Source organism: Poecilia mexicana, unplaced genomic scaffold (assembly GCF_051168715.1).
Source record: "Poecilia mexicana isolate PSO_F unplaced genomic scaffold, ASM5116871v1 scaffold_8, whole genome shotgun sequence".
Lineage (NCBI taxonomy): Eukaryota > Metazoa > Chordata > Actinopteri > Cyprinodontiformes > Poeciliidae > Poecilia > Poecilia mexicana.
The window spans coordinates 6,968,083-7,097,097 of record NW_028263377.1 but is presented as its reverse complement, the minus strand read 5'-3'; the positions used below and the strand labels follow the sequence as shown (position 1 = coordinate 7,097,097).

The window sequence follows — 129,015 nt, the reverse complement described above, 5'->3', positions numbered from 1 at the left end:
GAATAACCTTTTTTATAACAGTGTCAGTTTTTTTTTCTTTTAATGTCATTATTTGACATGTAATATCAAATAATGACATTATTTGACATTCTTATGACAATAAGAAGTTTTTCATGATAAATGATAAACGATATTCTGCTGCATGTTTTCATGTTTCCCTAACAGGCTGTAGTTAAATGTGAGAATTTGTTCTCAGTCAACTTAACTGGTAAAATAAAAGTTAAATTAAAATGACAAATATGGGACTCAAAATGCAGGCAGGAGAAGGGCAAGGACGTGACAAAAGCAGATATGTACAATAATATATCAAGATGAAAAGTCTGGCAATGCACGGAGTCTATTGCAAGAGGATCTGACAAATGATTTTGGGAAAAGAGCAGGTCTGCATGTTGGGAAGGTGATTGAGGACTAAAACTTTAAAAGCAAAAGCGTCAAAGAATGCCGACATATTTGAAGATAAACCTTTATAGAGCTCACAGCAGGGCAATTTTATTGAAAAAGTAGTTTATAACAGAATGAAGTGATAGAAAAAACACATTAGGCTTTAGGAAACCAAAAATAAGATTACATTTCAAATGGTTATTCTACATCGATCCAATTTTTGCACATTTTTAATTTAAAGATAGAGTAAGGATGATTTCTATTATTCATCTCAGATCTGCCAATTGGAAAAAATCCGTCTGATTCAACTGGATTTTATTTAGTGAGAACAGAGTAAAAAGTGACTGAACCCCAAGCAGACAATTTGCTTTCTCCAGAATTAGATTTTTCCTTTTGCTGGTCCATCGCATTAAAACCAGGAGCTTCTTTTGTGGCTTTAACGAGTCAAGAAGTGGCCGAGTTAAAAGGCTGTGACCACATTAGCAAAGCACAGTAAAGAGTGGCGATTTCTGCTGCACACACAATCTAAATAATCACAGCTCGATTTCTCCGCTGTGGCCTAAAAGTTTAGAAGTGTTTTATCTATAAATGGAACTCGAATGGTAATTTGCTCCTCTCTGCAAATAAGATGTCATCCGAAAAGATAAAGTAGGCATCAGAGACCATCTGGTAGCCTGAGTCATACCCCGCCTGCTCGGCGAACAAACACTCTGTTCATCAACAGAACAATGCCCCATCGCCGTAACGCCGTGTTTTATACAGTGTGCAAGGAAAATGTGGAGATCAGACTGGAGATATGCACAATAAATAGTTTATTCTTAAATATCCATAGCTCACCAAGTAGCTTGTCTGTTTTAATTTGCAGTGAAACTGATGTGCAGTAGAGCGTCAGCGCTGTCAAATCAACAGCAGAAAAGCAGTTTCACTATGAAAAGTCAGCTGTTTAATAAAATTGCATAAACTGCTACAAGTGAATCACTGGCACTCATGGCACAACTAAAGATGATTTAATTTCTGAAAAATATGGATTACTTAGTGTAAAAAGTAGAGTCTTCAAAAAGGCATCATTTGGAAGTGCTAAGTGGCTAATCAAAAGTTCAACGAGGCTTTTCTGAAAGAACATCCTCCATGAAGAGAAATCACGTCTACAGAAAATGATGACAGATTAATTAGCATAACTACATATTTTATAGTTAAATAAAACATCAGTCTGTTGCTTTTTGTGACTTTATGCACACTACAAATTAAAAGGACGCCAAATAACGCCACAGAACGGTTGGCTACGACGACATTAGCAACACGGGTTTTGCTAATTATATTTCGTAGCAGTTTCATAAAATGTGAAAACGTTGAGCACAGATTTAAGAGTCGTTTAAAGAGTAAAACCTTTGGAATATTCCTTAGAATAGATAAAAGATTAGCATAACACACACATTTACAAACGAGAACATTACAAGTTAGAGAATGATGTCGGATATGTTGGTGGTAGTTTTGCAAAAGAGAAATAAAAAGCCTAAACCTAAATCAATCTTTGAAGAAGATGAACTTAAAATGGCTTTTGGAACGAGGTATTGAAAAAAAAATCTGCAGATAATCTGTACATTTGGAACTACATTCCAACATTAATTTACCAAAGCTAATGCTAGCTTACTTGCTAACTTCCAGGAAGGTTTTAATTCCAGTAAGTGTTAACTCTTGGATGTCTAAAAACGCCCAAAGTTCCTCCCCTCAACAGATATACCAGGCTTTAAAGTGGTGCTTGAAGAAGAGAGATGACTCTCTCAAGTCTCTTCCTATTCTTGTTCCGCGCTGTGGAGCTCAGTGTCAAATGTTACATTATAAAACAGAACAGAAAAGCCAGAGCTGAAGAGAAAAGCCCCCAAAATCAGTCAGCAGCGGCAGCAGCCTATTTAATTTAAGATGGAGAACTGGGCGGTTTATTCCAGATGGTTAATATTACTGCAACTTTAATCACAGACGCTTGCAAATTTCCCAGAATACATTGCATGTCTACAGGAGCTTATAGATTATACAGGACTGCTGAGCGTACAGGGAACGACTGATCATTGTTTATTTAGCGAATACTGAAATGTTTCTGTCAAAACAAGAGATTTCTTCTGTTTTTGGCACACTTGAAAGTTTCAGATCATTTGACAAATTTTGAAATAAAAAAAGGCCTGATAAAATGCTAAAAACTTAACTTATTATGAATTTATTAAGGTAATAAAGAAGAAAAGGGGGAACATTGTGAAAAATGTCCATTAAACTTAAAGTGGTTTGTCACAGTTGGTCGCCAGGACGATCATCTTGTGTCTGCAATGACTGGCGATGCTCCTTTTACATCCCACTCCTCTTTGCAGAATTATTATAATTTAGGCACAATGGAGGGTTTTGGAGCATGAATAAGCTTTTTAAGATGATCACATAGCAACATTTATAATTATGGCAAGTCGTCCTGAAGCAACAAAGCAGCCCCTAATAATCACACTCCCACCTGCATCGTGGTATGATGTTCATGCAAATTTAATTTGGGTTCACAGCTTCTAAAAAGAAACAACACTGAAGTCATTATCTTTGGACCAAAAGAGAAACAAGCTAGAGTCAGCACACAGCGTCAGCTAGAAACTAGCAATCAGGCCCAAAATCTGGGAGTAGTGATGGACTCTGACCTGAACCTCCAGAGACACATAAAGACAGTTACAAAGTCGGCCTTCTGTCACCTGAAGAATATTTCCAGGATTAAAGGACTAACTCTCAACAAGACCTAGAGAAACTCATCCATGCGCTAAACTTTAGTTGTATTGATTACTGCAACAATGTCTTCACAGGTCTGGCCAAAAAAAAATAAATCCTGCAGCTGATTCACAACCATCCCTCAGTGTGGCCAGTTTAACTTTAACAAGTAGTATAGTAGTAGTATAGTTAATCACAGTTAATTCTTGATTAAACAGGGGAGAAATTATGTTTTCTCATAAAGTAATTCCAGGTTAGCTTTCAACTTCCACCTGAGTTTTGGAACCAAGCTAACTGTAGTTCCAGGTTATCATTTTAGATAACATTTTATCTAGAATGTCACTTCAGATTAGCTTGGAACAGTAGTTAAATTGGAGTTGCTGTTCCAAGTTAACCGGGAAAAGTTAGCTGTTCCGAGCTAACACGCTGTTAGCTTGTTCTAACACACTTTGTTAGCTTGTTAGCTGGCAAGCTAACAATTCTCACTAACAACAGGTAGCTTGGAAGCTAACTAGCTCACAAACAGATAGAAATTATTACATTTAAAGAAATGTAATTTAGCTCTGTCCCATAAGTCCCATCATCACAAGAAAAATGTGCACTTTTTTTTAACCCTTTTTTGTTTATTGTCTTATATTAAGATTAGTTTGGTGACCTGAATCATTTAAGTGTGACAAAGCAACAACATTAAAAAAGATCTATATGAAGGCCAAATACTTGACACCCTTTGTTACTTTGCTGTAATTTGCGGCTTTTCATCTTGGGGGTAAAGTGGTCGGTGCTGATGACTGTTATTCAGAACCACCTGAGTCCTCACAAAATGCCGACACAGGGAGAGCAGTGAAACAGCATGCCCCGGGAGGAAATCAATACTGCTTAATGTATTTTTACAGTGCTGACTAAATACAACGTTCTGCAAAAGTTCTTCAAGGTTTAACAAGACAATTACCTCCATCAGTAGGAAACAATTTAGCAGAAGGAATTCAGTCCAGCAAAAATAATAATAATAAAAAAAACACCTAAAAAAAAGAAAAAGAGAGAAATATGGGTGTTGAGTGGGCGACTGCTGGCTTCCACCAGGTCCCAGATTATGTGGGCCCCATCTGACTTGGCAATAACACCTTCCTTGTCAGTGCCTATAATACTAATGCCTTCGACAGGGGCCTTCTGCTTCCTCATGGTTTCCAGGAGCTTTTGAGTTCCAGGCAGGAACACACACACACCAACACACACGCATACACACACGCACCTGGACGAGGAATAGACAGCTCTACAGCACACACCAGGCAACTGACACAGCAATCCCTCCAGAGACTGTGGAGCCAGGCTACCGAGCTATTTCTATTCATGCCCTATTTCATCCTCCACCAGTCCTATTTTCACTCTATCTGATCCGTGATCAGTTACAGCCGGGACACGCAAAGGCAGCAAAGACCCAAAGCTGCTCGTTTTAACACCTCTGCAGGAAGGTAGCCCATCTGATTTTACACAAGTCCTCACTCATGACTATTGCAAATGTTTTTTTTTTGGAAGACAAACTCATAGCTGATTAAATCACCTCTGACCCTTCGTGGCTGTAAACACGGAAAGTTCCCAATTATTCTTGGCAGAGAACAAAACGACGCTGGACGTTCAGATATTAGTTTGGATGGAAATCTGTTTTGGTGGAGGAGTTTTGACTGTTAGCTTGAGAGAGCAGGGTAGATGTGGGGTGTAGGTTGAGTCAAATGAGGAAGACTCATCCTCATTCTGCTGATAACGAGGCTTCAGCCGTTGACAGAATGTTACAGATCAGAAGAGCCAGCAGCGCCAGGCTAAAATAAGTCTCTGCCCAAAGACACAGGAGGACAATAACAGGTTTTAACTCTTTTCCTTCAATAATTAAAGAGAATAGAGAAAGCACTGTCATGTGCTCCGAGGGGATAAAATACTACGCTACGGAAATACAACTCTCCATCAACTGTGATGGAGCGCCCTCTGCTGGTTAGCTTCAGGTTGCACAGCACACTCAGTTGTTTTCAAAGAAGAATGGGCCACGGTGTTCAAGGGGTACCGGTACAGGGAACTGAATACTACCGGAGTAGATATTGGGAAAAAAAGGAGGAGTAAATTTCCACACAAAAAAAACTCCCTAAAAGTTTAAAGGCTTTTCAACTTCTGAAACTCAAATTTCCACGTTTTTTTCTTCCAGAAAATTGGATTAATCTCTTTTTTTTTTTGAGTTTTTTGGTGGAAATTTACTCCTCTTTTATCATAATTTGGGATTCAAATTAAAATAGAAATGAATATATCAAAAAAGTACATTATAAAATATGTTAAACTGACGTGTCTAACACTACACCACTCCTGTCAAGTCTCCCGTTTTGGCCGGAAAATCACCGTATCTCACCCGTCTCCCGCATCATCCTGAGATGTAGCACTCCGTGTCACATATTCAAAAACCACACGCATGCTGGTGTCCCCCCACGAGTAGATTGTGAAAACAGCCCAAATACGATTGCAGAATGTCTATGAATGAAGAACCAGCTTAAACATCTGTGATTGTTTTGCTTCTGCCCAGCAAAGTCTTTTCATTCTGAGGTTGTCAAGAAGAGATTCAGGCATCTGAAACATGAAACACAACTTAGGAACATCGGGTTTCCTGAAGAAATCAGAACGTTTAACTCCTCCAAAAAACCTAAGTTAAAAACCATAAAACTACCATCACACTTGGACTGACAGCGTGAAATAACATCAGAGATTTAAATACAGGACGGTTTCTAAAGAGAGTGATCTGGAGTGGAGGGGAGGTGGAAAACCACAGGTAAAAGAGGAGGATACTTTATTTTAAATCTAAGCCTTCCAGAGTGGACAGTAGCTGCGTTCCCATTACAAACGTGCGTAAAGCTTTGTCAATATTACGCTAATGTCAATTTCACAGTTGCTGTGTTCTCATTAAATCAGAAATGCAATTAAATCCACACATGAATAGGTCTGTTCACGTGATAAAGTAATTAAAAAACATGTCGTCACTTCCTGTCGTCTTCTTCACATTTTCGTCAGTAGTAACATCTGGTTGTTGATCTTGTGACTCGTGATGGGGAAAAAGGTTTTCCATTGCAGTTTTGCGAAATATACAAACTGACTCATCCTAGCACTAATAAAAAAAAAATTGAGTTTTTTTCGAAACTGGCGTGTTTCCAATAAGCAAAATTTATTTTTGTCATTCCAATTTGCAATTATCTGGTCAATGGACACCCAGCTACTGATGTAGCGCCAATTTAGGCACAGTTTCACTGAAATAAAGAACTCGAACAGCATGTTGTGTTTTCATTTCCAAGAAGGAACAGAATCGCAACTCAACATATTTCAAATAAAAGTTGGGTCCACATTTTATAGCTCCACAGTTTGTAATTATTTGTATTGGAGTCTGATTTAGACACATGTCGATTTAAAATGAACTCATAAACTCAGAGAAATAATAAGCCGTCTGCTTTATTTCTTTGACAAAAAAACAAAAATCGCTGCCAATTTATATATCACTCCAAGCAGTGAGTGCCATTGTAGAGTGATTTCAATAGCAAACAGAGCCTTTTCTTGTTCCTTTATGTTTTGCAAATGCATTGTAAATCATTGTCCCTTGACAGTCCAACAAAAAGTGAGGTTCATGGTAGAGTGGGTGTCGTTCAGCACAAAGGTCTTTATTGGGGTCACGTTCAGAATAGCGGACCACCCGGCTGTGTGGGTGGAGACGCATTCAGGGCGAGGTACCATGGGAGGCAAAGAGAAGAAGAAGAAGAAATAGCCATAATTCTCTTTTAGACATAATGTCCCTCTGCGACTTCAATTAAAAAAAGAGTCTTCAGTCCTCTCTCTTCATCTGACCTTATGGGCGACAAGTTTGAGTTACACAAAACATGAAAGGCACATGAGCTTCATGTATGTGACTTTAGTCGTTAAGTAGACAGCATGAACTGAGAAACACTGTCGGTCTTTATTCACCTAAAGTCAAAAGTGTGTTTGTTCCCGTTCGCTTGGGACTCATTTTTTCCAGAAGAGGGCAGTGTTTAGCTGGACGTATTATCAGCTGGAAGGAGCGAGCGATTAAAACTGCCTGACTTTAAATTAGTTATTATTGCTATATGTTGCCTTTTAAGTTGGATGTTTTATATGATTTCTTAGCATTATGGTTTTAAATGGCATAATGAGTTGATGCTAATTCTAAATTAGACTGAGATGAGAGCAACTTAGTTTGGTCGAAGCTTTTTACGTGTAAGCTTCCGTTTTCTTGTTTGGATCTAAAGATAATAGATCAATTTGTGGTCTTTCTAAAAATAATAATAAAAAATGCTTTTTGCTGTAAGAATCATTGAACGGAGAGAAATGTACTGGAGTTAGTTGGCATATTTTTGATGTTCAGCATTTTCGCTGATTTGTGTGGCGTCCTGGCCGGACTTCTGCGCGATCCGAGTGTCTGATTAGCTTAGCCAGGTCTTAGTGCAAAGTGAAATTGGATAAACAATCAGGATCCTAGGAGCGGTATGAAGGTAGAATCATCGTTTGCCTTAATATGTATGATTAGCTTGCAGTTGTTTTCCAAACTTCAATTTTCCAATTTTTAGAAGTTTCATATTTATTTTTCAGGAACTATAAGGGCATTTAAGTTAAAACTGAAACTATTTTCAATTACAATGCTTCCATTAATAAAAAAATGCAATTAAAATCACATAGGAATACGTTTGTTCATGAGTTAAGTCATTAAGATTCATGCATCCTCCAACTACTTCCTTCCTGTCTCTTTTTCTTTGTGCCAACATCCGGTTGTTGATCATGTGACTCGTGTGATGCAAAACAAAAAGTGTTTCTATTGAAGTTTTTTTTTTAGATTGCCGTTTTTTTCCATTTGTCAAATTTATTTTTGAAATATCAAATTGCACAATTAAATGGACACTAGAAACAGCTTCTGTCAGCCAGTTTTGACAATAATTTGAAACAATCATAGCCCTTGTGGAGTTGATGCTTTTAGCTTTCAGCGTTAGCAATTTAGTTGGTTGGCATGGCAAGCAGTACGAGTAAAGCAGTCTCCAAGTGTATAATCTGGACTATAATCCAAACGTAGTCCTGAGATGTACTGTCCTTCAGGTGAGGTGTAATCCTGTTCCAACACACCTGAATCAATCGACTGACTCTACCAGGCCTTTCCAAACTCAAAGGCTGAAGAGATAATCCAGTCATTTTATTCAGCCTGACTGCCAATATTTCAAACCGGCCTGGTTTATGACATAGTTTGAACACAGAGCAACTTCACTCTCCAGCAGTCTGAATGAACCACTTGATATATTAAATATTTTATTCGTTTTAATTATCTCACTACTGCTGAACAAACACTGACTCTTCAATATTAGCAGGGACAGCCTCCACACCACGGGTTGCTGTCGTCAGTTTGACGTGGCAGCGATTACCTTCGGTGCGTTCACAGATCAGAAGAAAACGTTGGGTTTCTGTGTTTTCTACCACCTGGTAGAAAATCACAATCACAGCCAATCGAGCTGAAAAGTGATCTGTTCTGTCTGATTTCTCAGTGCAATTCCTTCATTCAAATTTTCACATTTTCCAGCGTTACCTTCTACTCTGGTTCAGCTTTGACAATTTTGGGCTGAAAAATTGGAGAACAAAGACCTTTTTTTTTTGTTTTTTTTTGCGTTTTGGAACAAAGAAGGAGCTGAACATTAGACCATCTTGCGAAAAGCCTCTCTTATGAAACATGTCAAATCCAGATAATTCCTGTTTACAAAGACATTTGCTTGGCACCTCAAGTGCATGCTATTCCAAAACCACCAAGGAACATTTCCTTAAGTTCTCTTTGTTGGGTTGGTTTTATAGTCACATAAACAATTACCAACATTTCCAGAGAAGGCACGGCTTTATTTATGCAGTAAAACCCATTCATGTGATCCACAACCATAATTGGGTTTATGACCTGTTTAGCCATCATTACATGCTCTTTCTCCTGCTCTAAATATTCATACATCTGCAGATCTGTTTGTTTTTACGTTGGATATTGTCCATCTTGTAAGTTGTCACTCATTGTGGGGAATTTACAGATGCTTAATGCTTAATAATAAAGATTAAGCATCATGTGGATGTGTTGAATCCATGTCTTTCAGGCCAGAGGAAAACGTAAAAAAGTCATCAGTCATCATGTAAGCTGCAAAACGACCTGATTCTTGTTTAATTGTCCATTGATTACTTAATATGGAAGCACAATTGTTGGGCTTCAATAAATAAAAAAGTTGCTTACTAAATTTTTGTGTATGACATAATTTACATATATTGTATGCAGCTCATTTATTTTAAAGACTCATGTTTAAATATGAATAAAAATGTAATTTCTAAAAAAAAATAAAATAACATTTTTACTCAAAAAAAAAATAAAATCTAGATTTTTTTGAGTAGTTATTTATTGTTTTACAGTCTTGAGATGCACCATGTCATAAATTTATCTGAACTCTTGAATTACAAATCGGGGGGCGGGGCTAATACAAAAAAACGTCATTATTTGTCTGCAGTCGAGTGGCTGATTGGATGAGGGCCTAATAAATACCAAAACAACTATATATGATCTTAAACTTTAGTAAATTAAATTTTTTTGATCGCTTTTACATAATTAAGAAATTACGTAAGAAATATATTTTGACATTTCTAGACCAATGTCATTTATTTCTTATCAATTACCATTTTAAATGCATACCTTACAATGTTAATTTGTTTGTTGTTATCCTATTGGACCTTCATCAATATGGTTAGTATAAACTGTGTCCTGTGTCTTAAAATTACATCAACTAGATCAGATTTTACCCCAGTACTAAAACCATAAAAACTATTGTATAACCGGGATTGACATTGACAATATCATTCTAGGAGCTGCACTGGAACTATAATGTGTTGGTTCTCCACTTTATTATTTATTATTTACTTTAGCTTCTCTGGTCGCCAGAGAAGCTAAATGACAACTGAATAAGGCCCCGAATTCACAAAAGCATGATGTTAAAGACTTGTTTTTGGTCCAGGGGTTTTTGTAATGCCACTTATTCTTGTGTTGGTGTTGTGGTATAATTCTGCTGGAAAACGTGACGACGACTCTTGGTTCTTTTTTTTTTATCTGGGCAAAGAATAAATGTTTGGATTCGTCCATTAGAACACTGTATGAAGAGCTTTTTCTGAAGAGATTAAAGGGACTTAAAAATCAACTTTTTTGAGCTTTACCTCACGTTATGATGTTATTCTCATCAAAAACAGACCTGAAGTGTTGTCTTGATTCTTTCATGTACACTTAAGAAATCCTTTAATCTCCCCGGGCAACAATTCAGCTGTGCAAAACGCTTGGGTGGAAGTAGCTCCGCCTTCAGGGACGAAGCTCCTCCTCAGAGCTGCAATCTCCAAGCTTCTGAGCAGCATATTCTCCCGCTCAGCTCCTTCAGACTAGCCAGCAGCAATTAGCAAACACCTAATTGTTTGCTAATTAGGTTTGCTATAATGAACTCTGCTGAGTTCATTATAGGAGCTGCTTCTCAGTGAAACTTTGATAAAAACGTTGTTAAAGGGTTAATAGAGGAGCCATGTTGTGACGACTTCCTGAAGGCAGAGATTCAGAAACAGCAGGAGTCTTTAAAGCGACAGAGACAAAATGTCAAGGTGTTAAATATCAAAGTCTGATTTCTTTGAAGTCATATTTGATATATTTAGCATTTTTACAGCAACTGAAGGTGACATATTTACTTAATCTCGCTCTAAATTGGCTGCGTGTGCCTGGAAAACACACAACACTGCCCCTTTAATGGACACTGTCAGCAGTTCAACGTAGAAATCATCACAAAAGAATTTAAGACGCGAGTTCCAAGGTAATCGGCCGACCTACAACGTTTCCTGGCGATATCTGGGCCCACCACAGCGCCACTGCTCCCCCAGAGGACAGAGCAACAACAAGCTGCTATCTTGCCAAACGAGAGGGGTCTTGCTCTGGTCCAGAGCAGCGATGACATGATTAGTGTTTCTCTGGTTCATCTTGGCCTCGCGAGCGGCGCTGTGATGACAGACGCGGCCGCTTGCGGGGAGAAAAGGAGGGGAGGCTGGATTGTTCCTCAGCGCCTTTAAACACAACAACAAATACCATGGTGAAAACGTCCCGAGCTGAGCTGCGGTCGTAAGAGTTTGCGGACAAACAGCGGTCTGTTCATAGACGCTCATTACCAGACAGTTTATCACTTTGTGTCAGAAAGCACAGAGCGATAATGATGGATTGCTGGTGTTTGCTCAAAGAGACACTGTGCTGTGATTTGCTCTTGGCCATTTTCAAAAATGTGTTACATATGATGTAGTATTCAGGCCTTATTGTAATATATTATGTTGAAAATATATATGTTGAATGTATTTCACTGGGATTTTATGCTATAGAGCAACGCAAAGTAGAGCATAGTTGAAACTTGTATCTATTAATTACATCAAACCCAACCTAATACTTGTTAATGGAGTGAGAGAAATATAAGATAAGCTACGAAAGGTGACAAGCATTTAATGTTTTTATTAGATGTTAAATGTAGAAATGTGGTATTTTGAGGAGAAGGATTATAAGAATCCTTCAAAATGTTCAACCTGAAATTTTGACTGAAAAACTAAACTAAACTGCATCTTTCATCTAATCACACACTATCAGTGGGTAACATTGACTGCTATAATCACAAAAATGATCAGTTGTGTTGTACTAATGTCTACTGTGGTACTAGGAAAACTTAGTATTTACTAGAGGTTATAAAAATTTGAGAACCACTAATTTAACCTATTAGAAATATTTTTAATATACATTTCTTGAAGCTGTCACTTTGTTGTGACAGCATGTGACAGATAAAATGTGAATTTTTTTTAGCTCTCCCAGCACTAACTAGAAACAACCAATCAGAGCCAGGAGGTGGGTCTTAGCGCTGTCAATCATCATCTCGTGCTTGTCGTGAAGGCTAAGGCTAGTTAGCATGGCCACCGACGACAGCGGTTATCCTGTAACGGTGCCTTGTTTCTCTGCCATTAGCCCATTTCGCAGCGTGTTCATGAGAATGATAGACAGCGCTAAGACCCTCCTCCTGGCTCCAATTGGTTGTTTTTGATTGAGAGCGGTGCAGTTCTTCACATGGCAATAGCAATGCAACAACAATACATTAGTTATGTATGGTGACGGTTTTGAACATTTTAAATAAAAGTTAAATACTGCAGCTTTAAGTTTGTGGCTGCAAGTTGACAAAAAGTTTGTGAACACTTTTATATAAAGCTACAAATCAGCTTTTTATGGAAAATCATTGTAACGATTTTTCCACCAAAGGGAAGACCTCCTTGTAGCCTGACACCTGTGTTAATATTTTATGAAACTTTGCACAACATTAAACCTGAGGCCCGGGGAGGAAATGGACTGTTCTAAGACCAGGGAGAACCCTTGATGTGCAGCAAGGCCTTCAGCCGGGGACGAGTCCGCCTCAGCGTGAAGCATAGCTGGCTCTTTCTACACACCCGCAGGTGCTGGTGGGAACCGCCGCGGCTACGGCGACCCCCGCGGGGAGCCAGCGGTTTTCTATCCAAACAGCACGCACGAAGAAGCAGTCATGAGGAAACGGCTTTGGCCTGAGCAGCAACCGAGGCCGTTAACGGGTTCGTTCCGGCAACGTCTCCAGCACTGCTCGGAGTTACGCAGAGCTTGTGTTCCTTTGCAAGCAGATTGCATCCGTGGGCCGGATCGACACCTCGTCGGAATATTTTATGATCTGTGTATGCAGCATGGAGCGCCGCTACGACCTCCTCCGGGCTCTTGTGTACATATTTGGAAAAAGTGTGGAGTTAGCTAAGAGGACCTGTTGAGCTTAGCCGTGGGTCAAACTGCTAAAGCTCGTAGCTGTAAAGTGGAGACACTTCTGTAGCTGTGGAATGAGACAGCCAAACATAGCTACACGCTGAAAAAAAGAAAACTGGTCACAAGTAACTAACTTTATCCAAGTAAATGTTTTAATTTTATTAAGTTGACATGCTAACACAGCATCAGCTTTCTGTGTCTACATTTTGTCATCCCGCCTCGAGCAATCATACCGGGTTTGTAGTGTCAGGTGTGGAAAACAAACCAAGCATCATAAAAAGTTACAACTTAAACCCATCAACTGATTCGGACCAAAGCAAACGAGGTTTAATGTTTCAAAACATCCTGAATCTCCATAGTGACAAAAGTACATTCATGTACCTGCGTGTTGTGAAGAATGTCTGCTTTCCCGTGTCTTAGCGACTAAAGAGGATGCTCATTTCCTGTCATGGAGGACTATTTCTCTTTTTTTTTCCTGTGTGAATGTTTCAATTTTTTTTCTGCACAAGTGTTTGTATTGGCCCAAGAGCTGATTTTCATCACAAAGCGCTCCGAGCTGCCAGCCATTGTTTTTCCTCAGCTGGTGGATAACCTCCTCGCCTCCCGCATCTTTCCCGCTGCTGTTCATTTCCTCGTCTGTCCCGTCTATCAGGCCATCTTTCACCGCTGGCGCGGGTGTTCAATATAACACAAAGTTACCGACTAGGCCTTAATCCAAGTGAAACAGTCTCAAAAAAAAAAAAAAGCCACGAATGTGCAATATGCTGTTTAAAATGTTTTTATCTTGAGTGATTCCTCAATTACAGATCAGCAGGAAAATTTTTTGATTGCCTTCCAATTTGTAATGGACTTCAGTCACATTTAGTAGTGTGATTTGTATCATTAAGCAGTTCAAAGTAACCACATTTAATCAGATTTTTTAATTTATTGGTATTTATTGATGCTTTCATTGGACAAACAGTGGAGGAAATAGTAAAACAATCCCAGCTATATGGGGAGTTTTAGAGGGGTTTGAGCATCGTTAATTTAAATTTATCATGACAACGGTAAATCAAAATTTTATGATAAGAAATGTATCACGATAAATGATCAAGTAAATGCCCAGCTCTCGTTGAATCATCATCAATTGGGGTTTTCCATGACAACCATGACAACCTTGATCATGATGAGGAAAAATCGCAATAAATGATACGTACATGCCCACCCCTATTTGAGATCAAACTATATTTTACCTAGACCTAATTTCAATTGCTAAAGCTGTTTCATAAAGAGGAATCAGTGTAAAGTTGGTGACACGCCCTCAAAACTCGCCGCTGTAATGGAAACAAAAAGATTAACTACTCTTCCAGCAACTATTTCTGGTCCAAATATGGTCAAATCGATTGGAAAATCAACATGCTTTTGTACTTTCCTTCAGATACAGACACAGTTGGGACGACTCCAAATCCCCTGTTTTGCTTATCCAAGCACCCTCGGTGACCTCACCTGCTGTTGCCTAACTCTGGTCACGGCCAAGATTTTGGCTCCGAAGACCCAAGAAAGCCAAGGATGAGAGCAACGCTCGAAGCGTGAGACTTTGAAGTTTCTTGCGTGCTTTGGAAAGAGGGCAAAGAATCACCTGCCATAAAGAAGTGTGCGTAAGCTCTGAGCTATTTGCTCTGGTGCCTGGGTGGTTATGGGTCCCTCAGGAGGCCTGGCCCGGGCCCCTGTGAGATCACATCAGCGCCGATCGGGCAGGAGTCCACCCGGAGGTGGAACTAATGAGCCCATGTGTGCGCAGACACTTCTAAGAGCCAGATGCTGGGAAGAGAGACGTCCATTGAGCGTTTCACGGCACCTCCCCTGGAGAGAGGAAGGGGGCTTGAGGAAGGGTGGGGGGGAGCGGTCAAGGCTTCACACGCATGTTGGACCGTAGAAATCACTGTGATCAGATACACATCTCATTCTCATGCTGACACACACACACACACACACACACAGAGAGAGACATCTCTAGCTGTTGAGTCTACGCCGAGGCTGTTTCCACTCTTCCTCCTGCTGATGCCTCACGCAAGGTGAAGCAGTGCAATAAAAAGGATTCAGGGCTCACGTCTATCTATTCCATATGATCTGCCTTCCCCAGTAAAAGTCACGTACAGAGAGCGGCCTCCCAGTTCACCATAATACCTGACGCGGTTCTGACCTCTGATCTGATGCCTCATTCAAAGGGTTTATGAATACAGCCCTTAAATGCAAGGCCAGTACGGTTAACTAATATGGAAGAAATAACGAAAACCGAAACTGAGAGAACATTTTGTTAACTGAAATAAATAAACTTACCTATAAAGCACTTTAAAACAACAGTAGCTGCGAGAAAGTGTTGAGAAAGATGAACAATAGAAACAACTAAACGTGATAACAGAAGAGAAAACGTCTCAACATGCGAAAAGCCAAAGAATAAAAATGTGTCAAAAGACGGGTTTTAAAAAGTGGATAATAAAGGGGCACTTCTAATGAATTATAAGCCTGGCAGGCGGCCAGGCTTTACTTGCCCCCCTGCCACGCTAAGGGCTGCTTGTTTTTATTTTAAACACCACTCTACTCTATTTTTTTGTTTTCAATTTGCTACTCCTGCAAGGTTAAAATCAAAAGCTTTTAACCATTTGCCTATGACGTAAGCTGATGACAAATGGTAGGCATGTTACACACTGAGTAGATTAGTTAATGATGAGGAATCTGGTGTTGACATGTTGGTTTGGTTGTGGGGCACAAATGAAAACCTGCATATGGCTTCAAACATTCTTGGACCAGCTATGATAAAGGGGCCGACTCAAACTGGAACTGAGAGTAAAATATCAAATTAAATAATTCAATGCCACAATTATTGCACACTCATTACATTTCAATTTTTTTATTTTAAAGTGTGGGTGTTGATTTTTATCAATTGAGCCGAGCAGGAGCAGCACACCGCCCTAGGCGGAAGGAAAAGTAGTTCCCCACCAATTAAAGGATTTAGACAATATCTCAATAGTTTTGTTTATTTTTCTTTAATGGTATGCATTTCCTCAAATAACTGAAGTATCGAAAGTGTTAATATTTTGATCTGAGAATGGATTTTAGAGGATGAAGATCTAGAATCGGAAGTATCGATATTTCAGGATCGATCACTAGTTCACTTTTCACGTACAGTCGTGGGAAAAGCTCTGTATCAAACTCGGCGACAGTAAGATGTTGTGCCAGGCTTTTGGAGTGGGAGGTTTGAGCCGCAGTCTGACACACTGGACGCATTGCGAAGCGGTGACGCTGTGAGAAACGGGAACGAGTCTGTCACTCATCCACTTCGAGCCGGAGGACTGCCGCAGTCCAGAGAGCGCGGACGAGTCCGCAACGCCCTCTTCCTTCCTCCGCCGCGACATCGAGCAGAGTCGGATCTCACACATCCTCAGTAAACCCCAGAGAAGGAGCGTTCGAGGGCCGCCTCGTTGTCAGGGCGGACAGTCTCATCCAAGAAAATCCTGGAAGGAAACGTTTTTTTTTTGTTTGTTTGTTTTTTTGATTGCAGTAACCTGATCTCACTGAGAAAATTAGGAAAAATCAACATTTGATTCAAATCATTGTTCCCATAATTATCAGTACCCCTGCTGCTAATACTATGCGCAAACTAACTTTTGCCAATAGTGGCAGTACTTAGTCTTCTATAACTGTGGTCCTTGGGCTCACTTCAGTGGTTTTAATTTAGTGCAAATAAGCACAAACTGCCAATATAAATGAGCATATCGATCTGAACTTGAAAACAGAAGAACCGGGAAGAAAACATCAAGTTCCCGAGAAGAGAAGGGGACAACAGAGAACAAGTGCTTATAACTTCTTTGGCTGCATTTCATTTGCCGTTTGAAGTGAGACGTTTGGGATAATAATTCATATGAGGGAATTTTACACACTTGCTGAGATCCCATAACAAATATGCACAAAACTTTGTCGATATTCTGCTAGTGTCGAAAAAACATGGTTTTGCAATTTATGTGTTTCCATTAAATAAATAAGGCAATTAAAAATCACACTTGAATAAGTGTGTTTATGCGATAAAGTCATTAAAAAAAACATGCCGCGACATCCTCCTCCTACCACTTCCTGTCGTTGTCTTCGTTGTTTCCGCCAGTAGAAACGTCCGGCTGTTGGTCACATGACTCATGATGTGAAAAATAGTGTTTCTATTGTAGTTTGGCAAAATACACCAATGCCAAAGCAGTAACCAGTGCCGCCATTTTGGATGTCGCAGAGGTTCATGTCGATGGCATAACCCGCACTGTCCCAATTCTACAGTTTTTGTATACTTGCAACCTGAAAACTTGAGCTCTTATGTGCATTTTGACTGAGTACACACTTCATAAAAGGGCATAGGATGTTTTGGGATAGGCCCTAAGAGAAATTATCCTCTGTGTTACACCATATTCATGCTCTGAAGAAACAGGTAGCTGTGGATTGCTAATTACAGGTTCCCAATAACTGCTCTCAATTTTAAAAGGCAGAGTATAAATGTAAAAAAAAAAGATCTCAACTGGAGCTCACATTTCTTTAAAAATCAAAACCTCCAATGAAAGCTAAAATAAATGCGTCGGTGAGATTTGAATAAATAAACTTCACCGTGTCCAAACAATATTCTTCTATTCATCAAAACAGAGTAATATTCTCTCTTAATTCCATTTAGTGAGAATTTATTAAGTGCACGTATTTTGCAGGAAAGGCATCTGGACACTTGTCAGAGTGCTGACTGATTCCCATTTCCTCCTGAGTGATGGCCAAGCATTGAGATGCGCTGGCACACTCTGGTAATGGGTCCGTGTCATTAGAAGTGCTCATTCTATCAACGTCTCTCCCAGCAACATGAACAAAGCTCAGCTGTTAAATTAGTTTCACAGAGGAGTGTTTGTGTTCTCTCGCACAACAATTTTAGGACCTGTTGGGTTGCAGCCACGGTTTGTTACTTTGTGGTCATACATATGAGTCTCTCATTAACCATGGCTGCCCAGAGCTCTTGTAACTTGTAATCCCCATAAATTTGTTGGGAGATCTGAGCTTCCCATACGGATTAACTACTTGCACTGCGTTACCATAAAGAAAACGGCATTTTACGATGGCTGAAATTTGAACATAATGCGATCGGTGGAAACTGGGCCTCAAAGGTCCATGGTAGCTGATCCAGAACATGTGGTCTGCCACAAGGCTTGGTCATTTGAAGGATCTGACTGGTGATCCTGGTCACTAACCAAAGGTACAACCCACATACCTGTGTGAAATGCCAGCTCTTCTCTAGGAAATACAGGTTATATCAGCCAAAAAATACTCCACGCCCTCAATGCAAACACAACAACGTAAAAATAAATGTACCATGCTCAATGGACATTGAGATCAATAAAGTCGTTCTCTAAGGGCGTGGCTTTACCCGGTTCTCCCTCCAACCAAGAACAGAAAAACATGTTCCCACAAAGAATGAGTAAGCATGACAATATATTTAGCATTAAGGAGATAGGAAAATGAGGACAAACCGAGAATTTAGATGGACAAACTGAGTTGTCCACCATAAAGTTTTACAAAAATGTTTAAAATAATTCTTGAAAACCAGTCTGAGTGTTCAAAGCCTCAGTCTATAGTGATCTGTGTTTTTGGATATTTTGTGCATGACTCCTTCTGATTGCCATCAGTTCTCCCAGAGTGCTGTGTGATGTTCAAGCAGTGTAAGAGATCCTGAAGAACAAATCAGAATAAATCTAAAGTGAAAGGGGCCTTAGCTAAAAAAACAAACAAACAAACACTTCCTTCCTTTCCTGCATAAGGGGAGTAAATCAAAAGACTGGATGGTTTTCACTTAGGCTTGGTTGGAGATCATTGTGTTTAATGGTACTGTGGTTTTTGTTTTATTCTTTTGTTGTTCAGTGCAATAAAACTTTCTAAACCTTTTCTCTATTAGACTGTGGTCACGAGAGTAACACTTTTGGAAAAAATATTGGTCAGTGGATCATATTTATTTATTTATACCTTTCTAGTCTGTAACTGAGAATCGTAAATGTAAATGGTTTTGTTCATTGGTTACCTTTACCCTGTCTCTCTCCAACTTCTGTTTGGAGGGCATTTCTGTTTTTAAAATGACACAAATCGAAGTACGTAGCATTATTATTGTTTTCATGGTAACCATAAAACACCATTCAAGAGTGGTGGCACGGGTGGTAGCTGGACTCTGAGGAGGAAAAAAGAAATAAAATCTGGACGGTGAAACGTCTGGATAATTGTTCCCAGACTGCTAGAAAGCCACTTTGTTTTTATCTTAACGATATGTTGAGTCTGAGCCGCAGTCGGTTCGAACTTCCTGCCCGAATCAAAAGGAGAGATCAGATTTATCCAACGGAGCTGATAGAAACACACTATCCCATCACTTTTTATCATGTAAGGCAATACTTATCCTTCTTCCTTCATTCACTCTGAATAATAACCGTCTGTATGATATTACCACAGTAGTAAACCCAAGGTTACAATGCTGAAGGTGAATGTTTGTGTGTGTGTGTGTGTGTGTGTGTGTGTGTGTTTGGTTGTTAAACGTGAGATAATAGATTCCCTCCTGGCTGCCAGCGTGACCCCGGCCGTCCTCCGGTGACCCTGCGGATGATTACTGAGGCTGAAACGTGTCTGATCCCGGGCTTCGAACGCCCACTTCAATTCGACTGAATCCCACCACATACTGAGACACACACGCAGGCTGCCGTTCACAAACACACACACACTCAAGTTCGACCTTAGGAGCACCATCATCTCTTAAATCAGAACAGGAGCTTAAATTTTCTTCTTTTCTCTTTGATCCCATTCGTCATATTGCCGACTTTTTGCAGCCGACATTTAACCCTGCGCGATAAAGATTCTGTGCCGGAAAGCCCAAAACTCTGGGATATTTTACTACTCTTTTTTATTTTTACCATTTTCAACCGCACAGATTTATACATTGTTCTACTAGAAACACGGAAGAGACAGAACCACGCAGTAAAAAGTTTCTTTATGCAACGGTTCTGCTTCCTGACCGTTTGATGTCTCCCTGCGTTAATCGGAGCAAGCAGGGAAGCTGATTTACAAGCAGCAAAGAGAGCGCCTTTACTTTCACTCTGCTTCTGTGCTCAGTTGTGGCTGGAAGCAGCAACATTCGAAATGATGGTAAAAACAGACCGCAGAGCTTTAAAACATAAGGGATTGTGGCGAGATTTGATTATTCGGGGATTTCACAGAGACATCCTCTTGAATACGGTTCGGTTTTCTGAAGAAACGTGGAAAGAAATAAGACATGAACACAAAACTCATGATCTGTTTTTACTGTGTTTTTCTGCTTGTGTCGCCAATCACTTCTTATTAATGCTGGCATGTATTTGTGTCATAACTTTCTGCCACATTGGCTAAAATATTAAAACTTTTCATTAGCATATCATATGTTTTCAATTATCAACACTTGTGTCTTATTCATGCTTAATTTATCATTAATTTTAGTTCTTTTGATTTTTGCCCTGATCAGTTTTTATTTTTATTGTTCTCATCTACATTGTAATGTCTTTAACGTTATTTTTAATGATTTTATTGCTATTTTTGTTGTTTTCTTGTCGTTCACTTGCATGTCTTTGCACTATAAGAGTAAACGTAATATTGTTAGTAGAATTACTACACCAAAGATACTTGGAGACCAGATAGATGTAAACAAAAAATTAATTAATGCATTTTATTTAGGGGTGTCAGACTGAAGAAGCCTGATTTCATATCACCACCTTCCTAAAATAATACCTCAAGTAATTATTATTTTTTTTTTTTGCCAAAAACGATCCCTGTTTTTTGGCCTAAATCATATTTTGGTAATGAAAAGAGGGTGGGTTGTTTTGAGGACTCAAAATCACTTTTGGCAAAAAAAGAAGACTAGGTCCATTATTTTAGGATGGTAACAATATTCATGATTTTGCTTCTACTTAGCTATAACAATAGAATATGAAAACTTTTTTGACGCACCGTAACAAATCCCCGAGTTGTGTTTTTGACTGTTGTTGCTTTGTGTATTTGCTTTTTAATAACATATTTGATGGGTTTGATTATTTTTTCAAGTAATCTGAAATTCCGTGGAAAACAAGACACATTCTTGGATAACTCGGTGCATTTATTCAACTTAGCACAGCAAGTACGAACGAGCACAATCATAGACATAATATAAGCATAGACGCCTCATGGACCGCTCCGGCGCAGGAAATACGGCGGCCATCTTGGAGCGGTATACCCTCCTACTTTGCTCAATCAAAACAGCAGAAGATGCCTCAGCACTGAGGGATATTGTTGTTCGGATCTATGTATTATTGATGTGAGGGCTCCACAGACAACATTTCACAAGTAAGATGGACATATTATTGTGTATATATTGTGATTAGAATATTACTTTACTGATTTATGTCCACCGGCGAGATACCAGCTAATATTAGCTACAGTGCTTGGTGTAATATGGGTTCAGCCCCGCTATGAAGGCTAACTGAGATTCTGTTAATCTAAAAAAAAATAATTATTCTCTAACATTGACTTAGATTATCTGACACAAGGGCCTATATTAGAAATGAAACAATATAACACATATTATAAAACTTATATTATGTGTTATAACATTCACCGGCAAAGTTTACACAGGTGGTAAAGACTATTATTTATATTCTTTCACTCTGTCAAAAGTAAGATACATCCTAAATCTTCCGTTTTTGTTTTGAAAGTTTCCTAAAGACACGATGTGAGGAAGAAGAGGGAGAAATCTATAAAGAGAGACGGATTCACTGCAGCACGGATAAATCTCGCATCGGATTTTGGACTCGTCGGCTTAAAAACATATTTTAGTTATATATATATATATATATATATATATATATATATATATATATATATATATATATATATATATATATATATATATATATATATATATATATATATATATATATATATATAATTCAGTATTAATCATTTATTTGTGCCATTATTAATCTTTATTTATTAGTGTTTGTATAGTTATATAAATATATATTGATATTACTAAATAATTTATTAAATAAATTATGAACGGCTGTGTGCTTTGTAATATGCTCTTCATACATCGATATCAGAATATTCCATTCCTATTCTATTGTTATAGCCACTAAGCATATTTAAATATGATGAACTATGTATTAAAAACATACTTAAAAATACAATTGTTTATAAATGTTGCTTTGATAGATGTTTCAATATGGTTTACAGTAACAAAAAAGTGTGTTATGATCGATTAAATCCGCTGATACGTCATTGTGCCTGCTAAACACATAAGGCTGAGTGGAGTGGAGTACCGCTCCAAGATGGCCGCCCTAAATCTCGTCAGCGACAATAGGCGAGAGCGGTCCATGAGGCGTCTATCCTTATATTATGTCTATGAGCACAATGCCGTCATAGTTTTTAAATCATCTCTTACTCTTCCTACCGTTTCTCATTTTCCTCTTGTCAACGGCTCCACCTAATGGCGTGGAGTGGTATAACACAACACAATATAAATTACGAAGCTCTCCGTGGACATATTTTACCTTTTAGCCGCACTCGGAATTAAAACCTCCATGTCCTTATTTGTCATGTTTTGTTTTGTTGTTTTTTTGTTTTTTTTGCGTAACTCATCAACAAGAGCTTCCCTAAGTTTCTGTCCCACACTCGACCCAGAACTGTCTGGTGGCTTCCCAGAGCTCCAGCAGGCGACAAGAGGGGCGAAAAAGAAAAAAAAAATGGCAATATAGAAAGCGATTGTGAAATGTGGGAGCGAGGAGTGTTTGGCACCGCTCGTCGTGTTTGCTCAGTAAACCCCCTAAAGCCAGTGTTTTTCTTTCTTACCGATGGAAATGCCGGCATTGTTGGAGCCGGAGGCCGTGGTTACCGGCCGGCCGTGGGCCCAGCCAGCCAGGTTGGGACAAACAACAAGATGAAGGTCAGCTAATATAGCGGTTAATTCCACTTCCTGGTCCCCATGACACCCAGGCCGGGTTTATTTGAAGATCCCAGACCCCGAAGTCACTCTGCAGTTTGTTTAATCCAAGAGGTTTTTCTTTCTTTTTTTTTTTCTTTTTTTTTTTGTTGCAAGCCAACACTTTCACGTATGAATGTAGGGAAGCAGGAAAAGACGATGACAGAGTAAAAAAAAAAAAAAAATCCATCCAAAGCAATTTTGTTTTTTATTCAGACCGATCTGTTTATGTCTTCGCACTAGAGGTCAGTTTTGAAAGAAGAAAAATACAAGTTAATTTTTCTTTTTAAAATTAGCAAATAAATTAGCCCTTCATCCGCTCATGTCATGTAAAAGATGCTGTAAAAATATATTATGCATTATGATTTTTTTAAATCACAAAAAATAGCAAATATTAATGTATTTTCACAATTTCCACTATTAATCCTTATTTCTAGCACTCTCCCTCAGTAAGGAATCAACAAAAATCAAGAATTTTAATATTTCTTCATCACATGTTCAACTTATTGCTAGTAGTACTGCTGAAATATTATCTCAGTGAACTTAAACTCCAGTCCACCGGGACCAGTAACGTTCAGACTGCAGTCAGAGGTGACCCAGATGAGATTTTTTTAAAATTTATTTATTTATTCCCTGTAAGAACATCACAGATCAGATTTTTAACAAATGTGATCCAGGCTGCTTGGATACGTGGCCCTAAATCTGATCTTATCAAATGTGACCCGAGTCTGAATGTCATTGATTCTCGACAAGCTCCACTGTTCTGCGTCGAGGTTCGCAGATGCAGTAATAAAAACTGCAATCATGGCGGACGGTAATGAGGATTAAGTTGTTAATGGTTGTTAATGTGTTTTGATTTGGAGTAAATGGCAAGAAAGCACTTAAAGAACATAGATTTAGGCGTACAAAAAACATGAAGAAAAATCAAATTATGAAAATTAAGTAAAAAAAAAAATTGCGTCAACAAAGCCAAACATAAATTGTAAAAAAAAAGAAGAAGAAAAAAAAACACAATTAGGTGGAAGTAACCTAAGACGGTTAAAAGAACCTTTATATGTTGAGAGAATTTATTAAGTTTGTTTAGGGCAACTGAGTTTTATAGTGTATAGTCTGCTGTGAGGCAAACTGAAGGACTCTCAGCGCGCGCGCGCACACACACACACACACTCTCTCTCTCTTTCTCCACTCTGGCATCTTTAGGTCCCAGGCAGTGTGAGTGAAGAGGCGTTAAAAAGAGCCGGTTTATGACCCGATTGTCTTACTGATCATTTAACTTGGAACTCCGAGGATGAGAGGGAGGGGCAACGGGTTGGGAAATATACGGCACATACCGTCCAAAAGCCAAGTGGCTTAACCCTGTGTGGGAATGGTAATGAGAATCAAAAGGATCAACTCCGTCTGTGTGTGTCCTTCTGTCCCGGGCCCGACACTGGGATGGGATGGAGGCCTCTCTCCAATGAGACTTTCTCCTGATGTATAGGAAAGACCTTTGTGCTCTGGTGTAGTAGGCCAGAAATACAGCTTTTGAACCAGCGGACCTGGAAAAAGCAGAGGGCGCTTTAGTGAGACTGAAAGAAGAAGTTAAAGAAAGGGGGGAGGGGAGGGGCTGCAATGAAGGTGTTGACAAAAAAATACCCTGTCAAGTCATTTTCATGTAGTTTTGCATGTGCAGGACAAAGTGTGTGCGCTTAGACACACATTTTGTTTATCGTAAATATACATATTTTTTCTTTCGTTTAGTCATTAAAGGAAGAAAATTCCTAATTGATGTAAAAATTATTTTTGAAATTTTTAACTCCAGCTCTGAGCTTAGGTTTTATTATTGTACTTTATTGGATTTTATTAGGTTTTATCTATTGTATTGTATTATTTATTACAATGACACTTTTTATTATTACATATTTGTTTTGTTATTATTGGAGCTCTGCAATAAAATTTCGATCATATATACATTTTAAATGTACAACTGAATGAAAATGAAGTCTGTCTATGACTAAGTCATTGATTATTCGAGTGTTATAGGTGTAATTATATAAATGTTTGCATTCATGCTGCAAGTTAACTATTGACAAAACTACGATCACTACTCCTACTTTACTTATAAAACACTTCAAAACAACAGTAGGTGTGACAAAATGCTGTGCAGACAATCAATAAACATTAAAAGTGTGGAAACGACAAAAGACGATAGAAACATTAAAACAATGAACACAGCTGTGACATCCAAATAAACTGGGCCAAGGAGATCAAAGTTTCTGACCTTTTATATGAAGACCTCACAAAATTACAGAACCCTGCTTGTTTTAGTCGACACAAAGCAAATTGGGGGACAAATCGGTTCAGACTAAACACACCTGCCTACAGGTGTAGAGGAGCAGTCTACGGCCGACATAAAACACTCGCAAACTGGTTGGGCTTGGAAGAAAGGAGTAGTTTAAAACCAAGAAACAAAACAGTGCCTACATAGCTGTTCTAGACCATCATTTTCTGGATCACTTGTCTGTTTGAAATCAACTATGGATCCCAGAAAGGTAAAATAAATTTAGGATTTTAAAGCATGTCAGGACCCAGAAAGGACTAAAAACAAACAGCGGAGAAAGTCTTTTGTCCTGAGAGGTAAGTGCATAACTATCAGGCAACAAATATTATTGCATTGTCTTGCAATGTGATTATATATTATCGCAATACCATAAAGTCTAAAACAAAAGCATTATATATGCAGGTGGAGGAGAAACAAGACAACACCTGGGCAAAGTTGCGTCTACAGCAAAGGAGGCAAACACACTTTTCGTCAAGTTCCACCATAGTGATTCGAGAGGACACCGGATGGCAAAAAACTCACAGCGCCATCGCCAGGTGCTACTGCTGGCCAGGATTGGAAAATGATATCCTAATGGGTGAGTATTTCTTTATGCTTTATCTAGTTTCTCAATTTAAGGTTGCTCAGTGACCTTGTTGCCAGAGAACAAAGGCAAATCTTAAAGAAAAGTCTTGGTGCAATCCCACTGAGGTGGGAGGAAGTTGACCTGAACCAGATCTAAGGGGATGACGGGAAGAACCAGCAAGGAGTGTGAGGTGAGCAGGAGAGGGGTTTAAATACTGCGAGTGTGAACAGAAGACCCGGGCTGATGAGTTAACGGGTTGCAGGTGTGAGAGGAGAGAGAAAGAGAGAAAATGGCACAGGGACCGAGGGAGAGTACAAAAAAAGACTATGAATCCAACACTAAAGAATAACCAGACCTAAGCAACATAATTAAAGTAGAACAAGGAATAACTAGAGACACGAAACAAACAACTGGAAACAATAAGAAAGGCCGAGCTAAAGTAAAACAGAAACAAGACGGCTCAAATCGAAGAAAGACGAAGGAATATAGAACAAAGCAGCCCAGGACAAAACACTGGTAACACACGGTGGTAGTCAAGGTAAAGAACTGAAAAAATGTTTTCTCAGAAAGGAGACCTAGTAGACTTGTCATTCTCTTAGGTGAATTATAGTTTGTGCCAGAAGCTGAATATTCAAAGAAGCTTATGCTCACCGTGTCACCCCCAAACCAACGGCCTTGTGGAGAACTTGAACGGTACAATTCAAAGGTTATTATCCAAGCCTGTGTTTAACAAACGTCTTGGAAATGTGGTTGCATTGCTAGTTGCAAAGGTACGACTTACTGAATTCTCTTCTACTTGAACAAACTGGTTGTAGACTACCCCCGTAAATGGAACGGGGTTCTGCCGCCCACCATGTTGACACTTTGGACAAAGAGCCACATAACTAAACACACACCGTACTTTTTGATGTTTGGAAGGGAGGCACCAGACTAAGTTTTAGGTAAGGTGTTTTCACAGCCTTCTTGCTTGGGCCATCAGTACATCACAACACAAATTTTGTTGGCTTACTTACAGATCACAGAGCAGAAGGTTGAGAGGCTTCTTTGTCAGGAGGCTTTAAGCAGAAGCTTAAGCGAGCAGGACACGACTTACAGTGTCAGCCAACGTCCTTAAAAACCAGGAAAAGGTCAGGCAGAGGAAGCAGCAACGGGGTGAGGAGGACCATTTTAAGGTGGGGAGCTGAGTCTCCTGAAGAACGTAAGGCAGAAGCAAAGGAAGGGTGGGTCAATGGAGGCCGACATGTTGGATCCACTCATAGTACCCTCAGAGGGCAAGAGTGCAAACCTTCTTTCTAAGGGTAAGAGGAAGTGCAAAATAAATATGGATCACCTTAAGCACTTTGGATTGCCCCAAGAGAGGATCCCTTCAAAGCTCAAGGTGTTTTGGCCTCCTCCATCCAGCAGCTTCTCCTAAAGAGTGAGCTTTTTCTGTAGTACTCTAGAAAGTTTAATTTGCATTAACACTACTTTTTTGGAGTAATTAAAGTATTTGGGCGGGGGTAGAAAGGACACTTTGGTGTTCCCACAAGCTCTTCTCAAAGAACCTTTTCGACCTGGCCTCTGGGAGGAAGTTGGAGAGTGAGGTACATTTTAGCACCTGTTCACTTTGTTGGTAGTACTGTTAAATGATCAGTATGTTTAAAGAATACTTGTCTGTTCCCAGGTGATCAATGCCTACCTTTCAATTCTGGGCAGGCTGACGGGGGTACTAACCTTGGACTCCTACTTCATGACTGCAATATGGCAGGAAACAGCCAAAGGTCGGAAAAAGGCATCAGATCACAAGCTAGATGCAAGTTTGTTAATGTCTCCCTGTTTTGTGTAGATGGCTTAGATGTACCACAATGTGGTAAGCATGGGTTGTATGCCATAACCACCGCTGGACACTCATTGTAAGTATAAAACAACTTTTTTTTTCAAAATTTGTACTTCACTATTTTTGATCCGGGTTCTACTGATGGACCTGATGGAGAAAACGCCAGTATTCGTTGACCCGTTTGGGGCAACTGACACAAATTTAAAGTTGCCAGGAAACGACCAGGTGGGTAGTTGCCAAATGGCCCGAGACTATTTAGAATTGGGTGGTTTGCTCTTTAATAAATGCCATAATGTCATACAGTAGATCATTTGTACTCCAGGAGACCCTGGTGATTGGGAGGGGGGATGTTCTACATTCCTCACCAAAGACAGCAGGATGGAACGTCATGTGGAGTTCTTGTGTGCATGGTAAGAACAGACATTGTACTAAAATGTAGCCCAACAAGGTTCACAACAATCTTTTGAAAATCCTTAGATTACTGAATGGATATCGAGGGGCCAAGTGCTCACATTTCCCCGTCCATGCTGAGGGGATTGCGAATTTAAGGATGGACTTTGTTGGAACACACAGGTGAGCCAATGCAACAGGTGTGTATTTGTAAAGTATGTATATACATACATACCACATGCTTATGTTTGCAGGTGACCTTTCGCCATTGTGTCAGGTAGGAGTGGACAGTATTGCAATAAAAACCCCAAAAAACAAAACTGACAATATAATTTTTATTTAAATACCTCTAATAATATCACAGGCAACATTCCACATTTTCTGCTTTTTCTGTTTTTGAAGGGGGGGATTACTTTATTTTATAAAGTAACTACATTACAAAAAAAAATTATATATAAATCTGTACAAAATCACAAAATGTTTATATCGAGGAATATACAAAATAAATAGAAATGTAAACTAATTTGGCTTACAAAAAACAGTCTCAAATCAGCTGTTGGAAATCCCAGAGACTCCCTGCGTTGGTGCTGACGCCGTTGGTCACCGGTCTTTTTTCAGGGGGTCGAGTGCCGAAGCCGCCGATTGCTGGGCCTCCTGCTGGGCCTCCTGCTGGGAGGTCTCCCTTCTTTGTCGATGCCTGCTGGACTTCCTTGGGAGGTGCGACGAGTACAGCACCTGCTTCAGTTTGGTCAGTCACCGGACTTGTTGCGGCATGCAACACCCTGGCTGCATGGGCAGCTGCCTGATTAATTTTTCTTTTTGTTTGGACTCTGGTCCTCCACATACCCCAGTTGGCACCCAGCACCCCTCTGCCCGCCCCGACTGTTTTTACGTCTGGTAGCCGCCCTTTGAAGGGAGGTAATGTCATGATCTTAGTTTTTGGTGTTTGTATTTTGGTTTATTACCAAAATAATATGTGCCATGGCGTTCCCTATTATTGGTTGCAGCTGATCTTCGTTTCTTGTTATCCCTTGTCTGCATTTCATCTCACCTGTGTTTTTTGTTCTTTGCTAGATCCTCCATTTAGTTGGCTGTTGTTGCTGATCATAGCTCTTGCCTACCTGTATATTGCTAGTGGCTTCTGGACAATATTAAATGACTCCTTTTTCACTTCATCCCGAGTTTTCACTGTGATGCCTCTTCATCATCTCCTGCATTACCTGACAGTGTTAGTTTTCCACCGTAAGACACAAAACACAATGTTTTGTGTCTCTGAACAACAGCTTTATTTTTTCCACTTTTTTGTGACTCATGTCTACCACCTGAACTGTGACCATCTTCCAGCCCCTCAAGATTTACTATGGATCTTTTTGTTGTTTCTCTGCATAATACCTTCCTTACCTACCCTGCCTGTTTAGATGGTTTAGTAGGAAACTCTTTCCATTTCCAGATGATGAGTTGAACAGTGCTCCTTGAGGTACTCAAAGACTAGAATATTATTTTGTAACCCAACCCTGCTTTAAACTTCTTTACACTTCAACCTGTCAGGTCTGCTGTGTTCCTTGGCTTTCATGATGCTGTTTGTTCTCTAGCAAATGTCTAAGACTGAATTTATACCTACATTAAATTACACACAGGTAATAAGCGTACCTGCCGAAAGCAGTTGGCCGCACCAAATCTTGCATTGGTGTATTTGTGTAAAGCAGATGAATAGTGTGTAAAATGCTTTTATTGTTAAGGTTTTTGTTGTAAAATTTGTAAAAGCTCAAGCGGTACGAATACTTTTGCATGGTACTGTAGTACCTTGAAGGCTGCGTAGGCCTCCATGGAAATATAAAACTCAGCCACATGCGTGGAAGTCTCATAACTCACGATGTAATGTTGTTGAGGACCGCAGAGAGCCGCAGAGGCCTCGTAACACTCACCGGTTACCTTCAAGGGCAAAACAAGAGGGTAAAGAACAATAAGGAAAAGGCAGTAAATCTAAATCCCCCTGAATGTTTTCACAGGCCGAATCTGATAAAGAAATCAGGAGTTTTTCCATCCTCACGCCACCATGGAGTGGAGGTCACAGGAGTTTGGGGCTGTTTGTCCAGCCGGTTTCCATTTCCAAGCGAGGCGCACCACTGAAGGCCAAGGTCAGAGGGCCACCCCGTCATCAAAGCAACGACACCCTCAGCATGTCACCCTGCCTAGAGCGCTATTTTACCCCCCCAACAAGGACAATTGTCCTACTTCATCTAGGAGCGCCAACCTCTGTGGAAAGTTCCAACGGGGCGGTGCAGCTGGAAACCCAACGCCCAAACGAAGTCCGCCTTACGGGAAACGAACAGCCAGAGCTGCGATTGTATCATGTTGAAGTTCTTGTTCCAGCTCCATCCTTGCGCACGTTGAGAGGAAAAGTTTGAGCACACCCAGATCCCCTTTTCATCACTCCCATTCCCTTCCACCTCTGCATCGTTGGAGCAACCGAAGTCCAAGCGAAACGTTGTGCAACACTCAGACTTCGTTTTGTTTGACAGCAACCTCCTAACGTTACTGTCAAAGACGACTAGGGAGCTTTAAACAGGAAAATCAAACGTTTAGCAGCTAGAAACCCTTTTGGTTCCTTTTCACCAGCAGACTTTGAGTGATCCTAATAGATTTGTGTTATAAAACCCCTTAAGCTTTCAGCACCGAACGCACAATTGTGGGCCAGGCGGTTCTGAAAGCGTATCCGTAACCCGACGTGCAATCCAAAAAAAAAAAAAGACGGACTCTCGTTTGTAGCGGGTTCAGAACCGCATGTTTGTGTGTCAACCCCCGTCCTGATAGGAATAAGTTAAGGGGTTTCCACAGATTCCAGAGCCTCCCGCCTTCAACAAAAACATCTGTGGTTTGGATTAGACACGTCGGTGATATCATCTCTTCACTAACATGCCTGTGTTATAGCAATCTTACAGCCAGTCCTTATTGTCTGTGAAGTTTATGCAGGCGCGTGATCCAACACAAATGATGATCAGCACTGCAGGACAAGTTCTCTGGCAGCAGCCGTATGCTCCAATTCATTTGCTCCTGATGTTTTATTTGCTTCATATTTTCTAAGGTTACACTGGCAACTTCGGTTCAGCGTTTCTGAAAAGTCCTGCAAAATCCTCCAACATTCTAGACAAAAAATATTTGATTAGAAGAAGAGGAGGGGTTTTTTTTGTTTGATTTTTTTTTTCTGGGATGCTGGAGAGTTTGGTCGTTCCACAATCTTGTCAAAGGGCATAAATCTGATTTTATTTTTTTAGTTGTGCTTCAGTTTGAAGCTCAGAAGAGTGATGCTTAAAAGATAAAAATCAACGCAAAAGGAATTTCAAGACAACATAAGTTGCTGTAGAGTGACAATATTGGGTAGAAACTAGTTACACTTACCCGAGTAACATTTTGGAAAATGAAAAAAAGTTATCTTTGAGTATTTTTTACAATGCACTACTTTTTTATTTTTTATTTTACCTGAGTAATTTTTTTATGGCTACTCTTATATGAGTAAAATCTTTAGACATGTAATTCACTGAGTAATTCACTGAATGAAGAACTTTTTTAATTATTTACCAAAAATTCCCTGGGCACATATCTGCAGTTTTTACTAAAACTTTTATATTGAAAGAAACTGATTTGGAAAAATGTTTTACCTTTTGCCTGATTTTGTAATTATGTTATTTATCATCAACCTCCTAAAATATCGGCCCAAGTCAGTTTTATCCAAAAGTGGGAAAAAAAAGATGTTTTTGTTCAGACCCTGAATTGTTTTTGAGGTTTGATTATTTTGATCTCATTTTTTGCTTAGCCTTATTTCTGTTTTATTTTATTTCGATCCTTCTCAGTGATTCTAGTTAATTGATTTTTTTGTGTGTGTATCTAATTGTTACTGGTTATTCTTTAGCTTTAGATTTATTTCTCATTCTTTAGATTTATTTCTCATTCTTGCTTGCCCCCGGTGCCACTTTCTCTCTCTCTCTCTCCCAGTCAGCTTTCTGTTTCTTGTTCACTAATCAACCTCCCCAGTGAACGTACAACTCATTCTCAGCTCCTCCTTGCTGGCTCCTCCCGTATCTCCCTTTATCTCCTGGATTCCTGTGTCTCCATGGTTTTTATTTGTAGTTTTTTTTTTAGTAAATCCATCAACATGACCCATATACTCCAAGCTCCAGTCTGCATTTTGGTCCACTTACAAACTCACAATTTATGACAGCTTTATGCAAAAAAAAAAAAAAAAGGAAAAAGAAAAAAATGTCTTAGGCCATTATTTTTAAGAAGGTGACGTTATATGAATTATTCTCATTATGGTGATTAAAGTGCTAACATTTTCACATAGCTTTATATTCTGATCCATCTGGTGTCATTTTTAAACATTAAATGATGGTTTTGATCAGCTTTTTTATTCATGAGTAATTTCCTACTTTTTACTTTTGAGTAAAAATATGTTTTACTCCTGCCGCTCCAACATGAGCACAATTATTGGATACTCTGCCAACCTCTGGCTATGTGTCGAACATTAATCTTTGGGAACAAAGTACAACACAATGGTCACCCAAGAACAATTTAGAGAAATTGAAAGGAAATGTTGAGAGCAGCGTTTTGGATACCTGACATGCTGGCGCACAACGTAGGGATTTAAAAGTAATGTAGTGTCAGACCTGATTTACCTGTCGGTTCCCACGGTGGCAAAAGACCTCTCAGCTCAAAATGCAATAAAAAAAAAGTTAATGAAACTGAGAACATATAGGTTGTAATTTGTGCTCTAATGTGAGAAATTTAACTCCAGTGAATGGAAACAGATGAAAGTCTCATTTTAGCTTCTGAACACTGAAAAAAAGAGAATGTAGAAATTTATGTAACTTTAAAAAAAAAAAAAGTTTGTCAAACTTTATTTACCGTTAATGTGACCAATTAACAGTATATTTAACAGCATATTTAAATTGGATGAGCTCATGTCTTTTTTTCAGTACAGACCATGTTTGAATTGTTATGGCTTCATCCAGTGACGCATGATTTGACTAACCCACATTAGAAGTGAAGTTAAAACACTTGTATGCAATCAGACAGCAGCGGATGAATGTCATTTCCATCTGACTCAGACTGAATAAAAAGACGTAGCCGCTGCGGATGATCACAGGATGCGACTTCCAGAGGAAATGTTTGCTGAGAGCAGTGATTGATTTATGCGGTGACCTGCAGACATTTAGCACCGACGGAGGACATATAAAGATGTAAATCCCATATTAAACAGGTTTGTGGGATTTCCTTCTTTCACCTCTGGATGGTTGCCAAAATGTGAAATATCCTGTCCAAGAGTGATGGAGAAACTCTAGTCCATGTATTTGATACTTCAGGGCTGGACTGTTTGCTTTCAGATTGTAGATTTACTGCTGGTTCCTAGAGCTTCTAAAAGTCTGAGGAAGATATTTCCTTACACCAGCTCTACCTTTAAGACTAAAACTTTATGAAACTTTCCAGGTTTTAACTTCTAGAGTATCTCAGGTCATCAGCAGCTGTAGTTTAGGTTTAGCTAGCTGCAGGACATACTGACCGCGCTTCCTCTGCCACTTTCTCCTGCTACTCTCCAATGTTTGCCGTCTGTGTCGTGGCAGACGGTTTTGCTGAAGGTTTCTTTCTGTTAAGGTGAAGTTTTCCAATCTGAATAATAAACTGAAAGCGACTTAACTGTTTTATAACTTGGATCAAATTAAATTTACGTAATTGACTTGAAATATGATTAGATTCAGTTATGTACGTAAATTAATGATGTCTTTTGTTTGTTTTTTTGGGACAACTTTTGCTCTGGATAGCCTCTAAATATTTGAACTACATTAAAATGAAGATTTATGGACTTTGTGTTTGTGGCGGGAATCAAAACAGTTTAAATGGAGTCATTTAGCAAAACACGTGAAACCTTTTGCTTTTACTCCATAAAATCCAGTGCAGAAATGATAAAAAAAACAAAAAAAAACAGACGCTTAGGTCATCAATAAACAGACGAAAAGTCACATTATCTCATGTGTCATTAAATATATTCATTTATGATAAACATAATATATTAGTATTACAAGACATTACACAACCGTTTTGCATCGGACACTCCTAACAACATTTACAAGCTGGAATATAAACATGAGGAGAAAATAGTTGGGTTCTGTTTGTGGAGAGCGAGCGGTCTGGTAGGAAAGTACCTTTCAGCGGCAAAGCTCGAGAAAAAAACAAAACAAATAAAACAAGTGGGGAGTAAACGTTCCGGCCCAGTCCTGCTCGCAGAGTCTTTGTAATCAGATTTCCATCAAACACAAACGGTACGATGCGCAGAGTACAGCGGCGCATCGTACCGTAAAGGCGTAACTCCACGTAACCAGAGTTACGCGACACTTTGATCTCCGGGGTCCGTGTACACCGGCGGACATTTTTTTTTTCTTCTTAATTTCCGCTCGTTAAGCTTCTAATGTTGAAAACAAGGGTTAGGTTCACATGTAGACACAGAATATCAGGTTAATGGTTTAACAACGAGAGGGGAGGAGAAAGGGAGTAATACTATACAGCTATTTCACATACGGACAATCAGTCATGCCTTTATGTCGAGTACCGAGTACAGATAGAAGAATCTCTTCGTCAAAATAAAAAGACACTTTGAGGTGATGAATACTTGACACGCACTTACACAATAAACATCTGTGACATTTTATCACTACACAGGGATTTTTTCTTCTTCTTTTCAACACTGAATGTTTCTGAAAATAAATGTGCATAATTCACAATCGTCATCAGGCTTGTCAACTACAGTAAAAAGTGAGCATGTGGCGTTTCTAAAAGATGTTATAAAGTTTAGTCCATTATTAGATTCTTCTGTGAGACACCAGTTGGTCTGAGAGGCAGGTCAGGTTTCAGACTAGCTAAGCGACTAGTGCGCATCTTTTCCAGGAATTTGGAACATTTTGTGGACGCATCCCAGAAGTTTGAAAACTTCAGACTAGTAAAAAACCAAAAATAAAACAAAAAAAACATAAGTGCATCGTTGACACGGCTACTCTACTATCTAGGTAATAAAATCTGCATCTTCTACAAAAAACAGATAAAAACAATGACTTATGCACACACACACACACACACACACGCACACACACACAGTTACTTTACATTGCAGAGGTCACAACCATAAGTTATTTCGTAGGTGCATCGCAATAAAGCAGAAAATCATTGAAAAGTGAATTCGGTTCAGGAATTTGTTTCAACAGTAAAACTTGCATAGGTTCTGTAAAATACTAATTATAGGTCAAATCTAAGATTCTCAGAAAATGACATTGCATAAGATTGACTAAGAGAAAGATTTTAAAGGGGCAGCATTTTGTGTTTTCCATTCATATATTGCCATTTTGTAGCACAATAAAGTAACTGTTAACTTCAGTTGTTATGAAAATGCTAAATGAAGTATGACTTAAAACAAATTTGACTTTGTAATTTAACACCTTGAAATTGGGCCTCTGTCTCTTTAAGAAGCTCCTGCTCTTTCTGAAACTCCGCCTTCAGGAAATCATAACATGGCTCCTCCACTAATCCTTTAACGATGTTTTTACCAATGTTGCACTGAGCGCTCACATTAGGAGCTCAGCAGATGCTCAGTTCCACCAGGTGTTTGCTAATTGCTGCTGGCTAGTGTGAAGGAGCTGAGTGGGGGGAGTCCTCTGGGAGGCAGAAGCTTGGAAACAACATGTCTGAGGAGGAGCTTTGCCTCAAAGGCGGGGCTAGGTCCATCCAGGCGATTTTGGATAGCTGAATGGTTGCCATGGGAGATTAACAGATTTCTCAAACATGAAAAAAAAAAATCAAAAATGTGAGGGAGCAACATTTTAATATGTTAAAATAAAAATAAATTTAATTTTGCAAAATAATACCCCTTAAACACCTTAGAATAGCCAAAAAATCATTGTAGCGCAAGAACTGAGTGAATGTATCTCACATTCCACGAACATAACTTTCAGTAGGTCAACATTTCTGTATTAAAAACCTTGTTTTATTACTCTCATGTTTTATAAAACATTTTCTAAAGCATTTAAGCTTAGCTTTTTATTAGCTGTAATTTACGATAATCAAAATTAACACTTAGGTAATATTAGGCATTAAACTTACTTAAGCGTTTCACTTTGGAACCGATGACTAAAACTATTTCACTTTTCAACGATGCTTCAACATATTCAGATGCACCTGAACTGCAGGTAGAAGCCGAGCAAAGAGTTGGATCTCTTAGTTCCCAGAACCCAGTGAGGTAACGCGCCTACATGGTCAGGAAGTTCATGGCACTCAAGAGACTGGCAGCTTGGAACGGGTTTAAACGTTTCTCAAAAGTAGACGACAGTTTGGCAGATCTGCAGAAACGACCTTCCATACGTGGGCGTGCGTGCGGTCCGGTGATGCTCCAGAGCAGTTTTTTTTCCTCCCCAAGGAGCTCTGCGGCTTGGCGGGGAAGAGCGTTGTTGTACAGCAACACCATGGCGTAAGAAAGGGGTTTCTGTCGTGTCTGTGGAATTAGGTGCAAACTCTGCAATTACACGATAAAACACACCTCAAAGACGAAGAAACGGAACCGTAGAGCGAGCTCCTTCACACAAAAAAAGTTCCTAAAAACATTATTCTCTTTTCCTCCAGCTCAGAGCAGCAGCACTCAGTCTCCACCAATTCTCCTACTCTTCACCTTTTTTTTTGTCCCTTTTACTTATGACTATTTCAGTTAATCCATCATCCATCTCTTCTCCTTTCAATCCCGGCGGGAGGCGTCACACCGATCTCTCTCCTCTTCTCTCACCCACAAGCCGTTTTTACTTTTTATTTTAGCACTTCCCCCTCTTGCCGCGCTGTTGGAACTTCCTCAGCCGACGGCCCCACAGGTCCTTCCACGGGATGAGCAGGCTGGCTTTGTCGGCGACCACGCCGCTCTGTCCGGGGGCGTCGTCGTCCGAGCCCAGGAGCAGGTACTTCCTACCCGGCTTGATCTTGGGACACTTGCAGGCCACGTCCTTGGCGCGCACCCACAGCAGCTGGTCCCCACGGCGGATGCGATGGCCGCCTTGCTTGTAGACGGAAATGATGTTGACGGTGAACTTCCACCACTCGCCTGCCTTGTCGCCTTTCAGGACGTGAACCTGGACGGCTGTGGGGAGAAGAAGAAGAAAAGCAGAGGGTCAGCTACCTTTGAATGATGAGTTAATGCTAGTAGACGTCTTACTATACTGTGAAAACACAAAATCGTCTCAAGTATTCTTGGTCTAATTTAGAAGTAACTTTTCAGCAAAATGTAGGCTGACCTTAAAATCTGATTGGTCACCCTGCCTGGCCACGCCCACCAGATATGTCGGTTTGTTTATATACCTTATCCTGCCCTCCATCTCCCTGCTACCGAACCGACATTGACTACCATTGGCTTTAGCTGTAAAGGTGTCAATATAGTGTACTGAATCTTAAATTTAGCCTGATGTATAAAAGAAAAAGCTTTGCTTTTAATTGTCAACACGACAGCTAAAAAGAAAAACATGGTCCAACAGCTTGACGTTTAACAGGTCAGGAAAAAGTTTTCATAAAAAAAAAGTGAGGGAGAGGGAAGTAGGTCATTTATGCCAGCTTAACTTTGAAGATCTTAACATGTAGATGTGGAGTGTGTTGGTTCAGTTCAAGAAAACGTCTGGATGTAAACAATAACATGCAACGTGTCTAGAGAGATTAGTGCAGAGTCACAACAGAAATGTTACTTGTGTTTTACAACCACCAATATTTTTTTGTTAAGTTTTTTTGTTTTTATTTTCAAAATAGGACATTACACATTTAATAACATTTACATGAGATCGTAGCCAAGTGGCTGATTTCCATCCCAGTTTGACGAAATGACATTTAATAAAAATAAGAAAAATTAGCCTCAGACTACTGCACACAAAAAAGAAAAGGGGGCTATTGAACAATTATTTGCAATTTGTCATCTGTAACGGTTCAATATTTTTCACTTTGATTACATGAATAGAATTAATATAATGGCACTTAAAATAGAGTTAAGCTATGCTAAGCTAAACAGGCTAACTGTGTGACTTCTGCACAGATTTTATATGTTGAGCTATATGTGCGTGTTGTGTTTGATTAAATAAATGGTTTTCCCATTCACATTTTGTTCATTGTTCTCTAAAACTGGAGTCCATTTATTGAATTGCAATTTTAGTGTCACTTCTAGTTTGTGTCCCTGATTGGACCCGCTAATAAAAAAGATTGTTGAGTTAATAATTCCTTGATATTGATTATAAAGTATTGGTTCCACAGCCAGATTACTTCATTTATGTTAAAAGTGTCTGGTTCTAAGTAAAATGCTCATTTTTTCATCAACATTAAGGAGTTATAGATTTACAACAAGCTTCTATATTTTGCTGAAAAGTTTTTTTGCGAGTTGGCTACGCCTCATTTCATTTGTACCAAGATATTTGCGATACGAAGCACATGAAAAATACTTGGTAAGATTTTGTGTTTTTGCAGTGTAGATTGGCGACAAGTCTCACTGGAACAATGAAAACATAAGTGAGTTAGGACTTACAGCTTCCTGCGCACCTTCAATAATTCTGATTTATCTTCCCATTTATGAATCTTTGAATCAATTTTAAATACGTCAGACACGTTTGGCACCCCGATTTGAGAATAAATAAAAAGCCTTATGAAAGAGTCACATTTTATTGCCGAAGAAAAAAAAATCTGGCACCGAATACTTTAGAAAACTCCAAGCTTTTATTAGAGTATGCTTATTGAGTAGGACGAAACGATGTAGCAACCATAAGTTGCTCTCTTATGCGTCAGCTGGTTGTTGGCAGAAAAAGACTTTTCTGTCCTACCGTCACAAATGTAAACAATCAGAGATTGCTAAGAATTGTTTTAGCTTCCGATTAATCAATTACTGACAATTAATTGATAGATATTCGTACATTGTGCAGATTATTCACTTAAGCGTTTATTTAACAATATTTGAAATACATTAAAATACATTAAAAAGATGCAAAAAAAACACCTCTTAGTCCATTATTAAACAAGAAAAATAAACATTCGATGGCTAATCTGGTAAAAAAAAAAAACATTTTTGATTAACTGGTTTGTTTATTTTTTTTAAAAACAGAATTGGAACCAGGTGAAGCTAAAACTACCCCACTTGAGTTATATTTACAAAGAAGTTTATTTTTATCTTAAATGCAAATTCATGTATTTTTTTGTATATATTTGGATTAATTCAATTAATCGTTTCAACCCTACAAAATAGCAGGTACACCGATACTTTCCGACTGATTAAATAAAAACGTTTGTCGTAATGCGGTTCTTTTCCACACCAAATAAATATATTAAATGTGAATTAAAAATCTTTTCTTTTTTTTTTCAAACATTTTCAGGGTGAAAATGTGCAGGTGCAAAAAATATAAATATACCTTATAAAAGCTTTTTTGAAGTTGCCACTCCACCTTTTTTCCACAAGCATCTAGAGAACATTGTATAAAAATGACTCAGACACGCAGCGTGTCACCGGCTCATCCCTTAAAGTCTGACCTCTGACCTTCTCCACAATGCGAACACACTTGCCAATATGCACCAGTTTCCACAGGAAACCCCAACGACAACTTTCCAACGTAGAGCGCTCAGGTCCCCGGTGGAGGAGCTGGATTTTTGACTTCTTTTGAACGGATTTGATGCGTACGGCTCCACATCTGCAAATAATAGAACTTTGGAGTCAATTTATTTTCCCATTTGATCCGTCAGGTGGGAAGTTGGAGCTCTGAACATCTGACAACTGACAATTCCCCCCCCCCGCTCCCAAAAACCTGGTACCTATCTGGGACTCTGCTTGTGGTAGATATTTTCATACCAGGGAAAGAGTCGAGCCCAAAGCAGAGTTAGCGATTACCATGTCACAGTGAATGCAACAAGGGGGATAAACAGCTCAGCAGCTAATGTGTGCTTGAAGTGAAGGGCTTTGTTCTAAGAGTTTAGCCAGGAATGTCCAATTATGCCATGAGTGGATGGCGTGTTTTTTTTTTTAAACCTAAAACTGTGGGAATGATTTCATCTGAGCCAGATTCAATAGAGTTCACGAAGCAGCAACCTGATTTTATTCAACACCAAACTTTTGATTGAGTCCAGGGTATTTCTGATTTATTTATTTTTTCTAACAGTACACGTCAATGCGTTTTACTTGGGATTTAATGTGACGGAACAGAGTTGTGCATAATAGTGACGTGTGAGAAAACAAATTACATTTGTAGCATAAAAATGGGAGGGAAACTGAGGGAATTTTCACACCTGGGAGTCCAATAGACTTAATCTTGTTTAGATTGAAGACCAAAATGGCAACATTTGCTACATTTTCAGTCGGTGTGGTTCGCTTTCACAATGCACTGTGTCAAACCAACCACAGCAGCTGAAAATGTAACACACACACACACACACACACACACGTTTGCGTGGCTATCTTTGTGGGGACTTTCCATTGACTTCCATTCATTTCTACAGCCTAAACCTAACCTTTACCCTTTTCCTAACCCTAACCATCACATACCTATCCCTAACCCTATCCAAAACTCAATTCACACCTTAGTCCTAACTCTGACCCCTGACCCAAAAACAGCGTTTCCCCTTGTGGGCACCAGGCTTCGGTCCCCTCAAGGAGCAATTGGTCCCTACAACATAGTATGTGTCAGGAAAATCGTCCCCACAAGGCATTACAAACGCACACGCGCACACACACACACACACACACACACACGCACACACACACACACACACACACACACACACACACACAGAGTGCCTGTGGTGGCACTGCACCACGAACTGCTGAAGGAAACAACTCAAAAACTTTCCTTCTTCAAATGAAAATGGAGTTCCATCAGATTTTAGAGGTCGTCGCTGGTAAAAGCCCACAAGTCATTTCTCAAACTAACGCTAGACTCTTGCATTTGTTTCGGTTGCATTTACCCAGAATGCCCTGTAATGTAGTCCACTTCACAATTAAGTGCTACTTTGTGTTAGGGTGCATTCGCACCAGTCCTGTTTACTCCGCTTTGATCAAACTAGATTAAAGCCTGGTGTGATGTGTGAACCCTCATGTGGACCAAAAAAGTTAACTCTGGTCTGCCTAAACACCTCGGTCTCTGTTCAGTTGAAGTGAACTCTGGTGCGGTTTAAATGTGAACACCAAGCGGACCAGAGACCGCTCCAAAAGCAGGAAGAGGAATATAGTGCAAAGCATTCTGGGTAAATACAACCAAAAACAATCATGTGAGTCTAACGCTAGCAGGAGAAATGCCGCATGGTAAAATCTGTTACTACTCCGGGTTTTTTTGTTGTTTTTTTTTACATTTATTGAAGGAGGAAGTTCCCCTCATCGTCTTCTTGGAGGTTTTCATGTCATTTCCCTTTGCAGTTCTTGGTGAGCACAGGTAAAGTAAAGGGTCAGGTTTCTCTAAGCGTTTGGTTCGTTTGGCAGTGTGAAAGTGAACTGTGGCAGCTGAAAATGTAACAAACATTGGAAATTTGGTGTCCGAGTCTATCGGACACCATAAGGTCACAAACGACCCCAAAACCAAATTCACCGGGTTTGCGGCAGTAATGTAACCAAATAGAAAAAAAGATTCAAGGGTGATGAAGGCAATGCAAAAACTAAAGTTACACATCTTTTTATTTTTCCAAAAGAAAGTTTTCCTTTTCATTGTCAGTCTTCATCAGTCAACCCCTGTCAATACCAGAAAATGAATCGAGGTGTTCAAGTGTGCATCCCTCAAAGCACGGTGTGAGCAAATTGCACACAAATTCAGGAGAAAGAAGGCCTGTTGGGCCGAGGAGAGCGAACTCTCACAGCCCTGCCTTTCACTGCAGCCCTCTCCTTCATCCCGACACATAAAGGGTGTGAGTGAGGGTGGAGGGTGGAGGGGGTGGTTGATGGGGTAGAAGCCTTGGGGCCACTATTTGTCTTCGCAGCCTCAGGGGGAAAAAAAAGGTCCGGGCCGGGGGAAAATCGGGATGTGTTTCCGACCTCATGAGCTGTCCGGGGTTCTGCTCCCAGAACTCCATCCAACTCCGCAGCGTGAGAATCCGGCGGGGGGACGGGGATCGCTGATGGACTCGGCTGGAGGAGACCCGGCTGTGGCGCAGGGGCCCAGGCTCCCTGTCAGTGTCTTGCCTCTCTTGCTTTCACTCTCAAGTGTGTTTTCAGACCTCAGGGCGCATTGAAGCGCACACAAACCCCCCTCCTCAGGCACACACACACGCACACGCACACACACACACACACACACCTTGTGCCACTTGGTTTAAGTTAAATAGACACCAGTTAGAAAATGGAAGTGGCGTTGTCGAGGAGAGGAAGTGCAGGATGATCTCGAGCTCCAACAATGGCCGCTGACCGAGTCTCCCTTCCAGCCAGACTTCCCACAGAGTTGATCTTCTTTAGGTCTGCTGCTGCCGCTTTAGACACGGGTGGTGGTGTGGTGGTGGGGAGGAGAGGCTAATGAAATTAGAGTTCGCCTAATTAGCGCGCAGAAGCCCTTGTCCCCTGTTGGTTATCAGCTGAGTGAATGATCGGGGACCCTCCACCCTTGGGTGACTGCGGAGAGATGGCCGGGCGGATCTTTTGATTCATTGTCCTCCGTCCGGCACCAGGGAGAGGGAAGGGTATACGTGTGTGTGTGTGTGTAGAGGAAGGGTCGTCGGGCGAGAATATAATCCCTTTGTGTCTGCCGTCTCCGTAGCTACGGCGCTGATGAAAAACAAAAATTGAACAAACAAAACATATTTCTCTTTCTCCGAGGGTGGCAATCCGTCACCGTCTGCTTAATTTACCACCTGTTTGCGCCCCGAGGAATGCTCTGCGCCGGCGAAGCGCACAACTGTGTTTAAACAGAGGGCCCCTTCCCGTGACCCCCGGGGGGCCTGCATCAGCACTCACACGCGGGGGGTTGCACCCCCTGCTTTCCTCCCGAGGAAGAATAGAGAGGAGACTCTGAAGCCCCACAAAAGCGAGGCGACAAGCCTGAGAAATGAATTAGACCGTGGCAAAGGGAACGCACGCTGAGCGCCGACGTCGGCCTCGCCGCCTCGACTCGACCCGACTCGGGATAGAATCATCTGCTTCCAGAACCTTGAGAGGAGTCCAACAGCAACACGCACGCCTTGCTTGAAGCGGGCCCGACTGATTTATGGGCGTACCGCTGCTCCCAGCGCTGACGACTGAGATTCAAGTCAATGGAAATATGAAGAATGACTGCATATGGCTTCGTCTCCAAACGCTGCAAATGGACTGAATTAGCGCGGACTCAGCTGCGAGGGGGGGACTAAAATACGTTTGGCCGGCGTTCATCTGGATGATATAAAAAGAAACCAAATCTGCCTCCCTGCTGAACCGACGCAGTTTTGCTGATAATGATTTCGAAGTTCAGAAAGATCTACGCAAGCGGGAATTGGGCGATTACTAAACTGTACGCCTTCCCCTAAAGCGGCTGCTGTACAATGCAACTCAGTTTAAAATTCTCTCACTTCGATTTGGACTTTGATTGGGCCATTCTTACATAGCTACACTGATCTAGAGGGGTGCCAGCTCCTGTAGACGGGCACCAGTAATCTGCAGGTTTTAGATTTTGTCTCGACCCAACAAACCTGAATCACATGAATGGCTCATGACGCCTCTGCAGAACCAGATGACTTGCTGAGTAATTCAGCAATTAGCTCAGCAATGTCGGAGCAGAAGAACATCAAAAGCATGCAGGACGTCACCTGTTGGGGATTAGACTTCACCAACCCTGATTGGTCTGCCTGTTTAGTGCTGTTTGAGGTATTACAGCTCATTCCTATGTTGCCTTCATTCGCAGACAGCGCTGCGTCACTGCTGTGTTCTCTATAAACCACAAATCTGGAACTGAATCAGAGAACTGCAAAACAGCTGAAACACCAAGTTCATTTGAACCATGACTAAAACACTAAAACTTGTTTACAGTTGCTTTCGACCCATAGTCACCGGAACGTCAACCAACATATTTAATGTGCCTTGATGGTTTTGATGACGGTACTCGACAAAATGTAATGTTTGTTACTGGCGAGTGTATGATGATGCTTCAATTAAAGCACTTTGAGCCTCATTATTGCTGAAATCTGCTGCATAAATAAATCTGATTGAGATTTGATGTAAAACTCCTGAACAGTTTCCCAAATTGCACAAGCAGACCAAGTTCTCTAAAGCATCCTGGCAAACGTATCACTTGTTTCTTCAGTCTTTTGGAGGATCTGCCACAAGATTAACCCAATTTAAACATTGGCACTCAGCAGTCAGAAGAAGCAATAAATTACAATCTCTGTGCAGGCCTGAAATGCTTCAGTCACTGTCAACCAAGAAATCATCATTTTATTTGCACATATGCGTTAGTTGATGAGCATTAAAGCCAATTTGACTATTGATTGGCTTGTATAAAGTTAAGGAGGAAGACCATATATATATATATATATATATATATATATATATATATATACATACATACACTCCTTTTGTTTCTTGTGATGTCAGATGTACTGAAAAAATGTTAAAGGCCAAAAAAAAAAAAAATCGCAGAGAAAAAAAAGTTTGAAACAAGTCAGTGAGCCTGAGAAGTTCCACATAAATTATGGAAACAGAAATGTTTGTTTCATTTTACAATAACTTTGTTATGATGTGTGAACCAGCAGGACCAAAACGCAGACGGATGACACGTCACTTTGACAAAACTTTACAACAAACACAGGAGAACATGAAGTAGACAGAGAAATCCAGCAGTGACTGACTGACAGCTGAGGACTTGGATACTGGTGAGTTTGATTAGTGGATAGAGAACAGGTGGCTGATTAGTAACGAGCTGCAGCTGTGAGAGGAGACAGAACCAACAGGGAAACTAAGAAATGAATCAAACTGTAACTAAAACACCAGGAAGATATAATAGATATAATAAAACTAAACTAAGATCAGAGTAAGAATAAAACATGACAAGTTTGACTGGTTGAAGATAGGAATATAACAGAGTATTTTGCATATTTCAAGTTAAAGTTTCAAGCTTAATTCTGTGCACAGCACATTTCAGCAACAAGGCGGTTCAAAGTACATCCTAACATCAGGCAGTCGCCCGTTTTCATTTCAATCCAGTGTCGACTAAAGAACATTCACAACAAAGCCAGGATGAATCCGTTTTATATTTTACTAAAAATTCTTGTTTGTAAACACTTGTAGTGTGAATATTTCTTCCTGGAGAAAGAAGAGCGGAAGCATGTCATTGAAAATCTAAAATTGATGCGACATTTGTGCCAATGGCTTCGTTTCTATTACAAACGTGTAAAAAACTTTGTCAATATTCCACAAGTGTAAAACCCCCCCCACAATTTTGCAATCACAGTGTTTCCATTAAATAAAAAATTAAAATCACATGTGAATATGTTTGTTCACGTAAGTCATTAAAAAACATGCCGTGCCATGACGACACAACTACTTCCTGTCGTCTTATTTTTTGTGGTTTCCGCCAGTAGCAACATCCTTTTGTTGATCATGTGAGTTGTGTGATGCGTAAAAAATGTTTCTGATGCGGTTTTGCAAAATAAACTACTTTTGATATGGCGAAAAACACCATCCTGGTGCCAAAATATTTATCTAAAAAGGATTTTTTTTTTCAAATTGACGTGTTTCCATTCAGTGAATTTACTTTTGAAATGGATAAATTTAAACATAGATACTGATAACTAAACTGACTGGAATTGCACATTTGGAGTTGTTCAAATAAATGTGGACATTAAAAGATTTCCTTGTGGAAACCATTAAGTATTTTTGTTCCTTCTTCGTCCTGCAAGGTAGAAAAAACTATTTTTGTAGAAAGCTACATTATTAGAAACAGTGCTAGACATTGCTGATGTTTAAAATCCTGGCAGTGCATTGCTGAATGCACTAAATGTCTTTCAAGAAATTCAAGTCAGTCCTTGAACATTTCTATTCAAACCTTCCCAGAAGCCCCCAGAGTATTATCGCAAGAGATAAGACCTGGAAATACGTCAAGGAAAAAAATCTCTGAGATGCAATCAGATTGAGCGAATCGGCACAGAAAATGAGCAATTACCAGTGTCAGAGCCTTGGCGAGCGTTTGTGTATCTTGAAAAGCTCGGTTTTCACTGTCCGTGTCTTCCACTTAAGATAGGATTTCTGAAAACACAACCACGCTCAAGGGCAGACCTCTCAACAGCCCACATCAGAGACTTCAAAATATGTCGGACTAATCAGCAGAAGCCGACGTGGCCCAGTTATGTTTTCAGTAAATCATCAATGGAGACACGAAGACGACGGTTCGGGGCACGGATTGAACATTATTGGGCTGGGAATAATTGAGGCGTTTGACCTCATGAGTGCGGACTTTCGTGTGCGAAGCCTGCATTCCTGTCTGCTGCTGGACTCACTCACCAAAGTCTTTCTTGCAGTACTTCTTCATGGTAATCTTCATTTTTCCCTTGGAGGCTTTACAGTAAGACTCGCAATCTGCCAATTAGAAAAAGGAAAAAAAAGAGGAGGTACATGTTAGCGATGTTTATCCAGCTGTTTATTAAATGCTTTGTGTGATATTTAAAACTTTGCCCCTGTGAAATCCAACCAGATGCAATACTGGGTTAGCAAGAATACGAAAAGATTTAAGCAATCTATTTGGAAAAACTCAATTTCAAATAAACCAGTCACGTTATTGCATGATTCTAATTGGCTGATCATTATCTGACCTTGGCGATACCAGTGGAGTCGCTGCCTTTCACTCCCAGATGTTCATTCTGTCCTTCAATTTGAAAGTAAAATATAACCTAAAATGACCCGACCTAATGGAAAAGTAAAGCACTCGGTTGAGTTGCGGTGGAATGCTGTGAATCCCCAGCCTGTTAATCCCAGCATGCACAAACTATTCGGGATGGGAGCGGAACAGAAAAACAGCATGCATACTTAAATGATGTGGCGGAACATGATGTTCCAGAAAATAATTATTTCCTAACATTTAATCCTTTCAGTTTTCAGTTATTCTCAAAACTGAAACTATGTTTTTCAAAATATATGCTCAGTGTCGAACACAGAGGATCATTAGGAGCCTTTGGTTTAGCAACAGTGACAATGCTCAAGAACACACGCTAACTTTAGCCACTTGCACTTAGAAATCATTTGCATCCATTGTCTTTGTAATTGTCTCTTTTCTTCTGCTGCGCACTCAAATTACTGCCAAAACATAAATACATTTCTAAGGGGCTGAGGCTTCTATGGTGCTTGAGTAAAGGAACATTGTTGGCAAGCCAGACAAGGAAATTTGGACAAATTTCCTGGTGAGTATAAGGTCAGAAGTTATCTTTCGGAGCTTGTTAATGAGGTAAGACGAGGCTCGTCTTAAGAGAAATGTAAACAAAAACAAAATAAAAAAAAGAGTTTGAGTTTGCTTTTCTTCAAGGGACCGGGCTGCGATCAGTAGCTCTGATTTAAATTTGAAAGATAATGGACACATTGAGCAGATTTCAGGTGTTGTTCTGGATTCTCAACTATAATTTGACAAACATAAAAATAGGAAACAAAAAAACTGAATGCGATGAACTTTGAGAACTTTGTTCAATATTGCAACGTATCATACATTTTTAACCCTCACATTCAGGAGTGCGCCGACTGTCACGATCGGACAGCTGAGAAGCGACGGGATTGTCCCATCAGACCGTCAGTTCCCAAAACCACATACAAACACACATAAAAAATCTTGGGAAAGCGCACGCAGGGTCGATGCCACCCTGCTGGACTGCGCACAGAGTTAACATCTCATGGAGTCCAAATGATCCCGTCTCTTAAGACCATGGGAGGTTCAGGGTCCTCAGGTGTTTAGTGACCTTGTGGTTCCTCTTCAATCCGGAGGGTGCGTCCAGCGACAACTGCAAGGAACCTTTTCATAAAACCTCTTCAGGTAAACAGGTTTTTTCCTGTGGGAGTCGATAATATGTGAAAATCCTTCCCTCAGGTTTTGATACCAACTCCAGGCTGGAAGATTTTTAGACTTAATACTGAACCTAAGGAAGACCAGGGTTGTAGTCGTGGTTAACAGCCCGTCCCATGATGGCACCATCATGGCTCTTATTTTATTACGGTCTGCATCAAGTTAATTTTAGGATTTATGTTATGTACGGCATTTTGTCCCGCTGTGTTGTTTTATTGTCTTTTAAACTGTTTTATGTTGTTATCTGGGGATGTTCACTTTAAATTAGCCAAGGCTATAAATGTTAAAGCGTTGTTTTGTTTGTACCTAATACTTGTCCCCATGAAACTGAACAATGAAGAACAGTGTACACACAAGATTTTTGCTAAAATGCTTCAAGTTACTTTTACAGAAAAAAAAGGGTTTTGGACAATTTCATCTTCATTCTTCTAGCACCATATATGGTTGAAGCATATAGGATCAGCTTATTATATTAGTGAGACAATGCTTGGCATTCCTGCCACACAAAAAATAACAGAAATCACAACAGTGTATTTCCACTTATCCACCGCCCCTGAATGCAGCATGGGCAGCATGTCTCCAGGATGTTAGGCTCGCTCTCTGGCCAGCGGATGCAGTTATCAGTTGGGGGAAGAAGCTCTTCTGATTGATTTGATTGCCTGGATTATCAGCACGGGATTTGGCCCAAAACGAGAAGAAAGTGACGTGGGTTCAAAGCGTAGAAGAAGAAGAGGAAGACGAGGAGGGCGAAGAAGAATAAGAAGGTAAGGTAAGGAAAAGGAACATGTATTTTGTTGTTTTTAGTGTATTTATAATAATTTTTTCTTTCCTTTTCATTACCTTAATCTTATTCTGGCTGGTCAGACTGGACTGACAAATATGTCAGTTAAACTCAGAGGGAGGTATGTGATGTGTGGTGAGAGCTTCCCAGAAAATCGCCATTATCTATATAATTGTGTCTTTTATCTCTGCTTACCAGCAAAACATGGTAAGCACAGTGTTTTAATGTTTACCATGCTGCATTCATGAGCCTGGGAATAAATAGAAGGGGGCAGAGCCACGTGCTTCCTTGTTTAATATAGTCAGTGGGATTGCTTAATATTCTCACCAAGGTTTTAGGCAGGAATGTGACGCCATACAGTGCCATGAGTTTTTCACAAATCACAAAATGTGTTTTAAAAATGATTTATAGGTGTGACTTGACTTATTCATAAATGATGTTTTCACTAATGTAAAGGCACTCGTAAAATGTTGAAATAAAAAATTTTTTTACATTCTAATGTCAATTTAGAATGTAAAAAATTCAAAATTTTTGGGGTGATTTTCAGATGCTATTTCAGCATTGTTAGCTGTTAATTTAGCATTGTTAGCTGCTAACAACAGTTAGCCAGTTGTGGTACGCTCCAAATGCTTATAGGTCATTTCCATCCCTGTTAAAGTTTCTATTTTTGACCAAGTAAATAAAATTCTGGCGGATAAATGCTTTAAAACAATGGAGGCTTCTTTGACGTTTTCTTTAGTCTTTGCTAACTGACTGTTAGCACAAAAGCACAACTCAAAAACTACTTCCTATTTTACCTCGCCACTACTTTGAAAGTTTATCTAAACTGTTGTGAAATTGAACTATATACTGTTTCATCAACAAAACGATTGTGAGAGAAGTGTTTTTTTTTCTCCTTTCATAATCATGGCAACAAATATTATCGAAATATGTAAATGCTAATTGCATGCTCACTTAGATCACTTAGCTAACCGCTAATACAAAAGCTGCTAATTTGAAAGTTTATCTGAAATTATTGAAAGTTTGTCTGATGTTAATAAGCCATTTTCGATTTGGACTTTATCTTGTTTCATCTACACTGCAGTCGTTACTTCTTTGGATGAAGTGTTTTTTTTCTCTCTCTTTTGGCAGCAACGTTGAAATATTTTAAAGATGCTAATCACATGGCCACTAAGAATACATAATCGCTATTGCTGAGTCTAACAAGGAGACAAAAGGTCTGAAAAGAAGATACGCCAGTTCGAGCGGGTCTTTGCAGAAGTTACTAAAATGACTGGGAATTTGATGGGAGTGGCAGCGGACACTGTGGCTACTGAAGAAGCTAAAAGAGCTAAAAGTTACAGAGATGAAAGACACGGTGAACAGGCTTCAGGGATGGACGGGGAAAAGATGGAAAAGTTATGGAACCGCGTTGAAATGCTTGAAAACTACAGTCAAAGAGCTTCAAACGTTGGTACAACAAGGTTTAAAGCCCATAAAGCTAAAAACATTAGCTCTCACCAACTTGACTGGATGAAGTAATGCTGATAGCAAATGTGTAGAGCTTAGCAAGGCAGACTTCTCTCAGGACAACAAATCACAGAGTTTTTACATCATCTCGTGCAACGATCTGGTTACACCCTTAGCGCTGAGTGTCACACTACTTTTGTTCCCAGACACTCGAGGATGCCTTTGGAGAAAGAGTGTGAAACAGATTAAAGCTTACACACATCCTCCCGTGTCTGTCAGCACGCTCCTGCTCTACGCCTCCATGTTTCCCATTCCGGCCCAGCGCTCTCATCAGTGTCCTGCTGTTTATTGTGCGGGTTACCCCAAGGTCAGGCCCTCGTAAAAGAAGGTCACTCAGGGCGGGGTGGGGTGGAGGGAAGTGTGGGGTAGTGAACCCCGTCAGAAATTAGAACCCTTTAAAGCCAAAAGCTAGCAGAGGAGTAAAGCCTAGTGATAGGGCGGGTAGCAATAAGCCGTGGGCATTTTTTGGGGGTGCGGATGGGAAAGCTGGGCAGGGCAGTTTGAAGAGAGAAAGAAAGAGAGGGGGGGCAATACAGAGAGAGAGAGGGGGGGGAGAGACCTTTCAGCTCGCCTGAATATGGACAAACTTCATTATTTCTTCCAGCCCTCTGTCCAGTCTTTCCCTTTCTTCCCCATTATGCTCTGTGTGAATGAGGTTGCCTAGGTAATGATAGAGCAAGAAAAAAACGCCCTCTCCTCCCTCTCACAAAAAAAAAAAAAAAAAAAAAAAAATGGGGGGAGAAAAAGTGGCGGGATGAGGATCGAATTCATGTATGAGGAGTGAAGTCGGAGAATGCCCGGCTCCTTTCTGGGGAGAAAATTAGAAAAGAGGAAATCCCAAAGTAAATGAAAATTGACGAGTCCATATCGAGCACGCTTGATTTCCATGCAAATGAAGCGACGAGGGCAAAAGGAGGGCTGCTCTTTATCTAAGGGGGGACTTCATCATGCTTCCCCCCTTTGATAGCTGACGTTACCCATTAGCCCCGCGGCGCACTAGCCGGTGCGTCCCATTGCGCCTGCGGCTCTCATTAAGGTCCGATCTCCCGCCGCGAGGACAAACGCCCCCTTTGTGCGCCCACGTTCATTCCAGCGGGGGTCCCCCCGGAGACCGGCGCTCCTCCTAATTTGGAGGGTGGTGTCCGTCTTTGGAGACGCCTGACAAGAAATCCAAACTCTCTCGGCGGGTCGCTAAAGCCGGGGGAAGCGAAGGATCACAACAAAGCTCGGTGAAGTCAGCGGTGCCTCATTTGGTCAGGGGGGCTTGGGGGGCCGCGGTGATCGATGACCAGAGGTGACTCGGGTTGTTCAAACAAACCCAGATCACGCTCTCCCGCTTTTTAAAAGGAAAAAAAAAGAAATAAACTTTTAAAAGGTGGAAACGAATCATATTATGCCAGCGGTCCGACACGGAGACTCTTGTTGGATGTGGGGGGAAACATGAACAATGAGGTCCAGCAGGGCTTCTCTTCTGGCACGGCCAGCCTTGATAGAAATACAAACTGGTGCAAATGAAGCATGTAATCAGATTAGAGCTGAAGCTCTGGGGAGGCTGCTGGGCAGGCTGGGAATACAGGCGACAAGGCCGCAGGGAGAGCTGGCAAAATATCTGGAGTTTACATCAGCGGCAGTCTGATCTCATCGAGTTCGGCTCATGTCGGCGCCTGCGCTCGAAATACGCCAACGTATCATTATAAGCCCCAAAGAAACAGCTCAGCTGAGTTATTTCATCAAATCGCTCCCAAAAAAAAGTACGTTTGGTGCGACAGAGATAAAAATTAAAGCTCAGTTGGAGTGCAGCAGAAGTCAACAATGTTCTGGTCGCTCACCTGACGGCTCCTCATAGCTGCTGTAAGTCGATGTCGGAGATGCAACAGGGATTTCTGTAAGACAGAGATGAAAATTACACTTTTTTGTAGCAATAATTAAAAAAAAACGATTAGGTGTTTAAAATTATTTTAAGAGCAGAATTTGACCAAAGAGCACTTCAAAAACAAAAAAAAAAAAAAAGAAATTCCTATTTAGTGCTTTGGAAAAGTATTCACACCCCTCGAACATTATTTTGTCTCATAATTACTAAAAATTTTAATGAATTCTTTTGGGTGTCGTAAAGTCTGAAGATTTAGAAATCCAAATTGTGGTGTATGTTTCAAAACAAACAAACATTCAACCCAGCAGCATGCTGCCACCACCATGTTTCCCCTCTGGGATTCGGTTGAACATATCAAAATTAAATCACTTTGTACTTTTTAGGAGGCTTCTGAAGGTAGCATGTTCTGTCTGCCCAATAAAAACGTAAGGAGGGTTGAACAAATGCACGCCGCACTTTTCAGATTCTTATGTATTTTTATTTTTTTTTAAAAAGAAACAACTTATATAATTTTCTTAAATACAGATCATACCAAATGTTTCCTTACACCACGTGAAATCACTCGTATAACTTGTGAAATCTGACGGAACGTTTTCTGCTGAAGAACGGTCAGTATTATTTGAATCGGTTAAACAATTTTTTTCCCCTTAATTTTATATTATTTTCTTTACATCAAATTCAGAAATATACATATATTAAAATCACTACATCTATAAATAAGCTGGGGAAGCTACGACGATGAGCTAAAACTTTTTAAGCTTCTGCTACGATGTTAGATATCTGAATAAGCGCATGTACACTCAACGCTGTGTTGCTCTGTCAAACAAAATTCCTTTAAATACGTCTTAAAGTTTATGGTTACAAGATAAAATGTGAAAAAGTGAAGAAAAGAAGCATGAACCCATTTGCGAGTCTCTCTCTCTCTCTCTTATTTTATTTTATTGCATCTCTGCTGTAGGGTTTTCCATAAACGTTCCCTTCTCCCTGCACTGATCGTGCTGGTCTTGTTAAATTCGTAGCTGGCAGAAAGTTTGATATCACAAAAATTTTTTACAACATAACATTAAAAAGGAAAAGACATTATCTGTAAAAGAAAAATACATATACACGAGAAACCAAATACATTCACAGTCTTGGGGAACCCTTTGACCCCCCTCTGGTTTATTAGACCCCGGCCCTTGGTTACCACACTACGTCCAGTCGTGTCCGCCTCGGCGACACGGGGGGACAATAGCCGGCGCGTCCTCCTTGACATCGCCGTTATCTTATCCGCTGGTGGCAGCCAGCTACAGCAGGTACCAGCGTCCTATCTCTGCTCTGCGCGGCGTTTATTGCAGAAGGTCTGGAATCTGCAGATACGGCCAATGAACACGTCGGCCGCCGCTCCTTCCCTCGGAGCGGCCGAGGAGATTTATTGCGAGGGGGGACCGTTAGCGGGCGCTGAAGACAAACACGGCTGCGTCGCTCGAGTCCTAACGATCTGTTTGTCCAGGCTGCTGGCTTAAAAGGCTGAATATCTCTTGGGAAAGAAAAACGATAATAATGGCGCTAGGATACGACGACAATGCGTAGTCGTGGTTTGGTAGACGATAAGCGTGTGAGAATTTCCTAATCTTTAGGCTTTGGCTTCAGAATTTATAGCTTTTATACACATGGAGCGTTTTTTTCCCCTCCATTTTGCCTCGGTGGGTTTTACTGGGGTTTCAGGTGACAGAACAACATAAAATAAGGCAGAAATGTGAAGCGGAAGGAAGAGGAAGCAAAAAAAAAAAAATTATTATTTTTTTTTTTGTATTTTTGTATTAGTATTCACACCTCAATACCCCTCCCCCTGAAATGAAACACTTTGTAGTATCACCTTTAACATATTTTAAATTGTCTCTACAAGTGCTTCACATTAAAAAACTGGACATTTTGTCCATTCTTCTTTGCAAAATAACTCAACCATGACCAGACTGGATGAGGGAGAAGCTGTGAAAACCAATTTTCTTTTCTTTTTTCATTTTATTTCTTCTTATTTATTTATTTTAATCTATTTATTTTGAAGGTGTCCTCTCTGGTTGCATAGCAATCAGAGGCCAAACAGATTTACTTTAATAGTGGAGCGTTACAGCTTTGTTTTTATCTTCTTCTTTTTGTCGATTAAGGAAAAACAAGAAAAGCATTTTCACATTTCACAGATTCTCAATTGCAACTTAGATCTGGACTTTGACTAGGCCATTCTAATGAATGAATATGTTTCAATTTAAACAATTTCATGTCAGCTCTGAAGGTGGACAATCACCAGCATTATGCTGCCACCACCATGTTTATCATCCTCTTTTCCACTTTTAGACCTTTGAGGAAGATGCTCAAAACTTGAGCTACGACCTCAAAGTGGTTCAAGTTTCTCCATGAAGTGTCTTGATGTCGAGGACGCTGTTTGTTCGCTAATGTTTTGGAAAAGAATCTCAGAGGTTTTTGTAGGATTTATACTGAGATTATATTACATTTTTACATCATTACTCTATTTAGTAATTTCGGGATTTCTGAAGACATTTGATTCCACTGGAAGTAAAGGAGGCGCAATACAAACGTGTGTCTTGTTTGGGGTGATTTTATTCTTATTTACCCTTCATAGTTCACAGTTATGCTGCGTTTTGTTGGCCTGTTAAAAAACACATTAAAGTTTGTGGTTTAGATTAGTGCTAAGATGATTTAACTGGGATCAAATTCAGCAGAGTTTAGGGTGTCCATGTTGAAAACAAATACGTATTTATTTTTTCTGTGTAAAAATCGATTGGAGTTTTCTGACTGATCAACGATCCTTAAGAAGCCTGGCTTGCAGATTCAATTTTCTTTTCCTGAAATGTTGCTAGATATGGCAACAGTGGGGTGACTATTTTGAACTGCAAACAGATACAGACATGACCCGGTGGGCCGGTCTGTCAGTCAAACCTCTCTCATGGCAGAGCCAGAGGAGGGTGGCTGATTTTTAGACCTTCAGGTCGATAAGATTGGTGGATAAGATCGGATTCACATGTAAGCATCGGCCGATCACCGATCTCCCAGAAATGAAGAGAATCTGCCGATTTATCGGCGCATTCCTGGTGAAAATATGGCTGCTTACTTATGCACGGCGCGATGGGGGAGCGGCTCTGCTGGTAACCCTTGGCGCAGCGGTTGCAGGTGATCCCCGTCACTCCGTCCTTGCAGGGACACTGGCCTGTCGTCTGGTTGCACGTTTTCCCCGCCGCTCCGACCGGATGACAGTCGCACGCTACGGTGGAGAGGAGGCGAGGTGGGGGGGAAGGAGAAAACAAGAACAGAAAGACAAACGTTTGTCTGTGAATAAACAGAAACAAGCTTTTATTTCAATCACAGCAATGAAAGGTTTGTAGGAAATCGTTGACTCGAGCCGGGTTTTCCTTTCAGACGTTCCCAGATGGGGGAAATAGGCCTTCCACCAGCGTGAAACCTCAGTCCAATTAGCCCGCTCTCCTCCACCCGTCATGACCATCGGATTCTTCATTAGCCCCGGCTCCTTAAGGCGCACAGAGGAGTAAATAACTCTATAAATTACAGGGCTTCCACTTTCACCGCTAACTGCGTCTGGGCGTGTGTGCGATCGCCAGCGTGTGAGCAATCCGCCGTGATCAGACAGGCTGTCTGCCTTCTCGGATCGACTTTCCGATGCGATGCAGGGTTTTTTTGTTGTTGTTTTTTTTTCAAACACGCCGGCTGAATAACGTTCCCCATTAATAGACGAGTGGAACGCACTTCAAAGTCTGTTTGGGCTGTTAGCTGGAATGATCGCACATTAAATGTGAGAAATTTGTTGTCGGGTTTGTGTGCGTGTGTATGTGTGTGTGCGTGCAGGATTGCATGCCAAAGTTTTACCATAAAGCCCGTGTTTGAAGTCGAAGCCCAGCCTCGCTATTAGTCCCGCATGTATTATAAGTACCAGCCGAGTCATCTCCAAGAACGGGGCTTGAAGTGGTCCGGCTGATGCTGGAGGTGCCTGGAGCTGGAACGTCTCCATCAGCGTCATCAGGTTCTGTTGGAATCTGTCTGTGGGAACGTCACACCGCCCGGCTGCTCTGTCGGGACTTGAGTTCTAGGAGTTTCTGGCAGAACACGTCTGACAGAACCCGACCCAGAAGAGACATGTTTTAGATGCCGGGTTTAATTTGGTCTCACAGGGGGGAAAAAGTTACTTATTACGGACGAAGACATTTCTTTTTCGTTTATGAGAAAAAAGTCAGAATCTTATTAGGAAAAAAAAAATCATAATATTAGTGGAACAAAGACACAATACTGCCAGATAAAAGTCGTACAATTACGTATAAAAGTAAGCGGTAATTTTGTTATTATTTATTGTTTAGGAGTTATCATAAAATTGCTTCTGCAGTCTACTAATATTACAACTTTATTCAGATAGTATTATGACTATATTCTTCTGTCGTTACATGTCACATAATGTTATAACTTCTCGTGCAACTTTTCTTCTCGTAATATCATGACTTTAATTAACTTAATCTTTTCCCTCGCCCTAATACTTCGTCATGTTTATTGACTTATGAGGAAAAACTGTAACTGCACAACAAAGATTTGAATGAAAAGATGTGTTATTCTGATCTTTTTTTAAAACTAGTACATGTGCATAACTCTTATTTCAATATTATATTGCCTTTTCTAAAGTTGTCACTCACCTTCTGTTCTTTTAAAAATGTTTTTCTACTGGTTTTAAATTCAGTCGTTGTACGTTGAGGTTTTAAAGGCAGTAGCTGATGCGTCTCTGTGTTTACTGGGTTTTTGTTCTAATCCTTACACACTATTACACGCTGTTTGTTTCCCTCCTTATGTGTCCCGTTTGCAGCAGTTCGGCAACAAGTGAGTGAAAAAGGAGCCAAAGTCAACACGGAGATTCAGAAACGGCCTCGCAGGACGATAGATGAGAATCATTTTTAGCAGAATGCAAGAGTTTCTGGCTCCTTGGAAGTAAAATCTAAAGTAATTAGGTGTGGTTTAGGCTTTTACAAGCAGGCAATCATTTTAATGATCTGTTTTTACTGAAAGTCTCGCCTTTTTTTACGATGGACTAAATACAAACTGAGTACGACGTTCTTTCTTGAAGAGCTAAAATATATGTATAGACATATATATATAAATGTTATGAAGTGAAAACAAAAAAATGTTTTCACATTTCCTCCGTCTTTTCTGTTTGATAAACACTAAACTTTTACGCCGTTCTTCTCAGCTAACGGTCAGATTGGATGGAGAGTTTCAAGTCTTGCCACAGACACTGAAGTGGATTTGATCTTGGACTTTGACTGGGCCATTATAACGTACGAACATTTTGAATACGCTCCACCTAAGTCTCACTCTCAAGTCTTCTGCTGTTCATTTGTCTTCCCATGGAGCCTGAGCAGCATTCCTGTCTCTGCCAAAGCATGATGCTGCCGTCACCATGCCTCATTTCATACTTTGTTTCAACTTGGCATCCAGCCCATTTACACTGACATTATACTGCATGCTGGGATTTGTTTAAATTCAAATTCAAAAGTAAGTTATTGATCCCAAAGGAAAATTACATAAATTGTTCAGGGGTAACAGAGTAAAGGGGCCTGGACACAAATGGACGCCATATTTGTCAGATTTTCCTTTGGAAAAACCGACAACCATTTATCATTTTCTTTTATAATCATCAACTATGTTTTGTTAGTTTATTATAAAAACATCTAAAAAAAAAAAACACTAAATGGGTGTGAAAAGTTTATGTTTATTAAATGTTGGAGTTTCTCCATTGTTTGCCTTTTAAACACTTTCTTGCTTATTTCACCTTCTTTGTTTTCTCTGCCTGTCACTCATTTTATATTTAGATTTAAACTCAGCTGCTTATTTACTTATGTTTAGATTGTACTGTGTTAGATTATTATCTGTATCCAGTTCTTTAAGATTTATGTTCCCAAGTGTGTTTACTCCTCGCTTGCTCTTCTCGTGCCATTGTTCTCTCTCCCTCCCTGGTATATAAGATCCTCATTCTCCATGATTCACAGCTTCTAATTAAATACTCATGTAATAATAATAATAATAATAATAATAATAATAATAATAATAATTCTTATATATAACCTGAATTATTACAGGACATATGCATCATGCACATTTTTAGAGTGCAGCCATCTTTTACCATATTACACTAAATTTATTTAAGAACCACTTTAAACACCCACATGACCTTTTTTAGTAAGTTTTTGCCAGAAGTCTTTTTTTCCCTTTTTGCCTAAAACATCTTTAGGAAAGAAAGAGTTTGTGATTCCCCCACCCCAAAAAAATTACTTTTGGCATTCTTTTAGGAAGATGACGATATAACATAGTAAAAATAATAAAATATTTCCCATCAAACAAAACACTTTAAAATGACAGTAGCAGTAATGGTGATCTGTTGTCTGAAGGAAAAAGAAGGATAAATTGCTGGTTGAGTTAGTAAAATGAGTCTTATTGTATAACTTCTGTAACATTTGGACCCCATATGGAAGCAGCTGCTTAGTTTAGATTTGTTAGACTCCCTTACTGTATCATGGCATGTAAAAAGTACACCAGGAAAAACCACAACACTAACAAAGGTTTTATATGTCAAAAAACAGGGTTTTTTTACGTGTTGACCCCTTTTCCAAACACTTCTTACTAGAAGTCGCCCATATATTTCAAAAGTCTTGATGCAAAACAATTTCTTTTAGATTTTTTGAGCAATTCTTTCCTTTTTTTTGGCTACCAAAGCGCTTTAAAAAAATGTTAAACGTCTTGATTTTGAAGCTCCGGCGGACGGCTTGGAGAGCCGAATGGTTGCCGAGGGCTTTGGGGACTGCAGCGCATTGAACCGTGCACCACCCTCGTCTCTGTGGACTCACCCGAGGCTTAACTGCCAAATTTATGGACGGAAAAGGTTGGAAAAAAAGGGGGGGTAACCAAAGTGGTGGGAGGTAAGCAGTGTGATACTCCAAGAGCCATGTTTACACTGCTCTTGATGAGGAGCGAAGCTGTTAATCTGGGAAATAGTGCATGGAGCCGTTCGACGCGATCCACTTTTCTTTTTTGACTCAAAGGTTAAGGCTGCAGAGATGTGAGGTGTTGAGGGGGGAAGTGGGTAGTTGGGCGGGGAAGGAAAGCAGGTTTCCTCCTGGCTTCGCTGGCACCGCGCTCTATCTCCTGTCCAACAACAGCAGAGCGAGACGGGCGGCTGATTCGAACAATAAATATGGCGGTTTTTAAACTGATGTCGCGACGGCTCGTTTTTGTCACCTGAGAAGAAAGGCAGCAATCAGACTGTTTGGATTTGATCCCAGAGCAAAGAGTCCGGGCGGGTGGGCTGAGGGGGCTTAGACGTGTTCGGGTTACCGTTCCAGCTGTTTGGGAAAAGGTTTCGCAGAGATGTATGGGTATCGCCGTATCATCAAGCAAAAGGGGGAACCTTGTGTTAAGCTAACCTGCTTTTAGCTCCAACTCCTCTAAATGGAGCCACTCCCAAGTATAACTTAGGGAAATGTTTAGGCTGGAAGTCAGGCTGTCATGTGTTACTCTAAGTGCAGACTATCTGTCAAGCTTGTGTTCACTACGACTACACCTCAACCGAACACCAAGTTCTTCTATGAACTCTAAGTGATGTAAGAAGATATGAACACCGCTTAGTGGGCAGAAAAAAAGGCTAACTGTTGTGGCGTGCAGCTGGAATCAATGCTGCTGTTCCACCCAACAGACGATAGGGGGCGCCAGAGGACAGACATCAACATCTAATTTAGCTTGACAGTTAGCGCAACTTGACAGTTAGCGCAACTGAATGTGTCAAACTTGGATGTGAATAAAGCAGCTATTTTTGCTCAATTTTATGTGGTCCACTATAAGACTGAAGATGTATTTCATTATGGTAACTTAATGCTTAAGGGATGTGTTTATCATCATTATTTTTGCTCATCTTATCCATAAATCAACCCCAGTTAACTAGTTTAACTGAGAATATGCACTGAAAACTTGTTTCTTTGAACCGACTTAAAAGAATGACTCAAACATTTTATTGCTAATTGTACTAGTTTTACTCGAGCTTTAATTCTGATTTCAATAATTTGAAATCAGAATTATAGTTCGAGTGAAACTAATACAATTAGCTTTTTACAGTTTGTTCAAAGAACAATTTTTTTCAGTGTATTGTGGCTTGGAACAGTGAGTTTTCTGTTTTTTACAATTTGTTCCATGACAACCTCAGTGTATTGTATTGAGATTTTATCTGACAGACCAGTTCAAAACAATTAAATGGATGAAATGTTTTCAACAGTGAAAAAAGAGAATGGTAAATCCGACTTAAATAACAAGAAATTGAATTAAGTTTATCCAAATCAATTATGTTGTGAATTTAAACAACAAACTTAATTAAATCTGATTAACGTAATTTAATTACTTATCAAGTAAAGCAGCTTATGGAAGTTGAATCAACCACTACCTTTTTTCAATAAAAATAAAAATCAACTTGAAAAGTGGGGTAAGAATTTGCATTCAGCCCACCTGATTCAATCATTTGTACAATAAATATTTTTTCCCAGTCTACTTTGCAAAACAACTGAAACTCAGTCTGAATGGAAATGGTCTGTGAACAAACTTAAAGTCTCGCCACAGATTCTCTTTAATTTAGGCTGATGAACGATCACGATAAACATAAATTGCTAAAAAATACATGACAGTTTATTGCAACATGATGAAATTTAAAGAAGTTCAAGGTAATTAATACTTCGGTGGAACATGACTGAATTATTTTGTGGAAAATCCGCCAATTTGCACATTTTTTCGTCACGCACATCTAAAATATTTGAAAGAAATCGCAGCATGGGAAGCTAACGTAGCTAGCCGCAATGCTAATTGACTTGCTATTGGCTGGCGTTTGCAAAACGTCCAGTCAAGAAGCTCCATCTATTTTCCTTGATTCTGATTGGCTATACTCCCAAGTGCAATAATAAGGAAGAGTGTAGCTATTAGCTTATGCCATAGCACCAACATGGCTTCTACTGTGCATCATACTGCATATTAAAGTATATTTTTTGTTTGAAATAAACAGCTATAAGTGTTTTTAGAGGTAGTCTGAAGCATTAGCAGATTTTAGCTATGGTCGCTAATCCATGTGAAAACTGTATTTTATCTTTGTTTTCAGCTCATGCAGACACATGCACAAGCAGTTAGCGCACTGCTAAGATATTCTACTGGTAAGATTCCAGCCAGAGTGGCAGCAGTGTGTTTGCACAGGGTCCGTCTTTACTCCCAGAGGTCCTTCCACACAGAAGGAGCTCAGCTTTTGTCTCCCCCATTTTAATTCCTGCCAGCCTGGCCTCAAACCGAGCGAGTGCGCTCACATCTGTGCGTCCGTGTGTATGTGTGCGCGCGCGCGTGTGTGTGTCTTTTTTCTTTTCTTTCCCTGTACACGTGTATGTGTACTCACCGAGTGAACAGAGGAGAATGCCGATTACCTGTTTGCTATGCTTGTCTTGTGAGGCGTTCATGGAGGACCCCAAGTAGTAAATTTTGGAATTGCACAGGCCAGTTGCTGAAGATCGCCTTAATCCGCTTTTTCCAAAGGAATTTGATTATTACCTGAACAGTGTCAGCAGTTTGTTCTTCTCTCTCTTTTTTTTTTATAAAGTATCAGCTTGCCTGTCAAACTTAATATTTTCCACAAATATATATATATTAACCCATATAAAAATATTCACTACCTTGGATGTTTTACCCTTTCATTGCTTTTTCAAATCAATCATGATCAACATGATTGAAAAAGGAAAAGATTAAACTGAATTAAACAAAATAACAATAAAAAAATTAAGACAGATGATTGCATACACATTCAGCAGTCGGGGTCGCACATCTATATGCTGCAAATTTCCGCTAAATTTTCCAATTTAGCGATTGGCTGTGAACAGCTCTTTCCAAGTCTTGCCACAACGTCTCTGTCGGGTTGAGGTCTGTGCTTTGACTGGGCCATCTCAGAACATCCACCATGTCAACTTCTAACCAGTTCAGCTCAGTGTTTCTCTATTCCCTTGCAGGGCATGTAAAACGCTGCCCTGTGTGTTTTACATGTGTTTCGGCTGATTCAAATAGCTGCATGACCTCCCCTGCATGCCATCAAGTGCTGCAGAAACCTGTTAATCATCCGCTTATTCAAGTCAGGTGTGTGGACGAAGGGGAAACAACTAAAACATGCAGGGCAGTGGTCCCTGAGGACCCTGAGGATTTGAGAAACACAGATGTGGCTGGATGTCTGGCTGTCTCTTCAGCGTAGTCATGGCAACCTGGTGACCTCTCCATCTTGTATAGTCTCTCGGGTTGTGAGGACGGCCTGATCCAGGTAGATTTAAACCCAAGGCCATATTCCTTCTATTTCTTGATGACGGATTGAACTGAACTCCATGGGATGTTCAGTGCCTTAGAAATTCTTTTGTATCCATCTCCTGACTTGTACTTTTCAATAATCTTTTCTCTGATTTGCTTGGAGTGTTTTTTGTCTTCATGCTGCACTGGTAGTCATGGATACATAGGCTACACTCATATACCACACTCAGGCAATCTCCATTTTGTTGTGAGACTTCTAGCACCAACTGGCTGGTCCTTTGATTAATTAGGTTTGTTACTTTGAATGAGCAGTATTATGTGTTTTCCAGTCACAGAGTGTCATTTTATAGCTCAATCAAATTACTATGGCACCTTCAGTTGTTATAAAACATGCTGCGTATATCAAATATGGCTTAAAAGAAATTTTGACTTTATAACTTACACCTTGAAATTGGGACTCTATCTTTTTAAGAAACTCCTGCTCTTTCTGAAGGTCTGCCTTCACGAAGTGATCACAACATGGCTCCTCTATTCATCCTTTAGCAATGTTTTTACCAGCGTCACTCTGAGAAGTAGCTCCTATAAATCGGTTTTCATTTTAACATTAAAGGTTTTTTTTTTTAAGCTTTTTGAGTCACACTTTGTTGATCATGAATGATTTGTGAAAGAAACAACAAGGGTAAAACATCATCTTCCATTCAGCCTCAATATGCATCTTTTCTGGGTCGTATGGTCTTTAACAGACACTGCTACGCTGACGATTTGTGTCCGTATCTTTTTTCTGATCCTATCATTCGACTCTGTGTCTTCCTTTTGGCTGTGTTGTGCAAAGCATCTGTTACCTTTGCAGGCTCTGCGGTGAGAGATGGACTTGGTCATGTCCCTGTAGTAGCCCTCCTTGCAGTAGTGACAGTGGCGCCCCGCTGTGTTGTGACGGCAGTTGAGGCAGACGCCGCCACTCCTGCGGCCGGACAGCTTGTACAGCTCCATGTTGAAGCGGCACCGGCGGGCGTGCAGGTTGCAGTGGCACGCTGGGCAAAAACAAAGGAGATGGCAAAAAAACTCAATCCCCTGACATTTGTGGCACAAAGACTCTCCATCCTCTGCCATGAGCGAAAAAATGTGACTCAATGTGGCGTTAAAACTGTTGATTTTTCAAAATGTCTATGAACTACACATTACATATTCTAGGTAAATCTTTTATTTTGAGCATTGAAACTGTCAGCAGTGACTTGGCCACCCAGTTAAAACCAACCAAAATCATTAGAAATTCAAATTTAATCCTAAAATTCGCCAAATATTCTCACATCACCATGTCTGTATGTGGAATAACACACAATTGCTTCATGAAATCTCTACACTCAATTGATTTTGTACAAAAAAAATTAACCTTCATGGTAGCAATATTAGTGATTTGAGAAATCTGTTAAAAATACATAATGCCTCCACAAAAAAATCTCAGAATATTCACACCTGACTGTTTTTTGGTCAATCCACCGTAGTCTAAAATGTTTTCAAAATAAAACTAGAAAATGTTACCAGAACAGACCCAGGTATATTGCTTTTTATAAACTCTGTGATGCTGTGAGAGCTCAGGTGGAACCAGCTGCACACTGTTGTAAAAAAACAAAAACAAACCATCATCCTCCTGCTACTTCCTGTCGTGTTCTTTGTAGTTTCTGCCAGTAGTAACATCCTCATGTGAAGCAGAAAAAAGTTACAGCTTTGTGAAATGCATCTAATTCGATGAACCACGTCATCCTAGCGCCTAAAACCTTTAATCGGAAAGTGAGGTTTTTTCAAAATTGATGTGTTCTAATTAAGCAAATTTATTTTTGGAATTTCAATTTGTTTTAGACTTTTGGTATACTTAATGCCATCACACTGTGTCGACTTACAAAGTAAAGAGCAGCATTTTGCAGTTTTCAAGCTGCAGCTCCTTCTAGAATCCTTTTACGTCTCGGTTTAGTTTTACGTGTAAACTGATTGTTTTTTTCATTTGACTTCTTCACAAAAACATTCTTAAGAAAAGCCCTCCACCCTCCCTCATAATACCTCACATTTCGGTAATCTCTCCATCGGTGCGTCGGCCTTACTGGCATTACAAAGGGATGCGGGCGATAGGGACGTCACATATGCTGCGTACTTATCAGCGTGCTGAATCACGTAAAAATGGGCTAACACCTGCCATTGGAGACCAGGGCTGGCAGGTGGTTGGGATTCAGAAACCCTTTCTCTACATTGGGAGCCCAGACACACACACACGTGAACACACACACCGACCACAGAGGTGTTTGGCAGCTGTCATGGGCTTATCTCTCTCACCTCCCTCCCCAAAGCTGATCCAACATGCTCTTTACCAGCTTTGAAGAACTCGCCCCTCCCGCCTCCTCTCAGTGTTTTCCTGGCTTCTTATCCCAGATGTTATCTCCACTTAAGGGAAGTGTGAGGAAAAACGCAACAGGGATCTTTTAGTGCTTTTTGTGAGTGGAATGCTGAATGAATCCACAGTGGGGACGCCTCAACAAAGAGATATCTACTGGAACGATGCCTCAAAATTCAGAGGAGTTAGGTGATTCACCTACAGCAGATCCCAGAGTCTCTTAGCACTGATAATGGATGTGGAGTTTTTAACGAGCAGAAAAAATTAAGAGATTGATCTTGTCTTGCAAATCAGCAGTTTCTCACCACCTACTAAGTAATTGAAAGCAGCGTACTTCGCAATTTTAAAATACTTTTTTTTACTACTGGCGGAAACGACAAAGAAGACAACAGGAAGTGGAAGGAGGATCATGGCATGGCAACAAACTTATTCACGTATGATTTTAATTGTGTTTATTACTTATAATGGAAACACCATTATAAATAATAAATGGCAACGGAGCTACCGTTGATCATTTTGCCACAATTTAATCCCTGGCTGAGGTCGACTCTGGTTGCTAATGAGGTGCTTTTTCTGAAGCCAGTTGGTTACACTGGATTTTGTTATGGAGTTTATGAGTAAAAGGAGCCCAATACACGTCCATGCTACATTTCTCAGATTTTTATTTGGAAAGGATTTGGAAAATCGTGAACAATTTGCCATCTACTCTACGTTGTGTTGGCCTGTCACAAAGAATTACAATAAAACCCTTTAAGTACATTGTTAGCACGGAGCATACATTCATTTGGAAAGGAGCAGGATATAAACTGAGGTTTCGTTGAGTTTTGTGAGTCTGTAGCAAAATGTAGCTGTGGAACAGCTGTGTGCTGGGATTGGACATCCACACACACAAGGTGCCTTTTCTGGATGTGAGTCTATTTGCTTTCGAGAGCCTACTTAGAGCTACGCCGCTCCAATCTATTTATGTTCAAGTGCCATTTTATCAGGCATCGTATGGGGAGACACATTCACCCCTCCGCCTGCTGGATTCGAGTGTTCACCGAGTCTGTACGAGAGAACGTGGTTTGGGAACGTTTGCAGATGATGAACTCTAATGAAGATTGTTTATTTCGGGCGCCTTCGAAGGAGACTTGAAGTAGTAGTGATCTGGAAGGAAAACATCACTTCTTCCGGAGAATGAGAAGGACTCAATAGCAGCTTGGTTGGTTTTTATCCAGGAATGGGATCAGCATCTGATCCCATTCAGTCACTCATGTCGGGATCAGATGACGTTTGCCAAATCAAACAGGGTTCGTGTCTCGTCTCGGTGAGATTGGAGTGACATATTTTAGTTGGTTTTAGTGATCAGGATGAACAGAAGAACACATGCAGAAACTGCATTCACCGGGAGCGCGCTCTGAACAAACTGTAACACTGTTAAAGTGCTTGCATAACACCGTATGTGGGTGATACTGTGTTATGAGAGTTGATCAAAAACCATTAAGTGCCTTTGCACTTGCTATTCAGAGGTTTCTTTAGCACCTTGTTGAAGCACAGATTGTGTATTACAATGGTTTTTAAAGCTCATATGTAGCTCAAACATATTCACTGCATTTGAGTCATAACTAATAACTGTTATGTTTTTCATTATAACTTTATTGATATGATAAACAAACATGCAGTCTAGCCTGGCTGCTGCTGTCCAATGCAATTCCGCTCAATTCTCATCTCCCTTCAGTGCGCAGTCTGGGATTCCTTCCATTGACTTGGATTCTCTCCCATAAAGTTTCGACTGGGCCAATCAGCGAACAGGAGGAGAAGTTGTGAACGATGATGAGGATTTTCTGCACTGGAATTGTAGTCTGTCTGTAGTTTTAGCAGTGGCAGCAGAGGAAGTGAAGGAAGCCATTCAGTCTGTGTCCAAATATTGAGTTAATGCTAACAGTTGCGTCGATGAACTCGGCACTTCTCTCTTTACAGTAGAGGATGGTTGTCTACACCATAGTCAACTTCCGGTAAGCTAATTATATATGTAAGCAACTGGGTAAAATTTAAAACTTCAGAGTCCACGCCTCCAGGAAATAATTGTTTATCAATAGCAGAGAGTCCAGAAGCTCTGTATGAAGTGATGTGTAGCACGAAGGACGGTTTTCACAATGCTAGGTCAGAGTTAAAGTGATGATGGATGGAGATAAAACAGCGATGAATAAAACTGTTTGAATGCAGTAAAAGACTTCAGGCCTTCTATGGCTGTGGCTGACACAGCTTAGATCAAATATCCGTCTTATGTAACTCAGTCAAAGTCAAAATGTACAAATAATTGCAAATTATTTGCAAGAATTAGCAAGGTTCTTCATCCCATCTTGAGCAAGCTTAAACAAATTTTTAAAAAATTGGCAAAAGCTTCAGTCTCTAGATGTTCAAAGCAAAGACTCCCTCCCTTTTAGGTGCAATTACAGCTGCAAACACTAATGCATACATAAAATACATTTTGTTTGTGTTGTAGCTTAAAACGTCTCAGAGGAATAAAGACTTTTGCGAGGTTCAACAACCCAGACTTCCACTGTAGGGTAACTTTTCCCTCAATCTGTCATTCAACAACTTCACCGCATTGCTATAAATTCTGTTTTCAAATGTAAAATCTACCTAAAGTCGGTGATCTAAAATCACTTTCCGTAATTAGACAGATCCCAGGATTCCCAAAATGCTCTAATGTCCAAGAATTTATCATGAAAACATAAGCTTAGCTTGTGTAGCTATAAAGTTACACCCTTCTTTACAAGCTTGGCTTGACATTTTGTTCTTGAACAACCATAAAAATCTAAAAGAAAATATAAAACTGTATTCCTCATAAAAAAATATATTAATTTTGAGAACTTACAGTTTCTGTACGGATTTTATATCAGTGGCTCTTAACCGTTTTTCTGAACGGCCTTCTCTTCTACCCCCCAGCTGTCTGCAAGGCCATGGCTCACAAACTTATGAACAAAGGTTAGAACAATAACCCTCTAATTGATTTTTTTTTAGGCATACCAGAAAATTTATCTTTGCTTTGGCAATATTTAGTCATTATGATTCAGCTTCAAACAAGGTGAGTTCATAAAAGGAGATTTTCTACGGCGCCTGTGATGAATAGTACAAAAAAACAGACTCATAGACTTGTCATTTCACAAACATGCCTGATGCAGTTATGTGTGTAAGTAGTGCAATTAAATCCAACACTTTGAGAAAAATATGAATAAGTTCTTATTTTATCGCATTTTTCACAAACTCCAGGTTAGGAGTTTTGCTTTTGTGCAGGGAGATCAAAATAAAAGCTGTATAAACAAAAGAGTACATCCTCCACTGCCATTGTTAAAGGTACATTACTGTGTTGAAATGTCCTATTCAAAGTCCAGATTTAAATCCAGTTGCACTTTTGTCAAAACCCCTTTCTGTCCAATTTAACAGAGACTGTGCTATTTTCCAACAAAGGACTGGGTAACAATTTCAGTCGCTACGGAAACCTGTCACAGTTACAGCTCTCACTGCTTCTACAATGTTTTACCTTACTGAAAGTAGAGGCACCTCTAATGTTATCTTTTTTTTCTAGTAAAAAAAAAAAGAAAGAAAGAAAGCCTTTTCTCCAATTATTCCCTGCTATGCTTTTAGGTAACCGGCCAAAAATGTGAAAAAGTTCAAAGGGTGTGAATATTTTTGCACATATGCTAACCATTTTTACAGTCTCTTCGCCATAATGGCCCACCCAGAAGATTGCTGTTTGGCACAGAAACCCCCTGCCTGGGAATCAAAGCTGGATATAATAATCATCAGCTGATAAACTCGCAGCGTTATTAACGGTTTGTCTTCATTTTCCGTGTTGTATTTCACTGTAAACCCGTATCTTAACATCTGCATACAAATTACATAAGAATGCTAAATCACTCTAAATGTCGTGCCTCTCAAATTAGAGTGTCTAATTGTTATGGCTATCACAGAAACAGGCAGTTGTGTCGCAAAGCAGTGCGTTTTTTTTTAATTATTATTATTTTATGGCTTAATGTTAAAAACAAGTTCTCTGATTCTTTGCCCTGAGCGACCAGAGGATCGGCTGCCGCCTGACGCTCGAATCCCCCACAGTAAATATTTCAATCGTACATCACTGTGGCAGCTGTGATTTTCATGAGGACAAAGGCAACAAAGGGGTAACAAGTTCTCCAGATGATGATGACTCACTTTACAGGTTTGCAGACTGTTTTTGATGATTCCAGAAGAAAATGTAAACAGTGGAGGAAAAGCAACTGTAGCTGAACAGAGAGATTTCGATCTCTCACATAACAGATAGCGTTTGTGCGAGGGCCTCCTGCCCGCCACCTGCGGCGTCACATAAATATGTCAGCTATGAAAACATCGAGCAAATACACGCTCCGTGTGTATAAAATGTGGTGGCAACAATAACTGTGCAGGGGATTTTCGTAAACTGGAATTCCTGGCGACGTCAATGAAGAAATTTCTTAAAGAGGAAGTCAAAGACATAAAGTCCTCTCCTGTTTTTGAACTGCATCACTAATGAGCCGATCTCACTGTCGAAAGCTAATTTACATTGAGATCAATAGGGCCGAGGTTACAGTATCCTTCTGCGTCTTGACAGGGTATGTCACTTTTTCATCCCGTTTCATATTAGTCTTCGCATTAGCTGTAGTGGACAGCTATTCAAAAGACATTTTCTTCTAAATGTCAGGTCATTGTAACCTCAGGTACATTTCCCCTGAATCCAAGATGGCTGACAAACAGCCACCCTTGTCAAAAGTCCTTCTGTTCTACATGAAGCCTAGAGCTAATAAAAATATGATGGAATGCGCCAACTTCTAATCAATACTTTCATTTGTCTAGTTTAAAAAAAAAAAGTCTATTATGAATAAGTAGTAATGCATGCAGTGGATGTCATGCATCGTCAAGTATATTTATGACTTTGGTCAGACAATTGGTTAATCTCTTCTTGTGGCTGTTTTGGTACTAAAAGCACTGCATTTTTGCTACATTATATATGAAAATGATTTACAGATAAACAGTGTTGTGTAGTATGGCTGTATTTATCATTTATCGTGATAAATTTCTTATCATGATTGAAATTTAGATTTATTATTGTCACAATCCATTCCAATTAACGATGCTTACAACTCCCTGAAACTGTTTGTATTGTCAGGATTGATAGTCTTATTATTTTTTCCGCTGTTTGTTCAACGAAAGCATCAAGGAATACGGATAACAGTGAAAACACAGTTACTGTGCGCAGTTTAGTGATGCACATCAAGCTTCTTCTGTTGTGAAGTTTTATTCGTTTCTTTTTTATTATTATTACCACTATTATTTTTTTCTCTCTTTTCATCAATTTATTCTATTGTGTTATCGTGTTGTACAGCACTTTGGTGCAGTCTTCCCCTGTTTTTGAAAGTGCTTTATAAATAAATTTGACATTGAGACATTGGTGTTGTAAAGAAGTAGATTACAAATGAGAAAGTTTTTCCAAAGCACTGTTTGTGTTTGTGGGGCTGTGATTGCTTTGACCCACAGACGTCGCCATGCAGTCACCTAAAAAAAAGATGTAATAAATAGAACTTATTGTAATTTTTAATTATTATCGCAACAGTAGATAAAACTTTAAGCCCATATCTCCCACGCCTTCCTACATGTGGAGCAGCTTGTCAATACAACACCTTAGCCTCATGCAAACCCAAACCACAGTTGTACTAAATTCCTTCTAAAGTCTGACTAACAGGTTTACTTGGTGACTTCAGTGTTTTTTCTCAGGACTCTTTCTCATTGTTTTGTCTGACGCTTGGGCAATAGCCTACAACAATTTTTGTGACGCCACCACTTCTACCCTGCGGTGACTCTCTACATGACATGTGCATGTGTTCCAAATTATGTCCAATCCAACCATTTCTTCTGGTTTTTTTTAGTGTACAGTGCACAGCAATCTACATTTACACACACTTTCTGGGAGACCTCTGAATTAAGAACCTGGCAAAATTGAAAATCTGTAATAGAAAATCGTTTCAAAAGGTTAAAATCAATAACCCTGTAATTCAAAGTGCTGCTGTTGTCACCAAAGTTGTACGATAAAACTCTCTTAGCTGGAAATAAAGATTGCAGTGTTCCGCTTTACACTATTTTGAGAGAGTATATGCTTTCCCCCCTGTGATGTGGTATTATCAGGAAGCACCTCCTTAATATTTCTGCAGGAGCCTAAGGCAACATCAATAATCACAGTAATCTGCAGCTTCAGTCTGTGTGGGCCTTGGGATTAAAGGAGCATTCTTAATAATTTAGTGCTGTGCTGTAAATGCACGTCAGGAGAACAAATTTAAAGCAAAACTAGAAGCAGGAATGTCTATTTTAATTCCCCCAGGAAGCGTGTTTGACTGGCTGTTCTCTTAAGTTATCACATACATTTTTCCACATGTTTGGTGTCAGAGAGATTGTTTTCATATTGGCTCTGAAGGAGACAATATGAAAACAATCAAGTGCTGCATCAGCAACTTGTTTAAGAAGCTATTTAACAGGACTATTGAGATATGTCAGTGTTTCATTCAGACTGAGATATGGGATGCCGTCTGTAAAGTAAGAGAAGCGTCAAAATAAGAGAAAGTAATGAGGATTCATTTTTCAAAGTAAAATTTTCACCAGGTTACTTATTTATAAATTATACAGTTTCAAAGTAAATATTTAGTTAGCTAGCTAAACATTTAGCTAGCTAAGAATTTAGCTAAATTTATAGATGAATGAATAACACGGTGAAAATATGATTTTGAAAAATGAAACCCCTTTTCTTTGCTCTTATGACAGGCTAAGTGACCCCAAAAGAAAAAAAAATGCTGTTAATTTTTGACTGTGTAACTTTGCAACTCGCACCCCAAAGTAAGAGGGAGCAGGACTTTTAGTAGAAAGGTTAAATGGTGTAAAATTCAGCTTCTATTTAAAGCGGAACTCACAAATAAACTCAAGGGGGATACGTCACAGGCATCAGGTAAAATATGTTACACCAGTTAATTTGAGAATTAAATAAATGGCCAACCACTCAATATGAAATTTTGTTGAGTTTTAGCAACAATGATTTATTACAAAAACCACAAGCTAAGAAAGAATAATAGTTATCCTGATAAATAGATCAGTAACCAAAAATCCCTCAAAAATAAGGTTAAGTTAGATTTAATTCACTCAGTTCATGTCAGTATAGAAACCCAAATGGTTAAATGTCCAAATATTCCCGTTCCTTTTTAATGCGAATATTGTCCACAAAAGAAAACTTTGGCGAACTTTGACTGCTGTTTAATCGCGTTCCTTTGATCTATAACTTGTTCTAAACTTTCAGTTAATTCAAGTCTCCCGCCGCACAGATCTGACGGTGAGCGTCTTCCTCTCTGATTGCGCCGCTTCGCGCCGACGCCCTTTTTATACACTAATCTCAGCCACACCTAAAAATCAGCATGACCTGCCGAACAATCAGTTTTAAAAGTGGAAATTCGGAATAATTTTACAATGAAATAACAGCAACTGTTATACAAATCAGATGATACATTTACTCTTCAATGTATTTATCCAGGAAAAAACAAACAAACAGTGGTTATGTTACAATGGAGCACAGCAAAGTTGCTCTGCTTTAATGTTTTGACCTCTCTACTAGAACATACTGGAATTAGAAATGTTGAGAGCTTTTTGGAAAGCTCAGATTTAAAGCAGGTATCTATATTTCCAAAGGGGACATCGTTATAATATTTTTTATTGTAGTTCTTAAAGAGACATCTCAGATTCACAAAATTATTATAGAAAGTTAAAAAGTTTACCAAAAACAAATATCAGAAATTACAACATTCTAGTCTGTACATCTCTAGCTGGATATATGTTATGATGTTACGTGTACTCTTGAGACCGGTCTTGGTCTCGAGCTTTGAGGACTCGGGATTTTATTTCAAGACCGGTCGAGACCACAACTGTGGAAATAATACCAAATCGCCAGCATATTGTTAACATACCGATTCAAATCCAAGCAATAACGCTACTTACTAATTAGAAGTAGTGTTTCTGTTACTGCTGACACCCATCGCCTCCCCCTTTCTCTCGCACGCGGCGCTCCAAGACATGCGCAGTGGTTTCCTCTGGGCGGACATGGCGACATGTAAATTCAGCAGCGCTTCGCTTTCACAGACGGAGGGGACTACGTCCAACTTTTATCGTCACTTAGAAAAGAAGCTCAAAGAAAGGTAAGCTCTGTTGACGCGATGTTAGCGAAGCTAGCTGTACAGGGAAAAATTGTGTTTAAATATGAAAACAAGTTGTCACTCATTGCGTTGAATTATTGTGCGGAGGTGTTGACTGACGTGTTGCATATATGGAACAACGCTGTGACCAAAAGTCTCCTTTTTTGTGATGAGGCATTCACAAATGATCCGATTCTTCTTAATGGCTCTTTACTAAGAATGATAGGAGTGGAGCCTCACTGAGAGCCGTTCTTTGTTTTTGTGATGCTCTGCGTACACTGCAATAACTTTTATTATTTTTATTTAATATATATATATATATATATATATATATATATATATATATATATATATATATATAATGGAAAATATTACTAAAATTGTATGAGTGCGATACTGTAGGTCGCCACTTTTTGCGAGCTGGATATATTATTATCCCTCTGGTATAAACTGATCCAATAAGCTTTAGCCATTTGTGGTGCTAAAAGTCAGAAGGTAACCCTGAACCTGGTTCGTATCATGCTGAACATTTGGATTATCAGCAGCTTACCTAAAAGAAGAGGCCTTTTTTTTACGCTGAGATCCATTAAGAAGAGACATTTCACAGGTAAACAGTCTGGGTGTAAAGTGTCATGGTGAAGTCATCACTATTTCCTGTTGACAAAGGCTCCAAAAACAACCTCTGATTTCAGACTTTCCAGGACCTTCTTGTGGTGGAATAATCAAACTTTTGCTACAATTTCCATTTACGAGTTGATGTTAGTCCTGCTGTGAGGTCTAATAAAGACCTCTTCAAGCCGGCAACCCTCCTAGTCTAATTGCACGCTGCTCACATGTTGATTATTAGATATAAAATGTGTGCCATGCCTCTCAGTCATGACAGTTTGCCTCTGGTCTGTCTGCAAACAGCCTCCCCACTGTGTGCGAATTAGTCTCGTCACAAACTTGCAGGCTGAGTCCCGCCATGCAGAGGGGGCTAATGTCATGGTGGTGGTGGTGGTGGGGGTGGAGTTCCCTTTCTTTATGAGTGCTGCTCTGTGATCTCTGATGGGGATCAATTAGTTGAGCAATCAGCCCGCCCTGAGCTTTTGTGTGAGCAACTGCTTGTAAACAGTTTGGTTGCCTGGAGAACAGGGAATGCACTGGCTGAACATAAACAGCCACCCAAGTCAGGATTGGCTGAGGTAGCTCTCTGGGCTCCTTCTCAGCCCCATGAATGTCATTAGGTAATGCGAAGTGACATCAGCCCATGCGCGGGGCAATTAGCTAAAGATTAGCTTTGCAATCATCTGTGTGGGTTAAGTTGTTAGAGGGATTTCTGACAGGAACAGCAATTTTCATTACCAGGCTTTAAAGTAGATCTCCGATCACTGCACCAGTTGAGCAGGCTAATAAATCTTGTTGGCTCTGACGATTGACTTTATACGTGATAGTTTCCGTCAAAAAAAATAAAAATACCCCATTGTCTACATTGTCTGTGAGTCCAATCTGCTCTGAATTATGACTCGTTCTACTTGCAGAAACGAAAACCCTGATGGTTTCTAGAGGCTATAGCTTGTAATTGTGCAATCTGTAATGACTGGAGTTATTCACTTTCCTCTCTAAGCAGCCACTGATAGACGCTGCCAAAGATAACACGCCTTCTTTTATGAATAATAATGCATAGTGGCCAGCATATCAGCCCATTTATCCTGTTGTTTAAGGCCAGGGGAGTGGGCGTATACTCCTCGTCCAGTTTGCTGGAAAGGACACAACAAGCTCCCCTGAGATCTTTGCTGCATGTCAGCCATATTCTACCACACTTTTGTCTTATTTTTATACAATACAGTAATTCATTAAAGCTGCTGTGTACAGCAGAAAGAGACTCAGCATTTACAGTAACTTGAAGAAGTCTAAATAATCCTCAAAATATTACTTTTTTAAGTCAATCTACAAACTTGGATGTATTTGTATTGTGACTTTAATGCATGTGCAAAAAAACTCTCTGTAGCAGCTGTACATATCCAGAAATTGAAACCTAAAACAACCCAACAGAATAGCTGAAGAACATCTTTTCCAAGTTCTGACAAAAATTCTCAGATGGATTAAGGTCTTAATTAATCCACTAAATAAAGTCCAAGCAACTGGAATCTGTAAGAAATGACCTGATTCACAAACAGAGTCAAGCCATGTTTAACTTAGTTGTGGTTTTAATATAGCAGCTCTGTTTGTCAAAGAATGTTAGTAAGCTGTCTGGGCAAGCAGACTATTAATCAGAGCAGCAGCCAAGAGGCCAATGGTTATTCTAGAAGACGAGCTTGATAAGCTAGAAACAAAGCACTCCGAGGCCTTTTTAAGAGTCTGTAAAACACATAACACTGGGTGGGGATCATCTCTGGCATGACATGAAAACTGGCATTATCAAATGCTCACTATCCAATCTTGACACTTGAAAGAAGAAGGATGAAAAGGTTGCTCTCTAGGTGAAAATGTTGGAGACATTCCCCCAAAAGACTTCTAGCTGCAATGAGACATCATCTATGAAGTGTTGACTCAGGAGGCTGAAAACGAATCATGACCTCCCATCACAGACCATCAACTGTAACATCTCTCTGCTGACTTCTTCTTTCTTGCCATCTTTCCCAGACAATGAGGTTTTGTCCCCGTCTACAGCCAGATTTTCGAAGGACTATTCCTTGCAAGATTGCAGGACCTGACAACATCACTGATTGTGTGCTTAAGGACTGTGCAGAGGAACTCAGGGATGTCCTCACAGACGTCGTTAGCATCTCTCTTGGTCAGGTTTTTCTGCCCAACTGCTTCAAGAGTACCACCAAGGAAGGCCTCTCCATCTTGCTTCGACGACTACCACCTTGTCGCATTGACCCCCATTATCATGAAGTGCTTTGTCCGGTCCTCCAGTACATCAAATCTGCCCTCCCTTGTTCGATGGACCCATACCAGTTTGCATACCAGGCAAATAGGTTTAGTCAAGGTGGGATCTCCACTGCCCTACATTCAGCCTTCACTCACTGCGACACTAAACACTCCTATCTGAGGATGCATTTCTTGGACTTTAGTTCAACTTTTAACACTAAACTGAACAGCTGAGGAATGAAAACCTCTCTGTGCAACTAGTTGCTCGACTTCTTGGCCAGGAGACCACAGTCAGAATACCTCGGTCAAGAAATCCGAGGCATTCTGAACACGGAAGTACCTCAAAGACGCCTTCTGAGCTCCCTACTTTTACTGGCACACCAACATACAACAGCAACCTCTGACAACATCAGATGCAATAACGAGTCAAACTACAGGTTTGTGGTGAGCCAACTGGCCGTGCGGTGCACAGACCACAATGTGGCGAAGACGAAAGAGATTATTGATGACTTTTGGAGAAATGCCACCATTTCCTGACCAGAAAAGATCATCAATGCCACTTCCTTCACAGACTGAGAAGAGCCAGAGCACCAATCCTCATCGTGACCCAAAATCCTGACTAAAATACATTGAAGATCCTTCTTCTAAAAGTCTAAAAACTGCCCAAAAAGTTCAAGGTGTGCAAAAAAGGCTGTTTCTACTATTTTAGTAGTAAAAACTAATACTTTTTTCTATGTTTCCACTTTTTGTTTGATGACTTGTGCGTTTTCTCTCGAGAACTGAAATGCTTTCACATTAAAGGTGTGGAACCAGGTTTCCTTCCTCCCCTAAAGTTTAATCAAGTGTAAGCGAGAGTCTATGAAAAGGGATTGTTAGCAAGCACATGCTGGTGTTTCCTGAGTGTGCTGAAAAGGAAGCCTTTAACCAATACAGGCAATTTGTCCAAACTTTGCGTGTCCACATCATTCACCCATTCATTAATAAAACGTTTGTTGCCCTGTGTTTCTACTAGAACTGATCTGAAAAGGGTATTTCTATCTTCTCTTTGCTTAATAAATGAGAGTAGGAATATGTCAGTGATTTAATCATCAATATCTTCAAAATAAGAAGATAATAATAATAATTTCCTCTGTAGTTGGTACAATTACCTTTGAACCTTATGGATGAGGGTCAATCGTTTTTGGGTTTCCTACTAATTCAAGAACTGTATCTTCTGGTCTGATGTCTTTAGGTGTTGCTTCAGTATTTCCACATGATGTTCTTTCCTCGCAGTATGAAGTGTACCAGTCCCTCCTGCAGAAAAACAGCCCCACAACCTGATGCCCAGTAGTTCACAGATGGGATGGTGTTCCCAGACTAACAAGTGTCTCTCTTCCTCCTTCAAATGTAACTTCCCCAAACAGTTCCACCTTAGTTTCATCAAATCACAGAACATGTATCAAAAATGAAGGTCTTTGTCCCCGTCATGTCATTGTTTGGAGTAATTAATTCCTCTTCACTGACTGGCCTTTCAGCCCATGTCGAGAGACACTGTGGATAATGACACCGTTTTACTTCCTTCAGCTAGCATCAAGGTCTTTTTAGCTTTTATTCTGGGACTGAAACCTGTCTCAAAACTTCCAAACACATCCAGGTTGAGGCAGCGGGTAGAAGTCCAAATCCCCCTCCCGCAGAAAGGAGGTTGTTTTAACACTTTGGCACGCGGCAGCTCCCCGGTTTTCACCCCAGCAAAGGGAGTGAGGGAGGGTGAGGCAGGAAGCCACCAGGCTGTAAATCCCGAAGCAAAGGTGACGCTCCGTCTTAGCTGCGGCATGTTTATTGTGGTTTTCTCCCTTTTTCTCCAAAGGCCTATTTGGAACTGTCCACATTCCCAGCTCAAAAAGTATCTCTCCCCTGTGCTTTGAACTGCAACAACACTTTTAACCTTTTACCCCAGGTCTTCACAGAAGGCATTGGAGTTGCACCGTTTTTGATTTAATAACTGGTGTTTTAATCAAGTCAGATCGTGATATGAAGGAAGTCTGTGCAGGGCCACCTGTAGTCGCAGCATTTTCTGCAGAAAGGCAGCACTGGTGGATAATTTTTGCTTTCTTTAAGCACAGGAAACTACTTTTTACAGCTTATGACTGAAGCAATCATCATGTCCTCCACACCAAGCTTCCTCTGGTTGCTAGATGGCTTCCAGGACGTGGCGCTGAGTTGAAGAGGAAAAGGCTGGGTTCTTCCTGGAGCACTCAAGAGTTGCAGACAGGAACTATATGAATGTTAAGGCCAAGTACTTATGAGTGAAATAAATAATGCAAAGAGCCAAAAATTAACTAATCTTATGGCAGCCTCTATAAGAGATCTCTGTTAAATCCCTGGAATTAACTATTAAAATCTGTCAAAAAAGAAAAGTCTAAGAGTTTTTTACCCTTCATAAAGATACTAAAAGTGAAAGAGAGACTTTATTGGATGCTGCAGTAAACAATCCGTCTTGTAACCTGCACAAGCCTAGGATATCTTCAAACAGCTTTCGGTTTAGGGGTGAACTGTGTAGAGAGCAGCTGAAACACTAGTCATTAATTTTGCTTTAAAAATGGCGCTTGAGTTTTCATTCCTTATTTATCTGTTTTAAATGCAATATGAAAATAATTGACACTTTAATTCCCAGATGTATCATTTTTGATACAACTATTTCTCTAACAAAGTACTTTCCTTTTTAAAAAAATCTGCTGCATCCAGTAAACGTGTTGCATAAATATGCAATACACTTCTTAAATTAGTAAAAGCAGCGAATGCTTTTTGAATGTCATAAAAAGTTATTTTTATAGTGCTGAAAAAAATAGATGTTTTTAGTCATAACTGTTAAGTGAATGTAAAAGTCTGATGTATTAATTATGCTGCAAACAAATTTAGAACACAAGCCAATGAGTCAAAAATGGTTTCTTTTTTTTCATTTAGAAAAATAAAAAATAAAATATATATAATTTTTTTTCCAATAATTGTTTATATTAAAAGGTTAAAAATCTTTTTTTAAAAGAAAAATGACATAAAACATGCCTATGCTGATGCTAACAGCCTAACCAAAATAAATAAATAAAAGCTTTTCACTTTTGCACACAGATTTGAATATCCTGTCACGCTTCATTCGCCGTTGATACAATAACAAGAACTTCCTATTCGGCCCGCAATGAATCTTGGGATACAGTGGGCTGCAGAAGAAACACCAGACACACAACCTTCAAGAAAAAGGGTTAAATATTAGTGGGTCGTATTTTTAGGAGCCTTCGAAATAGGACGGCCTTCATCACTTCGCACTTCGAATGCGGCCTAAAATGCGGCCATAATAAAACAAATTCAGAATTCGTTTTATTATTTTATTCCGTTGTTTTGTTTATTTATTTTGGATATTTAAAATGTCTTCCAGTTCAAGTGTTAAATGTTCATTTGAATTTAAAGTTCATTCATATCTCACAATGTGTTCTTACGTCACTATGGCATTACCATTATATTACTTGAAAATGGTCTCAAAACAACAATATTATCGTTTATCGCAATAACTTCAGGGGCAAATGATCATCCAGCAAAATCTGTTATGGTGACAGGCCTGGCTTAGATGCATTTTTTTTTAAATGGAAAAACTAAAATTGTTTAAAGAAAGTTCCAGAGTAGTGTCTGAGGCCGGATCTGTGCACCAGTGCTAACAGACCGGAGAAGAGCCAGAAGGGTTTGAGATACTGACTTTAGATTTGTCCTGTCATCAAATTTCACAAATTCTAATTTATATGCATGGATTCACTAAAGCCCATGTGCGCTGATGTTTTTGTGCCTCCAGCGTTTTCATCATGTTGCCGGCAGAGGCCTGCAGTTCAGAGGTTGCTGCTCTCAGTGTAAGCTAACATGGTCTCCGTGCTGTAAGGTCATTCATTTCCCTGGCTGGCAGCCTAAACGGGAAGCAGATACTACATGTTATCACAGGCTCATTTTCCGGTGAAATTGACCTTCCCTCTCTGTGTAAACACACTCCACAACACACACACACACACGAACGCGCGCTTGCAGATGCCTGGAAGCTAAGGACAGCTTGACGTTGCCCGACTTTTACGACACATTAATGCGTCGCCCCTGGGCTTTTTCCTGGGAGGAAGTCGTCTCAAATCTGTCCCGATCAGCAAGAGGAAGAAGGAAACTGCATCCCACTGTTTGGGAAAGGGTTCGCATGAAGGAACCGTGAGCCTTCCGCCCCACGGTAGCCGTGGCGACCCGGGCAAGCGACGAGAGGAGGATGGAAACTGTCTACGCGGAGAGCAGGGATGAGAAGAGTTACAGCGGACCGGATGACGTCTCAATACCTCGTCTGAGGATGAGTCTGTCCTCCCGGTCAGACGTCGACATCCACACACGCGCACACACACACACACACACACAGAGAGAGTCAGGAAGGTGATGAATTCCCAACTCTTCCCGATTTCGAGCAGATGTGGAACCCCTAGGATATTTATTGTCGTTTTGGGAGCAATATGTGGTAGCCGGTGAGTTTTCCCCTCTGCTGTATCTATCCTGCTGGATATCCCCTCAAATCCAATAAGTGGTCTGTTGCTCGCTCGCTCTCTCTCTGAGAAAAATTGCACACTGGGGTGTGTGAGCGATGGAGACAGAGAACAGGAGGATGTAGAAATCCATTACGGGGAAACAGATCCACTTGGAGACACCCACGCAGACGTTATGTGGAGAAATAAATATGAAACTGGATCTAACAACGCCATTTCCTACTTAAGACTGTTGTCTTTGGTTTGAGTAAAAGTGCTCTGGAAAAGTTGCTTCTAATAAAAGGGCGAAGTTTGGCAACTGGACGTTGACAATATTGATATTTGCTGGAAAGTGAAGCGGCAGTCACATTTAATTTACATACAGTTTTGTTTTTTTGTGAGATAATGTTGGAACGCTTTTGGAAAAGAACAGTAAATTCCCCCTACAAACGTATTAAGTTATTTTTGTTTTCCAGCACTTTGCAATAATACTCATAACCAGTGAGATTTTTCACATTTTGTTACTTTGCGAGCATTATTTTTCCTTTGCTTGAGTGGGATATTATGTTCTGTGAAGAAAAAGGAAAAGCACTGATTAAAAAAAATGAAATGATTTTTAACATTTTCACAAGACAAAATTTAAGCGTGCCGTGGTTAGTCCACGTTAATCAAACTCTGGCCCGCCTAAAAGCCAAGGTCTCTGTTCGGTTGAGGTGAACTCTGGCGCGATTCAAATTCATATGTGAACGGGAAGCAAAGCGGAGATCGCTCCAAAGGCAGAAAGCAGACAATAGCACAAGGCATTCTGGGTAAATACAACTGAAACGAACACAAGAGTCTAGCGCTAGCAGGAAAAATGATTCACTTTTTTTTTTTTTTACCACAATAATTCTACAACTGCTAAAATCTGACGCCACTCCATTTTTGTCAGATTTCTGTGAAGAAGGAAGTTGCACTCAAGTCTTGTTTTAGTGTTTTTTCCTTCAGTGTTTCTTGGTATGGCGCCACCACAGGCGAGGAGTGGAGCAGCGGGGGGCGGGTAGATTTTCTTTGTGTGAAAATGTAACAAATGTTGCAATTTTGGTCCCCAATCGAACCTTGTCTACCGTACCATCAGGTCTGAAAACACCCTAAAAGTGTGAAGTCTTGTCATGAAACTCGATTGAATTTCTGGACTTTCACCTTTAGTTAAGCTACTAAAATGTTTACGCTGCTTGAGAAGAAATTAACTCCTTCTAGTCTCTCTACTAATTTTTTCTTATACTATCCAATTATTTACTGTCATTTCAACTGTCAACTTGATGTTTTCTCTTCGTATTTTTTCTCTCCATTGAAGCTGATCTGGCGTTCTTCCTGCAGGAAGACGTCACAGATGATGCTGCCAACAACCAGACATTATCCCTCTTATTAACGTGTTACTTTCACCTACATCAGCAGGAACACAGTGTATCTCCTCTGTCTTCTCAAACCACCCAGTCGGTCGCAGCAGATGGCCACTTGTACTGAGCCAGGATCTGGTTCTGCTGGAGGTTTCTTCCTGTTGAAGGGGAGTTTTCCTCTCCACTCTCACTACACGCATGCTCCGTATGAGGGATTGCTGTAAAGTCAGCAAATTTCTCCTGTCGCCACATGCTTGTTCAGGAGGAACAAGATACAATCTGCTGGGTTTCTTTAAAGCTTTTTAAGCTAATATTAATAATAAACTGAACTCAATGCGCAGTTTTGAAACTAGGATATAATAGAAACTAGAAAATTGAATAATAGAATTGAAGTGAAGTTACTTGTTTTTATAAAAGTGTTAGAAAAAAAATTAGTTTTTGTGTTTCATATAAAAGAAATTAAGTTTTATTTAACCACAGCACCTTCCTTCACATGTCTGCTGCCTGTCAGTTGACTAGTTTTTGTTTTTATAAAATAGGCGACGTCAAAAAGCGATTTATTAAAAGTTATCAGAGTAAGCAGGGTCGAACACTACTGCATGCCACAATTTTCTGAATTTATTCATCTGGAATTCTGAAAACACCAGATAATTTGTCTTCCAGTTACGTGACGGTTTGTGTTGTTCCACAGATTTCCAACCAAAACACATTACAGTTTCTGTTTGTAATGCGAGATCGTACGAAATAACGGAAGGGACGTGAATAGCTTTGCTAGTCACTGTAATTGAACTGATTTCAGCACCGTTCAGACCAGTTGTTGCCTTTGTTTTCTTGGTAAAAAAAAACCAAAACCAAGGTGATTGTGTCGACAACTCAGCAGGAAAAGATGGCCCCTGCCAAAGCAGCTTAGCTTTGCTTCCACTGAAACGCTTTTTACAGAGGGCTGCGGAGGGGAAAGGGGGACACGGCGCTGCGGGTGAGTCGGGTAAGTGACACTGATGAAGCGTGTTGTGTGTGTGGGCGTGAAAGCGGTGTTGTCACTGAGCCGGCTGTGTCGGGTGGCAGCGCAGCAGGGGAGCTAGCCGGGGGTCTGAAGCTGAGCTGCGGAGCGTGTCACTCCCCAGATCCATTAATCATTCCCAGCCTGCCCTGCCTCAGTGGCTCAAAGAGGCCCCGAAAAGTGCACGCACTAGGTGGTCCCCATGCCACCCCTCGAGGCCCCAGTCGAGTCAGCCCCTTGTAGGCAGACGGTGGACACAAAAAGTCGAGCATCCACCCGTTCACGCCGACATGCGTTTGTTACAAGAGTGAGCAATTCTTCCCATTAGTGCAGCAGATAATTGAATTTTTTCTGGAAAATCTTTCGCATGCGGATACAAGATCCTAACTGGGCACAGATGTTCCTTGGAGCTTGCTTTTTAAAAAAAAAAAAGGTAGCTACTGAAAAATTCAGAATTGCCACCATAGTCATCGAGGAATATTTATTTTTCCACTGAAAGTGCCAATATTTATCACAGCTGAATACCAAGCTAACGCTAAACTGCTAAGCACATAAAACAAAACTGTGAAAGTTAACGCTAAAACGGTTAAAGACATTTAAAAAATTTGGCGGAACTGAACGTTAAACTATTAAACACATAAAAAAAATTAGCGGAAGCTAACGCGAAACCATTAAACATAAAAAAATAAAAAAATTGTGAAATCTAATGCTAATTCTCTAAACACAGAAAAAATATGTGCAGGAGCTAACGCCAAACCGCTGAATACATTTTTAAAAATTGCAGAAGCTAACGCTATACCACTAAACACGTTTAAAAGATGCAGAAGCTAATGCTAAGCCGATAAACACATTTAAAAAGGTATTTGAAGCTAAAGCTAAACTGCTAAACACGAAGCAAATTAGTAGAAGCTAATGCTCATCATTAAGACCACTGTGTCTCAGTCTGTCACACATCACTTTCTTCTGGTTGACGACTGGTTTGAGACTCACAAACTGCAGAGTACGGAGTGTCTGACTTTGCTACATATCATTACTTTACAGTCATATGAATAGAATGGCCAAAGTCAAAAACACTCAATGTGACGTTCAAGCCATAGAAATGGGTAAAATTTTATGGCAGTAATTGGTTTAACAGGGGAGGGGTGCTGTGGTGGCACAGGGGTTAAGAACAACCCACATATGGAGGCCTCAGTCCTTGACGTGACTGTCGCAGGTTCGATTCTCAGCCTGGTGACCTTTGCCGCATGTCTTCTCCGTCTCTCATTTCCTGTCAATTCACTATCAAATAAAGGCCACTAGACCCAATAAAACCTTTGATCTGCAAGGCTTTTAAGCCATCTTGAAAAATGGCCGTCATCATTAAGTAGCTAATAGGTAAAATTTAAAACATGCAACCTGATGAATGAGCAGACAAACTTCTATGCTTGTATACAGACTTCAATAATTTCACAGCAATATGCTGCAGTACATGAATGAACAAAATAAAATGAAAAAATAAAAAAAACAAATGGAAGTTATCCACTAATTGCACTGGAGAGGTTTTCTATTTAAACATTTAAAAATGGTTATAATCTTGCAAACCGGGTCTCACATCCCATGCTGGAGAATGTGTGGAAATGTAGAAGCAAATTATGCACATATATTCTCAGAGTGTCAAAAATTACACTTATTTTGGACAATGTATCCAAGACTGTGTATCTTGGAAAACATAAAAAATATATATGTTTTGAAGGAAGATTTTAAACTTTTAGGCATTAAAACACTAAAATACATCAGAACCACAGTAGCGTGACACAAGCATTAAAACTGGAGCATGCCGATTGGTGACCTGATTTTTAATCAGTTTAAGGAAGCAAATAATGAAGTTCAGGACGCCACTGACAAATCACCAGTGCATACTTTATGCAGGCATAAATAAACTAATCAACAAAAATGTGCAAAAAGGATCTTCTCACAACACTCCAACAGCCCTCTAAATAGCCATCCTCCACTCAGCTGAACAAAAACGTTCAGTTTGCTCCATAAAGCCTGAACAAAACCTTTTTTTTTTTCTTTTTTGGCTCCAAACATCACGTCTGTCTTGAATTATGAGCTCAAGAAAACAAAATCCTCCAAACATGCAGCGTTTACCCAGAGGACACTGAACTATAGCAGAACATGGACTCCTTCTCCTCCTCCTCCTCCCTGCTTTCTTTCTCCTCATTTTTAGATGCCCCAAATGCATTTCTTTGTTTTATGGTCTGGGCCGTACACAGGAAAACCTCTTACCAAAGTCACCCGGGCTTATGTTGCAAGAAGCGCTGGAAGGGAACGCAACCGGAGCCAGATTCGGGAGCATTGTTCTCTGCTTGCAGTCGCTGGGGAGAACGTCGGTTTCAAAAGTGCAGCAGGTCCTGGTTTAACATGCGAACGGCATGCGTCACTGACATGCTATCAAAACTATGGAGGCTTTGCTTGAACTGTTGACACAAGTGATGGAGAGACGAGCTGAAATGTGAGGCGGTAAAAGTAACGCCTGGCTTCACGCTGCGTTTCAACTGCAAAGGCCCGTCAGAGAACCGAAAAACAACTCCCGATAAACTTTTACTTTCTGCGTTGGTATTCGGCGCGTTGCGGAGTCATTTGTAACCTTTGAACGTTTCCTGCGTTCTGTCTCACCGCACTCCTGAACGTCACTGGTTTCATTGGTATTCTGTGGGGCGAATCAACACGAAGTTGATCTAAAGTGTCAAGTGGAAGGAGAAGAGATCCAGGATTTTTAGGGGATGTTTTTTTTTTTTTTTTGCAGCAATAAAAATCTAGAAAATGTGGTGCATTTTTATTCAGCGTGTTATCCTTAATAAAATTTAGTACAGCTAAGTCTGTCGCAATAAGTGATAAGTCAGTTAATCACATGATAAATGAAAATGAGCTCCGTAATTTCAGTTTGTTTGTTTTCCTCGTGTTTCACTTTTTCTACCAAAGGTAAGACAAAGGTCTTCAGTCTCAACTAGACCATTTTTTTGAAGGGTAATTTTGTTTAGAGAGACTAGAATTGTGTTTGTCACATAAAAGTCTAATAAAATATGTTTAGTTTGTGACAGTGAGGTGGTAAAATGTGAAAATGAAAAAACAGCTGAGTTTTCATTACAAATGGGCCCAAAACTTTGTCAATATTCAGCTAATGTTGAAAAAGAAATGCAATTTTGCAATTTCTGTGTCTCCACTAAATATAAAACTCAATTAAAACCCCTTTGTTTACACGTCAAGTAATTAAATAAGACGCCTCCAGCTACATCCTGTTGTCTTCTTCTTTGTGGTTTCTGCCAGTGGTAACATCCAGTTGTTGATCATGTGACTCGTGTGATGTGGAAAAAAAGTGTTTCCTTTGCAGTTCTGAGAAATAAACCAATTTTGATAAAAAAAACAACTTTTTATTGACAAATTGTTGTTTTTTTAACTGGTGCACATCCATTAAGCAAATTTATTTTCAAAATTGCGCAATTCTTCAGTCAATGGAAATCATTTCATATATATTTTTTTATGAATTAACGATATAAAAAATCAAAACCTACCTGGAAACAGCTGACTTACCCAAAACCCACAACCATTTGTTGTTTTCTAAACTGAGCTACAGCAAAGCATGGCTCTGATGGCAAAGACAAAGACACAAGAAGAGGAACCGAACCAAAACATGGCGTCTATTTCACGAACATCCATGAAATCACGCTATACAACGATCCATCTCTTCCATCACACGGGCCGGTCGGTTCCGCTGAACCCTGAAACCAAACCCAGATGCGGAGCGGGTCTTGCACGGCCCAACGTGGCGGGACGGAAAAGGCCTGGCGTGTGGCAGCGTTGTCGCACGGTTGTCAGAGGCAAGAACAAGTTCGTAAACTACCGTGGCTTCCTCCTGCCCAATGTAATCAAGGTTTGACTGTATTTGTAGATGTTCTATTGTGAATCAAATGAAAGCTGAGTTTATGCAGTAACAGGATTTACGGATATGACATTGTTTTTAAAATACTTTCATAACAGAGCTTTACGTAACTGGTGCTGTCAGCAGGGGCGGTTCTTCTACACCCTACACCAAACAACCCAAAAAAAATTTCTGCAAAAAAAAAAAAACAAAAAAAAAAAACTACGTCTGTGTTATATAACATATCAGAAACATTAAATGGGTTCTATTATGCATCTTCCAGGCATTTTATAGCATGAGCAGGTCACTATGTTAACTTCAGTTGTTACAGAAATGTTATCTAGATAAAATATGACTTTAAAGAAATTTAACTTTTTGTAATTTAACATCTTGAGATTGGGCATCTGTCTCTTTAAGAAACTCCCGCTCTTTCTGAAACTCCACCTTCAGGAAGTCTTCACAACATGGCTCCTCTATTAACCCTTTAGTACATGTTTTTACCAGCGATCCACTGAGAAGTAGCTCCTATAATGAGCTCAGTAGATGTGCTGTTCCACAAAGTGTCTGCTAATTGCTGCTGGCTAGTCTGAAGGAGCTGAGTGAGGGAGTCGCAGAGGAGAGGTCAGAAGCTTGGGAACTGCAGTTCTGAGGAGGAGCTGCATTCCGGAGGCGATGCTGTTCAGGGTTTTGCGTCTCTGAATGGCTGCTTTAGTTCCCTGACCTTTTGAGAAAACACACCTTATGATTTTATCAGAAATATCTCCTACGGGAAACGTGCTCTTATTGTTAAAGAATCAGCATTTTATGTCTATTTTTAGGTTTTAAAATGAGAATAAAATGTTTTCTTCTTCTGTTAGGATTTTGATAACTGTGGAAAATTATGTATTTTATTTTTAAAAAGCCTAGTTTCCAACCTAATGACAAGAGAAATAGACTTAAAGAAATACCATTGGTACATTTGATGCCTCGCAGGTGGAATGGAAACGGAGATCTCTTAATAGATGCCAAAACATTTCTGTGCGTTTTTTTGCCCGAGCAACAGATCTTTCTGCTTCATCCACCATCATCTTAATGAAACTACAGAAGAATTAAAACTCACTTAAAACCGCACCCAACAGTGAAAAGGAGACGCTTGTCAAGGTGGAGGAAGGAAAGCGTCCTCGGAAACCAAACCAGCTGGAAACCGAGCAAGTGCAAAATTACACGTGTGAGTGACTGAGGCTACCATTTTCATCTCGACTCAAAACCCCACTTGGCAGAAAAAGGTTTCCCACAGTTTGCCTCACAGCCCATCAGTCATGCAGGGTGTGTGTGTGTGTGTGTGTGTGTGTGTGTGTGTGTGCGTGTGTGTGTGTGTGTGTGCGTGTGTGTGTGTGTGTGTGTGTGTGTGTTGGGGGTTTACTCTCAGGGGTCAGCGCTACACCAAGCATGGAGAGAATATGAAGCAGCTGCCAGGGACACGAGGGCCCGGCCTGTCACCATGTGGATGTTCTAGCCGCGCTCATGACTACAAATTATTATGAATCTCTGGCTGGATTTGATGTGAGCTCATTCATTTACATGTGTGCAGATACAAACTTGTGAATTTGTTGGCAAAGTGCACTGGGGTGCGCGAGTTTGCAAAAATCGGACAGTCTTGAAAAGGGAGAACCGTAAAATAACAGAGAACATTACACTGGAAGATTTTATATCGAGATCTACGGAGGCCCAGACGTGACCAGATCAAATAAATAAATATTCATGAATGTCTTAATTTTAATTCAAACTGGAAATAGATGTAATAAATCAATAAATGAGCAAATGAAAACAAAATTATATAATTGATGTAAAATGCTAAAATTAAAACTTTTAGTATTTATTTACTTCATTGTTTCTTAATTTCAGTGATGTCTTTCAATGAATTTTTTTATTTACTCTTTGTGCCATCAAACATGAATCTTATTGATTATACTCCACCAAGAACCTCTAAAAGTAAGGTTAGCCACATCTATTGTCTCACAGTTACTGCAGAACTGGACTACTAAGAAATAGTAAAATATTAATTTTTTATATATATATATATATATATATATATATATATATATATATATATATATATATATATATATATATATATATATACATATACATATATATATATATATATATATATGTATATATATATATATATAGTCATATCAAGGAATAAATATGTATTAGATGGATGTTAATGTACATTATTAGAGATTTATTTATTTATCTAATGAAATATAGCACTTTTGGGCATAAAGATACAGAGCTTCGGGGGAGTGGGCGGGATTAATTCTGCTACAGACGTTCTCTTGAGTTGCTGCTTGAAGCAGCCAATCAGACGTCAGGATCTCTATAGAAGCAGCTCTAGTCCCGCCCACTGAGTTTGATGGATGAAGGTGACATTTTGAATTGATTCATCACATGCTTCAGTACAGGAACAGTAATTAATTTATTGAATCATGAAATAGTTATGTCTAATTTTTAAAATGAAATTAAGACATTTAGTTTAGGAATGAATAATTAAATTTATATTTAACTAATTATTTCTATATTTATTTCTAGTTTTGATAAATTACATTTACATAATTATTTCAAAAGTTATTTATTGTAAATTGGCACAAGTCACTCTCCATACAGATGTGTGTTTAATTTGGCACTCTTCACTCTCCATAATCTTTTTTTTACTGACCTATTTATTGGAATGTGACACAGAATCATGGCTGTGTTGGTGTTTTACGTCTCTTTTTGTCTCCCCTTCCTGTCTTTCTGCTCTTCTTTATAGATGTCATAACTCTCTGTGAAAGTTAACTTCATGGAGAATTTCCTCTCCAGATGCTTTGCAGCCTGCTGCTGCTTCAGGCACTTCAAAAATCTGTCCAAAACCAAATAGTTCCCCCATTTTACTTTCTGATTATAGTAATGTTATTCAGACACGTCGGTGGTGGGGAGACCTGTGCTGCCATTTGTCTTTGTAGTCATGTTTTCTAGTCATGTGCCTCCAGCTGATAGGAATTCAAATATTCCTGCTGCCAACATAAATTTCTTTCTTTCTTTTCTTGTTCTTTTTTTTTTTTTTTTTGGACGAAATAATGCCAGCCATGCACAGAGTCATGGGAACCTGACTTTGACTGACTTCCTTGATGCCTGCCACCAAGAAGTGAAACCAACTCTCCCATAACCAAAATCTTTTTCTTTCTCTTGCTCCAATATGACAATGGTCCAAAACAAAAGGAGACCAATTATTACTGATGAGGAAGCCTATAGAAACGACCCAAGACAAGTAAGCTAAGCTAGCAGGGGGAACCCAAGGATTCTGTATTTGTTACACAGAAAATCGACCTCTAGATGTTGCATTTGTACTTAACCAAGAATAAACCTGCTTTTAAATTTGTTCAATAGTTTCTGAATTTGGAAGATTTTACATTTTTAAATTATTTAAGATGTAAAATAATTAACAAAAGTACAAACTACATAGCTATAAATCCTGAGATTTTCCAAGAACAGTCATAATTTATACAGCTGCAGTATGTAACTTTTATTTGCAAGCCCCGCCTCCTGGCTCTGATTGGTTGTTTCCAGTTAACATTGGGAGAAAAGCTTGATTATCTGTCTCATACCATACTCTCAAAACATACTGGCAGTTTGAACAAAAAGTAAATAAAAAATTATTAAAAAGCTGCATACTGCAGCTTTAATGACATGCATTAAAGCTGGTTTTTGCTGCTTGTGTCTAATGTAGGCCCACATTTCATGCACAATGTAACTGTTTGCAAATAAATCTACACTATACAATTTGAGTTTTGGACGGCGTTAAGTATTGGTCATTAAAATTATTTGACATTAGCAGGCATAATGTTCAGTGATGGTTAACATTCCAGCAGAATTGGCAACGTTACTCTGGGAGTAAATCCAAGCTAAACAGTTTGATTAGATGTTGGTTCAGTTAAGAGCTGTTCTCGTTGGTTGTGTGTGACTGATATGTTCATATGCGATATATTATGAATGAACTTATCATCTCAATAAAAGGTTAGGACTGTTGTGAGACTTGCGGTCAAGAAAGTTTATGCTTTTGGGGGAAAATTTACATTTTTATAGTTGTAACTTGCTTAGCCATTAATGCTAAGGCCAAACTTGCTAGGTGAGCTTCGTTGGCAATGTAGCTGTGGCTGCCAGAAGAGAAATATAAAAAGATTACTAATGTTTCATGCTTTCATGAGGAAAAATATCTGGGTAATTAGTTTGAATTTAATTAATTTACCTGAGAAAGTAGCCTGCAGAAATAAATGTAATAAAACTCAAATGTTTATTTGGACACACTGATTGAAATTTATCCAGATGAAATGCATACAAGTGTTAGGTTCTAACAGTTTGTTTTAAACTATATACAATTAACTGACAACCAAATGAAGTTCGACTCTTCTTCTCAAATCTATAAGGTTTTATTGAAGTGCTCCATGTATCCAAAATGACTGACCAATCAGAAGATGAACCTATTTGTTCTTAATTTTATTAATAATGGGAAGTGACTGATCACATTCTGTCAAAACAGTTAATTTAGTAGTTGATGGCTCTGTTGTTACGTATTGTACGGAGCCCCCAAAGGGACAAAAAAAATGTGCACCTGATCGGAACTGATGCACATATAATGTGAAATTAAACCAGGGGAATAATCTGTCCAGTATTTCTTGAGTTTTGAATGACATTATCAGATATATTCTGTATTTTCAAGAAGTTGGCTGTATTTCTTCAGAAGCCATTTTCTATCATAAGTTAGTTTGTGGACATTGCTAGTCTGGCTTCTAAGAGTATGATGTGCACAAAACTCATGTTTTTCCATAAAAAGTTTTTGCGAGAGGATGACGTGTTTTTTTTGTTTGTTTGTTTTTTTCCCGAAATGGAATCACTTGCTCACAACTAGTCACGTCAGCACTAGTCAACTAGCTGGATGTTACTACTGGAGGAAATGACAAAGAAGTCAACAGGAAGTAGTAGGAAGATGATGGTTTGTTTTTGTTTTTTTCAGACAACGTGCAGCTGGTTCCACCAGAGCTCTCACAGCATCACACAGTACATAAAAAGTTCTGTTTGTCATTCAAATGTGTTGAATCCACAGCTCTTCTGTAAAATGGTCGACTACAATTCCCCCAAAACACCACATGCGTAGCCATGGATATAATCTCATGTAACTGTTTACATACATCGCTGCCATGATTTTTAATGACTTATTACATGAAGAAACGTATTCTCATGTAATTTTGATTTCATTTCCTCTTTAATAGAAACACCGCAATTGCAAAATTGCAAGGGGATGGGGGGGTGTTTCAACATTATCAGGATATAGACAAAGATTTGTGCACATTTGTCATGGAAGCACAGTTTCTGCGAGTATAAGCAGGTATAGATGACGTATGAATGGATGGAAGATGTACAGAAAGAGTTGGTGAATTTCATTGCCTGCTTTAAATGTTTTTTTTTTTTTTTGTTTTTTTTTGCTCTGGGCCCCATACAACCTTGTGCCGCCTCTGGTGTCGGAACACCCTTCCTATTATTTTTCCCCTGTCTGGCTCCTTTGCGGTTTTTATCTGATGACACCACTTGCACACACAGCGAGACGGCGAAGGGGAGGGGAAGCGGACGCCTCCCGCCGACAGTGAGATGGATGCCGCAAGTGACACGCTTTTGTTTTCCTGAAATGCGCTCGCATGCGGGCGAAAGTCGGAGGCCAAAAAGGGAACAACTTGTTCACTTGTTCCGTTTGGTTGAGCAAACCATGGCAGTGGCAGGGGCTGGTCGCTTCTCCCCCGGCTCGCCCCACGGTGGCTCACACAGGCCCAGGCCGTTGATGTAAGCCCCTGCTGCTCCGCTGGAAACAGGCATCACGGCAAAATAACACTCGGATTCGGATTACCTCACGCTTTGTTTCCCCTCTGTGAATAGTTTGCAGCCTCTAAAGTGGCAGTTTGTGCTCTACGTGCCAGAAATGTCAATAAAACCGCCCTAATCGGCCCTGCGATCTGTAACAGCACCTGCTTATGGAAACACATCCCGCCCCAGCAGTTCATCTCTGCAGCTGCGACGTTTCCTTCCCATTAAAGTAGGAAATGTCGGCTGGCGCGCGTTTGGACAAGCCCGCTTTGCTGAAAACTCGTCCAGCCCTGTGCTTCCGGCTGAATCGTTCAGCTCGATTGTTGGCGATTGGGTTTTCACTGATGGAAATATGCACTCTTTCAGGATGAAGTGGCTTTACACAGCTCTTTTCAACAAGCGGGAATTTATTTTTAAAACATTGATTCACTGGATATAAGGTTCTTTAGCTTTCGATGAACAGAACTCGCCTATTTTCATTGCTTGTCTCAGTAAAGAGGAATTATTATTTTATTTGTGTCACTACCATTTAAAGACCACAGCATATTAACATAATGGCAACACTTAAATATCCCAGTGTACACAATGAACTGGTTTTTAGTAGGGAAATGTTTGCCTTTAAGCTAACCGAAAGCATTAGCAGTAACGCTAACGTTAAACTTGATAGCAAGCAAAGCTTCCAAACATTGGAGCCGTCTTCGCCGATTGTGTCTGATCTTAGTATTTTGTTGAAATTTAACTGATATCTATGCCTGTCACAATACGTAATAAATCAGTTTACTGCATAATAAATAAATCAAGCTAAATAATTTCCATTTGTACAATTTATTGTTTTTCTCTCTTCTGTCTCTTTTTCTAACTGGATGATAGAAGTCGTCAGTCTGGTCCTTTGGTCTCAACTAGTCCCTTTTTCTGAAGAGCAATTTTGATTTCCGGACACTTCATAATTTATTTTATTTGTCGTTTCTGTTGTTTAGTTTATTTATTTTTGATATTTAAAATGTCTTCCAGTTTCAGAGTCAAATGTTCAGTAGAATTTAAAACTTACTGGTCGTTCAGAATGTGTCCTTGCACTATTATGTCATTACCCTTATATTACTTGAAAATGGTCTCAAAACAACAATATTATCATTTATTGAAATAACATGTGGGACGATTTATCGTCCAGCAAAATTTGATATCATGATCGGCGCATTGATAACATACCTTTTTTTTTTAATTGGTTGATATTTAGCATATTCATTGAAGTACCTTTTAATTGTCACGTAGAAACCGCGAGCCAAAAAACGTGACCAAAACTTTGCCATGAAACCTAAACAGGCTTCATTAATGAAGCTTTTAACTTCCTTTTTTTTCCTGTTTTCTCTGGAAACTCCTCCACTTTTCTTGTCTTAAATCTTTGGAATTTTCAGCATAAATAAATATTAGTTGGTGCTATTTTAAAGTTGAGTTTGTGGTTATGAAAAAAGTTTGAAACAATCACAGTCATGGTAAAAAAAAGACAGAAGAGTACACCATCTTTTAAGTGCAGGGTGTTAGATTTGGATGACCCCTACGGAAATCTGTTTCCATGCACAGCCTTTCCTGTTTTACGCACTGTGCTGAAAATAAGACGGCATTAAAAGGTACAATAAAACTTCAGATAATTTGAGAAATGTTGAATACACACTTTCAAACTAAGAAGATATAGGCTAGCAATACATTTGTCTATTTAAAAAACAAAAGCAAATAAATAGCATTTATGACTGGAAAAGAATTGAAGTCACTAATTCAGCAGGAAAGCAGGTTTTTGTTCCCTTTGATAACAAAGCTCAGGTAAGATGGCGAAAAATATGCAAATATAAATACTGAAAAAAAAAGAAAGAAAAACTGGCCTTGGATTTCATTCATATTCAGATTTTTTTGCCCCTGAATGGCTTCAGGTCTAGCAACGCATCTGGCTCAGACATCATTCAGATTTATCAGCAAGAAAATATCAATAACAAAAAAAAAACTTTTCTTTTTTTAACAACAGTCGATGAAACCAGAGGACTTAATGAACGGAACAGAAAAGTTGCTGTTCACCGTAATTTTCCAGCCCATAAGAACGCAGCAGAGATTTTATGTTGTGACAGAGGGGATTCTCTGCATCCATTAAACTTGTGCGTAACCATGACAGCAGAAGTAGGGAAAAAAAACATATAAACTGATAGCAGCATTTAACAGGTTATCAAAGGTAATTTTAAATTAGGAAATGTCCCGATAAATACTGTTATCCGAGGGTAAATGAACTGATTGTTGTACTTAAATTAAATATAAGTCCGCATATAATCCCTCAAAGTTTACGTCAATGTTGTCAGAATTGAATTATTTAATTTGAGGAAAATTGTCGTAAAAAATAACTCGAATTTAAAGACATTTGTTCACAAAACGATTTTTAAAGAAACTTTTTCTCTGGATACGGACACAGTTTCTACTCAGAAACAGTGATTCTTATCAACTAAAATTAATTATGTCCAATTATTTAATTGCTTAAATTCGAATAGATTTTTATCGGTGTAAATAAAAGAGAGGCTTTGACCTACCGACGCACTCGTTGGCTTCCCGGGCCGTGGCGCGTTGCCACGGCCGGTCGTAGTGGAACGGCTTGCACCTGTCGCACTCCGGCCCCGCCGTGTTGTGCTTGCACTCGCACACCAGGTTCCCCTCGCGGTCTTTGACGCACTTCGATGCGTGCCCGTTGCACTTGCACCGTCCGCCGACCTGCAGGTCCGACACGGCGTAGAAGTAGGAGTCGCGCGCCAGCTCCGAGTCGTCCTCGTTCTCGTCGCCGAACGTGTGCAGGCGGCTGAAGATCACCTTGATGTCGGTGGCCGTCACCCAGTCCTGCAGCACCGGCGAGTTGTCGAAGTCGTGCGCCGACGGCCGTCCGTCCAGGGTGCTGAAGGCGATCAGGCCGCCGGTCAGCGGGTGCATGTCGGTGTGGGAGTCCGTGCAGATCGCCTCTTGCTCGTTCTGCTTGGTGATCGTCGCCTTGTTCTGCCGGTTGTACATCTTCTTGCACTGCGTGGAGTAGAACTGGAACGGAACCCACGACTTGCCGTAGTCCATGGACTTGTAGATCGCCATGGACTCGGGTCTGGGCGAGCAGAACTGCAGGCTCACGTAGGTGACCTCGAACTTTTTCCCAAGCGACAGCGTTAGGGTGACGTTCTGCGGGTACTGCGCGTAGTTCTCCGACTGCCAGCAGGTCAGGTTGTGCGGGTTGTTGAGGTCCGTCAGGTAGGCGGGCGGGTGGGATTTCTTGGGGTCCGCGGCGTCGCACGTGTGGCAGTCCCGCGTGCGCTCTTCGCCCTTCTCAGTCACCACGCAGTAGCGGGCCGCCGGCGCGCCGCAGGTGCTGGACACGCGCGCATCCTTCCCGAAAGCGGAGTTGACGAAGTCGGGGATGCACCTCCGCGGGTTCCCGTTCTCGTCGTAGCACGGGTCCGGCGGGGAGGACTGCGCGGCGAACATGCTCAGCCCGTATCCCGCGGAGGCGCGTCCGGCCAGCGCGCAAGCTGTCAGCAAGGCGACCCACGTCTCCAAAAGCCGTCTCATGGTAGGACTTAATCCGAGCGCCGCGGGGGGCCGATGCGCTGAAAACACACGGGAAGGCACGGTTATCACCCCCAACAGCACCTGCGGCAAAACACTGAGAGAAAATGAATCAGGACGATTGGATGGAATGGTTGCTGAATGCTTTTTTTAAAAGAAATAACCTTACAAGGGGAAAGGAAAACTCCACCCAGACCACCACCTCTCAAATGGACAGCTCAGGCTGAAAGAGTTGGAGGTCCCCCCGCAGAATTTGGAGGAGGAAAAGAAGAAAAAAAAAACAGCCTTTATCCAGTTTACGCACGAAACAAAAAGGTGCAATAGACTCTCCCTCCTTTCTGGAAATAAGAGAAAAAATAGAAGAAGAGAGAAAGTAAATGGCAAATGCCCAACTGGCTGCCTGCCTCTGCCTCAGTCGGTCCACTCTGTCACACCTCTGCCCACCTCTATCACTGTCTGTCCCATTCCCTCTCTATTCTGATGGGAGGGGGGAGAAAAGAGGAGTCCACCAGCGTCTGAACGCTGGAAACAGATCTCTGCCCGTGTAAAAGGAAACGGCGCCATCTTCTGGTAAAATATCGGAACTACGTTGATATTATGCCTTTCATATATCACTTATTTTTTCCCAGAACGTTTTTTTTTGTTTTTTGCAAAAATTTAAAAAAAAATATACTTATGTCATTATTTTAGGAAAGTGACAGTATTCACAACAATACTATAATAATATATAAAACATATTTGAATGTTGCGTAAAAGTGCAATATCTTTTCCAAGTCATCTCAGGAAGTGAAACAGTCATTTTATAGAGCTTCGTGATACTGGCAATAAAATATTTCAAGCTTTTATTTTGTTCAAATTTAATTATTATGGCGTGTGCGTCAAGAAACCCCAAAATTCAACGTCTCAGAAAATTAGAATATCACGTCAGACCAAATTAAAAAGAATGTTTTTAGCAAAAATGTCAGGATTGTGAAAAGTACATGAATTTCTATGCGCTCGGTATTTGGTTGGGGCTCCTTTTGCATGAATTATGCTGTGGCCTTGATGCGATCAACCTGTGGGATTGTGTAGGTCCAATGGAAGATCAAGTTGCTTTGACAGCTGCCTTCAGGTCATCTGCCTTCTTGGGTCTGGTGTCTTTCATTGTCCTCTTGACAATAATCCATAGATTCTCTATGCCAGGGGAGTTTGCTGGCCATTCAAGAACAGGAACACTATGGTCATTGAAGCATTGAAGACAATGTAAAGCTCAAAAAAGACAATTTTATATAATAAAATTGTCTCTTTAATATGCGTGGATATAGAACTCTGTGTATCCAAGCTTTTTTGTGGCTTACTGTTCTGGTTGTGTAGCCGACTGATCCAGAGTTCAAAGGCTCAGAAAACCTTTGCAGGTGTTTTGAGTTAATCAGCTGATTAGGTTGGGATACCACGAGTTTCCATTCATGACCTTTTGAACAACAGTCTAATTCACTGAGACTAAAATTTTTGTTTTTCACCATCTGTATGCCATAACCATCAAAATCACAAAAAACCAAGGCTCAGAACATGTCATTCTTTGTGTGACGAGTTTTACTTAAGATGGCAGGTAAGAAATATTACCCTCAATTTTCAAATTTTTATTTATGTTTTTTAGATGTACGAGTAGAATACAAGCGAACGCTTAAAATGTTGTCGGGTGGTTTTCATGTTTGCGGAAAATATTTAAATGTAACGCTTCTTTGGCAGCACTGATGTTGGATAAGAGCTGCAACCATGCAAAATTTTTATTTTGTTGCAGCGTTGCTAGTTTCCTGCTCCTCTGTTATCGATATATCTTCTGTTTTCTCAGTGCTGTGTGGCTAAGTCTAATTTCTTTTTGCTGCACTGCTGCTAACACAAACTGTTAGATCTGAATCGGCACACATTTTATTCAAGTCGACTTTAATCAGTATATCTGTGCTGAATTTATGTTGTCAGCTTATTTAGTTGAATTCTTACTAATTGTGAAGATAATTTTGCTCATCGGTTAATCAGAAAACATTAATGAAATAAACTTTATATCAGATCTAACAAAGTGGCATGCAACGCTTTACTCTGAAACCACAGCTAAAGAAAGAAAAAGAAAAAAAGTAAAAGACAACCACATCTGAGAACACTGGCAACCACAGCTTCATCGTCAACATGTTCAGTTTTTTAGCAGGGTGTTAGCATTAGCAGCTAACACCCTGTTTAACAGCTAAGCTAGCTCAAGCTGTTAAACTGCTAAAAAATATTTTTCCAATGTAAAAAGTTTCATAATTGGAAATCTTACGATATTAATTTGTACAGTTAATGCAATTTTTTTGCCTTTAAAATAGCATTTGTTTTATGGAGAGAAAGAAATGAGACTGATAGTCTGTGAAAGTATCGATCTCCTCCATATCCTCCCTCAATTAGCTCTACTGTCTGAAAAAATACCTGACTCCGGACCAAAAATAACCAATCAGAGCCAGGAGGAGGAGGGTCTTCCTTCTGTCAACCAATCTCCTGTGCTTCCAGCTAAATATGCTAATAGTGGAGAAACAATTTACCGTTACAGAAAACCCGTTTATCCGCCGCCATCGGTGGCCATGCTAACTAGCTTTAGCATTCACAACAGGCTCTGCTAGGTAATAGAGAGAGAGGGATGATTGACAACGCTGAGGCCCGCCTCCTGGCTCTGATTGGTTGTTCCTAGTTAGAACTGGGGGCACTGGGAGGAGAAGAAGGAATTTGATTTTTTTTTTCACAGATCATTTGTCTCATAACATACTAACATACAATTGGAATATATGTAAGTAACTTTCAATTTGTCTTTCATTTAATCCAATTTAATTATTGGATTAAATGAAAAATGTTTTCTCCTTTGTTTTTGTAAAGTGCCTTTAGACTATATTTGTTCTTAGTTCGTGCTATAGATGTCCTGAATTTAACCAAATCGTATTATTCTCACTGAAACACGTTGTTTTTGTGGTAAGATTTAGAAAACGAACACATTGAATGTTATTTAAAGACTTCAAAATATAACAAATTACATTTTTGAGATTCTAAAAACATTTTAGCTTTCATATTTTAGCAATATGTGAGAAGTTTTATAAATAAGCAAAAAGCCTGAAGCAGTTTTAGCATGTTACAGTTGTCATAGCAGGAGGAAAATAGCAACTGAGAGCAGCTATAAGAGGTGCAGTACTGCTCATATTAGATATGGTCAACTACATCACCGTTTCATCTAAAAACCAACCTGACAACATATTCAGTAAAAAGAAAAAAGAAAAAAAAAAAGCTGGAATTGATTTTTTTTTTTTTTTAATTGATCCAGATTTTCTGCTCACACATAAAATCAGGAACTTGTGTTTCCCTTTTCATGTCCTCCAGTATGTTAGGTAACAATATTATTATAAAATATATTTAACTTTAATAGTATGCTTCTGGGACAACAATTTTTCAAATCAAATTTTGAGTCGATCGTTTTTAAGAAACTAGTCCTTTAGCACACTAACTATTGCTCATAGGTAGGTGGCGCCCTTGCATGGTGTATTCCTATAGTCTAAGTATGAAATTTAGTTTTTATGTTGGTATAAAAAGACGTTATCTGGGGCCCAAGGCCTCATTGAGCTGAAACTACTCTTGATAAGGATATTAATATATAATGCTTTCTTGAAATAATGATGACATTTCTAAGCTCCTTTTAATGCAAACATGATATTTAAGCATGCAGGGATACCAAGATAAAATGCATAAATGAGCAATGAAAAAAAAACAACTATACCTGAAATTTCACTGAAAAGCTTAAAAACAGAAATATGCCTATAAAAAACAAAAAGAACTGAGTGATGGTGAAAGAAAGTACTTTCAGTTCAAGGCTCTTTTTAACAAAATGATTTGGTATTTCCCAGTTGCTGTGTGTGGAAACCAAAATGCAGCCAGTGGAACAACTTTCATCAGTGATAATTTAAGATGGTCAGTTGATAAAAGTTGCTCAGATTGATGTCCTCTTTTTGTTGACGTCTTGTCGTTCACTCAGTCGCAACTTCTGCAAACATAAGTCCTGATGTCATGTTTTACTAAAGGGAATAGTTTTATTTTCTTCTTGATTACACGGTCTTTTTTTAATATTGATGTCATGAAATTACACAAGTTCTCTTAGCAACGCACTGTCTTTCCTGTTACGGCCACTCTGGGGAAGATGGGTAACTTCCAGTAATGCATAATTATTTCCTGTTGTAGAATGGTTGAATTTAAAAAAAATCAAAATGTATTATAACTATTTGTTCTACAAAACAAAAAGGAAATATTGTTTCAAAGGTTATTTGTCATCTCTTTCCATGGAAAGTGCTCTACAATGGCCTAGATGAGAAAAAAAAATAGGTTCCTGTTTTGACAAAATGTCTTTTTAACTTGGAAAACTGCTGAGGACGACTTCCTATAGGACACTGGTTATTCAAAAGTAAAACCTAAATTTCGGGTGTTTGGCTGAAATGTCCAGTCTGTTGCCTGTTCTGATCTCAATCTTTTCAAAGGTCAGTTGAAGGAATAAAATTTAACCAGTTTGTAGCATTGGTAACGCTTTATTTGAAGGGGAGACTGACATGACATGACATGACACCTGGTATGAACACGAAGGAGACTTTGAGTGTTTATGACTGTTGTCATGAAGTGTCATTCGGTAAATAATGACACTCTTAAATACAAAGTTGACACTTTGGATCGACTTTTAATTCAAGCTATAATGGAACTTTGCATTAAAAGTTTCATTATTTACTGAATAATGCGAAGTTGGCACTTTTAAAGAGCTTTTAATGCCCTTTCTGTGCACCTCTGTGTTAAAAGCGTCACTATTTACTGAATGACACTTTGTGACAACATTCGTAAACATTTCTGAAGAATCGTTCAGTCGCATTTTTGTTGTTGTTGCTTAAGCAATTCAGATATTTTGAAGAAGGATAAAAAAAAGCTGAGCGTCATCTGCATAGAAGTGATGACATTATGAAATCTATTAATAATCTGTCCATGAGGCTACAAAAATGGGCCCAAAACAGGAGCCTTGTGATGCCAAGACAATGTTTTTTGGGGTTTAGTCCCCAAAATCCTCTGAAATCCAGTCGAACTGGCAAAGCCTGCCTCATTTTGTCAAATGCTGCTTTTCATTGTCATCTGATTTGTCTATTGCTAAACCTCGATGCTATGCAATCCGTTGTGTGTTTCTTGGTACATTCAAGATCTATGCTAAAACCTTAGGCCAGAAGTGAGGTGAACTTTCTTTCCCCTTTGTCTGAACATGAGCAGAAGCTAGCAGGGGGCCAGGGCTGTACCTGAACCTGATTGGCTTAGATGACCGCTCGCTGTCAGACAGAAGGCCACGCCTCCAGCAGCAGCTGTGCATAATGTAAAACCACTTCAGCAAAAAGACTCAGACAGTTCCTGTTTTGCTGCACTTGCCATCTTGAGTGTGCAGTTAAAGGGTCCGTTTAAAAAAAAAAAAAAGCGCCAATAGGAGGATGTGGCGCTGGTATTTCCCCCTGCTGGCGCCTCTCAGCTGTAGTTGATAAAGGATGATCCAGGACGGCCATAATTATTGGTAAGAGTTTTGTTTTTCTCAAATAATTTCATTTCCTTTGGAAGGAAAAAAAAGATGTTATTTGTGTTATACTCTGTCTTATTTAGGTGTTTTAAGTTACATTTCTGATATATTTATTTATATATATATTTTAGTTTTACTACACACCCTCTCTACAGGAGAAGCGAGCCTCTTTCATAAAGCTTACACAACAACTGCATACTGTTTTTCAAGCTCTACATGTTTCCTGTTCCCCTTCCTATTAAGTCTGTGCCAGTTTGATCAGGACGTCACACATTTGTGCGCGCATGAATTTTGATCCTTTAAGGCTCAATTAAGCAGCCTAAAGACTTGGTGAGTCTTCAAACCTGACGACATGAGGCCTCAGTCGGCGTTTTCGTTTCGTGACAGGTCAGGTTTTACACAGAAGTGCCAGACAATGCTGCCTGCCTGTCTTACTTACAAACAGATCGCCACCTGCTTCCTCCATGGACAATTCACCATCTGGCTTTGTCGAAGTGGGACATTTCAGGCACTTTTGAGGAAGGAGAAGTTGAGTGGAAAATATATTTAAAAGTCACTCTGTACCTTGATGTCAAACTGCTGAAGGCTTGCGGTTAAGCGGCCATCTGCCACAACTAACTAGTGGTTTGAAAAGACAGGCGAGAAGCACGGAAAAGAAATGAGAAACTGATGTAAGAGTACTTTCTCTATTGTAGAGAAGTAAAAAAAAGTTTAAAGGAATGGAAGGGCAACGTTTAGTGGCTGGTAGCTATATGTCAGCATCTCTTCCAGGAAGGCAGAACAGTCAAACAGATCGCCAGGCCAGATGCAGTTTCTGTGGAGAGAAAACGCATGAGAGACAACATCAATCGACTCTTGAAACGACTAGTAACGCAAAATTGGAGAGTAGTAGGAGAAGAAAGAAGGTGAGTGAGAAGGCTAAAATAGAATAGAAAAACCCACAGTGCGGAAATTCAGGTGTGAAAGTAACAACAAGCAAGTCGGAGCGTGTAGATTCACACGAGGTAAAAATATGACAACAGAAAATAGCCTAAGAAAAATAAAAAAAACTCTCATCCAAGAATTGACTGAGTTGGATAATTTGTGGTCAAGAGGAAGGTAAAGTGTACCCCAAGGTACAAAAAAGATGTTATTAAAGCTACAGAATGCAGCTTTTACAAAAATATATTTAAGACCGTCTTTGTTGTGACAGTAATATGAGACAGATGATCTGTGAAAAGATCACTCTCCACCTGCTCCCTGACCTACTACTGCCTCCTGAAGAAATGCACTGCTCCTGACCAGAAACAACCAATCAGAGCCTGGGAGAGTGTGTCAGCGCTGTCAATCACCCTTGTGAATGTGCTGAACATGTGCTAATGGCGGAGAAACAACTTACCATTCCAGGACAACTATCAATCCACCGTCATCGGTGGTTATGCCAACTAGCCTTAGCATGATTGACAGCGCTAAGACCCACTTCCTGACTCTGATTGGTTGTTTCTGGATAGCACTGGGAGAAGAGAGAGGAGCTAAAAAAAAATTCACAGATTATCTCATATTGACCTTGTCACTGTTTCAACAAATATGCAAAAAACATGTTTTTTAAAATAAGTCATATCTTGCTGCTTTGAGGCAGCACTCTTAAGAACTATACTCGGTAAGCTGTTTTTTTGTTTGTTTGTTTATTACAACTGGATCATATTTTTATTTAAATCGTTGTAAATACCCTTCCGGTTCCACTCATAAAGCATGTTAAGCTCAACAACAAGGCTGATTAAAGTCCTGTGGAAGAACACTCAGTGTAACGTACAAACAGGTCAGGGAATGAACGATAAAAAGGAAGCAAAAAAAATCTATAAAAAGGAATAAAAAAATTAGCATAAGAAGTCTATTCACAGTGAAGGGAAACTCCATCAAGTTCCAAATTTCCATTGTCAGTAGAACCACTGAAAGCATCTGGTCTGACGATCCGAGGGAAGAAATTGGACTAGAATCATTTTAAATTCAATTCATAGAAACAAACTGAAATGTTGGAGAAATGTTTATCTTGTTTAAATGGACCAGTCATAAAAATCAAGTGGTGGCATCAGTAGAGTTAGGGAAGCTAATCCCAAAAAGCACAACGTCACAGTTATCTTTTTAATAGAAAAGGTTTGAGTTTTAAGAAACGCCATAACCAGAAACGGCTGGATTTCACCCCAAACTCTACTTGACTATGAATTTTTTATCCCCAATCATGTCAAATTTCTTCCTTAAGTCATCCACAGATTTATAGTCCTACAGGCCGAATATTCGTTCTTGTTGACATCTGGTCAGTTTTTTTTTTTTTAGTACAGTAGGCCCAGCCCTGGCTATTTTAATAACTTTGTCAGTGCCAAACTGGTATACTTGAACCGCAACCTTCGAGTCACTGAGTCAAATATGTTCCTGAAGATTTTACAGCTTGGTTACTTTTTTTTTTATTGATTTTTGAGCTTTTAAGGGTAGCTTGATGAAAAACGTTTCGAGGAGGATCTGAAAGGAAGTAGACCTGTAAGGTTTCCATTCCAGGTCTGAGTCATAAAAAAAATCAGATGTGGACGACTAATTTTAAGCAGAAAAAGTAGAAGCTGTGGCGTCCGTTTTCCACCAGCTCATCTCCGGTCCACTCCGATGGTCTGTGACTCACTAATGGGAAGTGTCAGGCTGCTTTCAGTGCTGACATCTGCGTCCGAGCACTTGTTTTCTGCGTGAGCGAGCCTTTCATGTCAAGCTCGGTCTGTTTTTGTCGCTGGGATGGAGCAAACAATGATTATTATTTACTGACACCGTCAGCAACAGGAAGTTGGGTCGACTGACGGGACCTTTTCGGTTCACCAGGAACAGAGGCAAACGGAAAGGACTTCCTCTTTGTTTGTCTTTTTCTACTTCTTCTTCTTACATCTGTGGATGTTGGGATGGTCTTACAGACGATGGAGCAGAGCTCGTGCACGGAGGATCGCATCCAGCATAGTCTCGAGCGCTGCCTCTGTCACCTGGGAGTCGACTCTCCCGACAAGAAGCTCTGGAATGGTAAGACACGAAAAATATTTGCTTTCAGCGTTAATGTTATAAAACGAACGTCTGTAGGATGAAAAAATATACACATATAAATTATGAGACAACTAGCTAGATAAAGCTAACTGCATGAAAACGTCTTGTCTGGTTAGAGAAAGTGGGAAATGAAAGTGGTGACGCGCGCGCGGAATCATCCCACAACAGTTTTGAAATATCTAGTTTCATTCATAAAGTCACAGAGAAGAGAAACCGGGGTGTGGATGATATGGGTGGCATTCACCACTTCTTTGTGTGTATGAATCGTCGGAACAACCTGTTAGCGGATTTATATAAGAATGAACCCCCACGAGCAAACAAAAGAGAACCACGCTCGGCTCACAGGTTGTGTCTGTTTCTGTCTTTCGAATAAGCTGGACTGTGCATAAGCCGCTGGTGTTTGGAGGAACTTGTGAAGAGGCATCCCCACAACTTCCTCATCCTTCTGCAGAAAATACTGCAAAAAACAAAGGAGGTGAGTTAAAAAAACAAAAAAAAAACGCAACCCGCATCCACGTCTGAAATCTGTTTCAGTTCAGATTTTGAATTGTTCCGCAGGTTCTGGAGGAGTGCCAGTATGAACTGGTGGTTCCCCTGACTCTCCTGTTCTCTGCTGCTCTTCTCAAAGTGAGTGTGTGTGTGTGTGTGTGTGTGTGTGTGTGTGTGTGTGTGTGTGTGTGTTGAGAAAATTAAGGAACAAGTGCGGACTGTTCCTTTTTTTCCAGTTTTGTTGTGCATTCAGTCAGCATTTTTTTTCTCCCTTTCTCTTTTATAGAGCCCATATTTAGGCGCAGGATGCGGTGTCCTCCAGGAGGCCTACCTGTTGTTCCACCGGTTCCTGGCGTGGCCCGAGCCTTGCAGCTCGGCCAGCAAACGTTTACTCGTCATCATCGAGCAGGAGATTCGAGCACCAGGTGAAATTCTATATGTTTTCTGTGGCACGCAACTCCAACTTATTTGCAGAAATTTTGACAGAAAATAAAAAATATTGATGCAAAATGTTGCTTGCACCATGAAACAAAGGGAATAATTGATGAACCTCACTGCTTTCTTGTGGATGTTTCCTTCAATTTGCTTTGAGAAGTTTTTAGTTGTGGAGTCTGAACTATTAAAACATTTACAGAGCTATCGGATCCTGTTCACACTTTATTGCCTTTTTATTGCAGGTATTTCATTTCAGCGACTAGTAAGGACAGAGCAGGCTATTTCCTCTGACATTAACTGCTCTAAAATCTTGTAAGTACATAGTTCAGCTTCACAATAACAAAAACGAAATTGCAGATATTGGATACATCTTAACTATCTGTAAATGTTTGTATCAGAGTGGTCCTGTTGGTGAGTCCAGATGCTGACGCCCCCCAGGAGGTCCAGCTGACCTCTGAGCAGCTCAGTACCATGCATTACTCTAGCAGGAACACCATAACAACTCTTATCCTGCATAGCTTTCAGGCTGCTTTCGGTACCAAACTGGACCTGCGGGTTCTCCACGCAGCCCTGCAGGTAAACACACAAAAACACGGATGACATTTTAGTTGTCGTACCACTTTGTCCTTGTCTTTTGTCAAAGAACGTCCTTCTTGATTTAACCTCAGGAGAAAGAGCTGTATGAGCTGGAGCAGCTTTATGAGACGATAACCGGCAGCATGGAGGCGGCGACCTCTGTGGCGGATCACACGGCTGCCAGGGAGGGACTACTCCGCAGCTTGGAGAAGCTCAGAGAAAGTCTCTCTGTCCCTTCTGGTGACGGCTGCTCAGAGACTGGTGAGGCACAAAGACAAGCCCCGTATACAGTGCCTTCCAAAACTATTCTCTTTTTCCAAATTTAGTTGTGATGCATCCTCAAGTTTCAAAGTATTTTACTGAGGTTTTGTATAGCGGCCCAAGACAAAGCAGTGCAGAGGTTTCTCCATATGTATATGCATTTAGGCTCCTTGAGACAGGACGGTAAGCCTTCTGTGTTTTGTCTGTACCACCTTTACTCATCTATAGACTAATATGTCTGGGCTTTCCATTGTTTGTTGAGAAATGGCTCAGACTCCGTCAGATTGGTTGGAAAGTACCTGTGGTTATGACGTCTTCCCACAGTTACTCAATAGGACTGACTGGGTTGACTAAGTTTTGGACCTAAAGCATTCTATCATTTCTCTGGCTGTAAGTTTAGAGTTGTTATCCAGCTGGAAGATGAACCTCCAACCCCCTCTCAGGTTTTCTGTAGTCTGTTGAAGGTTTTCTTCCTGCATTGCCTTGAATTTAGCTCCTTCCATCTCCCCATCAACTCTGACCAGCTTTCCTGCCATTACTGAAGAAAATGCAGTCAAACCTCATGTTGCTTCCACCACCATGGTGGGATGGTGTTTACAGAACAATGTGCATTAGCAGTCTTCTGCAACATATTGTGTTTTGTATTGAGCCCAAAAAGTTGAATTTATGACACATCTGACCAGAGCACCTTCTTCTACCTGACTGACTGCTTTCTCATTTTAGGGTCTTTAGAGAGCCTAACGCTGCCCTACCCCAAATGCCACACATGCTTATGGGATGACGACAATTTCGGTAATTCAACATATTCCATCAACTCTTAGCTGCTGTGCATCAGTATCGTTTCCCCAACTCTCGTTCCTGTCTTCTCGTTCATCCAGATGTTCTAAAAGACCTGCTTTCAGTCGACTCTGACCTGGACTCCCCTCCAGAATGTTTCCCCAAAATCGACGAGGATGACACTTTTGACACTAGCATCGACGAGGAAGACGAGCAGGACTCCTCGATCAAACGGTACGATCAGTTTCAAAGCCATCGGATCTCCACCGCCTCGTCTTCCTCGAGGGACTCTACCTTCTCGGGATACTCTCTCTCCTCCAGTTGGTCCGTGCCGTCTGTTTCGTCGGGAGTGGAGAGCGACTTCAGCGAGGACATGGCGCACGAGGACACCGAGGAAGGGCAAGGCAGCCATCTGAGAGTCAGAAAGAAACCGAAGAAAAAGTCCAAATCCCTCTTGGGGTTGGAGCGCTTCTCCTTGCTCTTCAAGACTCCGCACAGTCCGAGCACATCTCGCCGCGTTCAGAGCATGGGCTACAACGGAGACATCACCAAAGACTACCTGATGACGGGGGCACAGCTCAAACACTCCGGGACCCCCATGAGACATATTCGTCATCTTAATGTGTCTACGGCCCCTATAGATCCTTCCGCTCCCCAGAGGCACATCTGCGTCCGCAGGAGGCCTATTCTGAGCTGCGATGAGGGGAATGAGGCTGAAGCACTGACCGTCGTCAAGGTGGTCACGTTTGGGGGTGACAGAGAGGCTGGGAGGCTCGCTCGGGCGTACAGCGACCTGCAGCAGAAAGAGAGAAGGTGTCCCCAGCTCACAAGGACGTGCAAACTGCAGTTTTACTTTGTTCCCACCAAGAGTAAAACTGTGAGTCCAGGAGCAGGACACATGCCTACAGAAGGGCAGGTACTGCAACCTCTCCACAAGAGATTTGACGCTTTTACTTCAAAGAAATGTTTAAGGCGTCTTACTTAGTTTTTCTTCAATGTGACAGGAGTCAAATTGCCAAGAAGTGGAGGACAGTACAACAGATATAGCCCAGATGTTGGGTATGATGGACCCCTGGTATGAGCGCAACGTCTTCAGCCTGCTGAGCTTGTCCTCCGAAGTTCTCAGTGAGGTAAATGACTCCAGAATTATCATTGTTATGCAGAAGGGAATACAGGCTAGGAGTTTGTTTACTTGGAATAAATAACATATGTTTTTGTAGAACCACCAGAAGCAAATGGTGGTTCTTTTTTTTTTTTTTTTTTTTTTAAGTTTGAATGCAGACTGAAGATGTAAGATTGAAATTTGGTGTGAAGAGCTAATTGGGGTGCCTGATTTATCTCACCAGTAAGGATGATGGTGAAAGATGTAAACTGTCCACTGTTAGGGAACTGTCTTTATTGGACGCAATATTTGACACATTAATTACTTTATCAAGTCATCTATTTATTTCAGCATTTATTGCCAATTCTGGCAGGACCAGTCCAAAACTGGCACTCCTTAGTTGTGGTATTTGTTTTTAAAAGCAAAATTTAGAGACCCCCTGCTGTTTCTTTTCCCCCTAATTTCCCACGACTCAGGCCCCTCCCAAGGAGGACGACGTCTGCTGCGGCACTGGCGCCACGGAGCACCGCCTCCCCCTGCTGGCCGACTTGGTGCTCTATTACTGTAGACACGCCGATCAGCCCATTCTGGTGCAGCTCTACCAGGCTGAGGTCAGAGGTCAACCTCAAGCAGCAACACGTATCAAACACATCGACCCCGCCCCACTGTCTTAAATGTTCTGGTTCCTTCCTCTGCACAGCTGACCCTGGAAGGGGGAGAGAAGAGAAAGGAAGTGTTCATTCATTCCTTGGAGCTCGGACACACAGCTGGAGCCAGAGCTGTTAAATCCATGGGTTGGTCACACTCTGCGACACACACACACACACACATAAACAACAGCAACGAAAGCACACCTGTTTGTGTAGATTCATACGTGTCGCATTGTTTTTTGAAGGCGCTGCGAGCAAAAGGTTGGGAATAGATGAAGAGCGGGAGGCCGTTCCCCTCACCCTCAATGTGGCCTACAACAAGGTATTGTTCCTTTACACTCGCTTCCTGCTTTGCAAACAAACGTTTCTATTTCCGCCAGCCCCAAACTAATCCCGACTGCGTCCTGTTTACAGGTGGCCGTCAGCGGGAGAAGCCACTGGATCCACAAAGAAGCGGTCTGCACCTCCATCAACCTTCAGAAGACATGCAGAGACTCTGAGCAGCTGGGTCAGTCTACACACCTACGGAGCTAAATTGGGGCCATAAAAGAAAAAGAATTTAAAATTGGGGGGAAAACAGCTTTCCTATGAACAACCTTGATGGCCTCATTTTAGCTCAAGCCACACCCCAACTCTGCTGCTTCACCTTCTAAATGAAGTGCTTTAAGTTCATCTTCCAATTTCTTTTTCTTTGTTTGTTTGTGCTTTTTTCTCCTCTATCCAGATTCTAAAGAGGGCCTGCAGCTGACGATGACAGAGGTTGTGAAGAAGCAGAGCTCCAAATCTAAAAAGGGTTACAACCAGGTGAAGGCTGGTTTTATAGTTACAATCTCTACTTTGCAATCCTGTTTTAAAGCCACATCCCTGTAAAACCAGTCAATCTCACATCAGGAACAGTGAACCATCTACACAACATTGCGTCATGGTCAGCTTCTCTCTATTTAGTGTAGATCATGATTTAATCAAGATAAAATCCACCCTCCTGAGAACAAACCTGCATGCACACTTTCCTCCAGTGACGTCACAGAAGGCATGAGGCAACAAGTCAGTTGGTTTGAGTAATTTCATGTGCATATTTTTTGCTTTTTCCTCCGTATTTGTATGTTTTTACACCAATTCCGCATTAAAAAGTGTTTACTTGCGCTCTGTGCAGCTGCAGCAAAACCGTAACTCGAGTTACGGTGAGCGAGAGGCGCAAACAGTGCAACGAGTCGCCAACTCCAAAACATGCAAATACAAAAATCAAAATGCGACAGAAAAACGTTGCAAATAATAAAAATAAAAAATGCTGCAATCACAAGAAAATGAGGCAGAAATACATTCATTCAACAAAACAAAAAATGCTGGAACTGCAGATGAAAATAGAAGAAAAGGGGAAATGCAGCAAGTATGAAAAGCTGCGAAACAGAAGCTGATGAGGCCACAAATTAGCAAAAACCACAGCAAGTATGAAAGTCTCTGCCACAAAACTGGTTCCAGCTGTGCAGTTCAGTTCTTGTACCTCTTGTGATGTCATTAACAAAAATACAAACAGAGCCGAGTTTTCAGTGGGTTTTCTTATTCACTTCTGTTTAATATCCCTTTATTTTGTGTAATCCTGTGGAGAAAGTCCATACTTCTTTACCCAGCTCCATTTTTATTCTTGTTCATTCATCAGTAAAACTTGTGGATAGTTTCTTTAAAAAAATGAAAATAAATATGGACTGACTCTTGTGTTGGGGGCAGATCTTGATATCAGAAGTGAAGGTGGACAAGATGCAAGTGACTGCTCAAGGGAATGGGAGCACGTTCGCCGTTTGCCTGGATCAAGACAAAAAGATGTTCATCCAAAGTGTGAAGAGGTAACTAAGTCTGTCGTTGGGTCGAGAGAAGCGGAACGTGTTATTTATTTATTTTTTCCCCATCCAAAGCAAGATTTCTTTAAAAAAATGCGTTTTTAAACGTTTGTTTGTCCGGTCTTTAGGTGTGAGGTGTCGCTGTGCAGCAAACCAGGTAGCAGTTCGGACTGGAGGTCCTACAAAACACTACCGGGCCAAATCCAGCCCCTCCACCCAACGTTCTGCTCCCTGCTCTGCCTCCCCGTCACTGCCTTCTCTGCGGGGGGTCAGTGACCCCTGACTCCATCTGACACATCCAGAACCCAAAGAACACACAGAGCGGGAAAATCAAAGAACAGGGACAAAGAATGGGGTTTAACATTTCATGTCAAGAAGCCAATGTCTATTTATTAACAATTTAACATTAAAAATACGTTTTGTGCTGTTGATATGTACATATCGTAATTTAGAAAAGAAAAAAAACAATTGACCATTTTGTGTTAACACCTTGGTGTTAAAAACTGTATTTTTTACTGCCTTATGTCAGTAGTTTTAAAAAGAAACAAAATTCGGTGCTCTGATGGCGTCTTGGTTGATACCAAAAACTGGTAAAGGTACACGTTGTAATATTTCCAAAGTTTTTTTCTATGTGTGGTAGTTTTTGTCTACTCAACAAGTCAGATGAAGACGTCACTAATGTTTCCTCAGTTCCAGCCAGAAGTAGACACTCCTTATGGCTATGATTGCTGTAGTAATGTTTTTTTTGTTGTTGTTTTTTGTTTTGTTTTTTTCTGAAATGACGACACAAGACTTTAATGACTTTTAATAACACGAATCGGGTTAAACAAGTTTATATTTATTGTGATTTTTGTGGTAGTTTTGGTCAAGTTGAAGAGTTTAGAGGTAGTCCTTCTTTATTTATCAATCCATCCACTTTGTGTAGTTCAATTCAGTTCAGAACTACGTGGATGGAAATTAAATGTGGTCCCACCACCGTACTAACTCGTTAACACTGTTCTGATAGGTGAGAAATTCTAATCCCGGGAGAATATATTTTCTGTCGTTTTGGCCGAATAGCTCCATAATTGTACTTTCCAAAGTCTTTTTAGTTATTCAGAGTAAAAGGCAATTATTAAAGAATTGTAAGTCTGAGATTAAATTCTCTCGCACATTATTCTGGCATTTAGAAAATAATAATTCTGATAATCCTAAGAGACCTAAAACAGAAACGTTTTATTTGATTCTACGTCAGACTAATGGAAAAAAATTTATTTGCAAATATTTGTCCATCCGGTTCTTGTTTTTACAAATCACTGAAGCTGGATGGTATATAAGAAACAGTTCATTAAAAGCCAATATAGTATTTATGCGTATAAAGACTAAATTAAAACTTGCTGCCTCTACTGTGCGTCACTAATTTGCCGACATTCATAGAAAACTGACTTGGTGACATTTTTGAATTTTGTTTTAAAGTCAATAACCAATATATTTGTATGATCATGTAAGCTATTTATTTCCATGTGAATCTAATCAACAGTCGTAATCATATAATTTATATTTAATTAAATCCTAACTGATTCTCAACTCAAATAAAACCATTTTTTTCCATCACAAAAGATTTCTTTTTTTTAGCCTTATGAGGACAAAAAATAGACATTTGAATTATTTACAAATGTCTTTAAATTGACATAAATTCAGTGAAACACATGAACATAAGCCTACAGCCAGAGCTTCAATAAAATAAATTTGATCAAAACAGATTCGTGTGTTTGAAAAATATGCACTTTACCTCAACTTTACAATCACACACTACTTTGTTTTGATTTATCACATATAATTCTTAAGTATTGGGAGAAAAATAATTTTTTTCTTCAGTAGTTTTACTCTTTATGCTTGTATTATCACATAAAGTATCTTACCCTGGCCTAATATATTTACAGTACCTGATGTATGTTGCTTTCATACGTTTTATGTTCAAAAGTTTGATTTGGATTTAGATTTGTTTTGTAATTATGTTACAATTTTTATTTACATTTTTAAAATACCAGAATTTTCACGTAATTTTATATTTTGTCCATCTGATAGCATTATTTTTAAATATTAAAATTGATGTTATGATCAGTTATTAAGCCTTTTTAACTAATGTTTTTTTTTAATCGTATTAGTTGTGGACATTAATTTTCACACTAAAACGTTGGCGGCTTTTCTGGCGCACTGCAGCATCCGGACCACTAGGAGGAGCTGTAGCCATGAAAATATCACGTCAGGTGTCTACTTGTAGTTGCAGTTACTAAGCATGACAGGCTGCATGAACCGCCCCCCTGACTGCAGTCAGGTGTGTTTTGAACTAAACACGAAGGAGAAGAAAACCGTCTTGATGTCATGTCGCCACCAAAAGTGAAAAATGAAAAGTAAAGGAGTTTGAGGAAGAAAAAGGGAAAAACATCGGGTAAGGCACACATTTCTAACTTTGTGTCACTCTTTCTCTTCTTATCTTGCGGGCTTGGTGTGACGTGGACAAATGTTGTACAGTACATCTTGACGTCCTGCTGGGACAGGTGTATCCAGCCTGACAGGTGTTCCTCTTCCTTGTTTCTACTAAACTAACATATTTCGGCTTCGAGGTGCGATGCTCGTGTATCTAAATGTAAATAAAAAGTAATTTTGTTGCTATAATGTTAAGCATGAACAGACATTATACGCTGCGCCTTTAAGTTGGCTTGTTCTATTATCTATACTATGGCAAACCTGATCCACAAGATGCGTTGTTTCCTGTTACATACAGACTAATGGCAACAAATCAGACATGATAAAATCTTTTAACATTTGAAGGGTCTGTTTGAGTTTTTTTTATGTTTTTTTTTGATAGTTTATATTCCAAATAATAGATTATTGCAGATGATATTTACATTATGACATTAAACAAGTCAGTTTTTTTTAACTTCCTCGTTGAATATAAAGATGTTAATGTGGTGATGAATCTACACAGGAAAACCACTGACACGTTGCCACTTCAAAAGTCTATGAGGTTTTTCACTTCCTACAGGTTTTTCACTTTCTTTTCACAAATTCTCACTTGGATTAAGGTCTTCGCTTTAACTAGGCCATTCCAACATGTCAAAATGGTTTGGTATTTTTACTTTCCAATCAGCAAAATAAAACTCAGTTAGAGCTACAATTGCCATGACGTAAAAAAAAAAAATAATAATTAAAATTAAATATTTATGATAGGAAGTTTTTTTTGTTTTTTTTTAAACCACCATTTTATCTATATCTTGAGAATTTAAAATGAAGATAAAAAAAGGACAGATCTTATTTTGAAAATAGATTATTGCAGGTGAGGATGGTAATGTGTAGATTCATCTAATCTAATAATTAGATCTTAATTTAGATCTAATAAGAAAATCAGATCTAAAAGCATATTGATAGCTCCTATAATTAGCTCAGCATTCTTTGTGGGAATTCAGTGAAAATATTGTAGAGATAAACTAAAAAAACAACATGTATTTGTTACTATATCTAAATTTCAAAACATTGGTTGGTTCTCTTTCATTTTTAGCCAAAATTATTAAGGGCCATTTTGCCATCTTTGAACTATGAAGGTAACAGTCACTTGATTGTGCTGTTAGATGGCACTGGAAAATACATAATATTGCCCAAATGGGCAGTGTTATTAACTCCTTGAAATTGGGCCTCTGTCTCTTTCAAAACTCCTGACCTTTCTGAAACTCCGCTTTGAAGAAGCCGTCGCATCACTTCTGTATTAACCCTTTAACAACATTTTTACAGGCGTTGCACTGAGAAGTAGCTCCTATAATTAGCTCAGCAGATGCTAGTCTGAAGGAGCTGAGTAGAGGACTCGTGGGGAGAGCTGCTCTGTGATGGAGAAGCTTGAAAACTGCAGCTCTGAGGAGGAGTTTTGTACTCAAAGGCAAAGCTAGGTCCATTTAGGCGTCTTGCACAGCTGAATGGTTGCCACAGGAGATTTAAGGACTTCTCAAAGACTCTGTATTAAAAGAAACCCCTCACTAAGTTATTTCCTGTCTGTGTCTGCTTTTCTGAACCCCACTAGTTGCTACATGTGACATCATCTAAGACACACTGTGCTGCTGGAGGACAACCATGAGGCGGACCACACAGATCGACGTCAAGCGCGCCCTTGTTCTGACAGCCACCTTCAGCTTCCTCTGCTGCTGCTCTAAAGCCTGTCTGCTCCCCTTCCTCACCCTGTACTTCCGCCAGCTGGGTCTGTCTCCATCCATGACTGGCATCGTCATGGCCATCAAGCACTCCGTAACCCTGGTGTGGAGTCCAGCAGCCGGTCTTCTCTCCAAGCGCTACAACAAGAGACGGCTGGTGATAAACTGCTCGCTCGTGTTTTCTGCTGTGGTTCTGCTGCTGCTGCTTCTCCCGTCTGTAGGGAAGCTTGGCGCACAGAGCAGCACCTGTAACACCTCTGACCTGAGCTCTGGTTCAGGCCAAAGTCAGTTGAATGTTACCCCTAGTCAGACGTTGCCAACACATACAAATTTAGTCATTCCGACGTCGCCTGTCAGTGAGTGGAGACTTGGTCCTGTAACAACTCCGCCTAATAAGAATGATACAGAACACTCTGAAGTTCCTGTTTCACAAGGAAACTTATCTGAGGTGCCAATCATCAATCAGACAGTAGCGAGTGTTCAGCATTCCACCATCAGCTCCTTAGAGAATGCAGCAAGGAATAAGAGGTCTGCGATCACATCGGACCGCTTTGAGGACCAACAGAAGGGGAGTTCAGGATTTCTCGCGACCCTTAAGGAGATGGACATTCAGAACCAGCTCTTCTACTTGACGCTCATCATCGTGTTGGTGTGGGAGTTTGCGTCAGCTCCTCTCGAGTGGACAGCTGACGACGGGCTTTACGAGTATCTGGACTACGCAGATGCCTCAGACCGCCATGGCAGTGCCGATGTATGGGGTCTGCTCGGGGCGGTATGCGGGGTTGGGGGTGCCGGGCTTGTGGTCGCCCAGCTCAATTGTCACGTAGCAGCCACTCGCGCTTCCAGAAGCGCTGTGCATTTCTATTCCTATGCAGGCCTGGCAGCTCTAGCCCTGCCCGTAGGCGTCTACCTCCCTCTGTATCTGAACAGAAAGCGAGACCGGGCCAATGGGTTACTTAAGGGTGTGCAGCTGGTCCATGGCTCCCCCCACGCTCTACTGTGCGCCTTCACCATCGTCCTGGTCGGGGTGGTGAATTCGGCTGTGGAGAACTTCTTGCTTTGGCAGATGGAGGATCACGGGAGCACTGAGCTGCACATGGGACTGTCCCTCGCTCTTTCTTTGCTCTCACAGGCGGTCTTCCCCCTCCTGGCTGGCAGAGTATCCAAACTCCTAAGCCCAGGGAGGGTTCTCGTCATTGGGGCCGCTAGTCTCGGGTTGCAGTGCTTCTACTACTCCTTCCTCTGGGGACCCTGGGCGGCCTTGCCTGCACAAGTGCTGGGTACCTTGAGCAGCGGAGCTGTTTGGTGGGCTGTGAGGATCCAATGCGAGGACATCGCAACACCAGGGGCCGAAAGAAGCGTCAGGAGGGTCTACAGTTCCCTGTGCCTGCACCTTGGGAGTGGACTCGGGAGTTTTGCCGGCGGATTCGTGGCGCAGAGATTTGGGATGACATGGTTGTTCAGAGGGGTTGCCATAGGAATTATGGCGTGGTGTGTGTGTCTTCCTTTCCTGCAGTGGAAAGCCCCACGCCAGCGCAGGATTAACTACTCGCGCCTTTTGGCAGCTGATGCAAGCGAGGCCAGTGACTCCGAATCTGAGCCGGAGAGAGACTGGCTGGATAAGGCCATGGAGGATGACCGAGGCAATAACAACTATGAAAGGCGAATCAGACACCAAAACTGACAGAGGTCGCGTGGTAAGAGATCAGAATTAGCTCTGATCAGTAATAAGCTGGTTAAATCTACCTGACCCTAAAAATGTCCATCATTTTCAGTGTTTCACCAACAACACTTCCCTTAATTGCCTTTTTGAGTTTCTTCAAGTCTTTCAGGATATGCCTGTACCGTCTTTCTACATCTGTGGACTGAGACTTTTGCTCATTCTTCTTTGAATAAAGCCTCAAAGTCAGTCAGATTGGAAGAAAAGCATCTGTGAAAATCATATTTGAAGTCAAATTCACAGATTCTCAATTGGATTAAGGTCTTCACATTGACTGGGCCAATCTGACACATGAACATGCATTAGTTGTAGGGTTGTTACTGCTGAAAGTGGAAGGTCTTTTGCAAAAAAAAAAAAAATTCTTGGTACTGCCCCATCCCTGCGGAAGAAAATCATGATGTGTTCCAGTTCATGTGTATTGTGTCCAGTAAGGCATATTTTGACTTTAATAATTAGGGGCATGTGTTTTTGAGGTAGCAACTACTTCCTTTTAGAAATATGTGCAACACATATTTTCTTGACTTTCTTGACTATTTTATAGTCGTTACAAAAAATAAATTTGTTCAAATTTAGAATAGGAGATCAAATGTTGGTGGGCAACAGCCTAGAAAAGCCCAGTTGGTGCATTTATAATCAAACTTGTCCAAAATACACTATTAGAAGACATTTTACATCGACATTGGAATAGACATATTTCCCCATCAGATTTGCAACATTGCCTGACTTGTCACCCCTTATTACCACACGCCGGGTGACTATACTTGCTTTTCTCACCTGACAGGTTCCATTACCATGCAGAATTTTATCTGCATGGTATAATTTTAGCTAAACATTCCATCATCCTGCAGCACTTCAAGATTCTGAACGATTCTGCTATTCATCTCCGAGCCTTGTCAGAGTTTACATGTACATATTTGCAAAGGTAAGGGTTGGGTAGGGTTAGTCGTTTCTTTGAAAACAAAGCAGCAGGATTACAAGGACCAAAAATCCGACCTCAGTATGCAAGCTCAACAGCTTAGACCTCATGAGAGCAGAAACACAGCAGCCTCTTAGTGCAGAGTAAACTCAAAGCGTGTGCAGAGGGCCAGGCCAAACTGGACTGGCATCCAGTTACAACCCCACCCAATCAGGGCTCTTGATCTTCCTCCACCTCTCACTGCTGCAGCCATCTTTTCTGTCCCTCACACTTGACACTAAACTGTGAACACGTAGGATTAAATGGATGGAGATGCGCTCATTCTTTGACTGTGTGTATTTAACTTAAGCACTATTTAAATGACAGCTTCTGGGCATCTGTGGAGGACATTGCTGCCAAAGCTGTTTTTCAAAATGAGTTTGTGTAAGAGATACCTCAAGTCAGATGCTTTATTTTGATCTGTTAATGTTAACAGGCGTGAACTTGAAGCTTGTCAGCAAGTTTTGGGATCTCTGTGAAGTCTAACGTTCCACCTCTATCAATGCTGATCAATGTGCAAAGGTAGCTGTTGCGAAATGGAAATTGAGATTTTTGTTTATGCATTGATGTCAAATTAATGTTTTATGCTGTATTTACAGTCTAATAAATATATTTGAACATAAATACATTGTGACGAGAGATTTTTGAGGCAGAAAGCCCTTAAAATTCTTCATAGACCTTAAATGTTTTCACATCGTGTTCATTTCAGTCACAAGCTTCCTAGAGATTAAGATTGTGATATATTTTTAATTGAGTCAATACAACATAGTACAAATTATTAAGAGAAAGTAAAGTAATCCATGATGCTAATTCATCAAAAACATACCAGGAGTGTTGCTTTGATTCTTTAATCCATGTTTGAGAAATCCTTGAATCTCCCATGGCAACCATTCAGCAGTGCAAGACATCTGGTTGGACCTACCTCCGCCTCCTTGGAGCTGCAGTTTCCACATTTTGGAAACCTCTGCCTCACAGAGCACCCCCGCCCTGTGACTCCCCCTCTCAGCTCCTTCAGACTAGCCAGCAGCAATTAGCAACCACCTGGATGGTCTGCTTAGCTCATTATACAAGCTGCTTCTCACAGTGCAACACTGGTAAAATCATTAAAGGGCTAATGGTTTCAGAAAGAGCAAGAGTTTCTTAAAGAGACATAGGCTCAATTTCGAGGTCAGTAATTTACTGACAAAAGTTTTTTGTACAGGTTATATACTGTACAGTGTATATAACCTGTTTGTTCCACTGCATGCAGATTCATTTTTGCTTTGCTCCCCCTGGAGGACTGGTGATGCCATTTCCAGCATGCTGTTGAAAGCTGTATTCAGTCAGGTGATGATGTAAAACACAGAGTGGTACAAGAAGCAGATGGCTGGTCGTTTACAGTCCCTGGAAAGCCTGTAAAGGTGAGATGTGAAGCATTATGGATTGTGGGAAAACTTCCGACTTTGTACCAGTAGGTGGCGCCTCTGATAACAGATAATTTCCCTGAGAGGCTGAGCGCTGACTGGATTCATCATCTGCTTTCCGCTCCGCGCTCATTTTCTTCCAACACTGCATGGAGTCTGTTGATTTGTGTTTTATAACACTTCACCGACTTCACGCTTGAATCTACTCTGCAGCCTCGGGAAAAGACGCCATTTATTTTGCAAACATGGAAAAAGAAAGACGATCCTCTGAACAGTACGGAGCGCTGGACAAAACTGAGCACGGAGCGACGGAGAAACAAAGTGAGTTTATCTGACTGGAATCCTTTTTATTTATGCACATGTATTTTTATTTGTTTATTGTTTACATACTTAAATTAAGGGAGCAAGAGTTTTGAGTCACTTAATGTGCTACACTGTCTGAAAAACTTTATTGGCTTATTGAGTATTATTATTAATATAAAAGTAAATTCTGGAAAATAATTTTATCCTTATTGCAGAGAACATCTAAAGGTCGGGTTTTATTATTTTTTTAAAATTGCTAACATTTACCAATATTATCCATCATATAATAATTATATTTAACTGGCAGCTTTGATTCTAAACATTTAGGGTTTTAAGAGTTTTTTCCAATTCAGTTTTGTGCTGATTACAGGATTGGATCAATGGTACTTTACTCTCTTATGGCTTTTGCTCTGAAGTGTTGTCTTTACTTTATATGAATACTAACTAAAATGTTTAGGTAAGACTTTCTTACCAAAATGAAGTAGCAAATATCAGAAATGAACTATTATATTAAACATTACACGTGCCACTAATATCTTTTGTTTGGTTGTTTGTTTTTGTTTTGTTTTGTCATGCCAAAAATGAGGATTTCTAAAGAATATATAAATAAATAGAAGTTCCCCATGTATGTAAAATTGTAACATTGGCCACATTGTTGAAGGTAAAGTTTTTGAGTAAAAGGAGGGAAAGCACACAAGTTAAATTAAGCAATATGGTATCTAATGATTTGCTCGGCGTGTGTGTGTGTGCGCGCGCGCGTTTGTGTGTGTGTGTTATTCACAGCCTGTCAGTGTAATGGTTATGCCTTTTCACACAAGGTCATGTAATTAGAGGCCAATCTGAGCTCTGAAAGATGGATGACTCATCGCAGCCGGTGAGGAGTAGGAGGCTGCAGGAAGGGGCGGTGCTGTTCTTCAGTGATATTTAGAAAAAAATACATTTACTTTATCTATGTTTTTTTTTTTTTTTTTACTTTTTTTTTCTACAAGAAAAGTACACAAAAACAAAAGCCCACCAAAAGTTGAGAGAAACGGATTCGAACGCAGGGCATTCTGGGTAAAAACAACCAAAAAGAAACGCGCGAGTCTACCGCTCGCGGGAGGAAAGGCTCGTGGTGTTTTTTGCCAAAGACAAAAAAGAAATCTTACAGCCACTAAAATCTGACGCCACTCCGTTTTTGTTTAGATTTTTTGAAGAAGGATGTTGCGCTAAGCGTCTTCTTCTTCTGAGCTTTCCGTGTCGTTTCCTTCAGTGGTTCTTGGTGCAGCGCCCTCCAAAGGCGTTTTGACAGTGCGAAAGTGAAACGCACCAGCTGAAAATGTAACATTTTCCGATTTCGAACCGGTGCAAGTACCCTTAGTATTAGGGCTGTTGTAAACGAATATTTTAGTAATCGAGTAATCTATCGATTATTCTTACGATTAATCGAGTAATCGGATAAAAAAAATTATAAAATGAAATACTGGTAAATCTGGCATAATACCGGTGTTACTATCAGATATCAATATCAGTCCAATTGTTCACATTTGAGCATCCCTAACAGTTGCTTTTTTGTAGTTTAGAAAACTAACCTGTAACAATAATAGCTCACTTTCTAAGTTAACCAGAAGAAAAGTTATAGAAAAATCTGAAATTATATTGAATTTAATAACAAAGAGGCAGGCTCACAAATATGCTTATAAAAAATGTCTACAATCCAGCTTTTAGTTTATGTATTCATCTTCAGTGAGTTTAATAGATTAATTAAACTCACCTTGCCACCTAACCTGTCACGCTTTGGGTTTGAAAATACGGGAAATGCCGCCTGGAGTGGGAGGAGAGGGCGAATGAACAAACGTAAGATGGGGTGGAGGGGAGGAAATAGACCAGCGGACTGACGAACCGTTAGACCGGGAGACGAACACGGGGGGAAGCAATACGGGATATTTACGACACCTTCACTGGTCACACTCAGAAACTCATCTACCAGCCATGTACGATGCGCTCCGCCACTCGTTTCTTCAGACCGGGATATGAAATTTATTGTGCGGTTCGTCGGTAAAGCTACATTTACACGGTAAGCATCAGCTACTCAGCCGCCCGCCCTGTTCAGTCTATCCGCTCACCTCAGCGCTCTTCCCGCCGTTCGCTTTCAACCAGCAGCCCCGGAGGAGAAATGCTGCCGTACTCCAGGCATTCCCCCAGTCATTTTAAGGATGCTTATTGGTTCCCCAAAAACGATAAAAAGTCGGGCATTATCATCAATCCATAAAATCTCCACGGGCCAATCTTGAAGATTGGACTTTATGCCGCTGAGACTTAGCTTTTGTCAACAACTCAGAGGCGGAAGTGAGAGCTCCGCGCAACGCAAATGAAGTCCCGGCCGGAACACGGTGCGCTAACTAATAAAACATAAATTAACGAAGCTTCGAGGCAGGTAAATTTTCCTCGAGGAATTTTAGTAATCGAGGTACTCGAATCATTCGAGGAATCGTTTCAGCCCTACTTAGTATCAATAGACTTTTGGACTCAGCACAGCATCAGTAATAAGAACTGTTTAGCACTTGTGAGAAATATTTCCTGAAAATTTATACTCATTATTAGAACAAACAGATGACATTTAGAGATTGTTTTTTGGTTGGTTTAAAGTTTTTGTCCTAATTGTTTTGTAAGCCACACCCACTTAAGGAAATCATGACACTACTGAAGAAATCGCATCCAGACACTGTCATGGTTATATTTATGAAGTTTTGTATCTAAAAAGGCACATTTATAACTGAAAAACGAAACTGTACGTTTTATTCATTCTCTTGTTGCAGCTGAGGGGTTTGAGCAACCAACACACAGAATAGCACTAGCATAAAATGATGTAATCTGAGAGAAATGCAGTCCGACCTGATTATTTCCAGCCCTCGAGACACTAACACTTTTCTCAAAGTTTAAAACTCCTCATCTTTTGATTTTTCTTCTTGTTGATTAATTTCGTGTTGTGTTTTATTCCTGCCTTTCAGCGGAAAATGTCATCTCGATGGCCGACTCTACGGTCACAGTGGAGGACATCGAAGGGGAGCTGTTCAAGATTGAGCGGATACGTGAGATCCTCGTACGAAGAGAATCAGAGCTAAGATACATGTAAAATGTTTTCGTTTTATCTAAACCCCCCCCCCAAAAAAGCATTGAAATTTGTGCCAACATGACAAAATATGAAAATGTTTTGCATTCATCTCCCTCATCAATAAACATGAAATGACTTTATTTTTCATTCAGCATGTTTTTTTAGTGACTTACTGCGTGAACAAACTTATTCACATGTGACTAAGTTTGTTCACAATTTGTCCCTAATTGTGAAATTGAGTTTTTTCAACATTAGCAAAAATATCGACAAAGTTTTGTGCACATTTGTAGTGGAAACTCAGTTACAGACAAATAATTTAAGTAAAAATTGCCCTTGCTCTCAATATTAATCTGAAAGAATACGTTGAGCTGTTCAGCTCATTTTGAGAGAAATGGAGGCAAAATCTGCTTTAACTTGACCCCTGTTAAAGATATTGGCTTGACGGAGAAAACATGTCTCTGGCATCATTTCATGATCTAGTTATTATTCCTTTGCTGCCTCAAACACAGCAAAACCTTGTGTTTAAAATCCTCTGATTACCCCAGGATGGTCTTTGCTGTCCTTCGGGAAGAAGTCATGAAGTGCCACAAGCAGCCATGTGCACGACAGCAAAATAGACCACAGGCATTATTAAAACTGTAGCAAGCTGCCAGAACCCTCTCACTGTTTTTAATTATTTTGCTCGTTTTCTGCAGAGACCTCATTATTTTTGACACTTTGCAACAGGGAGAGGGGGTTGGAGGCGGCTAATGATGAGGAAACATGTTGGAGTCGGTGTAATGGAGGCACAGTGTGATTGAGACAAACTGACAATGCACCTCTCTTTGTTTTTTCCTCTATGATTTTGGTTTTAGCAGGAACATTTCTGTGCTATGTAACTCACATGGTGACGTGTTTGTGTAAAACAGTTGGTTGTCAGGGAAAAATCTTTTTACTTTGCTTACCAAAGTCTCAAAATTGTTCCGTCTTGTTGTTTCCTACAGTCAAATTGATATCGATGTTGATAGAAGGAGCGTTACTACCCTGTTTAAAAGCAATTTTAAACAGTTTACAATTGCTTACCTAATAGGAAAATTTGGAGGTTTGGTAATATTCATCCGTCCATCTTCTATTCCTGCTTAAAAAATTTATCGCAATTTTTAGTTGTATTTGTTGCAACTAGGGGTGGGTATTTATTGTATTGTTTATCATTTATCGTCAAAAATTTCTTGTCATGATAAGAATTTTGATTTATAATTGTTACAAAAAATTTCAGCTAATGCTAAAAAAATTTACTAAAATGTTATTTTTGCTATGTTCTCCTCTGTATTCCACAAGCCCATCCATAAATATTAGTCAGTTCAAAAATATGATTAAATCTACATGTGTAGCTTAGGGATATAAATCACACTTCTTTAAGTATGTGACGTCCTGAAGGAGCTTATATCAAAATACAAACGTTTTTCAGGAGCAGCATTCACGTTTGACTGTGGTGCCATGCAATTACATAAAAAATAAGTAATACAAGTTTTTTATTATCCTACACATCATAATAAAAGTCTAAGTCCATATTGCCCACTCCAAACTGCTAGCTTGACAAAAGTGAATAAAAAGTATATAAAAATACTGCAGTTGTTTTGACACTAAAACAATCTTGGAATAAAGTCTGACCGGTGGCGTTATTTTATGTAAGCAGCATTAATCAAACTCAGCTTGTGTGTCTTGAAGTAGAGGTTAGCGTTAGCCTGTGGTATCTTCTGAGCTGTTAGCAAAAATACTTTGACGCTATGCAGCGTTTAGCTTTACGTAGACGATGTTCCACCAGGGCAGGGTTCATTTTAGAACATTATAGTCAGTGTCTTACAAAAACGAAAGGCGGTCTAAAACTAAAAAGAACATATTGATAAAAGAAGCACTTCACTACAGCAGCTAGCTTCTGTAGCTTAGCTGTAATGCTAGCTTAGCTGTAATGCTAAGCTACGTATAGTTCTAAATCACATGTTGAAAACAGAATTTAACCAACAGCAGAAAAATATAGCAAGTAATACAGTAGTAGTAAACACTTTTCTGCTCATGTCTAACATGGTTATCTTTTAATTTTTTGTTTTTGGCTCAGGATGGATGACATTCAGCTCTGTAAAGAAATTACAAGGCTGAAACAGGAGCTGCAGAAAATTGTCACAACTCCAGGTAAATTGAAAAATATGTTGTCTTTTTTAAAATCTCTTTCTTTGTGGAGTAATGTCACACATTCTCGCCAACCCACTCACATCTTTTTCACAAAAGGCTTCCAGCTAATAGAGTTTTTGATTTTCTAATCTCTTACGAATTTCTATGTCGCTGTAAGCAAAGTGAGTACACGCTTTCCAAATGTGGACTCACACACATTTGGAAAGTGTGTGAGTGCTTAAGCGCGTTCCACACACAGGATTGTTTTGAATTCGAGTCAAATTTATTTTTTTCATTTCAATTGAGTTCAGATTTTCTTACGTTTTGTGCCTCAAATGTTTCAGACCACTAAAGAAATTCCTTAGGTTTCGAGTTAGGCCTTTAGATAGCTCTAAAAGTATTGTTTTTTTAATGAAAAAATCTCTGCTATTTCAACATGATCTACATCACTAATCGATGGAGCCTTTTGTGATCCGTCTAACCAGATGATATTAGTAAGATTTTGAAACAGGGACGGTAAACTATTTCAAACGGTAGTGGAAAATATATAAATAAAACAAATTTATTTTTATTTACAAGCTAATCCCAAATCATCTGCAGTTTTCATTTGAATACCTGGGACTGTGTGGGATGATGAAGCCCGTCTTGTGACTGTTAAACAGACAAAGACAGGTCCACAGAAGACGGAGAGAAGGAAGAGGAACTGCTGAAGCAGATAAACAAGCTGGTGGAGACCAGAGACTTCCTGGTGGACGACGTGGAGTTTGAACGGCTCAGGTGAGGCTAACGAACCAACAGCACTTTGAGCTTACAGACAGGAAAAGCTCCAGTATGAAAGCAGAAGATCACAGTTGACAGAGGAAGATGTTTAATTTAGATAGGTGATTTCACTAACGTTAAGTTTTTAGTATCTTGGCTCATTTTGGATCACTCTCGTGGTGACAGAATCTATCAGAAAATGTAGTGAAATGTTTGATATAAACTACTTTTTCACGGTGTAAAATACCTACTTTACCTTTGTTTTCCCTCTCTTTAAAGCTATTCTTTTGTATTGTGTTCATTCACTTCATTCCTTATTAGCCGGATCCTCTAACTTCTCTTGCTAAAGTATTTTATGACCTACATCGTAAAAATGATAGGTCGAAATCTTAATTTTTCCAAAAGAAGGTGAGATTTATTACTATTATTATTATTATTATTATTTGGTGCTGTGATAAATTTATATTTTGCAGAGTTGATCTATTATGTATCACTTTGTATTAAATAAACATAGTATCTGAGCAAACAAAATTCAAAAACAAAACGGCTCAAAGAGAGGAAACTCTGAGCGAGGGAAAACATGTTGACGTCGAATAAAAGTGGCCCGAGAACGAAACCTTGAGGAACCCCACCAGTGAGTTTCAAATTCAAATTCAAAAATACTTAAAAACAAACAAACAAACAAAAAGTATTTTTGAACATGACTTTGAAATTGAATTTGAATTGAATTTGAAATTCACATGTGGGGTTCCTCAAGGTTTCATTCTTGTGCCTTTTTTATTCAACGTCAACATGTTTCCCCAGCTCAAATTTCTTCTACTATGCTGACGACACACAATCTTACATGTCTAACAAGATAATAATGATTGGACTTAAGGCTCTTTGATGGGGAAGAGCTGTTCAAATGATCCATTTTTGTTTAAGAACGAGCCATTTTATCCCTAACTTAGTTTTATATTAATTGTTCTTGAGGGCCGAATTTCATGTAAAAAGGCTAAATCGTCTGCATTAAGTAAAAATCTGCAATATGGTCTTGCAAAAAGAGTATAATTTTTTTCATAAAATCTAACATTTCAGAATACAAATGTCAAACAGTGCACTTTTGTGTTGTGTAAGTTTTGACCCTTTGTTTGCTATTTGTTTATTTAGAGGGGTTAAATTAGCTGTCAGCCCTGATAAGATTTCACCTGGTGTAAATAAATAAGTTTGAGTGACATTTCAATTTTCTCAAACTGGAGTGTCAGCTGGGACGCTTTATAGGCTGCGTGGTGAGTATTTACAGCAGATATAAAAATGCAAAATGAGAAAAGAGCTGTCCTGATTCAGCATTCACGGAACTGATTTGCCGGTCTTAGTTTACCGGTGCATGAAATAAAGCATTAAAACCATGTCGTAGAACAGTGAGGTCCATATTGTCTTCTTCAGGGAAAGAGAGGAAGACAAGGAGATGGCAGCTTTCCTGGAGTCCAAATTTCCCAATTCTTTGGCCAAAAAAGGTGAGTTAAACAAGTCACCAAATACCACTGCTATGTGAAGATGTGAATTTTACAACGTGACTTAACAGGATCCATTAATACACTGAAAAAGTTGCATTTGATCAACAAGAAAATAAACATTTTGACATAAAAACTTTTAATACATTGTTTTCCCACTCATTGCGTCTTTCTCTGATATCATGCAGCTCTACAGGAAGTTACATCCTATGAATATAGAAGTTCAGATTTCGTGGGTAATAACTATTTTCCGTTCTTTTGCCTCGTTCAGGTGCTCCGCGAGATCGAAGGGTTGCATCACAGTCCCAGCGGACATCCAGTCCGTTTCTCACGAAAGCCGGACTGACGCTGCTGAAAGACTGCTGTGGCTTCACCTGCTCCGTCATGTGAAGGAGTAAAAAGCTGCGCGTGTGTGTGTGTGTGTGTGTCTGCGTGCGTGTGTGTGTGTCTGTGTGCGTGCGTGTGTGAACACAAATGGGACTCCTCAGTGTTTTTACGTATCCATTCTGTGGGTTTCCTTTAATGACAAATGATTCTTTAAGTGTTCAATCCACTTGAGCGTTTACTGCATCACTGCCACATTGGAGTTTCATGGACAGAAAAACAAAACGTCGAACATGATTGTGACATGTGGCTTTTGAATGTTTGTACACATAAAATGTGAAAAGTGCGGTGTGCGTTTGTTTTCAGCAACTTTTTCCTGCAATTGGAGTTGACAAACTAACACAAGTTCAGTCAAATTGGATGGAAATTTGACCAGATTTCAGAAAGTGTTCACAATTGGGCAGTAGCCCAGGGTGCCATCTTTGGGAGGAGAATTGAGGGGCGTCAAAGATTTTATTTTGTTTTTTAAATCAATGTGTATTTTGCAAACATTTTACTTTATATAAAACTCTTAGATCCACATCAGGTGTATTGTATTAATATTTTGGGGGGATTTTTAGGAAAATCAACAACACTCAATTATTTGAAAAGTCAAGTTTAATTGTGTAGCACATTTCAGCAACCAGTTGTGAAACAAGCACTACGCTGACAAAATGTACCAATTAATGTTACATTGTTACATTTTGTCAAATGCCATCATCAAAATCATCAAGCAAATACACACAAAATATGTTATTATGAATCAATGGCAGCTGTGGGTTACACTTGCCAATCTACATGTTGCTCTCATCTGACCAGAGCGTTGGCTTCTAATCACCTAAATAACTAAGAACAAACTGTCTGTAGCATAAAATTAAATAAATTCAGTGGTTTAACCTCACACGATGTGAAAAAGTTGAAGGGTTTGTTTTTTAATACCTTTGAAAATTTCTGTATATATGGTCTGCAGTTGGTTTCTATAAATTGCTTCCTTCACACAATCTCGTTAGCATAAGTGATGCTGATTGGCTTCATTACTAATCATCTCTCTTTCCAGTTAAAGTGATTGGATTTGTTTATGGCTGTTCTGGCGGTTTAATTATCCAATCTGTGATGTATCAGATGGAGTAAGTGTAGATCCCTTGAGAGAGGAAAACATTCTTGCCAATCTTAATTTCTGTCGAGTGAATATCAAATTATAAGAATCAATTCTGTAGCTGTTTATAATTTAATTTATTTGTGTAAATGTACCCTAGTCTTTGTTTTTACAAAGATCAAGAGATGGTTTAAATTAAATTCAAGCACGTTGATGAACCCAAAATTAACATCTGCGCATCGTTTTTACAACATAGGGGGGTTTTCAGAGTGCAGCACAGAGTCCGTTTGTTGCCCTACGATTGATTTATTGTGGTCACGGATCCTGTTCTTGTTGCCAACAACACAAACAACAAAAATACCTGGATGGAAAGATTGGAATCACAACATGTCTCCTCTACTAACCCTAAAACA

The 129,015-nt window shown here is 40.0% G+C and overlaps 4 protein-coding genes across 8 annotated transcripts; 3 read left to right on the top strand and 1 right to left on the bottom strand.

Annotated features, from left to right (window-relative positions):
• Positions 1–34,107: 34,107 nt before the first annotated feature.
• Positions 34,108–96,995, bottom strand: ntn1b (netrin 1b). 2 transcript variants are annotated; one of them, XM_015005223.2, is made up of 7 exons: positions 96,497–96,995; positions 95,316–96,424; positions 63,468–63,656; positions 55,382–55,531; positions 52,232–52,285; positions 46,570–46,644; positions 34,108–37,251 (listed from the first exon to the last, which is right to left on the bottom strand). In XM_015005223.2, the coding sequence occupies exons 2-7, from the start codon at positions 96,328–96,330 to the stop codon at positions 36,932–36,934; spliced, it is 1,803 nt and encodes a 600-aa protein (XP_014860709.1). In that variant the 5' UTR covers positions 96,331–96,424; positions 96,497–96,995; the 3' UTR covers positions 34,108–36,931. The 2 variants fall into 2 exon arrangements, with proteins under 2 accessions (XP_014860709.1, XP_014860711.1); XM_015005225.2 differs by having other exon boundaries at positions 95,316–96,368.
• Positions 96,996–97,723: 728 nt separating this feature from the next.
• LOC106928752 (phosphoinositide 3-kinase regulatory subunit 5-like) lies at positions 97,724–112,685 on the top strand. Of its 4 annotated transcripts, XM_088008128.1 has the most exons (20): positions 97,724–97,915; positions 101,614–101,905; positions 104,839–104,941; positions 105,337–105,437; positions 105,521–105,589; positions 105,738–105,876; positions 106,129–106,198; positions 106,285–106,462; positions 106,555–106,723; positions 107,447–107,515; positions 107,602–107,734; positions 107,822–108,416; positions 108,505–108,630; positions 109,079–109,213; positions 109,303–109,396; positions 109,498–109,574; positions 109,667–109,760; positions 109,977–110,056; positions 110,978–111,093; positions 111,216–112,685. In XM_088008128.1, exons 3-20 carry the CDS (start codon positions 104,842–104,844, stop codon positions 111,361–111,363), a joined length of 2,493 nt encoding a protein of 830 aa, XP_087864254.1. In that variant the 5' UTR covers positions 97,724–97,915; positions 101,614–101,905; positions 104,839–104,841; the 3' UTR covers positions 111,364–112,685. The 4 variants fall into 4 exon arrangements, with proteins under 4 accessions (XP_087864254.1, XP_014860705.2, XP_014860707.2 ...); XM_015005219.2 differs by having other exon boundaries at positions 107,602–108,416; XM_015005221.2 differs by lacking the exon at positions 101,614–101,905 and having other exon boundaries at positions 107,602–108,416.
• A 699-nt stretch (positions 112,686–113,384) lies between these two features.
• On the top strand, positions 113,385–118,567 carry mfsd6l (major facilitator superfamily domain containing 6-like). The gene is made up of 2 exons (XM_015005231.2): positions 113,385–113,518; positions 115,142–118,567. The coding sequence occupies exon 2, from the start codon at positions 115,192–115,194 to the stop codon at positions 116,950–116,952; it is 1,761 nt and encodes a 586-aa protein (XP_014860717.2). The 5' UTR covers positions 113,385–113,518; positions 115,142–115,191; the 3' UTR covers positions 116,953–118,567.
• On the top strand, positions 113,429–128,507 carry LOC106928756 (bMERB domain-containing protein 1). The gene is made up of 8 exons (XM_015005232.2): positions 113,429–113,518; positions 119,193–119,343; positions 119,560–119,667; positions 122,640–122,760; positions 124,839–124,912; positions 125,554–125,668; positions 127,076–127,146; positions 127,415–128,507. The coding sequence occupies exons 3-8, from the start codon at positions 119,592–119,594 to the stop codon at positions 127,531–127,533; spliced, it is 576 nt and encodes a 191-aa protein (XP_014860718.1). The 5' UTR covers positions 113,429–113,518; positions 119,193–119,343; positions 119,560–119,591; the 3' UTR covers positions 127,534–128,507.
• Positions 128,508–129,015: the final 508 nt, after the last annotated feature.

What these genes read in the sequence shown, in the direction of transcription:
- ntn1b (XM_015005223.2), bottom strand. Translation starts at nt 96,330, where the DNA reads ATGAGACGGCTTTTGGAGACGTGGGTCGCCTTGCTGACAGCTTGCGCG. An exon ending in GGAAGCCAACGAGTGCGTCG is followed by an intron (nt 63,657 to 95,315) that starts GTAGGTCAAAGC and finishes GTTTTTGCCCAG; the next exon opens with CGTGCCACTGCAACCTGCAC. An exon ending in TCACCGCAGAGCCTGCAAAG is followed by an intron (nt 55,532 to 63,467) that starts GTAACAGATGCT and finishes TCTCCACCGTAG; the next exon opens with CGTGCGACTGTCATCCGGTC.
- LOC106928752 (XM_015005217.2), top strand. Translation starts at nt 104,827, where the DNA reads ATGGTCTTACAGACGATGGAGCAGAGCTCGTGCACGGAGGATCGCATC. An exon ending in TACTGCAAAAAACAAAGGAG is followed by an intron (nt 105,438 to 105,520) that starts GTGAGTTAAAAA and finishes ATTGTTCCGCAG; the next exon opens with GTTCTGGAGGAGTGCCAGTA. An exon ending in CAGAGACTCTGAGCAGCTGG is followed by an intron (nt 109,761 to 109,976) that starts GTCAGTCTACAC and finishes TCCTCTATCCAG; the next exon opens with ATTCTAAAGAGGGCCTGCAG.
- mfsd6l (XM_015005231.2), top strand. Translation starts at nt 115,192, where the DNA reads ATGAGGCGGACCACACAGATCGACGTCAAGCGCGCCCTTGTTCTGACA.
- LOC106928756 (XM_015005232.2), top strand. Translation starts at nt 119,592, where the DNA reads ATGGAAAAAGAAAGACGATCCTCTGAACAGTACGGAGCGCTGGACAAA. An exon ending in CGGAGCGACGGAGAAACAAA is followed by an intron (nt 119,668 to 122,639) that starts GTGAGTTTATCT and finishes CCTGCCTTTCAG; the next exon opens with CGGAAAATGTCATCTCGATG. An exon ending in GAATCAGAGCTAAGATACAT is followed by an intron (nt 122,761 to 124,838) that starts GTAAAATGTTTT and finishes TTTTTGGCTCAG; the next exon opens with GATGGATGACATTCAGCTCT.